This window comes from Numenius arquata, chromosome 1 (assembly GCF_964106895.1).
Source record: "Numenius arquata chromosome 1, bNumArq3.hap1.1, whole genome shotgun sequence".
NCBI classification, from domain to species: domain Eukaryota; kingdom Metazoa; phylum Chordata; class Aves; order Charadriiformes; family Scolopacidae; genus Numenius; species Numenius arquata.
In genome coordinates this window covers 5,302,694-5,446,006 of record NC_133576.1, presented here as the reverse complement: position 1 = coordinate 5,446,006, position 143,313 = coordinate 5,302,694, and the positions used below count along the sequence as shown (strand labels likewise).

The window sequence follows — 143,313 nt, the reverse complement described above, 5'->3', positions numbered from 1 at the left end:
CCACTCAACCTGGAATTATTTTACTTAAGAATTTTACTATTACCTACAGGGTAAAGGCTAACTGTTGAGCCTCAGTTAAGTATCTGAGTTATTAGAACACCAGTGCATTCTCCAAATAGACACAGTAAGTCACTACAAGGTTTACAAATTCCTACTCTTCTACCATTCTTAATACTCCTACTCTGTTAATCCATGTGCAGACAAGAGGATACTTGGATTTCCAGAGTGTTAACATTTTAATTAACACTATGAGTACAAGCAAGAGTTTTATTCACTGCTTTGACAGGACAACAGAGGAAAAAACAGTCTGAAATTCTATGACACCTTACATTTCTGTTACCCTCCACACACCCTTAACTTCCAGAATTCAGGAAAACTCATCAACCACCTTCTAGAAGCCTGAACAACTTGACAACAGGCAGAGGAGAATGCGTATTATTGAAGAGTTCTGGAGGCATAAACAGTTTTTTTAATATTGAAAAAAAAAAACCAAACCACAAACAAACAAAAAAACCCTAAAACATATGAACTATGTTCTTCCTCTGGGAACAGAATGGGGGGGAAAGAGTAAGAGGAAAAATACAAAGGAGAAGATGATATTTTGGTATCATAGGGAAGGAAAACAAATTATTTTTGATTAAGCAAAATTATATAGCTACTTGGTTAAGATTTTTTTATCTCAAATATGATTATTTTTCAAATCTGACATCAAGAGCTCACACATGGCCCTCATAAACAGAATTAAAACTATAATCCCATTTCTGCCACATTGATTATATCACGAGGGAGTAATTCTATTTAGGTAATGTGATCCTGTAACAAGATACTAAAAAAATCTGTACGAATGTTGCCATTTTCCATGTCTGTTTATATTAAAAACATTTTCTTATTGTTCTCTCTGTATAAATAATGAAGCTCAGAAAGCATTCCATCTTTTAAACTGACATGCTTCTTTCTCCAAATAGTTTATAACATTTTGCAAAGGAAACAAAGTATTACTAGCTAAACCATTGCTTCTTTTAACCTACATTTGGAATGGTACATTCTTAACAATGTATTATAAATCAAATGGTAAAAGGTATTACAGTATTCCCGCTCTGTTATAGACTGTTAGGTTTGACTCCATTTCAAAATTGGTGGGGGTCTGTGCCAATTATATCGAAAGGTCTGTAGCCAGATCTCCTGTACCAAGAGACAAAAAATCCACCCCATTTTCATAACTGTCTCAGAGGAGAACGTAAGGGAAAGGAGAAACAACAAGAAGCTCTGTTCTACTTGCAAACACTATCACTGTGTTCAGACCAAGTTCTCTCCAAGCGGAGCAAATATTGAGCCTGTTCACGCTGTAAATCTCTTGCCATAAATATTTATAAACCACAAGAATATCTAGAGAGCTTAATGAAGACTCTCGGTGTCAGCTTGCCTGCCAAATATATAAATAAGAAAATGTTACTTAACATTTAGGGTGTCAATACCCAGCATTTTCATACGTACAATCCGTTAGAAACGCAATGCTTTCCCCTTCCAAGCCTTGGACAACTACCACAAAAGAATGACACGGCTTCTTTGTTTAGAGCGCTGTGCATTCTGTAACTCTGCAAGTGGTACATACTGTGAAACTACACGAGTGAGGTATAATTTTTAAAAATAGAGGTTATTAGCAGAGGCTGTACTTTTTTCACCTAACAGCAGTTACCCTCTGGAAGAGCCATCACTACAAAGCACTCGGCACGGAAGAAGCGGAAGTACTCACTGCATGCTTATCCTAAACCTCATGTCCACACACCAACAGTCACCCTGGGTGAGCCGTAGTGTTTACATTCGAGGGCTCAACTTTTAAGTGAGTGATGCCAACTGCTTTATATGGTGAACGTGGACAGACCATCCCTGAAGCCTGCAAGGCAGTTGCATTCCCCCACATCTTTCTAAGCAACTTGTATCACTTCGCGCTAAAAGTTCGTCTGTAGGAAATTCCTTACCAACTAAATTCCACTTCACTGGCAACAACTGCCTTTAAAGTACAAATGACCCCCTTGTGCCATCAAAGAAGCGGGTGACAGCAAAGAATTTCACCAGTCAGGTGTAGTTTACTAACCAAATCTCTCTCAGGTGAGCTGGCTGAAGCATGAGGGCTTCCCAGCAGGAGAACCGGGAGAGGAGCTGAGCGTGCTTCCAGGCACAGCAGAGCCACCGGCTCAACCAGAAGCATGCAATGAAGCTTTATTAACAACTGCATTTCTGGTGCCACTCAACAATAACACGTACCCCTCCCTATAGTACAAGGAAGTGGACTCTTTTGAAGAAGCCACCAGCAAAGCAACCCAAGTATTTAGCATTTCATAGGAAATTAATGAGGTTAAATATGCTGGGGACAGAGAATATAGTGTTTAAGTCTGCAGACTGGCTGCCAGAGGAGATGAATGATGACAAATCAGAAACTGAGACCTGATTCTCCCGGTTTTCTTCTCCTACCCCACTCCCTCAGACGGACAAAAAAAATAAAAAAATCTTTGCTCTAGTTGATTTGAACTAAAAAGTAAATCCTGTATTACGTGCACTGCAGCAGATATTTTTGAAGCTGGCATTTTTGAGATGCGACATCATCCTGAAGGTGGATTACAGATGTCCAAAGGAATCAGATTTCTCCAGCTCCCAAAGACAAGAGAGTTCAAAAGGTGCCTATGCTCCAGTTCCTGACCTATCTTCCTGCAAAAAAACCCACACCTCTACTGATTCTACAACTTCTAGCCAAATTCCTTATCTAGAACTTAGGGAGTGCAGATGTTATCCATTCACCAGGGAAAAGGAAACATGAATATGGTTAATGCCCTTCTAACCAGTATTGGTGTGAAATACGAACAAGGCTTTTCACCTGAATATCTTTATATGACTCCCACTGAAGGATACAAAAAGCCCATCATCTGCATACACCACTGACCAGATACACACAGCTTCACCCATATTCCTAGAACTTCCCCATATCTTTAGTGCACCTTGCCAAAAACACTTTATCTTACCTTCAAGGCATAGCAAAAAAAATCCATCAAACTTTCTAAGTCCTAGCTTTTCAGTTTTAAAGAAAAGCTAAAGCAATCTGATGATAAATGAACTATATCACAGAGACGCAATTGCAAAAACTATTAAAGTAATGGTGGATTTTGTAACACCTTAGATCACACTAATTTTAGACTGTTCTATGAAGAGATGAAAGAGGAAAATGCATTGGAAATCACAGCAGACAAAGGCACACTGATTTCTGAGGAATCACACAATGAAAATACATGACTAGAATACAGTTGATTCAAGTTTGGGTGAAGAAATAGACCATGATGATTACACCAAAAAAAATATATTTCCAAGTCTCATTATCAAATTTAAGTATTGTACAGTCCTAAGTGAAGAGACCCTTTTCCTAAAGGCAAAAACATAGCTCCAGCTGGAAACGCCAGAAGTAAAAAGCCTATTCCTTGTTCCCTTCTCTGACTTTTAGTAGAAAAATATGTGCAAACACCTCCAGTCACAGCTTTGCAAGTCTTGAACATTAAGCTTTCCTAAACTACATGCAAACGAGTCTATCTAAAAAGATACAAAAAAGCAAAGAGGATCCATTTACCAAAAGCAAGTAACAACAGATTAAAACAAATTAAACCAGTAACAATATTAAAACAATAACAACAGATTAAAACTGCTGTTTCCCTTTTGCACATTCAGAAGAGGGTTTGTTTTAAATTGCCCAGTACCAAACAGGCATTTTCATTTCTTCCCTAACTGACCTCACACACAGAGGTCTGCAACATTCAGTATGTCTGCACAAACATCAGTTATAAGATTCCTATTCAAACAAGAGCTTTATGTACTGTCTGCATGATCAGGGTTTAAAACCAACACAAAACAGCAACTGCATGCTGACTGGAGAGTTATTTCTGGAAGAAAAGTAAGCCTTGAATACTTGCAGAGGAAGAACTCTCTCTTTATCACTTTTTAAAAAGTTGAAACCTCAGTTTCACACTTTATCTGTAGCTCCCCTGGCAGATGTGATGCCGCTGCTATTGCCTCTTTGCAAACTGTCAATTATCTAACAAGATCCTGATTGGTTTCACAGCTGTCATGAAGAATACAGCAAAGCTGCCATGAAGCAGCTCTAACTCACTCCTCCATACGTACCCTTAGGGAGAGGCTTCAAGAAGCACTGCTGATGGTCAGAGAGGAGGAAGCTCAATTCCTCTAATCAAACCAGGGGCTGAGAAAGGAGAACTGAGACCAGACTGTGACGAGGGCCAAGAGGTTCCAGGAAAGTGACTCCTTTCTTCCATCAGCCAGAATATGAAAAAAAAAAAAAAAAACAACAAACCAACCACAGAACCTCCACAGCAAGCTGTCATGACAGTAACCTCCTGCCTCTCAGAAATCCAACTACCTGCCCTGAAAACATCCGTGTGATCTGGCTTGTTGCAGTCCTTGGGCAACTTTGAAAGACAGGTGCCTTGCCCTGCACTTCTAGCTAGTAACAGCCTGGTACTTCTTCAAGTCCTTATTGGCTTACAGGACACTGCACTTCCAGGTTACCAGTTTTATTCCTTTCCAGATTGGTAAACAAGTCTACCAGAGTTTTCTTAGACTAATGATCACAGCTCAGCTGTTGTAAATCTCTGTCCATTTTGTTTTTTCAAGTCAATGAGGACAGGGAGGCTAGTTCTGTAAGCAGAGAGGATGCTGCAATCCACAAATATACACTATTACATTTTCTGAGTTTCAGTCTCTGGAGCTGTTGGCTTGGCATCCTTCACAGCACCCAATTCACAAACCAAATAGTGAACTTCATAACTTCACCTCTACTTTCATGTATAAACTTATTCATACTCATGCTGGCACTGCTTCTGTCTCATTAAGGAACTGCTGACACCTCTTCTGAACTCAACACATCTTATTCAAACCAATTCTACTTGCATAGATTGTTGTTTATTAGGGAGGACGCATGCATTAAAATTTTATTTTTGTTTCTACAGAGTTCAGCTGTTCCTGCTGTTTATCTCTATCTAAGGTAATAATTAGCCAGTAGGAAAATTACTATCGTGTCACAAACAGAAGATTATGACTCCAGGTAGATGATCAAAAAGCAGGAGCACACAAACACAGAAGAAACAAAAACGCTGTTCAGATACAAACGTCCTTGGCAATAGACAAAGATGAGAGACGAGAAAAGAAATGACAGTCTGGACTGTTTATAAACTGAATGTTTCTTCAAAGTGTCTTATTAAGCATCAGCAGCGGCACAAAAATTTGCAAAAGGACACATCACTATTTTGAGACTAATTTGAAGACATTACAGAGCCAGTATTACGTGACATTACATATGACAGCGATTTCTGTGCTGTCATCTGAACTAGATTGAAGAGCAAGTTAGAGCCAAACGAATGGTTTATTAAGAATGCGTATGATCATTACTTAGTAAAATGTACTAATCGGGAGACAGTTTTTCTCTATAGTCCAGACCCAGCTTAACTTTTGAAAACTGGGATTTAACCACTGCAATAGGAGTACGAAATGTTACACAGGCCATTTAAATAAGTATACTTGTATCTTTGCAAACAGGATACAATATGGCAAACAGATGCATAGGGAGGGGAAAAAAAAAAAAAACAACAGGGTATGGAGGAGAGGAAAATTTTTGTTTTCCCAGTAGTGAGCGACGGCAGACTGGGCAGTTACTACAACCTAAACCACCTTTACTCTAGCTTTCATCCAAACACACTAGCGTCGATGAAATTTCAAAATCAAAGTGTGGTTGATTAACTGTTAGCAATTAACTTCTTCCCCCATCCAGTACGAAAAAAAAAAAAATACAAGTAAACAGCGAAACGATTGATGCAAACACCGCAGGTAAATTTCTCCCCAGCAAGACTGAACACGGAGAAATAGTCACTATAGTTAAGTTTACAGCATTAAAAAAAAAAAAAAAATCCTCGGTTTTCTTACCAAGCGCGCTCTATAAGATGTGAAATTTTGACATGAAATTTTGCTGCAGAGGGCAAGCGGGATAAAAATGCTCTCAGCTACGTGAAGGGACACCCCCCCCACACACACACACCTTTGCAAGGCGCTGGGCTGCCGGTTGAGAGCCGTAGAAGCAGCTCACCGGCGGAACACAAACTTCTCTCCGAGTCCCAGCTGAGAGGAGCGTTCATCCCTCTTCCCTCCAGCTCCGCACGCTCGCTCGGCTGCCGGGAGGTTTGGGGTGAAAACACCACTTCTCGGGCACTTTCCAAACCCACGCTGGATAAGTGGGGCTCCGCTGTGCCCCCCCCCCCCCCCCCTCCCATGTATATAAAACCCCCCTCCCAGGGATGGGGGGGAAGGAGGGGAGCCCGGCCGTGGTATCGGCAGCACCAGCCTGACACCGGCCGTGCCCGAGCTGCTGCCCACCGCCCGCGGGCGGCTCCGGGGGTGTGAGGAGAGAGACGGGGGCGGGTGCGCTAGTTTTGGGGGAAGGAGAGAAGAAGGGAGGGAAGGAGGGAAGGAAGGAAGGAAGGAAGAAGGGGGGGGGGGGGGGGGGGCTTTAAAAACAAACCAAAACACAACACACAAACTTGAAAACAACAATGGGGCGGCGAGAGAAGTGGCCGCTAAGGGAGGGCGGGCGGGCTGCCGGGCCGGGCCGAGCCGAGCCGTGGGGTGGTGGTGGGGCGGGGAGGGGAAGGAGGTGGTGGTGAAGTTGCTGTGGAGCCGGGGGAGGCCGCGGCGGCGGCTGGGCGAGATCGCTGCCCCCGCGGCGGGCCCCGCGCCCCGCCGGCAGTCAGGCCTCTCCCCTCCCGCACGCCCAAACATGGCCCCTTCGCCACCAACCCGGCAACTTTTCCACCCTTGTACCCCCCCCCCCCCCCCCCGTCTCTCCCCCCCACGCTTCTCTTTCCCCACCCCCCAACCCCCCCCCCCCCCCCGCCTTCGCCGCTCACCTCTCATCAGGGAACAAAAACTGCAGGCAAGTAGGCTGCGCAGGACGGCCCCCATCTTCCCTTCCCTCCTCGCTCTCACCGGCGGGGAGGCGGCGGCGAGGAGCAGCACCTCCGCTGCCAGTTCATGCTTCCAGGCGGGCGGGGGAGGTGGCGGGGAATGGGGAAAGGAGGGGAAGGGAAGGAGGGAGAGGGAGGGGGGGGGGAGGGAGGGGGGGAAAGGGCGGCCGCGGAGATTTTCCCCCCCCTCGCCGGTCCCTAGCAAGCCACTTGCCCCGCCGCTCCGCCGCGGGAGCGGGCGCTGCCCTCCATGCCGGCCGCCGCCTCACCGCAACCGCCGCGGCCGTTCCCCCATCCACCCCCTCCGCTCGCTCGCCCGGCCTCCGCCTCCGCCGGGCGCGCACAGGCGCAGGGATACAGTCCTCCCTCCTCCTCCTCCTCCTCCTCCTCCTCCTCCTCCTTCTTCTCCTCCCCCGGCCCGGCCTCGCCTCCCCAGCGCCGCGCCCGGACGGCTCCCGGAGCAGCGCCCGCCCTCCCCCGGCACCTCTCAGGAAGGGAGGGAGGGAGCGGGCGGGCGCGCAGCCTCTCACACACGGACAGTCTCACACACACACTCACTCACACACACGCCCGGCCGCCCCGCGGTTGACAAAAGCCCGGCGGGGTCCGCACCCCGGCGGGGGAGTAGGGCAGGCAGGCAAGGTGGTGGTGCCCCCCCCCCGCGAGGTGCCCGCCGGGGGGCAGGGTGAGGGGGCGCTGCGGGGGACGATCGCCACTGTCGCATTCCAGAGGGACTACTTCACTTTTCCCTTCAACCCGTCCGCCGCCTGCGATGCGGTCCGCGGAGCAGCACCGAACGGGGAGGGACGGCACTACTTTCTGCCACAGAGCAGAAGCGGCGGCGGCGGCACAAAAGGTGGCGGCTGCTCTTTCGCCAGGTGAAGGCGGCTGCGGGTCGGCCGGGCGCCGTGGGGTACCTCCGGGTTGCTGGCGTCTCCTTTCTCCCTCCTTCGAGCTTGTCTGCCGTGAGGGGCACGCTGGTACCTCTGAGGCGAAGGCTGTGGTGCCGGGACGGTCCGGTCTGTGGCGGCCCCTCGGCCCTTCCCCAGGGCCCGGCGTTCGGGCCAGCCGCGGGGGTCGCGTTGGCGTTTAAATATTTATCGGCCTGCCCTGCCCCGCCGATTGAGTTAGAAACAAAACCAGGGGGGAACAGGATGTAGTGTTAAGGGTATGTCTCGCGGGGGAGGAGGGGGGACGCCCCAAACAATATGGTAAAATGAAATTACGATTAGCACTCTCAGTGTGGAGAGTCAAGAGCAGTAGTCTTGACCTTCCCCAGAGCCGAGCTAGCAGGAGTTCCTTATCAGTAGGGCTTTCTGCTTGGCTGATGTACTAGGGTGTAATTTATTTCCCAGTGCTTTGGGGGATGGTTTGGGGTTTTTGTCCCCCTTGCTGAACTAAGTGGAGTGAGCTGGGGTTGTGTTGATTGGAGCAGTAGTTGCAAATTAAAAAAAAAAAAAAAAGTGGCCAGTGTACTGTGTTTAAACATAATTTACTCTTTTTTCCCCTATTGCATCCATCTAAACACACTTTTCTTTCTAGAGAAGCTAAAAAGTTAGGATTTTGTAATATACCCTCACTTAAATGCTTCCCTCCTCACCCTCTTTGTTCATTCCTAATAAACAATACAGAATACAACTTTCTTGCATTTCGTCTAGATGAGAAAATGTACTTCAGGTTTTCTATAAAGAACATTAAATGTCAATGTCACGTTCTCCTTCATAGAGTATGACAGCTGGTTAGTAGGATAAAGGTACAAGGCAGAACAATTTACAGCAAGATTTGAAATCCTTGCATTCAGAAGTGTGTTATTTTCGGGATTATTAGAAACTTATGGAAACATTTAACTTTTAATTTCATATCTGTTGAACATATATTTTCATAGCTTTTCTTGTGATTACAGTAGGAGATAACATCTGGGCCAGATTAAAGGCTTGGGCATTGTGGACTGACTCTTAATATCAGGCTCCTGGAGTCATATGATAATGTTCGACTCTCTGCTTTTACTGGGGAAAAAAAAAAAACAAACCAGAGCTTTTTACAAAAATAAGTATATTTCCAACCTTCAAGGTTGCAAAAAAACATTTTGAAAATGTAAACAATATGACTCAACAGCAATATCTGCCCGAGGCCAGGTCTACGTTACAAAATGTTGTCCTTGACTCTCAGCTGGATGAAATAGCCTCCTCTGTTTCTTCACTGTCAGCTGGGAGGATCAGCAAACTTGAGCAAGATCCACAGGGATAGTGGAGGGGAAGGGCTTCCCATGCAAAAATGTACCTAGACAGTAGATCACCCGCACCTAACCCTTCTTGTCTCCACTAAATTTTGCAGGAGATGGCAGGAGGAGCACACCATTACGTTTATTTTCACTGTTTAATTGGAATCAGAGAAGAAAAAGAGGTTTGTGGGTTTATTTTCCTTATACAGTACGCTCATAGTATTGCCCAGTCTGTGATTAACCTCTTATGAGGTATGGCAGATCTGTAATGAATTCCTCATATCTTAATCGCACAGTGCACAGCTGAGGAAAACCTCAAGCCTGAACCCCTGCATCACAGAACACATTTCTTTACACGCCATTCCCTCTTGCATCTTATCTGTTTTGCTGGGATCACTCTGGTGTCTTGACTGTCTCCCTTGGGAGTCTGATCCCCTGCCTGGTTGCTCTTACTCTTAAAAGACGTCTTCCCTGCTGTCCGGGCTGACTGGTTTTATTTTTAGCTTTCTAACATCGTATGCTGTCACCCCTCACACTGGTGCATAATTCGAGCCCTCTCCTTTCCTGCTAGGATTTCCTCTGAGCCATTTAATGATTATCGGCTTCGCCTCCCTCAGCTGAGCTCCTTCCCCCCACAGCCTGCATATTGCATCCCGGGTAGCCTTTTTTTAACCCATTTTTCCATCAATACTTAGGATTCAAGACCGAGCTTATGTCCTAACTGTTTCTCAGCTTTACTTCTAATTCATACACGTAGAAATAACTCTATGGCAGAGTTTTTTACAAAGTAGAATAGAAGGCAAGATTACTGCACACAGAAAAGCCTCTGACAGGCAGGGTTTCTCTGAGGTGATTATGTTCCTTTATTTGAGCATAAAGTAAATGAGAACGGAGAGAGAATGTCTCTTATTTTACTAAGAAGCTCCCCTTGTTGATTACAGTTATTTTCATTAACCTTAGAAAGAGAAACCTTGGTTTGATGGCTCAAATCCAGTCTGAGGCTCCAACTTCTAAGAAACCTGCCCAGCCTTACCCTTACCTCCAGACTTAGATGGTGGCTCAACGACACGAGGGCTTTCAAAGTGGGGTTTTTTTTTTACATTTGGGTTAGTTCCCTGGTTTGGTTGGTGGCCCAGCCTCACAGGCAGTTGTGTCAGTACACAAGAGAGCAAGGGACAGCAGCCGGAGGTCCTGAAGCCAGCAGCAACTGCCAAAGTCACTCTGGCTTTGAACTGTGCCTCGAGTTCCAGTGGAGTCAACGGGATCTTTCCTAGGACCAGGACCGAAGTCCCTAATGAGCAAAAGCTGTTAGGAGAAGATGGCTACGCAGCAAATGAATTTGTGGCTGCCCACATCACAGAAACCACTATCATAATTAGCTCTCTCGCTGGATGTCTCAACAAGAATTAATGGGCATGGCGTGGTGAAATCCTGGTCCCTCTGAAGTCAATGGCAAAACTCTCACCGACTTCAAAAGGGCCAAGGTTTCGTACTGAAACTCTAGCTCAAGTCCTCTCTTGCCCCCAGCAGGAAAGTCTGCAGCACCGTAGCTTAAGACATGGATGTGAAGCAGTGATGACTTCACCAATGATGCCTGTTACAACCATTTCACAGACAAAATAGGGCACCCGGACTTGCGGCATCATCACCTTTCCCCTTTGCCTAGGTCATGCCTATTTATGAAGAAAAATGCTTTATCCAACTGTTTCCCAAAAGAAGGTCAGCTCTAATAAATGTCATAGATATGCCTGATGTGGTTTATTCTGTTTCAAGAGTGCAGTGGGTTCACCGTGGTGTTCTTCCTTTGATGGATAGAGTACCAGATCCTCTAGTCCTTCGATAACGAGCAGACATCTTTTTTCCCTCACTTTTACTCCCATACCGTGTAAGCTGCACCTTTTCACCGGGACACAGGCAGCTTACAAGTAGATTTCCTTGGACTGATAAGTCATGTCTCTATTCCAGAAATTTTCTCCAGGCCATGAGACCTCATTTGTCTTTGCAGTTACTGTCAGCAGGGTTCCCCCCACAGTCTGTCAAACCACAGCAAAAACTAGCACTCCTGCTACTTCTGTGGCAATTTTCCCATCAAACATCCCACCAAGTCTCTTTTTTTTTATCACATACGGAGTTGCTGCTTCTCCTTGCTTTTCAGTACTACCTTATTTTCCCCCCTGTTATGTATAATACCTGTTCTTTCTTTCCCATCTCCTCTACCAGAAGAGGTTGCCTGGTTCCCAGGATGAGAACGGCGTTTCTTTGTGGCTAAAAAAAAATCTTTACAACAAAAACTTCAGAAAGGAGAAGGTGCTCGAGTTCAGCAGCCCATACAGGCGAGCGAGTCCAACAGAAATCCAGCGATATCCCCAAGGGGAGATATGAAATAAGATGACCTGAAAGGCTTGGGCATTTTCTTTACGCCTTTGGAGGAGCGTTTGGACTCCTGCTGATGGTGCATCTAAGGTCAGGCTATCTACCTACTCCCTCTTTTCTCCTCTTCCATCTCCCAGGGAGTTGAAAACAGCACTGCCTGAGGATACGCTTCTTCAGTGGTTGTGTTTTCAGTGTGAACCATGCAGGATTCTGATTTTAATTTGGCACTGCCCACCAGACCACAGGGCAAGTCCAAGACTTTCCTTATGAAAATTTAGCCATGGCTACATTTCAAAGCCAAATTATAAAAATGTCATTTGAGAAAGTTACAGTTCTAAAATTTGTAAAGTACTTTAATGCTAGGTCAATACAGCAAAAACATCCTTTTAAAAGAGCTCACATTTCAGGCTGACAGACACCAAAACACTATTTTGTTTTAGTTTGCTCAAATTTTCAAACCCAGCCAGCATCTGGGCTCTATTAACCATAACGTGCGTGCCTTTTAAGCAACAACAATTTAAGAATATTTCCTTTTCAAACCCCTTTGATGGAGTTCAGCGTTTTGCAATACGCATCCGTAATATTTACCAATTCTGCTTTGCACTGCAGCCTTTGAAGGTTAAAAATTAGTTACTGGTAAAGCTTTGTACATTTCCTCGCGCTCTTTTAGTCACAGGGATTAATGACTAGAATTTATGCCTATGGTCAAGAAAGTTAAATCACTGTGTCCCGGTAATTAGCAATCTTTCCTACAATGATTTTCAATCTTTATGTAATGTACACGGTGTGACGCACTATCTGTGCAAAAGGAAGAGCTCATTTGCAACTTGAAATAGCCACTTCTGGGCTAAAGTGCAGTACGCTGGAAGTGCAGCTCATGGCAAGCAAAGAGACTCATCCCTCTCCAGTTCAAACTCTGGGAGGCAGATCCATATTCATATTTCATATTTATATTCCACATTTATATTTCATATTTATATTTTACATCTATATTTTATTATTATGTTTATGTCCATGTTCATATTTTATTTATACTTGTATTTGTTTATATTATATTTATATGATTTATATTCATATGCCAATTAGCCTGCAACTCGGCCAAGACACTGGCTATGGATCATCAACCGTGATAGCTCTGCAGGGGTGGTGTTTTTATTAGCTGATAGGTTAAGTTTTCAAAATAGGCTAGAAAAGCAAGAGGAGATCTTCAGAGCAGAAAAGAGTGCCCTCTAATGGTTAATCTTTAGGTTTAACGTCTGCGATGCTTTATGAAGCCCTCTTTTAAGAGATTTGTAAAGTAAGATTACACAAATGCAAGATGTTGGAACACTTTATTATGTCAAGGAAGACTCAAATATTTTTTAACCTCCTAATTGCTTTGTAGGTATTAATTAAAAATAAGGATGGAGGCATATTTTTGGAAACATTTTCATTAAGTTACCATTACCGAGGATTTCTCAGAAAAAAATTCATGCCTCTGACAATGCAGAACTATTAGCTGAACTTTATCCAATAAGTTTTATGTTTCACGGTGGGAAGAGCGTTTCAAGGCCTGGAACGGCAGCATTCAGGACACATGTAAGTCCCCGGTATATTTCAGAATCCAAAAAATGATTATGGATGCCCTAGAGCGAGATACCACTCTTGAAAGAATAAATTTCATTTTTTTCTTAAATCTTTACATCAACTAATCATAATGCAGATGATAGTTTTAATTAGTCCTTTCTCACTTCTCGGCTAATGAAATCCCAAGATAATTGACAGTGGCTGATTCTACAGCCTATCCTTTTTTAGCAGGCCTTGCCACTAATTTAGTGAGTGAATTTCTGTTTTATTAAAAGCACGGTGATCTTTGCATCAAAACTATAGGACTTGGAGGGAATGGCTGAAGTGGAAAGAGAGTGTCAAATTCTACCCCTGCCCCGCTATAACTGGCAGCAGCATCAAGTGCAGAGTATGCTGTAACCACCCGTGCTTCCACAAAAGGTGTTTGAAATAGAGGCACGGGACAGCAAAAAGCTCTGCACATATTCGCCCCAGCCATTAGCTAAAGTGTCTCCCATTGATTTCTTTGCCTGTGAGAGCAGGAATGAATGTGGGTCCTTAAGCTTGAACTGGCTCCCTATGTAAAGGTTTCCCCGGCTTATGGCCTGTAACTCATTCTTCATGTGATGGAGGGGATGGAAGAGGCAATTATATATGGTTGAAGTCTCATTTGCTGCTTTTCCATCTTCATTAGGTCTTTGAATAATTTCCTTACAGTGTGGAATTCAATAAAGACTCTTCCAGCACAGCTGGCAACTAAATGTAGATAAGTGACAAAGGAAAACACAAAGGAAGGCAGATCCACTCCCCAAATATATTTGTTAAAACAGTTGTGCCTGCTATACAGATATTATTGAAGGATCATCGTATTCCATTTTGGAATAATTAGATTCTATTTTCCACTCTCAAGAAAAAGAAGTGATTAGAGGGAGGCTATCCAATTCATTCCTCATCCTTCCTTCTTCCCCCACCTCCCTAGTCAGACCCACAAAGACGGTGTTTGGTCACATGGATCTCTGAATAAAAGACAGGGAATTGTGTCTGAATAGCCCTGACTCATAAAGCTCCTTCCAATGCCTTTTTCAGTGTTGGAGCTTTGCAGTTAATGCAACTTCTACTAATTTTTTCCTTCCTACAATTGTGAAAAATCTAATACCTTTAGAATGATCTGAAAAGAGCTTACACAGAACAAAATCCCCATTTAATCTTGGCATATTAAGAAATCTTTTCTTTGAACAATACATTTAAAACGCTATTTTCCCCAAACACTTTTTTTTTTTTTTTTTTTTTTTTTAAGATAAGTAAAGCTCTAAGTGTTGAAAGAAATGATGATTTAGAGTCTTATCTTCATTTGTGGTTTAGGAATCCTGGCACTTCAACTGGAGGAAACATTAGTGAGGATATGTGCTTCTTATGGTACACCATGGCAGTAAATCACGAACTCAGTATATCAAAAGGTGTCTCCGTCATCTTAACCACCTTAAAAAAAACAATGGGAGCCAAAGACCCAACCTACTTAAAGATAGGAGAAAAAAGTGTTTGCAGAGCATCTTATATACCAGTTATTTAGTTGTTGCTCCCGCTATGTGTACTATCCCTCAGTTAGAGTCGTAGAAACATAGAATCACAGAACAATAGAGTAACAGAATGGTTTTGGTTGGAAAGGGTCTTTAAAGATCATTTAGTCCAACCCCCTTGCCACGGGCAGGGACACCTCCCGCTAGACCAAGTTGCTCAAAGCCCCGTCCAACCTGACCTTGAACACTTCCAGGGATGGGGCATCTACAACTTCTGTGGGAAACGTGTTCCATTGTCTCACCACCCTCATTTTAAAAAATGTCTGCCTTACATACAATCTAAACCTACCCTCTACCCTCTGAGTTTAAAACCATTGTCCCTTGTCCTGTCAGTACAGGCTCTGGTAAAAAGTCTCTCTCCATCTTTCTTTTAAGCCCCCTTTATGTACTGAAAGGCCACAATAAGGTGTCCCCGGAACCTTCTCTTCTCTGGCTGAACAACCCCAACTCTCTCAGCCTTTCCTCATAGGAGAGGTGTGTTCCACTCCTCTGACTATTTTCATGGCCCTCCTGTGGACCCGCTCTAACAGGTCCGTGTCCAACAGGTTCAGGGCCCCAGAACTGGACACAGTACTCCAGGTGGGATCTTGCCAGAGCCGGGTAGAGGGGGAGAATCAGCTCCCTCAACCTGGTGGCCACTCTTACTTCGATGCAGCCCAGGGTACGATTGGCTTTCTGGGCTGCGAGTGCACGTTGCCAGCTCATATCTAATTTTTCATCTACCAGTATCCCCAAGTCCTTCCCCTCAGGACTGCTCTCAATCCATTCATCCCTCTGTCTGTATCGATATTGGGGGTTGCCCCAACCCGAGTGCAGGACCCTGCACTTGACCTTGGTGAACTTCATGAGGTTCACGTGGGCCCAGTCCTCAAGCCTGTCAAGGTCCCTCTGGATGGCATCCTGTCCCTCTAGTGTATCAACTGCACCACTCAACTTGGTGTCATACACAAGCTTACCGGGGGTGCAGTCAGTCCCGCTGTCTATGTCATTAATAAAGATAATGAACAGTATTTGTTCAGTACAGACCCCTGAGGGACACCACTTGTTACTGATCTCCATCTGGACTGAGCCATTGACTGCAACTCTTTGGATGTGGCCATCCAGGTAATTCCTTATCCATTGAACAGTCCATCCATCAAAGCCATATCTCTCCAATTAAGAAACAAGGACGTTCTGCACATACTGTAGCTTTTACAAAACAGCAAAGTTGGGGCAACATGCACTTGCCCTCTCTTTATTTATTTGGTTTACTCCACTGAGTGATCACGGTGTACAAGCAGAAGAGCTGTAGCTCGTGGTCTCATTCAGTGCTCCAGCAGCTCCCCTGGCTTCTGCATAGAAATTAAGAGTACTCAGCTATGCATCTGCCAGTTCTTTTTATTACTCCTTCCATTAAATACGTGCCATGGTTTACACTTACGTAAACACAAAACATTTGAGACTAGTGCCTACGGTGTAGCCGGAACACTTGTCATGGCTCTTTGAGACAAACAAAGGACAAAATCATTTTTTTCTAAGATACTGTTTTTTATTTCAATAGATGCAGAAGGACATCTTCATGAGCAAAAAGCACTCAACATTATGCAGCCCTGGGTCCTTGACATATGGATCCCCAATTTAGTATTTTGCTACATAGATACCATTGCAAAATAAAGTTTAGAACATCAACATTCAAATTTAAAATACTATTCAGCTTTAAACAGGAAGATCTGAAAACTAAAGCAAAACTCAACCTAGCAAATATAAGGGCAAATTCCCTTTTTCTTTACGTCTGCAAAACCTCCATTCTTGAACAACGTTGGATAGACAATGGAACGGCTGTGCAACAAAAAAGGGTAAGGGATAGATACTGAGTTGTCACAACTGAAGGTAATAGGGTAAAATAAATATGAATTGAGCTGAGTTGAAGATTCAAACAAGATTTGTTAAATTTTAGGTCAAAAGCCAAATGAGAAATATGCAAAGTCTTTCCTGGAGAGACCTATCTTGTTTTACCAGGTCCATTACAAGACCTGCAATCAAGATGGTTTCTAATTAGGACTTAATGAACATTCAATCAGGTGAAAATTAACTAAAAAAAAAAAAAAAAAAGTTGCGGTCAGTTACCAAGCTATAAACTTTACCCCAAAACAAGACTCCTCTTTTTAATTCACCTTTCAAGTCTACTTTCCTTCTGCAGCCTCAGCTGGGACGTAGGTGTCAGCACACAGCAGAACAGGTACAAGAACGCACGTCTCGCTCGGGGACAATTACCACTTGCCAGCTGATGCAGGGTGACGTGCTGCTGGGCAAGGTCGTAGACCCCAGCTGCTGCATCTCCCCACTTTGACTCCGTCTGGATTGCTGCCCAGGATAACCTCCTTCTGTCTTCCAAACACCTGTAACCGCTTGTAGCAAGTACACACTTTATTGGTTGCTCTTTTCGCTGTTGCTGGCGTGTGCAGACTGAGTTTCTGGAAATCACTTTTGTTACCAACCGATGGGGCAGCCGGTGGAGGAGTTTGCTGTCTCCAGTGATACCCATTTTTGGCGACTGCAAAAACATCCTGGTGATTGGAACTATCCTCAAACTCACCCTTGAGATGGAAGCTCCAACATATTTCTGGAAAAGCTTGCCCTCTCTCTGCTAGGCATAGCACGTGGGTAGACGTCAGCATTCATGCCTGTCGCTTTTCAAACTCTACCATCCTTTACAACATTTGCTTGAATGGGGTACACCCTTGCTTTACGTAGGAAAGCCACATGTGTAATTTAAGTTTAGCAGGGAGCAGCATAGCACGAGCTGTTGTCACTTGCTTAAGACTGTACCTCACAAACAAATTATTTTGTCCCCCTTTCTGAAATGGAGTGCTCTGTAAAGGCAACATACAGCATGTGCCAAATCTGGAGTCTTTCCAGAAGCAGTGCCCGAGTTATCACATGGTGGAAAAATATTTGAACTCCTTATTTCGTGCCCTGAAACAAAACAAGGACAACGTTGTCATAGTTAAATAATCAGAAGCAGCTGGGAAAATGGTCTTTGGATTCTTTCAGTAATTTTACCTCTAGGCTGAGAAGTTCTGTCATCCTATAAGGCAATTGTTTTGGAAACTTATGAGCCACTAAGTGGGAGGACTTGACTTATAGCTATAAACTGCGTGCTAGAGGACCTCCCACCGACATCAGTGGGAGTCGCACGCACAAAGACAGAGCAGCACACGGCCACTGAAGTCTCATTCCTAACTTACTTGGGCTACAGAGGACTTCGGTAGTGTCAGTGTGCAACTTGGATTTAGGGATAGGGAAAAAAGGCTCTTTCATAAAAGCAAACAGAAAAACTTACTTGGAAACTAATTAAATGTCAGGCAAGCCTATAAGAAATCTCTGTCATAGTGAGGGTTTTCCTACCATCTTCCTAGCACAAAAATAAATGTCAAACTTTGTGCAAATTTTCAATCTAGGTGTTGTTTGGAAAAGTTGCAAAAGTTGCAATGTCAAAGTCTAAGCATCACTGACTGCATCCTTCTTTCAGTGTAGGTCGGGGCACAGAGAAAACCTCGTGCTGCTCCCAGTGGCTTTTGAACATTCAGCCAGAATTCAGCTGTTTCTCTGATGTGACAGGTACCAAAGCACCTTATAAGCACTTCTACCTTATGTAGCCATCCTTACAGAATCACAGAATCACAGAATGGTAGGGGTTGGAAGGGACCTTCGGAGATCTAGTCCAACCCTCCTGCCAAAGCAGATTCACCTAGAGCAGGCTGGACAGGAACGCATCCAGGCAGGTTTTTAATATCTCCAGAGAAGGAGACTCCACAACCTCTCTGGGCAGCCTGTTCCAGTGCTCTGCCACCCTCAAAGTAAAGAAGTTTTCCCTCATGTTGAGATGAAATTTCCAGTGTTCCAGCTTGTGCCTGTTGCCTCTTGTCCTGTCACTGGGCGCCACTGAGAAGAGTCTGGCCCCACCCTCTTGACCCCCACCCTTTAGATATTTATAAGCATTGATAAGATCCTCTCTCAGTCTTCTCCGGACTAAACAGACCCAGGTCTCTCAGCCTTTCCTCATAAAATAAATGATCCAGTCCCTTGATCATCTTTTTAGCTGTCCTTGAACCGAGGAGCCCAGAACCGGACACAGTACTCCAGATGTGGCCTCACCAGGGCAGAGTAGAAGGGGAGGATGACCTCCCTCAACGTGACGGCCATGTTGTTTTTAATGCACCCCGGGAGACCATTGGCCTTCTTGGCCACAAGGGCACATTGCTGGCTCATGGTCAACTTATTGTCCACCAGAACTCCCAGATCTCTCTCTACAGAGCTGCTTTCCAGCATGTCAACCCCCAAACTGTATTGGTGCATGGAGTTGTTCCTCCCTAGAATTTTGAAGAAACACATTTGTAGTCTTTGGAGTGACTGCTCAAATCAGCAAATGTTTCAAAATGTGCCTATGGTTTAGCCAGTCTAACCTACAACAGCTTGAGGTTGCTCTGGATGTTAACTGCTTGTTAAATTTCTTTGAGAAAATACAGAGTGCACAGATTGATGATTCCTGGGTGTTGTCAGTATGATTTTCTATTAAAAACAAAGCAAACCAAAAATCAGAACACCTTGGTCATGGCACGTCTAAACTCTTTTGCCACTTAAGACAATGACATTTTATAGATTGGAGGGAGAGAAGAAACAGAACAGAAGTTAATGCACAACCCTCAGATTTTTTTTTCATGAAGTGAGCCAATATGCAGAAAACACTGATCCAGCATAGTTGTACTGAAACTTAAAAATACATTTATTAATTGTTTACAATATCTACCAAATACAAAGAGGACAAAGAGCAGCAGTTTTGTACTTTGCACTTTGATATCCTCAAGAAGTGTAGAGACCTAGGAGAAAAAAACAAATTTAGACTGTGAGATTACAAGTGAGTGTGCGCTTCCTGGAGATGTGGGGGGGACACGGCGGGTCCGTGGAACCCTTGATTAGGGAATGGAGTCAGGAATTGACCTTGCAGAGATTAAAGTATATCCTTGAGAAAAAAGGGAGTAGAAAACATCCTGAGAAGTAAACAGCTTTAAGGTACCAGCTGGAGACTGACAAGATAAGGAGTAGCTTTGATGTTTGCAAAAGACAACCAATGATCTATTGTTATGACAATATGTACCCAATAGTAAAAGAACACATGTGTTAAGAAAGAATATATAAGAAAGTACGTGTGGCAATAACGGGTAGACTGTTACTGTCTGAACTTCAGAAGAGTGCTCTCCGTGTCATTTGTCCGTCTCAACAACGACATCTGGTGACCCTGACGTGATTTTGCATGGATAAAGGACGGCTGGAGATAGCCGTGGAGACGGAGCCCAGTATAGCTGAGAGCAGCGGGGAGAGCTGCTGATTGATCCGGATCGTGAATAAGACACCTGGAGAGGTGAGCTACTGGGAACGTGGGAGGGAACCTGTCCAAAGAAGAGGGTATCATACTCTCTACGTGGAAGTTGCTTTTGAAACGGCGAGGCGTGGGCCTCCCCGAGTTGACTTTACGGAAAATAAATTGTCCTGGCAAACTGGGGAGGTCCCAGCCGACTGGCGTCTAGCAAATGTGACGCCCATCCACAAGAAGGGTCGGAAGGATGATCTGGGGAACTACAGGCCTGTCAGTCTGACCTCGGTGCCTGGGAAGGTCATGGAACAGATCATCCTGAGTGCCATTGTGCAGCGCATGAAGGACGCCCAGGTGATCAGGCCCAGCCAGCACGGATTCACAAGAGGCAGGTCCTGCTTGACAAACCTGATCTCCTTCTATGACAAAGTGACCCGCTTGGTGGATGAGGGAAAGGCTGTGGATGTTGTTTACCTGGACTTTAGTAAAGCCTTTGATACAGTCTCCCACAGTATCCTCCTGGAGAAACTGGCTGCCCATGGCTTGGATGGGAGTACCCTCCGCTGGGTTAAAAACTGGCTGGAGGGCCGGGCCCAGAGAGTGGTGGTGAATGGAGTTAAATCCAGTTGGCGTCCGGTCACGAGTGGTGTCCCCCAGGGCTCAGTACTGGGGCCTGTTCTCTTTAACATCTTTACCAATGATCTGGATGAGGGGATTGAGTACACCCTCAGTAAGTTCGCAGATGACACTAAGTTGGGTGGCAGTGTCGACCTGTTGGAGGGTAGAAAGGCTTTGCAGAGGGATCTGGACAGGTTGGATCGATGGGCTGAGACCAACGGGATGAGGTTCAACAAGGCGAAGTGCCGGGTCCTCCACTTGGGTCACAACAACCCCAGGCAGCGCTACAGGCTGGGGGCAGAGTGGCTGGAGAGCTGCCCGGCAGAAAAGGACCTGGGGGTGTTGGTGGACAGCCGGCTGAACATGAGCCGGCAGCGTGCCCAGGTGGCCAAGAAGGCCAACAGCATCCTGGCCTGTATCAGGAACAGTGTGGCGAGTAGGACTTGGGAGGTGATCGTCCCCCTGTACTGGGCACTGGTGAGGCCCCACCTCGAGGGCTGTGTCCAGTTTTGGGCCCCCTACCACAAAAAAGACATCGAGGTGCTGGAGCAGGTCCAGAGAAGAGCAACAAGGCTGTTGAGGGGTCTGGAGCACAAGTCTTATGAGGAGAGGCTGAGGGAACTAGGGTTATTCAGCCTGGAGAAAAGGAGGCTGAGGGGAGACCTTATTGCTCTCTACAACTCCCTGAAAGGAGGGTGTAGAGAGGCGGGGGTCGGTCTCTTCTCCCAAGTCACGGGCGACAGGACTAGAGGAAACGGCCTCAAGTTGCACCAGGGGCGGTTCAGGCTGGATATTAGGAAACATTTTTTCACTGAAAGGGTTATCAGACATTGGAACGGGCTGCCCAGGGAGGTGGTTGAGGCACCATCCCTGGAAGTGTTCAAAAGACAGGTTGACGTGGTGCTGGGAGACATGGTTTAGTGATGGTGTTGCATTTTGTTGTTTTGTGGGTGTTTATTTTTGTCAGTTAGGTTGATGGTTGGACAAGATGATCTTGAAGGTCCCTTCCAACCTAGAAGATTCTGTGATTCTGATTCTGTGATTCTGTGAAAATGTTGCTCTGGGGCAAAAGACAAGGCATTGAAGTTACCACTGTCACGGCGTTTAGTGTATCACAGTGGAAGGACTTGGGTGATAAATTGTTTGATGGTGCTACAAGAGGCTCCAGGGAAGCGACTGGACTAGTAATAACGTGGCGCTTGCTGCTAGAGACTTTGAAAGGGTTTAAAGAGCAGAGGGAGCAGGTGGAGACGGTGGGAAAAAATGAGTCGCCTGATCCTTTTGGGCCAGACTTAAAAGAAGGGGCGGAGCCATCTGCGGTCCCCAAATCCCCGGTCCCAAAACCTCCTGTTACCAAAAAAGAAAATGGGGGGGGGGGGGGGGGGGGTGCTGATGGGGGGGGGAGGGAGGGGGGCACAGCTTTCTGATAATAAATTGGAAGGAAAAGAGAAAAAGTATAAGTATGTGCTGCCCCGAGAACAGGTAGAAGCTGCAAGAGACTCGCGTAAACAAGCAGCAGATTGGGGATATGTGTGGCCGCAGGAGGGACTCCCTGTATCTAAGTCAAGAGAGTGTGTGCAGCCCTCTGCTCCGCCGGAGGAAGAACAAAGGGCACAGCCATCGCTTAACCCCATTTTGTATCCACCTCTGCCAGAGGATTCGGACAGTAATGCTGATGAGGATGATCCTATGACAGGACAAAATGAGTTTGAGGAGGTAATCCCTGAGAATCCGGGTCCCCCTTTACATACCCCTGCGCCAGTAAAATGTTCTGAACAAGGGGGGCCAGAGTGTAGACCAAAATTCCCTCGTACTTGGGATTTACCTCCCGCCTCGATTACGGTTAGACCGCGGAATCCTGTGCGATTCTGGAAAAGGGTCAAAGCTAAAGCTATGGAGTTGGGCGACTGGGATTTAGCAGAGAGTATATCTGTTCCCCTCACCGCTGATGAACCTTTGAATGTTGAAACTGCTGGGCCTGCAGCATTTCCTGTGGTGTACCATGACCCAGCAGCAGGGGAGCCTCATGAGCATGCTACTTATTCCTGGAAGGTGATTCAGGATTGTTATGGTTTGAGAGAACCCATAACAATCTATTGTTGTTAGACAATTATTCCATCACCCCATGACCCCTCCCCACACGGAAAGGGGAATCGGGGAACACAAAGAATCACAGAATCACAGAGGTTGGAAGGGACCTTTTAAGATCATCTAGTCCAACCAATGAAAAAAAAAAAAAACAAAAAAAAAACACAACACAAAAAAACAAAAACAAAACCACCACACACGCAACCCACACACACACCACCACACCACCCAACACTAATCCATATTCCCAAGCACTATGTCAACTCCTCTCTTGAATACCTCCAGGGATGGTGCCTCAACCACCTCCCTGGGCAGCCCATTCCAATGCCTGACAACCCTTTCAGTAAAGAAATATTTCCTAATATCTAACCTGAACTTCCCCTGGCGTAACTTGAGGCCATTGCCTCTTGTCCTATCATCTGTAACTTGGGAGAAGAGACCGACCCCCGCCTCTCTACAGCCTCCTTTCAGGTACTTGTAGAGAGCAATAAGGTCTCCCCTCAGCCTCCTCTTCCCCAGGCTGAACAGCCCCAGCTCCCTCAGCCTCTCCTCGTAAGACTTGTGCTCCAGACCCCTCACCAGCTTCGTTGCCCTTCTCTGGACCTGCTCCAGCACCTCAATGTCTTTCCTGTGGTAGGGGGCCCAAAACTGGACACAGTACTCGAGGTGGGGTCTCACCAGTGCCGAGTACAGGGGGACGATCACCTCTCGGGTCTTACTCACTACACTGTTCTTGATACAGGCCAGGATGCTGTTGGCCTTTTTGGCCACCTGGGCACACTGCTGTCTCATGTTCAGCCTGCTGTCGACCAACACCCCCAGGTCCTTTTCTGCCAGGCAGCTCTCCAGCCATTCTTCCCCAAGCCTGTAGCACTGCCTGGGGTTGTTGTGACCCAAGTGCAGGACCCGGCACTTGGCCTTATTGAACCTCATCCCGTTGGTCTCAGCCCATCGATCCAGCCTGAAGAGAAGCACAAGGGTTGAAGTATAAATAGATTTAATAGACTAAGACTAAACAATTAACTATAATACTAAAGAACCAGTATTAATCCCAACTGATATAAGATATACAGAAATTATACTCGGCCATCTATATCAGCAGAAGCTGTGCACTCCCAGCAGGGACAGCAAATGGCGGACACTGGGAGCGCAATGGCTTCAGGAGGAAGGGAAGGCCTCAGGGCTCCGGCACCGGGGCAAGGAGTTGTCTGGACCCGCCGCCATCAGGGAGAGAGCCCGCTACGCAGCAAACTTTTCTAATTTATATTGGATGTGACGTTCATGGTATGAAATAGTCCTGTTGGCCAGCCTGGGTCAAATGCCCAGGCCTTGCTCCTCCTCGTCCCTGCACCTGGCAAGGCTCAAAAACACTAAAACCTTGAATCCCACAGAGCCTGGCTGGCTATAAAGTAACTATTTTCACAAATTCAGACACTAGAGTCTTCTAAAAGTGCAATTTTCCCCAGCATTAGAAGAAAAGTTAGTCCTGTGTCTCTCAACCCAGGACAAGGATTTACAAAAGGCCACCGCCCAGTATGGCCCCAACTCCCCGGCATTAATGCAACTGATACGGTTATTGACAATGGAAGCTATGACCCCTTATGATATTACTCATATAGCTCAGATCGTTTTTCAACCTGTGCAGCTTGCAGTGTTGTCCCGGTTTGAAGTAAAACCGAACCAATTTTCTGTTCTGTAACTTTACATCCTAGCTAGGCCTCCTCTAAGTCTCGGAAATTAACGGCATATTGTGGAGAAAACTGCTCGTTCTCAGAATGATCAGACCAATGTTTGTGCTCCATGCCAAGGAATGGTGTGCAGAGAGGTCCTTGCTTATCCTTATTGCTATAACAACCAAGGGCAGCCAATTTCGTTATTTGCCCCCTTAGAGGGTCGGAAATGGAAAAAACGTAGAGGGGTCACATCGGTGGGGAGGAGGGGACAGGAGAGGTGACCCAAACCTGACCAACTGGGGTATTCCATCCCATCTGCCCCATGCTCAGTATAAAAGCTGAGGGATCAAAGGGTCAGCCCCTTCCTGCGATGGCCGATGTCCAGAGAGGACTCTGTCTGTTCATCTGCCTTTGATCCCGATCCGTGTGTTCCTGACTCCAGAGCTGGAATCCAGTTCCCATCCGTCGCTGAGTCCAGTCTGGGACTTCCCCAGTGCCTGCTGGTGACGTGACTGTCATCCTGGGAGCTTGATACGGTTTTGTATATATTGTATCTATTTCATTATTTTCTTCTTTATTTTTATTTTAATATTGATTCTTCATTAAAGTAGTTTAGTTTGTTCTAAACTTCTGAATCTCCTTATCTCTTTCTCTCCTCTCTCTCTCTTTTGGGGGGGGGGGAGGAGGGGAGGGGAAGGGCCATCTGTTGGTCTGGTTTTGGTAAATTCGACTGAAACCACGACAACACTCATGATGAACAGCGTTACCCCCGATCAGGTGAAACCGACTGGGTTACTCGATACAGGGGCGGATGTGACTATCATTTCACTGCGCGAATGGCCGAATACTTGGCCTTTGGCCTCAAACACCTTGGGGGTGGCAGGACTTGGAGGAGTTGCGAATAGCCTAATGTCAGCCAAACCGATGACGATTGTTAATCCTGAAGGTCAAAGGGCTACGGTGAGACCTTATGTGACCTTGGCCCCATTAAATTTGTGGGGAAGGGATTGTTTAGGACAATGGGGAGTACAGATAACAACGGATTTTCAGTAGGGGTCACTGTATTGCAGGGCATTTCTCGACCCACTCTGGCGTTAAGATGGTTAACTGAAAGACTGGTGTGGGTCGATCAGTGGCCCCTCAGTCAAGAAAAACTCACTGCCCTGCAGTCTCTTGTAGCAGAACAACTAGCTGCAGGACACATAGAGGTCTCAGACAGCCCTTGGAATACCCCTGTGTTTGTTATAAAGAAAAAATGTGGGAAATGGAGATTGTTACATGATTTGAGGAAGATTTATGAGGTTATGGCAACCATGGGAGCTTTACAACCTGGATTACCTTCTCCCACCATGATTCCGATGCAATGGGAAATTGTTGTAATGGACTTGAAAGATTGTTTCTTTACGATTCCTTTAGCAGATCAAGATATGGAGAAATTTGCCTTTACTGTACCATCCGTAAACAATATGGAACCTGCAAAAAGATATCATTGGAAGGTGTTACCGCAAGGTATGAAAAACTCACCCACAATTTGCCAGTCGTTCGTGGCAAAGGCATTGAGTCCAGTACGTGCCTTGTTCCCATCAGGTTATTGCTATCGTTATATGGATGACATTCTGTTAGCTGCGGCAACTCCACAGGAGTTAATTGAGATGGAGAACATAACACGGGAATCTTTGTGCCAATATGGACTGATTATTGCGCCTAAAAAGGCAACGGCAGCAACCATGGCTTTATTTAGGTATGAAAGTCTTAACTCAAATGGTGATGCCACAACCATACAATTGCAAGTGGAAGTGAAAACATTAAATGACGTGCAAAAATTAGCAGGGATGATTAATTGGATTCAACCCTACGTGGGGATTCCTTCTTCTAAATTGCAACCGTTATTTGAACTACTGCAAGGAGACACAGATATTTCTGCCCCACGCACCTTGACGGTAGGTGCACAAAAAGCAATTGCAGACGTTGAGCGAGCAATTAGTAGCAAACATGTATGGAGAATTGAACGGACAGTGCCCATCCAGGCAATCATTTTGATTGATCAGTTGGTACCCTTTGCCATGATTGCACAATGGCATGAGAAGTGGGATGATTCTCTGCATGTTTTGGAGTGGGTTTTTTTTGCCAAATAAAACAAAAAAGACAGCCCCTGGCCTTTTTCAGCTGGTGGCTCAAGTAATTATAAAAATCAGGACACGCTGTATGGAATTAATGGTGAGAGACACGGAAAAAATTGTACTCCCAGTGCAGAGTGATTATTTTGAATGGTGCCTGGCCAACAGCTCTGCTTTACAAGCAGCCATGATGAACTGTACAGGGCAAATAAGTTGTCATTTTCCCTCACATCCATTGTCAGGTGAGATTTGGTCAGAAACAATTGAGTCAGTTGGATCCAGTAGAGGGACCCATGGTGTTTACGGATGGATCAGGGAAAACAGGAAAAGCGGCCATCGTTTGGAAAGATGGACCACAATGGCGGCATAAAATCAAACATCAAGAAGGCTCACCACAAGTGGTTGAACTTAGAGCGATGGCCATGGTGTTTCAAAACTTCCCTGGCCCAGTAAACATCATAACGGATTCTGCTTATGTGGCTGGACTGGTACAACGATTGGACACAGCTGTGTTAGGGCATGTGTCTAATGAAACGCTGTTTGGGGTTCTGAAGCTATTATGGTTGGAAATTCGGAAACGTCACTATGAATGTTATGTCATGCATATTAGAAGTCACACTATGTTACCGGGTTTTATAGCGGAAGGAAATGCAAAAGGAGATGATTTGGTGTCCGCAATGGCATTGGGACCTGTTCCCGATATTAAACAACAGGCAATAGCTTCACATCGCTTTTACCATCAGGGCTATCAAGCCCTGAAACGCCAATTTCATATTTCAAATTCTGAGGCGCGTGCCATCGTTGCTGCCTGCCCTGATTGTCAGGGCCATCATGTCCCTATTTACTATGGCTCCAACCCTCACAGCCTCCGTGCCTTGCAGATCTGGCAGACCGATGTTACGCACGTACCCGAGTTTGGGCGTTTGAAATACGTGCATGTCTCTATAGATACTTTTTCAGCAGCTCTTGTGGCCACTGCTCACAGAATCACAGAATTTTCAGAGTTGGAAGGGACCTCTAGAGATCATCTAGTCCAACTCCCTGCTAAAGAAGGATTTCCTATAGCACGTTATTTGATTAACATCAAGGCAGGTCTTGAAAATCTCCAGAGAAGGGGACTCCACGACCTCCCTGGGCAGCCTCTTCCAGGGCTCTGGCACCCTCACCGGAAAGAAGTTTTTCCTCATATTTAAATGGAACTTCCTGTGTTCCAGCTTGTGCCCGTTGCCCCTTGTCCTATCACTGGAAACCACTGAAAAGAGTCCGGCTCCATCATCCTTCAACCCACCCTGTAGGTACTTGTAAACATAGATAAGGTCGTACTGGTGAATCTGCATGTGATGTCATCCGCCATTGGCAACGTGCATTTTCCATTTGAGGTGTTCCCCAACAAGTTAAGACAGACAATGGCCCTGCTTACGTGTCCCAGAAAGTCGCATTATTTTTGCAGCTTTGGGGGATATTCCATGTTACTGGAATCCCCCATTCTCGCACAGGACAAAGCATTGGAGAACGAGCCCATGGTACACTCAAGCGCTTCCTCCAAAAACAAAAAGGGGGAATGCTGGGTGAACAACCTGATACACGATTGGCTAAAGCTACGTATGTTTTAAATTTTTTACAGGTTTCTGATGATTTTCTGACCCCAACACCACCCATCCTTCGCCATTTCAATTCCCTGGTAACTCAGGAGGGGGTGGGTCCAGGGGCAAAGGTGTTAGTGCGGGATCTACGTTCGGGTCAATGGATGGGTCCGCATGATCTGTTAACCTGGGGAAGAGGTTATGCTTGTGTTTCCACAGATCATGGGCTGCAATGGATGCCTGCACGGAATGTGAAGCCTGTGTTATCTTCCTCATGATGTGTGCCATAGTCAATGCATTTTGGGTGACAACGCAGACAAGGACCAACGTATGGATCACTTTAGCCAACATGACTGGCCAAGATTCCGTATGTCTGGCCACTGCATCACCAGAGAATCCGTTTACTACATGCCTCGTTGGTGTTCCAGTGGACAAGTGGCCGGTACCACATGAAGCACGGGCAACCTTTCAAAACGAGTCGTTGGTTAATACATGGGACGCATGGGTGCTTTATTTGCCTAAAGTGCCTTTGGAACCTCAAGAGCTCGAACTTTTGGGATCTATAAAAATGGACTATTATTTGTATTTTAATTATACAGGAAAGAATCAATCCTTGGCATGGGTGGTAAATTTAAGCATGTCAACTTACAGAAATTCAAGTGTATGGTGTAACTTTACCTCCCCAAATATTTCTCGATCCTCAAATGTCCCTTTGGCTCTACCCCCGGGGATATTCCTGATATGTGGAGATCGAGCCTGGAGAGCCATACCTTCTCACATAAAAGGAGGACCATGCAGTTTGGGGCGCTTAACATTGTTAACTCCTAATACATCCAGTAACATCGCTATTATAAAAAAATCTAAGAGGAGCCTCCATGCTTACAATGAAGACTGTGATGACCAAGTCACTTTTTGGAATAAGGGTGAAATATGGGCAGCCTCCATGTTTGTACCAGGAGCAGCTGCTGCCAAAGCGTTAAGTACCTTGAATAAGTTAGGATGCTGGCTAGCAAAGCAAACGAATGCAACCTCTGCGGCATTAAGCAATTTACTATTAGATGTAGACTCAGTTAGGCATGCCACGCTACAAAATAGAGCGGCGATAGATTTTTTTTGTTATTAGCTCAAGGACATGGATGCGAGGATATTGATGGAATGTGTTGCATGAACTCGTCAGATCACTCTGAATCAATTCATAAAAGCAGAGAGTTGTTGAAGGAAGGAGTACAAAAGCTGCAAGTTGATGATGGATGGGATCGGTTGAACAGATCGTTTAGTGGATGGGGACTGTCGGGATGGTTGTTGTCAGTAGTAAGAACAGGATTAGTTATTTTACTGATTGTTGTAGTTGTGCTATTAATGTTGCCATGTGTCATCTCCTTGCTGCAAAGGGCCCTGCAGCGGACGATGAAGGCAATCTTTTTGGCACAAATACAAAAAAGGGGAATTGTGGGGGGGACACGGCGGGTCTGTGGAACCCTTGATTGAGGGAATGGAGTCAGGAATTGACCTTGCAGAGATTAAAGTATATCCTTGAGAAAAAAGGGAGTAGAAAACATCCTGAGAAGTAAACAGCTTTAAGGTACCAGCTGGAGACTGACAAGATAAGGAGTAGCTTTGATGTTTGCAAAAGACAACCAATGATCTATTGTTATGACAATATGTACCCAATAGTAAAAGAACATGTGTGTTAAGAAAGAATATATAAGAAAGTACGTGTGGCAGTAACGGGTAGACTGTTACTGTCTGAACTTCAGAAGAGTGCTCTCCGTGTCGTTTGTCCGTCTCAACAACGACAGAGATGAAGAAAAATTTTCATTATCTCAGAATCCTTCAGGGGACCTGCCTACCCATCAAGAAGCTGGTAAAGCATCTGGGAATAACAGGGACACTCCTGAAGAGATGTTCAAGGCTTTTGAATGGTGAGGGGATGCAGCTATCACATAACTGCCTGTGAGCAGGGAGGTAGAGACGTATATTACCTATACGAGCGAATAAGCAATACGTAGGAAGGGTCCAGCAGTCAAGGCCAATTTCAGGAGTGTGATAGAGCACAAAGTATAGCTTCTCTATATTAAGGGATACCGGGTGGAATCTGTCGGCTACAGTAATGGCACTCTAAACTCTGTATCAGCATGGAGTGTGGGATGGTGGGATGAAAGCACTATCTAACGGTGTCATGGTGTCATCAGATTCAAATCCACTAAGATGGTTTTGTAGGAGGAAGGAAAATAAGATTCAGCTTTGAAACTATCTTCTCAGGTAATTCTTTTTTGAAGTTTGTTGTTGTTTTTGTTAGTTGCTTAGCAGATTACTTGAAAGAATGCTGAGTATAAGCATTTCCTACTCTGACAGGAATTAAAATACACTGAAGCACTACTTGAAGACAACATGCCATACTGAGTTTGCAGCCCTTTCAGGTAGGGACTACGCGCTCTTCTCATCCATCTCAAATAGATACGCAATGTATTTCTTTATGATTGTTTGCAGTGGTTGTAAAGTTTGGGCTTTCTATTTGCCTTGCTGTACAATACCACAAAACAGCTTTGTTCACGACAGTCTACGTTTACACACCTTATGTTTGCTCAGCGCTATAAAGCAACAACACGAAAACAAGCAGCTACAGCATTTATTACATTCTCCAGGTGATGAAGGTCAATCAGCTTTTGGCCTCAAGCCGTACCGTAACTGGTTACCTTTAGAAAGAGCCACCCCAAATGCACAGGTTGTCATCATATCGTGATGGCTGATGATCCAGTGACATGAGTACGGTGCACAGTTAAGACCATAGGAGATGTCAATGGAAAAATAGAAGAACGCACAGAAGTTTTACATAAACAGTGTTGAACAGAATAACAAACTCAATGGATTTTTTTACAGTTACTCTGTCTCACTCCTTTCCGTTTCATAATACAAGAGCATTAACCAAATGCATAAATAACCTCCAAAAATGCATATAATTAAGCATCTTGGTTGAAAGAATGATGATGGGGAATCTCTCTCTCCTGCTGTGTTAACTGGCAATGCCAATACATGACTAATAATGCAATTTAATTTAATATTATTAAAAAAGAAAAGATAATATGCTTAGTTTTGTTGTCTTCTACAGCTGTTCACTACCACTGTCTGATACAGGAAGAAGTTTTAAAAGTGTGTGTATATAATCCTCCACCCAGAACCCAATAAACAAAACAGCTTTCCTATAAAACATTTTTGCAATGAAATAGCCATTGATTGGAAATTTAATAAACGGAGCTAATTAGAACATTTTTTAATTGGCAGCCTCAAAACTTGTCAATTTTATTTAATAAACTGTTGTTGCCCTCTAGCGTTCAAACACAGCTAGGAAATACCTCTCCAGAAAGATCCAAACTAGTCACCTAACAATTCCTCATCTGTTCGTAACGCAACAAGACAAATGGATGGCAAAAAAAAAAGAAAAAAAAGATAAGTGTTTCAGTACACCTGCCTAATACCTACTTTTCTTTGCTCAAGCATAAAAAAAAAGGATTTTTAATGTAGGAACATTTACGTTGTTTGTTTCACTCAAAAATTGTGAAAGGCCACTCAGCTCAGCATCCTCAGCGAGTTAGTCATGGTACCCGTGCACCTCTCTGCTTTACTTCTGCCATTCACTGTGCATGATATACATGGACGTTTGGGTTGGAGGGCGATGTTTCTAATGATATTAGCCAATGCCAGTGCTTTGAATGACCCCGAAATATGTCTGCCTGCCTTCTCTTGAACGTACCTCTACTGTACCATACCGTATCAATTAATACCAACCGTCTCTCCCTCTAACAAATTCGTTATTACAGCAGAAATGCCCGGTGAGGATTCAGGGGTTGTTCTCAACGCCTCTCCTGCAATAAGCTGCCGTGATGGCATCAGCAACGCAGAAGGCTTCTCACAAAGTTGTACTTCTTTGGAGAGAAAATTACAGTCAACCTCAGCTCTGTGCCTGCATTTTTACAGCCCACAACGGGGCTTATCATTTTATTAATTCATTTCCCAGAAATGTTGTTCCCCCTCATCACATTCCTTGACCAGAAACCTTTGAAAATAACTATTAAAAAAAGAAACTGAGGTTAAACCAAGTGCAGTCAACAGACAAACTGATGAACTTAAAATACTTTTCTTTTGTAATTTTGTTCACTTTTAAGAGGTTGTCCAGAATGTTTTTTATTTAAGCATTGTCAGACTTAAGCAATGTAGAAGACCAGCTGGTTTTGTATCTATAAAGCAATTTGCAGCCCCCATATAGTAACAATTCAACTTCTTGACATAAGGAACACTGACTTTTCTTTGATCTTTGAATAATGGAATTTTCAGAGAATTTTCTGCATAAAGTTATTGTTAGAGCTTTCAGAAAACTTGCCTTGAGGCCATTTTTGGATCATGCCTGCTTCCCACCGCACTAAGCTTGACAGATCTAAGAACCTCTTGGATGTGAGTCACGTTTCGTATTTTGTAATAGAATTATTTACTTGTATTCATGAGCACCCTTCCTTCTCTGTCTTGATCTTTGTTGTTGATTATGCTGCCTGCCACACGGATACCTTGAAATCTAGTCTTTCGTTCTAAAAACAGGCTTAGACTGGGTGTATGTGAAAGGAAATGTGAATAATACAAATTGGAGGTTGTGTAGCGAGCAGTAGATGCTTACACATACTTTCACTCATCTCTTGTTGCAGAGCAGGGGAAACATATGGAGCAGCTACGCTTATTACCAGTCACATGAAGATGACCCTGGAAGTGAAGAGAGTGTGCTTTGAAAGCCAGAAAGAGCTCTGTGTGTTCAGGAGGGACAGCAAGTCCGGCACTGTTGCAAGGAGCTCTTTCGAGAGCCACCAGCCTGGTGAGGAAAGTAGGAGAACACCAGAAGCATGAAGATAATGCAGCCTTGTTCAACTGCTCCTGCTGACCGCAGGAAACTTCTTTGAGGTTGGCACCCTCCTACAACACAGCCACCATTTCCCTTGAAAACTGTTTTACCTCCCTTTAGATGTTCAGCAAATGGAGACCACACCTTTCTGTGCGTCTTCTGCCAATAATACAGCTGTTGTCCTTTGCTAAGCCCCCTCACAAGTTTCCGCCTGCCCTGGGATCAGGTGTTGAGTCTCAACTCTTAGGGATTTAGTTGTATTAGAACAGATTCTCTCTTGTGCATATGCCAGGTCACTGGGTCATGCCTTTTGTCACGAAAGAGCTTGATTGCAGCTTGCTTTACTTTCATAGAATCGTAGAATCATGTAGGTTGGAAGAGACCCTTGGGATCATCGAGTCCAACCATCTACCCTACTCTACAAAGTTCTTCCCTACACCATATCCCCCAACACCACATCTAAGCAACTCTTAAACTCATCCAAGGATGGTGACTCAACCCTCTCCCTGGGCAGCCTGTTCCAGTGTCTGATCACTCTTACTGTGAAGAATTTCTTCCTGATGTCCAGTCTAAACCTACCCTGTTGGAGCTTGAAGCCATTCCCTCTTGTTCTATCGCTATTTGCTTGTGAGAAGAGACCAGCACCAACCTCTCTACAATGTCCTTTCAAGTAGTTATAGAGAGTGATGAGGTCTCCCCTCAGCCTCCTCTTCCTCAAACTAAACAGTCCCAGCTCCCTCAATCATTCTTCGTACAATTTATTCTCCAGGCCCTTCACCAGCTTCGTTGCCCTCCTCTGTACCCACTCCAGCACCTCAATATCTCTCTTGGATTGAGGTGCCCAAAACTGGACACAACACTCGAGGTGTGGCCTCACCAGTGCTGAGTACAGGGGCACAATCACCTCCCTACTTCTGCTGGTCACACTATTTCTAATACAAGCCAGGATGCCGTTGGCTTTCTTGGCCACCTGGGCACACTGCCGGCTCATATTCAGCCGCTTGTCAATCAGAACCCCCAAGTCCTTTTCCACCAGGTAGCTTTCCAGCCACACTTCCCCAAGCCTGTACCGATGCATGGGGTTGTTGTGGCCAAAGTGCAGGTCCTGGCACTTGGCCTTGTTGAAGCTCATACCATTAATGTTGGCCCATCCATCCAACCTATCTAAGTCTCTCTGTAGAGCCTCCCTGTCCTCATGCAGGTCAACGCTCCCACTTAACTTGGTGTCATCTGCGAACTTACAGATGATACACTCTATGTCATTATCAAGATCGTCAATGAAGATGTTAAACAGAAATGGTCCCATACTTTGATATGATAAAAATTCTTTCTCTGTGATACATACTGCAAAAAACCAATGTGCTACAGGGTGGCGAGCTCTTTGGAAGAGGCAAACTCAGATTTGCAGCACGTGTTCTAAGGATAGCTTGTGATGAAGTAAAAAGCAGAAGAAAAAAGCATTCAAGATACATATCCACAAACTACATGTAGCTAAGGAAAGTTAAGTCAAGGACGTTATGTGTACTACAATTTTTACTGTTTGTACCTAAAACCATTTGAAAGCAAAACTCTGCTACCAAGTAGCCCTTTGAGGCTACAGAAAGAGTAAATAGGATTGCCAGACAATCGTGTAACACTACGGCATTTGGGGGCAAATAGCATTGAAAACACTCACACACTGCATAGGTACTCAATTTATTAGGTGTATTTCTATTCCACTAATCTTGTCACAGTACAGATTAAGCTTTTCAAGTGCTTTTTCTCCTTAAATACAAGATCTTCTTAGCTTAACTTGGATTTTAGTGTTTATTTTCCAGATTTAATAATAAATCAAAAATGATAGACATTACAGTTCAGCATAGAAAAAGCAGTTCTCTTCCCCACCAAAGCCATCTGCTGCTTTCCCAGTAGTGGCAAAAATAAGGAATCCATCCTTTTCTGAGATTTCAATATCTACTGTTCCGGTTCAGAGTTGTCCTCTCAAAGGTGAGAGGTGCTCCTCACAATCTTATTCCCTCTCCCCATCATACATCCGCATACATTCCATTGATCAAGTAATCCAGCCTGGTATAATGCCTTTTCTGAAGAGATTCGTGTATTTTCTTCCCTGTCAGTGCAATAACTAGCAACAAGAATATCACCCCAAAAAGCAAAGCTGCTATAAGGCTGCTTTTTTCTCCCAGCTGAACGACACCTTTCCCTCTCAAAAAACTCTCCGGCGGGTAGCTTTCTGAATCAGATGGGTCATAACCCTGAAGGTTGTTTTGGAAAGATGTGGGGGAATCACTAGTAGGCAGAGTGAAACCTGAAAAAGAGAGGAGGGTAACATGGCTGACATTGTTGGAAGAGACAACTGTTGGCTCAGGAGGGGTGGCTGGAGTTCTTAGCCCTGATGGGGTGGTAGCAGATCTGGAATTCGTGGCTACCCGCTTGGTTGCAGAAATAGAAGCAGAAGCTGTGGGACTGGAAAGAGGAACATGAGTAACAGCGATGCTGGTGGCAGGGATACCAGGTTTAGCTCTAGTGGTCGCAGCAGGCGGAAAGGCAGCTGTGGTGCTGGTGGTGGTGACTCTAGTAGGTTTAGCACCACCAGGATGCTGAGAGGCTGTATGAGATCCCAGTTGGGTGGTACTTGTAGGCAGAGAAAGAAGAGTAGTACTGCTGGGTTCAGGAGCGGTAGACTGAGCGGTGGGGAACAAAGCAGAGGGGTTTCCAATTCGAACAGCAGAAGACGTATTTGGCGGCAGGTTAATTACTTTCTGCCTTGGGATGGGGTCTAAGCTCTCGGGATGTTTTGCTCCCTGAGATTCAGGAAAAGCTGTATGAAATTCAAGGTTGTCTAAATGCTTGACCACATGGTTAAGGAGCTCAGATGCCTGATGAAAGACAGACTGTTGCAAAGCAGCGGTACGATTCTGATGACTAGTCTGACTGTGAGAAAGAAAGGCTCCAGTATCCGAAGACAAAGAATAGCCATTTGAAGAAAAGTCCTCACTTTTGAAGGATGTATCCTCTGGGGCATGGGTGTCTGGAAACAGAAAGGAAATACCAGTATTTAATTATTAAATCTTTTTTTGACTACCAGAGGCTTACTCTATTTGTATTTCTTAGTAAGAGAGATATAAGGGGGCTCCCCAAAGTACTGACTAATGAAACTGAGGCATCAGGTTCTTCCTTTCTTTAAAATATGGCGAGTGACTTTTAAATTCTGTGTCATGAGACCTGTCAGTCTCAAGCCTGGGCGCACCAGACCCCAACTGACACTTACAGAATTCACCTGTGCAGAGCAAGCATCCCAATACAATTGTTTTATACTCATATTTCATGCAAGTATTTTATTTAGCAGTGCAATGCACAGTAAGTAGGCCTCTTGCCTTTAAACCATTCTCAGCCTCTGTCAATTAAGAAGTGGATATTATCAACCTCACTTTCTGTCAGATGTACACATTTCCACCTAGGAAAGATTATTATATACTCCCCTTTCTTGTAATATCCAAGCAGCCTGTGATTGTTTGATACAATTCAATTCACATACAAAAATTCTCTTATGATATGATGTTATGGTTTGAGAGAACCCGTAACAATCTATTGTTGTTAGACAATTATTCCATCACCCCATGACCCCTCCCCACACGGAAAGGGGAATCGGGGAACACAAAGAAGCACAAGGGTTGAAATATAAATAGATTTAATAGATTAAGACTAAATAATTAACTATAATACTAAAGAACCAGTATTAATCCCGATACTGATATAAGATATGCAGGAATTATACTCAGCCAACTGTATCAGCAGGAAGCTGTGCGCTCCCAGCAGGGACAGCAAATGGCGGACACTGGGAGCGCAATGGCTTCAGGAGGAAGGGAAGGCCTCAGGGCTCCGGCACCGGGGCAAGGAGTTGTCTGGACCCGCCGCCATCAGGGAGAGAGCCCGCTACGCAGCAAACTTTTCTAATTTATATTGGATGTGACGTTCATGGTATGAAATAGTCCTGTTGGCCAGCCTGGGTCAAATGCCCAGGCCTTGCTCCTCCTCGTCCCTGCACCTGGCAAGGCTCAAAAACACTAAAACCTTGAATCCCACAGAGCCTGGCTGGCTGTAAAGTAACTATTTTCACAAATTCAGACACTAGAGTCTTCTAAAAGTGCAATTTTCCCCAGCATTAGAAGAAAAAAAGTTAGTCCTGTGTCTCTCAACCCAGGACATATGAGTTGGCAATAGTATCCCATTTTATAGACCATTTTATACGCGTGCTGATTTGTAGGTAAGACCTGTGCTCCCTACTGCCATGCTAGAAGAAAGCTCCAAGAGCCTCTGAGGTATTTGCAGTGAAGGCCTCCCCAAGAAGCAGACTGCACCTGATCGTTTCTGCAGAAGCTGATATGTACTGCTTGCAAACCAGGTGGGTGAACGTTATTTAATAGGATTTGGAAGCAGGGCAAAAGCATTATGTGAGAGAAATTCCGTAAAATCGATAATTCAAGCAGCTACCTGATTCTACACAGTTATTATAGAGACTTTGGGTGAGCAGGAGCTCTGGGAAGACTGGCTGTTATCATTCAGTTTTTATATATATATGCATATATATATATTTGTGTGTGTGTATATAATCATTATCATTCAGTTGCCACACAGAACATTTAAAAGAGAACATCCTCTCAAGTAGTCCTGACTCTCACTCATCTGTTTGTTTTTTTTAATAGGAGTAAAGCGGTTTGTTAACTGCACTGGAATTGAAATAAATAACAAAAAGTCCATGACATTTTTATTGTCACTTTTTTCTCAAGTAGGAATCTACAGGGATGGATTTATTTCAGTTTTATTACACATGCAATGAAGCCTACTTGACTCCTCTTAATATGTATTTCCAAGCCATAAGACTCCACAAAAAAATGAAATGCAAAAAAAAAAAGCCACCCCAAAAACAACCAACAAAAAAAGCCTGGCAATGCTTTAAACAAGAGCACAGCAAATACTTCCCTTGAATCATAGACACCAATTTTTATCCTAACCTTCCAGTCAGGCACCAAATTGTTAGCAAAGTAAGATCCTAAGTGGAGGTAGTGGACTCCAACCACAAGGTCTAACTTAGAGAAAAGCCATACTCTGCTTTTACAGAGTGGCTTTAAATAACAAAAAATGTTCAGGTATTAGAGAATCAGAAACCGTATGGTCCAAGACGCCCAAACTCTCAGCTGCTTCTGCAGCTCTGGACCCATTTCTACACCAGCAGGGAAAGGACCTGTCACCACCATGGGGTCAGTCCCCAGCTCACTTTTTGCCTGTGCCAGATGCACTCCCATGGACGCTTCCCCCCTGTGCATTTAAACAAACAGCGGATGCAGCGTGACAGCTCCAAAGCACTCGCAGCATGCTCTGTCATCTTCACTTCGCTCGCCCGGGCAACAGCTAGACAAGCACGGAGTGTTCACACAGCGTTCAAAGGACGGGTGGAGGAAGCACAGGGGGGCTATGTGACGAGTCCCGTACAGGAGGGTGTCGTGGTTTCGGCTGAATTTACCAAAACCGGACCGACAGATGGCCCTTCCCCCCCCAAAAAGAGGAGAGAGGAGGAGAAAGAGATAAGGAGATTCAGAAGTTTAGAACAAACTAAACTACTTTAATGAAGAATCAATATTAAAATAAAAGTAAAGAAGAAAATAATGAAATAGATACAATATATACAAAACCCTATCGAGCTCCCAGGATGAGAGTCACGTCACCGGCAGGCACTGGGGAAGTCCCAGACTGGACTCAGCGACGGATGGGAACTGGGTTCCAGCTCTGGAGTCAGGAACACACGGATCGGGATCAAAGGCAGATGAACAGACAGAGTCCTCTCTGGACGTCGGCCATCGCAGGAAGGGGCTGACCCTTTGATCCCTCAGCTTTTATACTGAGCATGGGGCAGATGGGATGGAATACCCCAGTTGGTCAGGTTTGGGTCACCTCTCCTGTCCCCTCCTCCCCACCGATGTGACCCCTCTACGTTTTTTCCATTTCCGACCCTCTAAGGGGGCAAATAACGAAATTGTCTGCCCTTGGTTGTTACAGCAATAAGGATAAGCAAGGGCCTCCCTGCACACCATTCCTTGGCATGGAGCACAAACATTGGGCTGATCATTCTGAGAACGAGCAGTTTTCTCCACAATATGCCGTTAATTTCCGATAGTTAGAGGAGGCCTAGCTGGGATGTAAAGTTACAGAAGAGAAAATTGGTTCGGTTTTACTTCAAACCAGGACAGTGGGTTATGGTTTGAGAGAACCCATAACAATCTATTGTCGTTAGACAATTATTCCATCACCCCATGACCCCTCCCCACACGGAAAGGGGAATCGGGGAACACAAAGAAACACAAGGGTTGAAATATAAATAGATTTAATAGATTAAGACTAAATAATTAACAATAATACTAAAGAACCAGTATTAATCCCGATACTGATATAAGATATGCAGGAATGATACTCAGCCCATTCTATCAGCAGAAGCTGTGCGCTCCCAGCAGGGACAGCAAATGGCGGACACTGGGAGCGCAATGGCTTCAGGAGGAAGGGAAGGCCTCAGGGCTCCGGCACCGGGGCAAGGAGTTGTCTGGACCCGCCGCCATCAGGGAGAGAGCCCGCTACACAGCAAACTTTTCTAATTTATATTGGATTTGACGTTCATGGTATGATATACTCCTGTTGGCCAGCCTGGGTCAAATGCCCAGGCCTTGCTCCTCCTCGTCCCTGCACCTGGCAAAGCTCGAAAACACTAAAACCTTGAATCCCACAGAGCCTGGCTGGCTATAAAGTAACTATTTTCACAAATTCAGACACTAGAGTCTTCTAAAAGTGCAATTTTCCCCAGCATTAGAAGAAAAGTTAGTCCTGTGTCTCTCAACCCAGGACAAGGAGTTAAGTATCATTGCTACTCTGCAGCAGTCATTAATTAACCTAACTGCCTGCATTAACTCTACTCCACATTTGCAGCATCAAACATTGATTTTCTAGGACTCTTGGTCTCCCTTTTAGACTACAAGGTCCCAAATGCAACTGCCCAAAGCTGTCATGTGTGAGGAACAGCTGGGGTAGGATAGATATGCTTGTTGGTAAGAAAGAAAAAGGGCACTACACAAGTCAAACTTTAAAAAGAGATTAAAAACCCAAAGCGGTCCTGCTGATATCTCAAATCCAGTAAGCTGCATTAAAAACCAAACTTCAGGCTGTCACTCTTAAAAAACAAACTAAGCGCCTACTGAGCCTACTTTGCTAGAACCCACCAGTCTTGCCTGGGTATCTTGGTGGGGTGGAGAAAACACGCGCCATAAAAGTACATGAACAGCAGAAACCAGAAATGTTATTTTTTAACAATAGCTCTTTGCAACTGGGACCAGGAAATGTTTTACTTCCCAAGTCATAGATTGTTTCCTTTAGTTAGAACCACAAAAATAGTAAAACCAAACCAAAACAAAATTTCATTACTAACATAGCATCAGTATTTTAAGATGCTTTATTACCAATAAAGTATCTTTCCCCCTTTTAGTTTGGTTTTCAGTGTGATCACATGCAGATTCTCATGCAAAAAAGCGAAGCTTGAAGTGTTTGTCGGTACCGACACTGCTCAGGTGCTACCTTTGAAAACTTAGGAGGAACATAAGGTGAATAAGCTAGCGTAATTTTTCCATAATTCAATGCTCACAGAAACTAAAAAAAAACCCAAAATGAAAAAGAGATGGTATACGCAATCGAGTTGTTAATTGAGCATTACACTACGTGTCGTACGAAAGCACAAGTACGATTGCATTTCTCGTTCCTTTGTTTGAAGCCCCTATATTCTTCTAAGGGAGAAAAAGCTGGAGAAAAGATGGTTCTAACGACAATTTTACAGGCGTCCAATTAATTTGTTGCACGTTGCTATTGCCCAATTCCTGTGCGATTGTGCTTGCACAAAAATATTTGGTAACGTCACGTGAATGATCTTTCTACATATCCCACTGTCGCTCCTTGCGTAGTTCCTCTTGGAAAAGTTCTCTTTTTCAGCAAAAGCTCAGTCTCTGGAAATACGAAATTTCACCCTCTCAAGCAGCCACAGCGAAACCACCTTGAGAACTCTTGGCACGAGGACAGTCTAATTATCAGCTTCTTATCTGAGCCGTTCAAACAGGTCTGGTGCAAGTCAACGTCAGTCAACAAGTAAGACCTGCCATTAAAAGTCCCACAGCGCGTGACAGATAGCGAGACATTTCTGAGCGTGCAGCCCGCATGCCATAAAGCGTTGAGCTTGGTCCCTTTGCATCTGGGCTTCAGGTTCCCTAACTGAAAGCAGTAAAATAACGATCACTGCTGCCAATCACTCCGCAACATCACAGTCGTGCTCTGAGACCTAACATTTGTTTCCACCTGTGCGCATACGGCATTCATCAGCCTAGCACGGATCCTTTGAATACCTAGATGGTGTCCTGGGTTGAGAGACACAGGACTAACTTTTCTTCTAATGCTGGGGAAAATTGCACTTTTAGAAGACTCTAGTGTCTGAATTTGTGAAAATAGTTACTTTATAGCCAGCCAGGCTCTGTGGGATTCAAGGTCTTAGTGTTTTTGAGCCTTGCCAGGTGCAGGGACGAGGAGGAGCAAGGCCTGGGCATTTGACCCAGCCTGGCCAACAGGACTATTTCATACCATGAACGTCACATCCAATACAAATTAGAAAAGTTTGCTGCGTAGCGGGCTCTCTCCCTGATGGCGGCGGGTCCAGACAACTCCTTGCCCCGGTGCCAGAGCCCTGAGGCCTTCCCTTCCTCCTGAAGCCATTGCGCTCCCGGTGTCCGCCATTTGCTGTCCCTGCTGGGAGTGCACAGCTTCCTACCGATACAGTTGGCTGAGTATAATTCCTGCATATCTTATATCAGTATCGGGATTAATACTGGTTCTTTGGTATTATAGTTAATTATTTAGTCTTAGTCTATTAAATCTATTTATATTTCAACCCTTGTGCTTCTTTGTGTTCCCCGATTCCCCTTTCCGTGTGGGGAAGGGTCATGGGGTGATGGAATAATTGTCTAACGACAATAGATTGTTATGGGTTCTCTCAAACCATAACAGACAGCTACAACGGCATCGTTATTTCCGTTGCTTTTAGTGATACTCTTCGGAATTACATACAGAAATTTTTCCTTCTTGAATATATCAAGACGGAAGCAGCTTCTTTTTGTTTTAAGCAAGGGAAAGTTATGAGGAGTTCTGAATTTAATGTGAAGGAACTTCATAAGGGTCGGGATGCTATTCCAACCAGAAAGATGGGCCCACACAGGAGCTCGCCGTACACCTGCCCTCCCCATCCTCCACAAAGCAAAAGAGCAGTATTTCCGAATTAACAGCGCTCGGATGAAAACATTTTACTAAAAACGCAACCCCCAAACATTTTCTGGTCACTCCTGAAAACTCACAGGTGCAAAAGTCCTCTAGCGTGGGGGACTAGTGGCTCTTACTATTATTTACCTCCAGTTATCTTGTAGCTCACGTATCCTGTCGCAGGTTTCATTGGGCAAGCCTCTGTGCTAGGGCAGTAAAACAGGTAGCAGTTCGGATGTGCGCTTGTCCTTTGAGCATCAAAAATCATCAGATTACACTTCTTGTCTCCTGCGAAACACGAGATATATATACATGTTGCGGCGATAAGAACTTTTATACCATCTTGATAATAAGCTCTGATCTGCTAAATTCGTTTTTCCTCGTGTGAGTAAGAGGAAAAGTACTAACACACAACATTCCTACAGGAAGAACAACCCAGGACTGCAAAAGAATGGCCCAGGGCCAATATACGAAAGGTCACACCTTCCTCTTCCTGTACAGATGAACTTGGGGAAATAACGAGTCTAATCCCTCATCCTCCCCTCACCCGTACCGCTCTGGCACCACTTTATATAGCAATTTCTCGCTTACAAGTGCTGATAAATCTGAAAACCTCCTTGATGTACTCATGGGGAAGGAAATTACTTATACACTTTTCCCATCGCATCCCAGGAATCTCTTGGATTGTTGCTGCTTGGGGGGGGGTGTTACTTTACCGCTGTCATTTCTACCGGCTGCTGTACCTCCTACTGCTCCAAGAGCTTGACGCAAACCAGCCACCTCAGAGAAGGGTAAGCACTCTCGTTTTTGGCTAAAACTAAAGGCATGCAAAATGTCAGTTACTTTGTAGCACATCCACTAAATACAGCTTCAGCCTCTTAAAGTTTGGGGGGGTCTGAGAGTTTTTCTCGTTTAAAACTACCACTGTTCCTTTCCTGCAGCTGCTTTCCTGAGCTCTCTGGGGTCTTGCATTAAGATCTACCATCACACCCTGCAGAAGAGAGTAGCAGCCGCGAGCGTGGATCAAAGGATAAATTAACGTTTCCGTGCTGAATACGGCGAATACCCTCGTCCCCAACAATTCCAGAAGCAATTTCCCAAGCCCTCGCACGCAGTCACAGAGGAAGGTGGAAGAGGAGCCGCTCACCTGATAGCTTTTCCCCCGAGCAGCAGGTGCGAACACAGGCTTCGGGGTTCAGGGCATAGACCGGCTCCGCGCCCCGGATGCCTTTGGGCAGAGATAAGTTTATATCGATGATGGCATCTGCTATTCTCTCTGCGGAGCACTCTCGACTCAGGGATGGTCTGGCCACGGCGCAGGCCACCACCAGCAAGCAAACGGGCCACCGGCGGCCAGCGGGAGGCATGGTCCCTCGGCTCGGGGTCCCGGCAGGGCTGGGGCGTCGCCGGCTTCGGGTCGCCCCTTACCGCAGACGTACCGGACTCTCCTCGCCCGACGACCGGATTTCGCGGCCAGTTTTCCCGGTAGCCGGGGAAGCCGCCGTTGAGACGCCTCCCGTGCTGCTGGGGCGGGGAGGCGGTTTTGGGGGGGCACCCGCGGGCCGACGTCCCCTTCTCTGCCAACCGGGCTGGGCTCCGCTCCGCCGCCGAGGGCGGGAAGGCAGCGGCGGGGAACGGCGGGAGCCCCGGTCCGCCGGCACCTCCGGGAGGAGGAGGAGCCGGGGGAGGCGGGTGCGGGCCGTTCTCCCTCCCCCAGGCCCGCCCGAAGGAGCAGCGGTGGTGGCCCCGCTCCTCCAGCCGCTCGCCAGCCCCGGGAGGGGGGGGGGGGGGGCTGGTCCCGAGCGCAAAGGGAAAACCACCCGGTGAAACCCTTCAGGGTCAGGCCGGTGGGGTTTGGCTCAGCCTTCTCCGGCTGGGATCCGCCTCTGGAGGCTGTGACGATAAGCGGTTGGTCCCCACATCCCGGGCCGAACGGACACGTGCATCTTTTGGCCGCCTGCGGGAGCCTCTCCCGGCTCCCTGAGTAATCCTCCCCAAATCCTGGCAAAGCGCTGGGTGTTCGCGGAATGGGAGTTGTATGGACATGCCTGTCTGCTCCCCCAACGGCCTTAGCGCAATTGCTCGCTTAAGTAATGGTTTTCCTTGGAAATTTTTCATTTCCTCTTTTTATTTATTTATTTTTTTAATTATTATTTTTGGGGCAGTTTAGGAGCAAAAGCAGCCCGGAGAGTAGGGAGCACAAGGAATAAAAAGACTGTAAGATATATTCCTTCTTTTTCAGGTCTCTCATCCTTAGAGAGAAGGGTGAGAATACTACGAGCACTTGGAATAATATAGTTATCTGTAAATAAAAGACATTTTCTTTTTAGGAGTGGTTCCGGAAGGCCTGAAGAGCTACCAAAGGGCTGATTATTTTACACATTGTAACAGGGTAGAATAATGAAAATAGGGGGTCTGGTGGCATCTCTGCCAGACATCTGCTGTCTCCTTCAAAGAAAGCAACCCAAACTGAGATGAGATTTCTTGCTTCTCTGAGATCCGATGGGGACACATCCTGCTTCGTGCTGCCCTGCTGCCTGCCCGGCGGGCGCTGTGCCCGGTGCCACGGACCCACGCCAAGGGATGGGCGGCTGACTTGTTGTTCTTCACGCCCAGCCAGTCCCTGGTCTCCTTTGTTAATACAGCCGGGTGTTGGCTTTTATTTGGAACGTACGCGTGGGAAGAGATTGAGCCTATCATCTCATTCCCCAGGCAACGCTACAGGCTTGGGGCAGAGTGGCTGGAAATCTGCCCAGCAGAAAAGGACCTGGGGGTGTTGGTGGACAGACGGCTGAACATGAGCCAGCAGTGTGCCCAGGTGGCCAAGAAGGCCAACGGCATCCTGGCCTGTATCAGGAACAGCGTGGCCAGCAGGAGCAGGGCAGTGATGGTGCCTCTGTACTGGGCACTGGTGAGGCCTCACCTCGAGTGCTGTGTTCAGTTCTGGGCCCCTCACTACAGGAAGGACATTGAGGTGCTGGAGCGTGTCCAGAGGAGAGCCACCAAGCTGGTGAGGGGTCTGGAGAACAAGTCATATGAGGAGAGGCTGAGGGAACTGGGCATGTTTAGTTTGGAGAAGAGGAGGCTGAGGGGAGACCTCATTGCCCTCTACAACTCCCTGAAAGGAGGGTGTAGAGAGGTGGGTGTTGGCCTCTTCTCCCAAGGGAATAATGACAGGACCAGAGGAAATGGTCTGAAGTTGGGGCAGGGGAGGTTTAGATTTGATATTAGGAAGAATTGCTGTACTGAGAGGGTGGTCAGGCCCTGGAACAGCCTGCCCAGGGAGGTGTGGAGTCGCCATCCCTGGAGGTATTTAAGAAACGTGTAGACATGGCACTTCAGGGCATGCTCTAGTGCCCGAGATTGTTGGTTTGTGTCTGTTTGTGGGTGGGTGCGGTGTGTGGTTGTGGGCGTTTGTTTTGTGTGATTTTTGGTTTTGTTTTGTTTTTGGTGTTTGGTTTTTTGGGGTTTTTTTGGGTTGGTGTGTTTTGTGTGTTGGTTTTGTTTGTTTGTTTGTTTTGTTTTGTTTTTTGTGGTTGGACTCAATGATTTCAAAGGTCCCTTCCAACCAAGAAGATTCTGTGATTCTGTGATTTCACATCAAACGGCCAGTTTGGGGCAATCTCTAATGTTCTGTTGCGATTCTCGCATTCTTGGTGCTTTTTTTTTTTTTTTCCCCTGAAATTTTCAGCTGTCTTGCTTTCAGAAAATGTTTCTTTCTAGTTTTTTGAAAAGTAGAGGAACGCTTTGGTAGCCAGCTTCCCCTCTTTTGGTAAACTGGTAACATTTTTTTTTTTTCACTGTTAAAAGAAAAAGCTGTAAAAGAATGTAAACGTGGGTTATAAACATCGGTTATGTAAACATAAGGTGTCACCCATTAACCGTGTCACACGGTGAATTAACTATGGGGCTGGATACCAAAAGCAAGCGCAAATATTACCTGTGCTGTGCCGTTAGGCAGGGTCCCAGCTGGCACCTGCCTTTGTTTGCATAGTGGTGGTGGAAGAAGCCAAGCTGAAAGAAGCTAAAAAAATAAATGCTAAAGGTCTGGCTGGGGTGGTCATAACTGGAGGGTGAGGAAAATGGTTCTTCACCAGGACTGTTGGGATGCTGGAAGGATAGTGAATATGGAGACCTGCGCAGAGACGCCTGCGGTGAGAGAGGCATAGATGATTATGGGAACATGAGGAGGGCAGGGTAGAAGAGATACTACAGGGTGACTGTGGTTGGACTCGATGATCTCAAAGGTCCCTTCCAACCATGAAGATTCTGTGATTCTGTGACACCATTGCCCTGGTCCAGACACCATTGCTTCTTTCCCCCTCTTCCTATCTCTTCTTTGTAGGGTGGGCACCAAACCTCCCCGGAGAGAGCAGATGCAACTCTGTCAGGCTGCTGAGGTACAGGGAAACCAAGGTCCACCAAAAGCCATGCAGAAACCACTGCCGCTGGCTAGGAGAGAGCCAGCCTTGCCCAGCGGCTGCGGTGCTTCCCTCCCCACTGAGACGGGAAGGAAGGGAGGCCGAGGGAGGGGAAGATGGCTGGACCCCATCAGCCCTGCGTCACAGTGCTAAGTCACTAAAGATGTTTTTCTGCCTCTGTAGAGGACCTCTCTGCTTGGGAGTTGGTGCCTACAGGATGAAACACCTGGGCGCATATAAGAAGAACTTCAAATATATGTATGTACATTTGTGGGTATTCACACTCGCGTACACTATATGTACAGTTAACCCCCTCACCTCCAAACTAGCCGTCGTAAGCCAGTCTCAGAGAGTCCAAGAGTGTAGCAGTCACGTTTTGTAACGCTTGGTAGCAACAGCAAGGCAAATGGGACTGTGCCCATCTAATCGGGACTGCACACCAACGTGTCCCGATGCAGGGATGGGTGGGTCAGGGCTATTCCTGTGCCGTGTTACCCCCATGCACTGCTTCTGCCCTAAGCCCTAGCCAGACCCTCCTGAGGAACCTGCAGCTACATATTTAATATACCATTCGGACAGTTTCAAATAATCCACTTATGTCAAGCATTGAACGTACACAGTAAGTCATAAAGGAAAAGCAAAACTGATAAGAAACTACATAAAGTATTTGCCCGGGCCCTTAGGTTACTTGGGTCATGGTAATACAAACATCAGATTTGTATACTCTAATGTAGATATGTACGACCATACACAGTTTCAGGTACATTAATTTAGTTACCGGCTGCAGGACACTAGAGAGGACTTGTATTATACCCACATTAGAGGCAAAATAAAGAATTCACTTACACAACTAACACATTGAAATAGAACTTCATTTTAATAAGGTTTTCAATGATAAAATTCCACGTGGTAGACAAAGATATTGGTTGACAGGTAAATTAAAACTTTTCTGGGATGGTGATATACCACAAATACACACTTGTCACAAAAATAAATGAAAATACTTCAGAGAGGAGCGAGAAATCCATTAGACAGAAGTGGAAAGGATGCAAAATGAAGTTAAATGTGCTGATCCAATGGAGCTAATTTAAAAATTTGTCCCAGAAGCTGTATTTCAGTGCTACCTCAGAAATACAGAGCTCAGTCGAGCATCCAGGAAGGTGAAAAACACCATCTAAGAAGTCAATGGATTCTTGATTGTGTTAGCGTTAGGGGTGGTGGTGTAGCCAGCACTGAGAGTTCACGTTGGATGACTGCTCTGGGCTGCTTTAGAGGGATAAACACTGAGGACCCCCAAATTCAACTACTACCCACCTAATAGAGAGCTGTTTGGCAGCTAACAGAGACACAAAACTCCTTTTAACCCAGTTCCAACCTCACGCTCACCAATTTGGTGACATTCACTACCTGGCCTCAGAGCCATGAAGGCTACGTGTTATCAGGGCCAGGCAAGGCGATGTCTGTAGAGGGGATGGAAAGAAGGAAGGAGGACTGCAAGGGTCTGGCAAGCAAAGAGGGGGACCTGCTTGAAAGGAAAAGGAAACACGGGGGACTGTAAACTGAGACATTCACATTTAAAAAGAACAGGGGTTGGACTCACCTGGCAACCCCCGCAGCCCTGCAAACCCACAGGTCATGTCAACAGAGGACTCCTGAGCTCAGAAATTCGGCACATCCCCAGGCCAAGACAAGGCGACGGGGTCATTTCCCAGAGTTGGGCAAGGGGTCCCCATGACACAGCCGTGGGCAGAGGTTCCATGTTGTGTGTTGGTTTCTGTTGCCCATGGCAATCCTTCAGTTGCCTACTGGGTCACCCACAAACCTGCAGAACTTGCAGGCTGGTGGAGGATGGGCTTGGCTTGACAGCTGGGCTCGACACAGGGAGCTGTGAAGAGTCAGACTTGCTGTTTGGGAGGTTCCTGACCAAGGTAGGGACATTGACCCCCTCTCCAGGTTTTCTCCAGAGGATAGAGATCCTCAACAGTTGACTGCAGTAGCACCTAGTGACAGTTCAACCAACACAACCTAGAGCTCTGCTGCTGGAAATCAAAAGGCTCCCCCCACATCTCAGCTGCATGAGAACATTTACCTCCTCCCCCAGAGTTTTCCTTCTGAATCAAAACTCTGCTGCCGATAAAAAAGTCTTTTGCAGGTTTTGGGGGGAGGTTGTCGTGCCACCTTGTTCTCAGGGTGACAGAGGGAAATGCTACCTTTGATGGGACAGGAAACTAATGAGACAAGGACGTGCAGGGACAGCATTGATGAGACTCTTTAAGGTCCACAGTGTCCAGCTCTTGATGAAAATCTCCTCACTGTGGAAGGGCTGAGGAGGGTTCACAGTGAGGAGCACCCACCCAGCTTGCTACCAGTCCTTCCACTGTGCTGAGCTTGCTTTCGCCTTCAAACTCAGACCTCACTTACCTTCCAAACTTAAATCCAGAAACAAAAAGATTCAGGATATTGGGGATATTAACACCACCGTTACTAATGATTGGATGGGAGCAGGGTTTGGCTGCTAGTGTCTTTATCAATGAAGATCGTGGAAAATATTACTTCCCATCCCACCTCTCGGTATAAGAAACACCTCCTTTGTCTATCTGCTTGATGGATTCAGCAGGGACAAGTCAGCAGGGACACTGTTGGTCTGCTGTTTTGCAACTGTCACGCACTCTGGGAAGTCCAGCTCATTTCTGGGATCAGTGGGGCGATTTCCGCTCACTCAGTTTGCAGGGCAGCAGCACGGGTGAAACTGCACCTCAGCCTCTGTCTGTGAAAGGGACATTTATCTTTCAGAGGACAGAAATGCCATTCATAAAAATCTGCATGGAACGTAGTGGCCTCTGCTGTACCAGATAGTCTCACCAGAGATTTCTGACCGTTTCTCTGAAATCTGCTACATATTAAGTAGTACGTATTTTCTTTCACCGGTTAAGGTAGGTTTTTCACACATACTTATTAAATATCACCTTTTCTCTTCTCTCTCTTCTCTCTTTATGCAGCCTGAGCAAAAGAGGTGGCCATGCTTGCCCACAGCATGGATAACAGCAGCGGTCCCTTTGCTCTCCCTACCTTATTGCTCCCGCAGCAGAACAAGAGCTACCCCGAAACCTCCATCCTTCCTGCTGGCTGTGAGATGACGGAGTCACCCCTAGGACCCAGCTCAAGCAAGAACCACACTGCCTCGCAGTATGAACTGAGGCCGGGGGAAATTGCAGCAGCCACCATGGTCTTGGGAGTGTTGTGGCTGGTTTCCGTCTTTGGAAACTCCCTCGTTTGCTTGGTGATCCACAGGAGCAGGAGGACACAATCCACCACCAACTATTTTGTTGTCTCCATGGCTTGTGCAGACCTTCTCATCAGTGTCGCAAGCGTGCCCTTCGTGCTGCTCCAGTTTACCTGGGGCAGGTGGACGCTGGGGAACGTGATGTGCAAGCTGGTAAGGTACGTACAGTACCTCTCTCCTGGAGTCCAGATATACGTGCTCCTCTCAATATGCGTGGATCAATTCTATGCTATCGTCTACTCCCTGAGCTTCAAAGTGTCCAGGAAGAAAGCCAAGGAAATGATTCTGGCCTCTTGGCATTTCAATGTTGTCTTTGCATCGCCGGCTTTCTTTTTCTATGGCTCCAACAGCGATGACCACTGCAACTTTTTTCTCCCCAGTTCTTGGGAAGGAGCTGCCTACAGCATCATCCACCTCTTGGTGGTGTTTTTGATCCCATCCATCCTCATTATCCTCTTCTACCAGAAGGTCATCAAGTACATTTGGAGAATAGGCACCGATGGCATGACTGTCCCAAGAACAAAGGTGAAAACCATCAAGATGTTCTTAATGTTGAACTCAGTGTTTCTCCTGTCCTGGCTCCCTTTTTACGTGGTACAACTGTGGCACCCGCAGGAAACAGACTACAGAAAGAGCTCCTTGGTTTTCCTGGCCATCACCTGGATCTCTTTCAGCTCTTCAGCCTCGAAGCCAACCCTCTACTCTGTGTACAATGCGAACTTCAGAAGAGGGATGAAAGAAACTTGTTGCATGTCCGCCATGAAATGTTACAGAAGCAACGCATACACCATCACCACCAGTTCCAGGATAGCCAAAAAGAATCACGTTGGGATCGCAGAAATCCCAGCTCCAGCCAAAACTGTCACCAAAGACTCCATCTACGATGCTTTTAACAGAGAAGCAAAGGAAAAAAAGCTTGCCTGGCCTATTCAGTCTAATCCCCCAAACACATTTGTCTAGTTGGCTTCATTGCTTTGAAAACTTATAACACACCCCCTGAACAAGGAGCTTTGTCTCGGTTTTGAGCCTATGTGTATTTACATCTTTTTAACACAACTTTTAGGGAAGAAAAAATGTTTTATTAAATAAAAAAGCCTATTTCATTCCAGTTACCTTCTGCTTTGTGGAACTACTCTCCCTGAATCACAAGCATAACTTTTTTACAGACCAGAAAAGCTCTTACCCTACCAGCATGTAGGGAAAAAGGGAAAGGAAAACCACTGCTTTTTATAATCCCTGTACATTGGCCGCCATGTATAAATGCATAAATCCACTCAAAGCCATCTATACTTCCTTTCTTTATATCCCTGTGAATACTGTTGCACCGGGGTTTTCCCTCTTGTCCAGACCCCACGGGTACGATGTCCACACGTGGGCAACACTGGCATAACTCTGAGCCCACTGACATCAATGGCAAAACTCCCTCTGCCCTGGTAGGGTCAGCATCGGGCCAGCGCTGAATGATTTTGCATCCTCAGCATCACGCCTCTCCAGAGGTCTCGTGGTCCAAACTGCCTGAGAAAAGCCCTCCCCTTGGTCTTGCCCTCTCCACTTCCTCTGGAGCTGCTTCTGCACCCAGCCTGGTGCACCCACTCAGAAGCCAGGGGTAGGCATGGCCTGGGAGAAGACCTGCTGATCAAAAGGAGTCACAGCTGCACATGGCACCCAGGGACTCCTCACCTGTTAAATTCAGTGTGTCTCCTGGCCTGAGTCACTTCTTCTGAGGTACAGCTGTGCCACCTGCAGCAAATAGTGGGTTTTCCCAAACAGGAGCAGGAAACTGAGCTCTGCAGTCACACACTCACCCGACAGCATTCTCCTCGGGTGCATGTTTGAATAGGTCCCTATTAGGCATCCCAGAGGAGACAAGATGGCAAGGAGCTGTAGCTGCAGGTGGAGCCAAGCTCCTGCTGCTATTTCTCTGCCAGAGCAGTGAGAAAACAACCCAACAGGACTGGCTTGGGGCTTTGCTGCTGGTGGGAAGGGGAACACTACCAGATTGATGGATAATGTCAAATGACGTTATGGCAAGCCCTGGTTAGGCTGCAGTCATTTGACATGATGTGGCTTTAATCGTGTGCATACTGCAGATTAGGAACTCGAGTGTGCAAACTAAACTGCGCCAATAGTAGTTTGTTCTTCCCCCCAAATAACAACATTTCTTTCATACTATTTATTTGTTATTTTGGCAAGAATCAAGGAGGTGTTTGGATTGTTGAAAGAAAGGTCTATTACTATATTAGGTTGCAAAAGCACCCAGTACAGCCTACAGCTACCCCTACCCCTCTACTCTGTGCTCATGAGACCCCACCTGGAATACTGTGTCCAGCTTTGGAGTCCTCAACACAGGAAGGACATGGACCTGTTGGAACGGGGCCAGCAGAGGGACACGAAAATGATCAGAGGGATGGAGCACCTCCCCTATGAAGACGGGCTGAGAGAGCTGGGGTTGTTCAGCCTGGAGAAGAGAAGGCTCTGGGGAGACCTCATAGCAGCCTTCCAATATCTGAAGGGAGCCTCCAGGAGAGCCGGAGAGGGACTCTTTGTCAGGAAGTGTAGTGACAGGACAAGGGGTAATGGTTTTAAATTGGAAGAGGGGAGATTTAGATGAGGTATTAGGAAGAAATTCTCTACTGTGAGGGTGGTGAGGCACTGGAACAGGTTGCCCAGGGAAGTTGTGGGTGCCCCAGCCCTGGAGGTGTTCAAGGTCAGGCGGGATGGGGCTTTGAGTAACCTGCTCTAGTGGAGGTGTCCCTGCCCATGGCAGGGGGGTTGGAACTCGATGATCTTTAAGGTCCCTTCCAACTCTAACCATTCTATCATTCTATGATTCTACAGCTGGTGAAAGGCGGTGTTGGATTGGGATTGTCTTCCTATGGTTTTGGTCTCAACGAAAGTTGTAAGGCGCAGTTCTCATGAGACAGGAGCCTTATATTTTTGTGTCAAATTAAATTATCGGTGGCGATTAGCAAAGGCGGCCAAGAGAAACGGTGCTGAGTTGGGTGCAGAGCTTTCAATGACACTGGGCGTCGCGTGTGGGCAGAGAACGGGCTTGTTCGGCAGCTAGTGCACACCAGCACTGCGCCCCGTGCACAGACAGTTCTTCTGTCCTAGACAACTGTGTGGCTCCTTGGCCGATTTGACTGTCAAATATGAAAACAAGAAGCCTGAAATCTCAAAGTATGTTTCCTTCTCCTTTTCACTTGCTCTTTTGGCTTAACCCAAGTCAAATTTTGGCCCAGGCTGCTCTTACCTCGCTCCTGGCACATGGATGGAGGCAGCCGGTGATGGCTGCATGGGACTCGCTGCCACGGACAAAGGGCTGCAGGTTTTTTTTTGGGGGGGCCGTATCTGCGAGCCCACCGAGGAAGCCACAGGAGAACAGCGTGGCCCAGGCCGAGGGTGGCTTTACCGGATGCTCTGCGACTCGGGCCCAGCACTTTGGGGTTTGGTGCGTTTGCCTGAGAACAGAAAAATTAATATTCGTCATTAAAAAATAAGTAGATTAGCGCTGTTTTACACACACACACAAACACACACACACACCCCGAAAGCTCCCCCCGTGCGCTCTGGCCGCCGCTCCGGCCTCCAGGCGGGCTGAGGCGACGGCCGGTCCCCCCACGTCGGGCCTACGGGCCAGGGGCGGAGGGGAGAGGCCTCCGGCCTCACAGCCGCTATCCCCTCCCTTCCCTCCGCCTCCCGGCCGCCGCCGCCGCCGCCTCGGCCTCTCAGCGGAGCCCCGCCCGCCGCACCGCGCCAGGCGGGGCCTGCCGGTGATCCGGGCGCAGCCGCCGGCCGGCGCAGGCGGAAGACCCGTCGGCGGGGGCGGCGGGAGCCAGCGGCGCTGCCCCCCCCGCGCTGCAGGAGGCGGCGGGGGGGAGGTGGAGGAGAAGGAGGAGGAGGAGGAGGCCGGTGGCACCGCTGCCGCCACCTCCATCGCCATGGGAGCGGAGCAGAGCGCGGAGGCCGGCAGCCGCCTGGGCGAGCCCAGCGCCTCAGGTCGGTGCCCGCCGCGTTGCGGGGCGGGCCAGGGCCCCGGCAGCGGGTTCCCCGTCCCCTCTGTGGAGGGAGGCGAGGAGGTTCGTGCGGCGGCGCCGCGCCCCGCTGCAGGGGCCTGGCGCGGCGGTAGCGGAGGAGGCGAAGGGCGGAGGCGGGGGGGAAGGAGAAGGGAACGGTTTTTTCTTGCCAGGCAGCAGCTGCCGGCCCTTCCTCGGGGAGGGCGGCGGGGCCGCTTGGGGTTGGCGAGGGGGGCACCAGGTGGGTGCAGCCCGGAGCCCCGGGGAGGGCCCGTCTGCCGCCTCCCGGGAGGGAGGGATGAGGGTGCGGGGCCTGTGGGGGAGAGCAAGGAGGGGGTGCGTGTCAGTGGTGCAGGTGTTGCAGAATCAGCCGCTGCCTGATTTTTGGCAAGGCTTTGCTGAACGTGATGCATTCTCAGGGAGAGGGTGAGAAGGGCGCGTAGGTGCCCTTCAGTGGTCTTGGTCATACGTGTATACTGCGTGAAATGTGCCTGTGCCGTGTTAAACACGGTAACGCTCGCTTAGGGTTGAGTTCTGGTGGAATCTTCTTATTAATTCGATCGTTTCCTTTCCCCCTGTACTCTTCCAGCATCTCCGTCACCAGCCAAGCAACGAGCAAAAATGGATGACATTGTGGTGGTAGCCCCAGGAACACAGTCCTCCCGGAATGTCAGCAATGATCCAGATGTCATAAAACTGCAGGAAATTCCAACTTTCCAGCCCCTTTTGAAAGGTAGCAATTGTTCTTCCTTGGTTTTTAAAGGCTTTTTTTTTTTTTTTTTTTACTTAATAAGCATGTGCTTTGTGTACCCTGAGGTTCCTAATGAAGTTCCTATTTCTGTCCATATTTTTCACTACTCCTCTTATTTTAAACCTTCCTTTCTTTTGTTCTGTCATAATTATTACCCAGCCTTCTAAACAGTGGGTGAACTGGTTTAGAGGTGTGCTAGTAATGTTCTTTGCGGGGGAACCATCTACTGTGGAGGCAGTCTAGCTCCAAGCATTCCAGCTTGCCCTGTACCACTGGTTGATGAGAGATGCCGTGTTGCATTCTAATGTATGATGGACCACAGTCTCCAGTTTTACTCTAGGCTCTTAAAAACATCTGTGCGTTACTCTCTCAGAGCCATAGCTACCTGTGTTATGGATTCAATTGCTTGAAATCAAGATTTCTTGTCGTGGTTTCCAACATAGAAGAGATTTTGTTCTTGGTTTTGGCGTGGACTGAGGCTTGCTTGGGTCTTTAAGCCCTATGTTGACAACATCCCTTTATACCAGAGGACCTCTTAAATTTCTGCTTTCTCTCTCTCTCTCTTTCTTTCTTTGTTTCTTTTCCTCCCATTTTTTTTTTTTCTTTCTTCCCCTGCACCCATTCTTTGTTCCTCCTGTTCTGTTCAAGGGGAAGCGAAGATTTAAATCAGAGTTGTCAAGCCTACAGTTCACCAAAACCAGTTTGTGCGTTTGGTGTGGCCTGGCTTCTAGCTACCTCTTTTTCTGGAGACTCTGCAGCGCCCTTAGTATCTGAAAGTCCCTTAGGAAGGAAGTTGTCTGGGAGCAGCCTGCACGAATTGATTTGGTAAAAGCAGCCTGCTCTCCCTGGAACGGTGTGGCTCAGCAGACTTGTGTGAACGTGCTGTGTAGTGGACACCCAGTAAGCCAATGGTTTTTTTGAAAATTTGGGGCCTGCTGTGCACACGGACATTGGCTGCAGCACTTGCTCGCTCGTGCCTTGTAGGCCTGCTGTGACAGAGAGGAAGGAGCTGGGCTGTTTAGCCCTCCCTGCTGCTGGAAGAAATGATGTGGTCTTGTACAGCTGAAGGTGTAGGCACTACCGGTCTGATTGTCACTGATTCATGCGTGGCTGCTGGGAAGATGATGGTAGCTGCTTTGCCCTAGAGGCAATGTAATATCACATATCACTTTTTGGAGAGGAACTCTTTACTTCTTTTTGGTGTGTATGTGTGTGTGTCTACTGCATGAGGACCCTGAACATGGCTAGTAATTGTGGACACTATGATAGCCCAACAGGCCAAATATTTGGCATTTTGTTGAGTACTGCTGGATAGGGGTCTAGATGTGTGCAGTAGTGGCTACTGTTTCCAGCAGAAGGGACAGAAAGATGGGGAGGCCACTAAATAGGAGAAAAGCAAATATGAGTATTTTTGGGGCTGGTACTGCTGTCCCTCTTGACGAAGAAAAGAGAGTGTGTGTGTTAGTTATACCTATTTCATTATTTTTTTTCTTGAACTATATAGAGGGTTATGTAGTAATCTGTATTTGATTTGTTCCTGACACTTTCACTACCGTTTTAGAACGGACTGTAAGTTTGCTGGTGTTGGTGCAGCGTTCATGCCAGCAGCAGGCTGGGTCATTGCCTGTAGGCAGAACATGCTTTGCCTGAGTCCTGCCTTGTACAAAAGGCAGAACCAGGATCTCGCCAGTAACGGTTTGGAATGTAAATGTAAATCCACAAAAGAAATAAGGAATTTTTAATCTGAGAGACCAAATTTAGAAGATGCATTAACATCTGGCACCGAGGTTGTTGTGTATGTATAAGAGCGCGATGACGAAGAGTTTCAGTTCCACCCAGCCTCAAACTGTGGTGAGCAAACCTGGGTTGCATAAGAGCTGTGGAAGTTCTGGGAAGCGGGACTAGCGATCGGTTCCAGAGGTTGTGTTCCTGTATGGGAGGTTGAGGAGCAAGTGAGAAATAAGAGAGATCAGCAGTCGTGTGGCTGAGATAGAAAGGTTGGAAGGCACTGCCTTAGATAGTCCAGGTCCTTTAACTCCTAAACATGCATGTATTAAGTTGTTTGATGGGAAGTCATCTTGGTTACTGAGTTGCTTTTGCTGGTTTTACTTCGGACCTGAAGCTGTGCATGTATGATAGAAACCTTTTCCATTTCTATCACTTGTCCTGCTAAGAGTTTCCCTCCGAGTCTCTTGAGATGCGGTGACATCTGGTGACTGCTCAAGGGTATTGCAGTCTTAGTCATGTTCAGTTCTGTGAACGGCTTGTTCAGCCTCAGATACTTGTTATTGCTTAAACAACAGGACTGTGATACTTGTGTTCACTACAGAAAGCAGTGTGGTCTGTTGAGTGAGTTGAGTCTTGAGAGACCTCAGATCTGCCACAGGCAAGCTTGAGAAGTTGTTCTGTTCTGGACTGGTCTCTCCTCTGTATTCTTCACGTGGAAGATAATGTTCCTGGAATGGATGAAGAAGGATACTAAAGATCTTTTAGGAGTTAATTCTAAATACTTGTGTCTTATGATATACCAGCTTGGAGAACTGAAGACATGAACTCATAGCCCTTGTGAGCTTCGTTATTCTTTTAATTTTCTCCTTAGCTTGGGGTTTTGTTTTGCTTTTAAGTCTCAGAAGAAGCCTAATAGATAAATTGTTGGATGGGGGTAGCGCATGGTCATGAAGAGACTGCATGTTCTTGAGAGACAAAGGACTTATAAGCTGAAGCACTAGTCTCTCCTAGCCATGTTGAGTTGAGCCATGATCAATGAAGCTGGAGGTCTTTAGCATTGTATACCCTTACATGGAAGAAGATGCCAGTGTTGTGTCCATTACATCATTCATATTAGGTTTTCCTTGACTTCTACAGCAAAAATTGTACTTCAAAAATCTGTTAATTTTACAGCTATGGCTGTATAGGGTCCTTCTGAGTAACGTTTGCCTTCTTCGAAGTACTGTTGTTGTTACCGAGCATGTATAGTAAGCAGTGTTTGAGAAGCCAGTGGTGAAGCATTTGCTGATTTTGGTGTTTGAACCTGTTGGACATAGCCACTTGGTGGGGTACTGTCTTGAAGTGATTGTGTAGCACCTGCTATGGTGAGTCAAGGACAGGAATGTCTTTGGGACTATCTTCTCTGGAGAAATATTCATGTAAACAGAAAGGGGAGAGTGTCCCGCATATGGTGGGTTTAGGAAAGCATTCCAGGGGACGCCTGTTGTATTGCCGTTTGTAAATGTTCAAATCCCAATCCCACCCAAACTGAGAGGAGAGAAAAACTACTCTTAGGGAGTACACCTGGGAGTGAAGTGCCTGACTGCTGTGTATTTGGACTGTTTGCATTATTATTTTTTTCCTGAGTGTCAAAAAACTTCTATTAGAAATGCTAGCAGGGAATTTAACTTCTTGATGAAACAAGCCTTTTTTCTTCATTTATTTTTTTTTCTTTTCTGTTAAGTGGGGAGGACAGTTTATAATCTAGACTCCTGGGGAGTCTAGAACAGAGGAAGTCTCCGATCTTCTCCCTAGTCTTAAGCATTCCCTGTAGAGACTTCTTTGTAAGCAATACAGAACAAAACGTGATGTGCCGTTGCTTTCCTTTATGTGGCTTCCTGAGGGTATTTGCATGAAAATGAAGTGTCTGTCTGTTCAGTGTCCCTGGTTCTTGCAGTCTGTTTATAGCATGAAGACATCACCAGCTGTGTATAAAATCGGTCATCTTCTCTGAGTAATTCAAAATGGTGATACTTCTGTAGCTTATGAACAAAGCAGCCCATCTTATGAAGGCGTTTGGGGAAAAAAACCTAAAAATGCAATTTTCTGTGCGGTCATGAACTGTGGAAGGTTGATATGGTACCACAGTGTGGGATTTCTCTCAGAAAGGCTCGTGCTGGGTCTGTAAATTACCACCTCTGACCAGGGATTTGGCTTTTATGACCAGGGGATCCTCTTTGAGGATTGAGGACTGCTGGGAGGAGAGGGGCTCCTCTTGACAAAGTGCAGTTAGAGCACCTTTACCAACAGGTAGGCCAACCTGAAAAGGAGAGCGTTAAATTAGGAATGGTTAATGACCAAAGTTAAGCGAGGAAGGAGTGGGCAGGGTTGAAAAGTGAAGGGTGAATATTCTGTTGTGTCTGGTTTTTTTTCTATGCACTTTTTCTTAGTAATTAGAGATGGGTGGAGTAAGGAATTAAACATTGTTACAAAGCTTCCCCAAAACTTTTGAAAAGAGCGTTTATGTTTTAAGTTTGTGTTGTGAAAACAGAATGCTCATTGCATTCTTCCAGAAGGCATCAGCATCTCTCTCAAGCATCAAGAAACATTGAGGTCTGTCTTTCTGGTAGCAGTGAAGTGTTACGGTAAACAAAAAAGACGGATGCATATAAAGGACTTACTGGTGCGTGTTAGTAATAGAGGAGAAACTGTTTGAGAACTAGTCATCCAGCTACAAATATAATTCCTATTCTTCGCCAAGGTCAGCAAGACCTAAGGCAAACAAAATGTTGGGCGCTTGATAGTAGGAACAAAAGCTTTGAGTGATGTATCTGTTAATTTAACAATCTAATTTAAATGGGTTGAAGCCGACACTCTTAGTTGTCCTTGACTGATTAGTTCTGAGAAAGGGAGCAGGATGTGGGTGAGGTTGGAGTGTGTGTTTCTGGGCTTCTGTTCTGGGCAGCTGTCTTGTAAGTGGCATGCTCTAGATTTTGTAAGACAAGTAAATCTTGTGGGTCTTTTTGAAGGAAGTCAGTGTAATTTGTGACTATGTCTTCTTGCAGGAAAAATGATTTAACTTTCATTGCCAGTGGGTTAAACGAAAAGCAAAAAGTTCCACAGTTTGTATAAGAAGAAAAGTCTTGTTACTTCTTAGTTCCTCAGCAGAAACTGTGTGACAAATAGATTCTAGGCTGTATCAGTGGTTTCTGACAGTATTTAATGTCAGGTTGGTAATTTGTGTTGGAAACTCAAGATACGAAAGGGTACACTAAAGAAACGGGCTTATCTGTATGATGTTCACAAAAAGATTTCCAAGCAGCAACCCTTCGCCCAGGCATGTATCTAAAATAGAAATTTGAAAGAAGTGAAGTCTAGAATGGAATCATAGAGCCATAGAACGGTTTGGGTTGGAAGTGACCTTTAAAGATCCAACCCCCTGCCATGGGAAGGGACATCTTCCACTAGATCAGGTTGCTTTGTGAGCTTTTGAGATGTCCTGACTGGCTGACAAAAGCTGCCAGAAGGGCAGTGACTGCCTGCTTTGGCTGGCCTGGCTCCATCAGTTTTTAATTTTGAAGTGTGTCTCTTGTCATTTCCAAATCTGGTGATCAGTCCTGTTAATGTCACTGGGCTACTTGTGTCTATTGACAGGCTTGTGGACTCCAACCTGGTTTTTGGAAAAGCAACGTCTTAATGAATGGTCTTCATGCTTTATTGAGATGTTTCTGGAGCACAGAATCATAGAATGGGTAGAGTTGGAAGGGACCTTAAAGATCATCGAGTTCCAACCCCCCTGCCATGGGCAGGGACACCTCCACTAGAGCAGGTTGCTCAAAGCTCCATCCAGCCTGGCCTTGAACACTTCCAGGGATCTGAAAACCAAGGTGTTTTAGTAGCCCATGGCTTGTATAGAAAATGGCAACTTTCAAGTTGAGTTCTGTTTGGTTTGGTGCTAAATTAAAATGTGAGTAGCATGCAGATGTGGGAAGAGAAATTATTTTTGTTTTGGAGACCAGTTCTTCACACTGTGTAAGGCTGACTTTCAGTTTCTTCTTGTGTTTGATGCTTGTTGCACAGTAGTTCATTGAATGCCCAGGCTGGCAGCTTGCCCCTGTTGAAAGGGGGGCCTGTTGCTTTTGGCCATGTGGGGATCACAGAATCTTCTTGGTTGGAAGGGACCTTTGAGATCATTGAGTCCAACCACAAAAAAAAAAACCAACCAAAAAAACCCCCCACAAACCAACAAAAGACCAAACACCAAAAAACAAAACAAAACCAAAAATCACACAAAACACCCACAACCACACACCGCACCCACCCACAAACAGACACAAACCAACCATCTCGGGCGCTAGAGCATGCCCTGAAGGGCCATGTCTACACGTTTCTTAAATACCTCCAGGGATGGCGACTCCACCACCTCCCTGGGCAGGCCATTCCAGTGCCTGACCACTCTCTCAGTAAAGTAATTCTTCCTAATATCTAATCTAAACCTCCCCTGCCCCAACTTCAGGCCATTTCCTCTGGTCCTGTCATTATTCCCTTGGGAGAAGAGGCCAACACCCACCTCTCTACACCCTCCTTTCAGGGAGTTGTAGAGGGCAATGAGGTCTCCCCTCAGCCTCCTTTTCTCCAAACTAAACATGCCCAGTTCCCTCAGCCTCTCCTCATATGACTTGTTCTCTAGACCCCTCACCAGCTTGGTGGCTCTCCTCTGGACACGCTCCAGCAGCTCAATGTCCTTCCTGTAGTGAGGGGCCCAGAACTGAACACAGCACTCGAGGTGAGGCCTCACCAGCGCCGAGTACAGAGGCACCATCACTGCCCCGCTCCTGCTGGCCACGCTGTTCCTGATACAGGCCAGGATGCCGTTGGCCTTCTTGGCCACCTGGGCACACTGCTGGCTCATGTTAAGCCGTCTGTCCACCAATACCCCCAGGTCCTTTTCTGCTGGGCAGCTTTCCAGCCACTCTTCCCCCAGCCTGTAGTGCTGCCTGGGGTTGTTGTGACCGAAATGCAGGACCCGGCACTTGGCCTTATTAAACTTCATCCCATTGGCCTTGGCCCATTGATCCAACCTGTCCAGGTCCCTCTGTAGAGCCTTCTGACCCTCAAGCAGATCAACACTCCCACCTAGTTTGGTGTCATCTGCAAACTTACTGAGGGTGCACTCAATCCCATCATCTAGATCATCAGTGTCCCCTGTGTCGCTCTGGCTCTGGTATTGGTTGGGCTCTTTGGTAGAAGACGTAGAAGATGCATCTTTTACAGGTTAGTTCCATGCTGGGCTGGTGAGCGGAGCCGGCTTACGGGAGAGGTCAGTGAGTTGATGTCTGGTGAAGGAGGAGCCAAGGGCATTAGATCCCCTTTTCAGTAGCAACCTAGTAAATTGGCTCAAGGCTGGTGACTTCATTACATCTTGATACTGTGTTGGTAATGACATTGAAAGAATTAGCTGGGGTGTTGCCTGTTCTCTCTGTGTCTAGTGATGGTGTCCTACAGAGGACCCTATGACGTAGGTTGTGAAGTAGCTGCCGCTGGTGAGATGTGATTAAACTGCTGCTGGGATGTGCCTGGGTTTTCTGTCCAAAACAGTGGTTCCTGAACACATCTCTTTACCTTGAGTCTGCATTTAGCTGGAAACTAGTTCTGCGTGTGGGGCTGTCCATCTTAGCTGCGTGCTGCAGTTGTGCTTCATTTCTTCTTGCTCTAATGTTTTGGGTTTTTCCATGGTGATGGACTATTTTCTGCTGCTGCTGATTACACTGCATTAGGGGCAACGTCTTTTTCAAAATTTAGGAAGACAGATTCACGCCCAGATGGTAACTTAGGTGCCTTCTGAAATGAAAATTGGAACAGATTCTGTGTGCTGGGCAGATGCCTTCTGGATGCTCCTCAGCTCCAAATGCCTTTTTGATGCCTTTGGTTTGAAAGCCTGTGCTGAGGTCTGTCAGGGGTGCTACCCAGGTAGCAGTGCAGGCAGGACTGTGACCTTCCTCTAGGGGGGTCTTGGACATTACAGTTAACCTGTAACTAAAACAACACCTGCAGTAACCTGAAATAAACTTTTGGTAACCAGTCCCTTGTAAATACTGGTAATTCTTTTGTGCTGCTGTTTTCCTCACTCTTTCCTCATCATTTGGAGGAAGCGGTTGCCAATATGGCGGTAGCATTCCTTGGAAGCCTAAGTGGCACTAAGCATAAGTGGTATATACTGTGCGTTCATTGAATACGGGCTTGGGGTTGTTTAGAGATAATTCAGCAGACCCTCTTGTGTGATCTTGGGTCATACATATTGCCATCCTATGTAGCACGTCTTCTGTCAGAGGAGCTCCTGGTCCCCCCAGCGCTGAGAGAAATAAAGTTAGTGAGGATTGCTGAGGCTCTTAGTTCAGGCATAGGTGAGAGGTGGCTTCTCTGCAGACCTACGGCAAGTTACTTGTGGTGAACTCCATTCCGTTGTCTGTCAAACACACGTGGTGTGCATCTTTCAGCTTGTAGCCATATGAAGGGTATTCTGTGCAGCTCATTAGCATCCCCTAGCCCAATATGACTGTATTCTTGTCCTAAAAACACTATTGCTGGTTTTGTAAGAATAGCAAGGCATGGGAAGAAGTTGCTCAATAAGGCTGTGGCATTTCTGTCCTTAGTGTTTTTAAATACATGATAAGCAAAGATCTATCAGGCGTGAATTAGAAGTAAATGAATAGAATATGGCTAACTCAGTGAGATCTTTCCTTACTATGCTGCCCGTTATCCATATTTCCATTGCTTCATTATTTATCAGGAAAGGTGTTTCACAAAGGGAAAACCAAGGCCTTTACTCTGAAGAGTCTAGCATATAGTTTACCTGACAGTAGTGTAAAAAGGAAACCAAAGTTACATGGCAGAAAGAGTCTTGAAAGATAGGTCCAGCATAAAGAGTGTCCTTTTTGTCTCAATATGGTTTAAAGTGAAAACTTGGCAATGGTGTTTTCATTATGGTTGATGCACGTCTTCAGCGGAGATGCGTAGGGAGATGCTGAGACATCTGCAATGAGAGAAAACAGGGGTGATACCTGTGCTGCCATGCTGATCATGGTGCTGAGCGGATCTCCTGTTGTCCTCCAATCACAGGAAACATAAGCTTGCATTGAGCATCTTGAAAAGATTGTTTATACTTTTGTAACTTTTTTTATGAGGTCGCTTTTCATAGACTCACGGAATTCTCAGAGTTGGAAGGGACCTCTAGAGATCATCTAGGCCATCTCCCCTGCTGAAACAGGATTGCCCAGAGCACATCACTCAGGACTGCATCCAGGCGGGTCTTGAAGATCTCCAGAGAAGGGGACTCCAGGACCTCCCTGGGCAGCCTGTTCCAGGGCTCTGTCACCCTCACCCTAAAGAAGTTTTTCCTCATATTTAAATGGAGCTTCCTGTGTTCCAGCTTGTGCCCGTTGCCCCTCGTCCTCTCACTGGCAACCACTGAAGAGAGTCCAGCTCCATCATCCTTCAACCCACCCTGTAGGTACTTGTAAATATAGATAAGGTCTCCCCTCAGCCTTCTCTTCTCCAGGCTAAAGAGCCCCAGCTCTTTGAGCCTTTCCTCACAAGGGAGATGCTTCAATCCCTTAATCATCTTAGTTGCCCTATGCTGGACTCTCTCCAGTAGTTCCCTGTCTCTCTTGAACTGGGGAGCCCAGAACTGGATGCAGTATTCCAGTTGTGGCCTCACCAGTGCAGAGTAGAGGGGGAGAATGACCTCCCTCGACCTCCTGGCCACACTCTTCCCTACGCAGCCCAGGATCCCATTGGCCCTCTTGGCAACAAGGGCACATTGCTGGCACATGGAAAGTTTGCTATCCACCAGGACTCCCAGATCCTTCTCCTCAGTAGTGCTTTCCAGAAGATCCACCCCTAACCTATATTGGTGCCTGGGGTTCTTCCTCCCCAGGTGCAGGACCCTACACTTGCCCTTGTTGAACCTCATTAGGTTCTTCTCTGCCCAGCTCTCCAGCCTGTTCAGGTCTCGCTGGATGGCGGCGCAGCCCTCTGGAGTGTCGGCCAGCCCTCCCAGTTTGGTACCATCAGCAAACTTGCTGAGGATACACTCTGTCCCCTCGTCCAGGTCATTGATGGATATGTTGAACAGGACTGGGCCGAGTATTGACCCGTGGGGGACACCGCTGGTTACAGGCCTCCAACTTGACCCTGCTCCATTAATTACAACCCTCTGAGTTCTGTCACACAGCCAGCTCTCAGTCCACCTCACTGCCCCCTCATCTAGCCCACACTTCATTAATTTTCTAATGAGGATGTTATGGGAGACAGTATCAAAAGCCTTGCTGAAGTCAAAGTAGATGACATGTGCTGCTCTCCCCTCATCCAGCCATCCAGTTATAGCGTCATAGAAGGCTATCAGACTGGTCAAGCATGATTTACCCTTGGTAAATCTGTGTTGACCACTTCCAACAACTTCTTGATCATCAATGTGTTTGGAGATGACATCCAGAACGAGCCTTTCCATTATTTTTCCAGGGACAGAGGTGAGACTAATTGGCCTGTAGTTCCCTAGTTTTCAGGCAGGGAAACTACTTGTCTGCAAAATGTCAATGTATTTATCTTTCTGGCATAGCTTGTAGAGGAAGCATGGATGTTTAGAGTTTATTGCCTTTAAAGAACAGATTTTGTTACATCGTACTCCTCAGTATGTTCTGTGACTGACTTATATCCTCTCTTATTTCCCTTACCTCACCGTATGCTACTTCTTCCATTTATTGTCTAGGGAATTTAGCTAATTGCATACATTAGTGAAATTTGTTCCTGTAATTCTCTACACGTTGTGATATTTCAATCCTTTTTAATTCTGCCTCTGTGCCTTACAAGGAGGATCTCCTTATTGCAACACTTAACAGTACTGCTGAGGGTATAACAGGATTTGCAACAGCTGAGTTTTTTGGATGGACCCCCATGCTTAGTGCCCTCAATGAGGTCTGGGAAAATGAGCGTGTTGGGCAGAAAGAAATACCAGGAATGATAATGTGAGTGCACATGTACCTGGTGGTTTTCTGGTTTTGTTGTTTGTTTTTTTTTTTTCCTTTTGGTTGGTTGTGTAGTTGTTTTTAGGCTTGTGGACCAGTATTCTGTATTAGAGACCTATCTCTTCATTTCGGTTTCATGACTCAAAACTAGTTCCTGAAAACAGAACCTAGGAAATGACTTCGTTTTGAGGAAAGGAGCTTTCCTTCCAAAAGATAGTTGGAGGAGAGGAGGATGATAGTGATGCCCTATTTCCATGTATTCCTCAGTGGTTTTTTGACTGTTTGGAGACCTGGACTAACTCAATTTTATGTGTGAGAGAATTTGTGGGTAGATTTTATGCAAACAATACGCTCAACACCAGTTGGGAGAGTATTAGGGACTGTATACTCAGACCTTCTACCCCCTGTCCCTTTGCAAACTTTTCCATACCGCATGTGTATTGGCAGATAAATAGCACGAGTGTGAGCATATCTGCCTAGGCTATTAGACGGGCCTCCTCTTTCCTGGGTGAGTACCCTTGAGCTCCAATTTCTGCTGAGCCTATTAGCTCTAACTCCTGTCTGGACCTCCTCAGGCATGTGTGGCTCCTTCCCACCACCTTGCTGCATGTGAATAAGCTTTGGTGGTCATTGCAAGTCACCTGCGGATTCTCCTTCCTTGACCGTCACAGAGCTTCTGTGACAGAGCTGTACAGCTGCCCTGTGTGGCTCTTGGGGTGCAGCTACCCTTTGGATACGTTAGAAGATGTGTTGAGGAAAAATACCATGTGGTAAGGAGTTAACCGTGTCCTGGCTTATAGATTTAGCACGCACTTTGACACTGGAGTGTCGCTGGTGACTCTTTCTACCATGAGGATAAGAATGTGATGTGAAAGCGCTTACAGAACTTTTTTTTTTTTTTGAGTCGTTGAAGGACTTCATCTGGATCTAAATCTGGATAGATGTTTTTTCTCCCTCTCTCCTTCACATTTGTGTACTCTTATTCAGCATTATTGTCTTGCTGATAAAACTTGGTTGAGTCTGTGACTGAAGGGCCAGTGAAATTTCTCTTCCTGCCTTCCCCATTTGGTGTGTCTGTGGATGTCTCTCCTTGATGTATATCCCTCTGTTGAACCTGATGTTTTATATCAATGAAATTTGCATGCAAATAAACTTTCCTGTTAGAAATGCATACAGGATATATGTATATATACACATGTGAGTATGTGTATATGTATTTATAGAGATAGATATTTGGAGTGATTACTCTCCAAGATTGCTATTATAGGAATATTAAAACAGCGTTATTCAGTGGACCAAAGCCTGTAAACTAAATTTCCTCTCTGTAGGCTGGATGGGGTGGGAGAAAGAAAGAGGGACCTAGTGAAAGCTCCCTCCTGGTGCCATTAATTTGGTTCTCTCCTCTTTAGTTGGCCGCTGTGATATCTACTGCTCCTTTCGCTTTTGCTGCATTCTTCTGCTGCATTTTGCTGCATTGGGGGATATGGTATAGGGGAGAACTTTGTAGAGTAGGGTAGATGATTGGACTTGATGATCCCAAGGGTCTCTTCCAACCTAGATGATTCTATGATTCCAGCCATTAGTATCGTGAAGTATTTGTGTTTACTAGATAGGAACTGCTATGTTACATATTGGACGCTTAGATGTAGAGAAGCAAGAAGTTTGTGTCTGGGATGCGTCGGTCATGCTGTGACGGGAGCATCTGATGATCAGGAAAGGGATGGGACCTTGGAGAGGTGACTGAGCTCCTGAGGGCAACTCTGTCATGCGGACAGAAAATTTTAATGTCTTTAGTAAGTATGGCAATGAGCATTATAGACGTGTTCAGATAGAGATGCACAGGAAAAGGCTGTGGATTCTGGAACAAAATACCTGACTGTTCTTAATGAGAAATGTCTGCTTTCTCAGAGGAAAGAAATGGTAATTACATATTTGAAACAGCACTTTAATGAGGAATCTCTCTGCTTATAAATATAACAGATTTCCATTACCATCATGAGTGGTCACTTCAATTATGAAGAAGTCTTACTTCCCTATCTACTGGTGTTGAAAATCTAAAATAAATCATAAGAAAATGAGGTGGGTGTGCCAAAGGTCACTTTGCTGTTCTCTCCAGAACAAGTCTGCCACTAGGAATCAGCGAAACTCTCAATACAAAGCGGGAAGGAAGAGAGTCTAAAATGCTTCTGAGCTATTCACTGTATCCCTAAAACTCCCACCTCTGTCCTCAAAAAAAAAAAAAAAAAAAAATCCAACAAAACAAATCCACAAAAGAACCAACTTGAAAGTATTTTGGCCCAGAGTCCCTATTCTAGAGCCCTATTGCGTGACATACTTTATTCCAGGTGCTTTCCCAGCAAAGATCAGTGAGCTGTATACTGCCCAGTGGGCAGGTGGCTGACTGACAGAAAGCATCAGCCAAGTGCACTGCGCTGTTTAAACCTCGTTCGTCCCCAGTACTGACCTGTAGTTGTGTGTGGTGGCAGGACATCTCATTTAAATTTATTTTTTTTTCTTCTTCCATCCTGAAAGGCTGAAGATGTACCAACAGGCTCGTTTGCCAACAGTTTTTTTTTTGTTTTTCTAAATTGTACCTACCAATATATGCCTTAACTTTGAATACTGTTCATTTTAAAATATATTTTTATATGTGTGTGTATGTGTGCATACATTATGCATAGATGCTATATATAGTGTTTATATATTATACCTACAAATGATGTGTATACAGGATGTCTTTTCTGTACATAAAAAGTTTACATGTATAGTTTATTTCTTGTGATGCAGCGTGCCCCCCTGTTAATGTTCCTTTGCTTGACTGGTGGCCATTTCTGGAGTGCTTGTGTCTTGCTGCTAGACCAGCAGCAGCCTTGCAATGCATTGCTTTTGAAAAGTGAACGTTTCTGTTTGATCTTAGGCTTTATAGGAGTTAATAAGTTTATCCAAATCCAGATGATTATTTGGTTTCGGGCAAATCAATTTATTGAAAAAGATTATGGTTAACCAACAGGCACAGTGCGAATTATTACACCCTAAGTCCTGGTTCTTGATGTTTTATTATTTTTTTTTTTTTTTCCCTTATGGGTGCTGATTCAGGTAAGTAACCATGGTTGAGGTAAAGGATTAGTGTATACTTCTGTATTTGCTGCCTGTCTGCAGTTAACTGTACTTTCTATAACATCACATTATTCAAAAGCTTTATTCTTGTCTTTATTTCCCTACCCAGACACTGTTAATAGAATAAAAAGCAGATTCCAGAAAGTCATATCTGTAGATAATACCCCCCTTTTCTAATTAAGAGTTTGACTTACTAAAACTATATAAAGATAAAAAGGTTATTAAAGTAGAAGTGAAAAAAGCAAGTCTGCTCAAGCCCTAAACCTTGTTATCAAAGCAACGTGGTGGGAGTTTAGCTTAACTGTGTTCTCTCTCTGTAATTGTATAAGATGAGATTGACAACCGAGCAATAAAGCACAGGTTGGCAAACTCACTGTTATAAAACGTTGAAGTTTAGAATCAAATTTGATCTGCCTCTATTCCTTTTTTGGGGCAGCTTTAAAAAAAGGAAAATAGGAGTTTTGTGGTTCATTTGGCTTGAACGGTGAGGTTTGACATACTGAATTTTGTAATATTACTTCTATTTTCTATGTGGGGCTGCTCAAGGTATGCTTGGCTTAGTTGTCAGCACTCTTGCACACGTAAACCAGAAGGTGCTCAATTGCGGATTATGTCTTGAATCCTGAGATACCGCTTTTCAATTTGCAATAGTAACAACATCCCTAGTAGTAATGTTTAGTAGAAAGTAGAGTTGCTGCCTCTTGTTGTTGTGCGTAAGCACCACTCTACCAGTGTGCTGTAATGGCTGAACTTGGAAGCCTACACCATCCTGAGGTAGTGATCAGTGAAGGGGCTACATTAGTTAAGGTTAAGGGGCAGGAGCAGATGTACACCTTGTAAAGCAATGGTTTGTTTCACTAATCACGGAATTCTCAGAGTTGGAAGGGACCTCTAGAGATCATCTAGTCCAACTCCCCTGCTGAAGCAGGATTGCCCAGAGCACATCACTCGGGACTGCATCCAGGCGGGTCTTGAAGATCTCCAGAGAAGGGGACTCCACGACCTCCCTGGGCAGCCTGTTCCAGGGCTCTGTCACCCTCACCCTAAAGAAGTTTCTCCTCATGTTTAAATGGAGCTTCCTATGTTCCAGCTTGTGCCCGTTGCCCCTCGTCCTGTCGCTGGGAACCACTGAAAAGAGTCCGGCTCCATCCTCCTTCAACCCACCCTTTAGGTACTTGTAAACATAGATAAGGTCTCCCCTCAGCCTTCTCTTCTCCAGGCTAAAGAGCCCCAGCTCTTTGAGCCTTTCCTCACAAGGGAGATGCTTTAATCCCTTAATCATCTTAGTTGCCCTACGTTAGACTCTCTCCAGTAGTTGCCTGATATGTTCAGGATGAAACTGCTACTTTGCCGAAGTTGAATGCAAAGCTCCTGTCGGCTCCAGCAGAGCAAAGGTTTTCGTTCCAAAATAGTGTGCATTTCTGTATAGTTTAAGTTTGTATGGTAGAGTGCTAAGGTTGATGTTTGAAGTTTAACAGTAATAAACATGTTCTGGAGACAGTTTGGAAAATTGCCCAATAAGATTGTTATATTTGACACTCCTGCCACCCTCCCACCACCTTAAGCTAGATCCACAAGGGACTTGGTTGTTGTCCTGATTTGAGGTAAAACAGAACCAACTTTCTGTTCAGTAATTTCACCTTTTAGCTAAGCCTCTTCTAACTCTCTTCAGAAGATGGTGACATCTTTAGAGGTTTTGTGCTCCCCTGTCTGTTTATACACTCTGTATTGGATAACTACAAGCTAGAAAGCATTTGTAGCTCAGAAGAAGGGATTGCAGACCAGGATCCGCACTACTTCCTTCACTCTAGCTCTCCCCCTTTTTTTTTAATCCACCTCCCTCTTGGTTATCCCTTGGCCGCGCACACTGAGCTAAAGGGCTACAGACTGCCTTTGGCATGAGAGAGGTGCTGCTGAAATGCTGCTCAGCCTTCACAAAACTGTGATCATCCTTGGCATACTCTCTAGTAGGATTTTAGCGCCTGAGGAGATTATAATTTATTTTTTTTTTTAAGGTGGAAACTCTAAATTCCAGCAATCTTAAGACATTTGAGAAGTTCTGAGGACCGTGCTGCAGTGATGTGAGTGCCTTTTGTGGGCTGATGTCTTGGATGCTTATGAAGATTTTTGTTGGAGGTTTTTTTTTCTTTTGTGTGTGTGATTGAATTCCCTGGGTACTTTCACCTGTGTTGCACGTGTCTACTTCTCTCCGGTTCTAAAATGTTTACTGACTGTAATTCTCGCACATAATTTCAGGGAAGACGCACATGATATGCCCTGGTTGGCCTTGATCTGTCCATTAAATGTAAAACGTCATGTGGTGTGATATCTCCTGCCAGATTGACTCTTGTATTAGAGATTTGAGCTGGTTTGAGGTGCTGTATCCAGTATGTTTTTTCATTTGGTAAAGAATTGAAGGGCAAAAGTAAGTGCACATGCTGTTACGAGAGGTGTTTTTTTATGAGGTTAAGAGCAAACAGTAAAAATACTAGGCTGCTGTTTGAACTCACTTGTGTGGTGGTTTTGTTTTGTTTTTTTCCTTTCAGTCGCTGGTGCATAGAGAAATTATAATCTTGAAATGGTAGGTGAGTCTGTTCTAATGCAGTGAAAATTGGGGCTTTGTGATGGCAGGCTGCAGTCCTCTGGTGACAACGGGAATATCCCTCAGAAGACACTCGTGTCACTTGCACAGGCAGAAACACCGGAGTATGAAGTGCAGTTTGGTGTTGCAGGAAAAGGCCTGTGAAGCTCAGTCAATAAAACTAAGATTCTTTCCACCGTGTTGGATCAGCCTGGCGGTGATGTATGGCTCCCAAAGGAACAGTGTAACAGCAGGTGGGGTGCTGCCTTTCAACCTGCCTGCTGAGCAGCGGCTGGGGACTCAAGGGGACGGCATCGCAGGCTCCAGTAAGTAATTCTGCTGTGCATGAGAAACCTGTGCGCTTCCTGCCTCAGGAGCAATGAGGTGCAGCAGCAACCCTTCAGCAGCAGTGCTGCAGTGTCCTTTCTCTGTTTTCTGGTTTGCTTTTCACTATGAGGGTGGTGAGGCACAGGAACAGGTTGCCCGGAGAAGTTGTGGGTGCCCCATCCCTGGAGGTGTTGAAGGCCAGGCTGGATGGGGCTTTGAGCAACCTGGTCTGGTGGGAGGTCTCCCTTCCCATGGCAGGGGGGTTGGAACTAGATGTTTTTTGAGGTCCCTTCCAACCTAAGCTGTTCTATGGTTCTTTACCCGGTAGTCCTTTGTCAATGCTGAGACTTGGAAAGACTGCAGTCTAGGTAACTGCCACAGGGTGTCACTGGAATACAAAAGGAGTAGTAGACGGAATTGAAAAGGACTGGAAACCTTGCTGAAACAGCACGTTGGAAACTGCTTTCTCTTCAAGCTCTTTTCATGAACATTTATGTTCTAGTTGCATCCACTCAGCCAAGAGACAAAGGTCTTGGCAGCCTTGCTGGCAAGCTGGGTTTGATACTAGCTGAACCCATGAGCTGACCCACACAGTGTGTAAATGTCACTACAGGCTGACACAGTACTGGGTCTGCGAGGAAGAGATGATGCAGAGATCTTCAGCTGAAAGTCTTTATGATCTTGAAAAATAAAAGTCTTGTGTGTCACTTATTTCCAATTGTTGATACTAGGGATTTTCCTAAGTGTGTATGGTAAGAAAATAAAAGTATAGATCACCAGTAATTCAGATACAAGTAGTTGAGGTTCGGTTCCTGTCCAGGCTATTGATCCTCACCTCAGTACACCATCTGTAACGTGGACTTCAATAGTATTTTCTCGGCAAGGCTGTTTTCATCGTAGGTATGTTGAAGTCTGCGGTGTTCTCACCCCAAAATACCAGTGCATAGTTTTCCCCAGTGGCCCATTGTGCTGGGAAAAATGTTCATCCAGCATAGGGAATGGAACCGGGGAACTGATGTGCCTAGAAAATGGTTGCAATACCCTCTCCTTCCCCCCTACCTCCAGCCCAAAAATATTCAGCTCAATCAGATCTTCTTTCCAGTTCATCAGCAGCCCTACGAGTGTTGCTGCCAGAATCCACAATATGGTATGAACCGCTACCCTTTAGCTAGTGGGCGAGGGGAGAGAGGTGAAACGAGAAAAGGGGAAAGGGGAAGAAATTATTTATCTATTACGTGATGGCCTAAAATTCCAGACTTTTACCCACCTTCCTAGTGTGCAGGGTACAACTAATCTCATGTAAATGAACGCATTTGTTTGGGGAGAATCTTTGTATTGATCAGATATGTCTATTCAGCTTAAAATCCAATGCTTTGCTAATTCCCAAGTTATTTCTTAGGAGAGGGAGGGTGGAAGGGGAATTTCTTGCACCTTCATCTCTGTTGCCTTGGAAATGTCATTAAGATATCTTGTCTCTAGTCTATCGTGCCAGTAAAAGCCCTTTGACTTTGCAAGGGATTTATGTGACTCTCTTTTCATTAATGCCTTAATGGGAGTTGTGTACCAAAACAACTGGACATCAACTGGAGAGTAATGTCCTTCACTACATGCTGTCCAAGCCTTCTGATGCTTGGGGAGGTGTTGGCAGCTCACCAGGAACTTCAGGCTACAACCTATTTGCATATAACCAGTTTTTAAAAATTAAAATGCTAATATAGGCAACCTTAATGCTTGCCTATACTCGTTTTCAGTGAGACACCGTGCAAAACGGCTTGTGCGTGTTCTCATCCCCCTGATCTCACTGTTGCTCAAAGTGAGGTTGCTGGCAAGACATGCCTCTTCAGGACTCGGACTTTGGTATAAAATTACTGGAGTCTGAGTTTCCTCATTTCAAATTCATTGCTTCTGCAAACTCTTTCTAAACAATGGGAAGCCATGTTTCAAGTTAAAACAGAAGCAGGGTGCCGAGGAAATAAAAAAACCTTCTCCTGAAGAATCCCTGTCTTTTTCAGATGTTACCTGGCTCAGACAAGGATTGTCTCTTCTTACTAGGTTTTTACTGTGTTACATCCTTATTGTGGTGGATTTTTTCCCTGTGTGGGCAATCCTTCAGGAACAGGACGCTTCTGCGACTGACCCTGGCCAATGTACCTTGGCAGATTGCACCTTCTTTGTACCCTGTGTGTTTAATTGGAAGCTGACCGGGAGTCTGCTGCACTGCAGATACCTACATGGCAACAACTGCAAGTGGTGAGATGTTTCTAGAGATCTTCCTGGAAAGCGTGATCATCTTATGGGTCAAGGCATTATAAGTCATAGTGACTTTAAAAAACGTAATAACTTTCATTTGACTGTGTGTCAGTGAGTAACCCTTCGCTTTTAGTTTTGCTGGGTGAGCCCAAAAAGATGGTGTGACGTGCTCCAAGAAGCACGATCAGTGCTGCAGCGTGTGTTATCGTGGTGATACGTTTCACAAGTTCTAAAACGCAAGCGATTTTATTTAAAATATTCCTTTCAATATGGTGCCAACCACAGCTAAAACTGCCAGAAAGGCGTCGGTGACACTCTTGGTGCTGATTCATCTCTCTTTCCAAGGAATGGGTTGAGGATGTTCAGCCGGCTGAGGAGGAGGACGGGCTGAAGGTTGGTCAGGATGTTATCAATTCTGATCCCTCATAATAGCATTCTTGGGGGACTCCTGTCAGCCAAACAAAGCATGAACCTAAAGGGAAAGTTTTGATTTTCCTTTTAATCCTAGGTCTCTTTATTTCATCTTAGTAAAGAGAATTTTTATCTGTAATAGCAAGTGGAAGAGCTGGAGGTGGAAATGGAACTTCCTCTTAAATAGCGCACGCTGCTTTACCTCCCGTGACATTAAATTTCATTTTCTGTCATATGGAAGTAGCAAAAAGCAGGCGATTGGAATGGAAGTATATATTTGCACTTACCCATTTGTACAAACAGGATGACTTAGAGTAGAATACTTACCTTTTGCTTTTTGTTGCTTCCCATTGAGGGGTTGTGTTACCTGAAATTTGGAGTGGAGTGGTGGCTGAGTTGCATTCATTGCAATCGTTTGAAATTCTCCACTGTTCTATGTTTCCTTGGTTATCCATCTGATTTATTAGACTCTGTGGCAGAGAAGGTAGTAAGGAAGCATACGCTAGTCATTGAGATTAGAGGCTTCATTTATTTTCTTGAACGTTTGGATAAATTTTTATTATTCTATTTGTTAACCGAAACCATTCCCAGGCTCTGAAGTGTGCTTGGATGTGTGGGTGTGTGGTGGCAGAAGCAAAGTTGCTGTTTCATCAGAGATGAATCTAAATTTTGCACAGCTTTGTCTTCTTTGGAGCCAAGAGCCCAGTGGAGCTTTAAAATGGAATGGAGCGGACCTCTGCTTTTTGCTAGCACAGGGTGGTCTGGAGTCGTGAGGTGCCAGCATGGATTCACTTTTGCCAACCTAGCACATGAGGTGCTACGGGACCCTGCTTTGGAGAGGAAGGGGATTTGACTGTGGCTTCAAATTCTGTGGGTGGGTTGACTTCTTGCTGCGACCTGGCAGCAAAACCCATGGGATTTTTGTCCATGTTGTCTTTGATGTCTTACCAGTAAAACACAAAGCCCAGTTACAAATGCAGTGTCCTATGAGCAAGTATCACTGTAAGCAGTTGTCATTTGCTTGCTTAATTTCCTAATAAAGACACCAGGAGATAAACGTTAGACTTCGGTTCACATATTGAATTGATCTCAAGTTGTAATCGTTTCAAGGGTCCAGATGGCTGGTTTGATGGATCTTATTTATTTTTCCACACTGTAAGTCTAGTTAAACTAACTGTGATCCTGACTTGGACAAATTGCGTGCGGATATTATGCGATACTTAAAGCTTCTTATCAGGTGACCAACAAATAGAGAAAATAAAATGTTATATTAATTTATTTCAATCTCTTGTGATACCTAGCTGTAGGCTCCCTTCAGATATTGGAAGGCTGCTATGAGGTCTCCCCGGAGCCTTCTCTTCTCCAGGCTGAACAACCCCAGCTCTCTCAGCCCGTCTTCATAGGGGAGGTGCTCCATCCCTCTGATCATCTTCGTGGCCCTCCGCTGGCCCCGTTCCAACAGGTCCGTGTCCTTCCTGTGTTGAGGACTCCAAAGCTGGACACAGGATTCCAGGTGGGGTCTCACGAGCACAGAGTAGAGGGGCAGAATCACCTCCCGTGACCTGCTGGCCACACTTCTCTTGATGCAGCCCAGGATGCGGTTGGCTTTCTGGGCTGCCAACAGAAATGTGATGCTTCTCTCTGTCCTTGCTTAGTTGTCAAGCCTTTTGTCTTTAATACCTGGATATTGGGAGCGTCTTTGTGAACAACGAACAAAGTAATGATAATTATTAGCAAAGTTTTGTGCAGAAATGATTTTTTTTTTTTTTTTTCCCTGCTGTAAAAGAGATTGCTGTTCCCTATGACCTCGTAAATGGGTGCTGTGCTACTACATTGAACAACAGGGCGTTTAGGTGTCTCACTTTCAAAAATTATCTGCTGCTCTGGGGTATTTATGTGCATATACCATCTATGTGAAAGACCCTGCTACTTTAAAACTCTGATTAAAACCCTAAGTTAGATTTGTGCTCCAAGTATGTGTTGGCTTTTTTTAAATTCAGAAGAAGTAGTAAGGCTTTACACAGTCCTGTTCAGTGTGTAACAATTTTATAGACCTGTAGAGGTGCGTTGCTGACGGGAAGGGGAAGGCATCGACTGTCACTGCATGCTGAAATGGGCATGTGTAGCGTTTCAAAGTCTGTTTGCTAAAAGTTTAGAAACTTCTGGAGGTTGGTGAGGAACTTGATATAAACCCAAGTCTTGCATTCACTAGGTTGTAGTTACTACAACTGCAGGAAATATGGAATTTGATCAGTACTGAAATGGGTGTCATAGCATTTAATGTTTAATGAAGAGTAGCATGTTAATAAATCAGCATATCAGATGTCAAAGGTACTGTAGGAAACAAAAATTAACAGTCTTGATGTGATGAAAACGGGCAAATATTTCTGATGTAAAATGGAGAGGCTGACGAGCTGTCAGTTTTCAATAGCGGATTTGGACTAATTTTTAAAAATGCTGGAAGTCTGTTTTACCTGATTCTTGTGTTTTAAACATACCAATACGCCTGACTCTTGCAGTGGAGGAGGGAGATCTTGGGTTTATTGAACCGGGAAGGCAGAGGTTTTCTGTGACATTGGCCTTGAGTTTCTCCACATCATATTTTAAATACATTGCCCTCACTATTTTTGTTTCTGAAAAGCATGAGTTTTCTTATCTTAAGAAATTTGGACCAAAATTGTAAAAGCATTTTAAAAACCAACCAAATAACAGAAAAACCAAACAAAAAAGCCCTACTGGTTAAAGCTGTTTCCTGAATCATGTTTCTCCAAAGGGCCTCTTGAAATGATCTTTAGTACATCAACTGATGATTAGGCCGTAGTGGTGTTTTAAACTTCCCGTTCTTTATTGTAAATGCCAAATGCTTTTATTGGTATCTGAATCCAATTACTTCTGTTGTTTGCATCTGTATCTGGATGAAGAATGTGAAGAATCATTCTAGCCCTTCGTGCCGGGCAACGGGAGAAATGTGGGAAGAACAGATTTATTTTTCATGTCATAGCTCTTACCTGTGCAAAGAAAACTGTGGCATTGTGTCTACCTTGGTGCCACCTCAACCTGCGGAGGAAAGTGTCTACAAAGGTGCAGGTTAAAGTTTTGGTTGCATCAATCAGTTAAAATCTCAATTAAAATAAGGTAGTCTTCCTACGTAGTGAATCGACAGGAGCGAGTTAGATATAGGTAGAGGCGCTGTACCGTGGCAGTAGGACTGATGTGAAAAAGGTTGATCTCTCGATAGAGATACAGAAAACTGGTTGAGCGAGTTGGTTAAAACTGGGCCGTGCTCCTGTGTGCCATCGTGGTCAATGTGCAACAGGGAAAGATAAGGATAGTGCGTACAGGATAAAAGAAAGGGAGAAATTGTTAAATATTGACAGATGAGGTATAGTTTTGGATAAAGGGGAGAAACAGAGGATGTTTGTTTTTCGACCTCTAATCAATTAATATTTAACTAGTGGTCATGGAGGACTCCTCTCTACTATCTGTTCCTTGTAAATGCAGTTTTAAGATGAAAGAAAAATAGAGTGATCAGCATAACCGAGGAATTATCTGGGAAATAAAAAAGGGAAAACATTCCTGGCAGGCTAGGAACTTGAATTGGCTCATCATGGCATCCGGCAGGTACCAGGGCTGGCGTGAGGTCACATTGAGGCCAGCTGAGTTCAGCTTTGCCAGTTGTGGAGCCACAACCTCATGCAGTTGAGTGACACTGGAGCATACAGGCTTACGGCTGTGGTTGCTACGTCATTCTCCATAAATCCATTGCAGAGATTTCCATCTGGAAACATCTGGCACCATGCTGGTTCAAACTGGCTTTCCAGTCTAGGTACTTCAGAACTAAAGGAGACGCTTATCTTGGTGGTTTTAAGGCCAAATTAGGTTCTGGACTTGATGCGGAGAAGATAAGGTGCACAAAATTTATTGAGGCGCTGGAGTTTCCCCACGAAGTGTCCCAGCTGGGTTCGCCTCTCTGCTTTGCTGAGCGGCTTACCCCCTCGGAAGCGTGGAGCAGGGTGGGAGGGTGGCCGTCCAGTGGCTGTTGGGTTGTGCTGCGGTGGCAGGAGTGGAGGTCCGGCTCTCTCAGCCGGACTGGTGGACTTGCACCTCTCTGGCTTTCTATGCAAATATTTGGTATTCTGCTCTTTGATTCCCTGTTTGGTTTAGTGTTTTTTTCCAAAAGCAGGGGTGAACAGAACAAGCTGAACTAACGATTTGGGGCTTTCTTCCCCTAAAAGCAGGGGAATTGATGTTTTCTTTGGAAAGCAGCCATCAGGGGGAACTGAGGTTGCAAAAGATAAAAGGTGCCGAGACTGTTCACAAACTTTTTGTTTAAAAACTGTTTTGATGCCGACTATTTTGATGCTTTTGATTTTTTTTCCCCTTCCTTATCTTCTTAACTCAAGGGGCTTGCTTAACGGGAAAACAAAATCTGTATTACTTCTAATTCTTGACCCTACTGAAGTTTTTCAGAGATCGACCACAGGCTATACTGTGCTCAACTGCCTCTTTATTACCCAGGTTGCTAGGCTTATTTTTCTTGCTTATCAAAATAAGGTACAGTGAAATTGAGATAAGAGCATATTATTGTGTCGTTGAAGCCCTGAATATCAGAAAATAAAATGGAAACCACAGAAATCTCTCTCTCTCTCTCTCCTCTGTCATTTCCCCAGATTCTAGTCTGTACTACTGTGCCTTAAATGACTCTTGCAGTGTGTGGGGGTTCCTGTCTCTGACTGAAGTCTCTCTGCATGTAAGAACAAGATAAACGTGACCTCTTCTCAAGTGCTTTTCTCCCCCAGTGTGGCCCACCGCACCGGTTACTTCTCCCTTGAAATATTTCCTTTATGAAACGGAGCCACGAATGCCCACTTGCACGAAATAGAAGGGATTTGGGTTAATGGCATTCGGTTTTAAAAAAAAAAAAAAAAAAAAGAGATATCTTTCTAGTATGTGAATTCTCAGAAGCGGAGGCATTGCTCAGGCGTGAGATGGTTGAGGGGGCTAGACTAACAGATAATGGGCTAAATTAAGTGTGTCATGGTACACTTAATGTTTTTGTTGTGTAAGACTAGTTATTGGGTTGTTTCTTGGAATTAAAGGCAAGTTGTATGTTTTATTGTTATTACTCATTTTACATTAGGTGTAGGTGGAACCGATGCCTCAGTAGTATTGGGGAGGAGGAATTGACTTTAGCCCAATATTTACCAGTGCCTGTAAGGGTGTTATTTTACCTCGATATTCAGCTTAATACACCCTCCTCATTAATAGATGCTCTCCAGAAACTGCCCTGCGACAGGAGCAGCTCTCCAGGCGCGCTGGGACTGTTCCTTGTGAAGCTGCTGAGGAGCAGATAGGTTGCCATCTCCTCGACCACAGACAGCTGTGTGCCTTGTGCCACGCTGTGGTGGAGCAAGCACAGCAAAAAAAAAAAAGCAAAAGTAGGACGGGGTGGGATGCAATGGAAAAAGGGGCTGGGTTCCCTTCTGGAGCACAGGGGAAAGAATCTGTGCCAAACTCCTAGCTGTAATATGCCTTAACTTAGTGGTGTCGGCTAGTCTCTAAGTGTGTTTCCACTCCCTCTGTGTAATGGTAAAATAAGGTAATGTCTCCAGTCCTAACCTCGCCACACCATCTACTCTATTGTCTGTTCAAAACTGTGTCAGTGTAATTTAAGGGAGGGGCAAGAGTTCCTCTGGTGAGAACTTTTAGGGCTATTTCATTAAATGTTGGTATTTTGCTCAGAGCTATTGCTATCCTGCTTTACATTCTCAGCTGTGGGACATTTTCTCCTGAAATTAAGCCAGGATGTGCTCACTCGCATGGAGCTGTGTGCAAATGCCTTTTTTTCCCTTGAGTCTCAGTTATCAAAGTTTGGAATCCGCTGTACCTAACTTATATCTAATTTTGCTCGTTTAACACACTTAGACTTGTTCCAGCCCAAATGTTGGTCATGAAACACAGGGATAAGAAAATTTAAAGCTTGAAAGAAAATTTTTTAGTTCTTCCACAGGAAAAGTAATAAATGACCTTAAAATAGTGCCTTATCTCATGTTTATACTAAACTTCAACTCTTGTTTGTCTGTTTTTTTTTTCTTACAAAAAGGATAAACATTCTTTGAATCCATAAGGATCAGAGAGCTGGAAGACTCATGTGTGTTCTCCTTCCTTTCTATATTTTTCTTCACGGTGACGTTTTTAGATCTTGCCTACCTGAAGAGCCTTATCCTTAAAATAATACTTTGCATCAGGATGTGTAGTGGTAGAAGAGCAGCTGTTCCCCGTGGAGCTTCTTGTAGTTCCAGGGACGCTCAAAGCCAGGGGTGGTGCTGCTGCTGGAGGAGCCAGGTCCTCTTCTCCTGGGCTGCTCCCTCACAGGTACTGGTGCAATTATTGTTTTGCTGGTGGTTTGGGTCAAAATAGATCCTTTCTTATCTCATTGGGTTCATTGGTGGGTTTTGGTGGTTTTGGGTTTTTTTTTTTTTTGTTTTGGCTTTGGTTTCAACAGTGAGCCTTTGAAGCAAGACCTGGGATTTCTGGTGATGTCATTCTGCTTGATTAAAAGGCAAAGAAGTTAAGTAGCTGGTTTTGGCTTGCATAAATATTTAGCATGAAGTAGAAATGGACTTTTGCACGTTAGCAAGCATTGAGACAAGTGAAAATGCCAACTTTTTTTTTGCCTTATTCTTCTTTAACTATGTGCCCCATGCCACCTATGAAGCAAAAGACAGACTCACTTAACAATAGGCCCTCATGTTGAAAATGGCCTCAAGTTACACCGTTCCACCGTAGCAGCTTTTGAATCAGAGTTGAGGTAGGAAGATCTCAGTATTCTTGTTCTTGGAAGGTCACTGTTGTGTCTTCATGAGAAAGACCTCACATCAACCAAAAATTGCAAGGTTTTAAAAGGCATTTGTTGCCTGAATGTAAGGGTTAACAAATTGTACAATGTACAGTTTAGTTCAAGGGGGTGCCTTACATTTCCATTCTGTTGTGAAGTGACAATGTAAAAATACTGAGGTGATCTCTTCTATCCAGGAAGGCATACTGTCCAAAACTAAAAAGGGAGAAAGAATGGTTAGATTGATTCTTTGCTCTTAACAACATAGAAGACAGTTAGTTGCTTTAGCCCCAGAGAGCTCTGCTCTTCAGAGGTGTCATGGAGGAGTTTGCCATGATATTAAATATACTTGCCCTCGGGCATATTCTTGTTATATACTTAATCCTGCACTCTAAAGGTGGTGCTGTAGCTAATACTTTTTTTTTTTTTTTTTTTTTTTTTTTAACCTATATGTAGGGATTTGTGCTTAACTCTTGTGCCTCCTGCTTTGGGATAATAACCATAGGTCTGTGTTAGAAAGCTCTTCTGTACTGAGAAATACGTTCGTCCAGTGAAATAACTTACAGACCTTTGACATATCTCTGGTTAATGTTGTTATTTTGGGGTGTTGGCATCTTAGGAGTGTCTGTGTATATATATGTATGCATATATATATAGTTGTGCGTATATATACACATGTGTATATATATGTGCATATTTTTAACGTTTGTGGTAGGTTGGATAAAACGCTGCAGGATGCAGAGAAGCAGGTTATCTTCCGTGCACTAGAACAGATGGACCAAGACTCCATAGCTTGTCTAGTTCTGGCTGTTTAGGTATTAGAAGTAAACCTTGTTGCTAGTTAGACATGTACCTTCCTTGTAGAAGGATATTTTTAAAAGACTCATGTACAAGCTTACTTTAATTATTTTCTAGAGTAATCGGTGATACTGGGATCATTTGGTTTTGGGCTACTTGGTTTTAATAATGTCTTTAAACAGTCCTAAAATAAACGACCCTTTCCACAAGCTGCAACCCTTTGTGGTATCCTAGTGGTGAAAGTATCTCCAATGTCTTGAGCTTTGGCTCAGTGTGTGCTGTATGAGCAGATGTGAAGCTTGAAGGGGTTAATGTTGCTGGTCGTCATACCAGTAGCATGGCTGGTAGGACAGGGCCGCCGCAGGGGGCAGTTGCAGAAGGCAGACCTAGCTGCCCTAGCCTTGCACTCCTGTTAGAGTAGGTCCCACACTGTCCCCCTTCATCTATCCATCCTTCCTTCCTTCCTTCCTTCCTCCCACTGCTCCTGACCTGGTGGACCTTCAGTGAACTGATGCAATGAGAGCAGATGGATTTGCCCCTGGGCTGGGGAGTTGGGCTGGTTCATGGAGGGGTCTAATCAGTACCAATGAGGATGGGACCACCTAGTCAGGAGCACAGAGGTGGTGTGAGGAAAGAGGACACTTAACGTTGGTGGCTGTGGACTGTTGGACTGGCTCAGCTGGTGGTTTCTACTGGCAAGTAAAAATAACTAGGGGTGACTGTATACTCAAACATATGAAGGGGACTCCTGTGATCTGCTTTGCTGTATGCTTCTGGGAACAGTAAAGTCAAAAAAGTCTATTATAAGAGCATCTTAAGCCACTGCAGCCTTTTATTCAGTGGCTATCTGTCCCTTTTCAGTGAATGTTAAAACCGTGGTCACAAATTTGACTTTTTGCTGTCCCCTGCTTCAAACGCAAATGAAAAGTCATTGCATAGTTGTTTTCTGATGTCTTTGAAACAAAGCTATTTCTGCAAGTGGATACAACGTGTCTGGTTTCTGAGCAGCAGTCCAGTCCATGGCTGAACTGCTGATCAATTCCTGTGCGGAAGAGGATGCCTGGAATACAGTTCAGAAATGTTCTAGATTCATCATCTCTTAATAGAGGGATCAGACTGATGCATTAGTTTTGCTTTTTGGCTACATCTAGCAAACTAGCACCTCATGGAGGATTTGGAAAAGTAAAATAAGGAAATACACTGCTTTTTTTTTTCTTCTTCTTCTTTTTAAATGAGCATTTGATTCCTATCAAAATGACATTTGTTGCCTTGAAATTGTATAACCCTGTTGTATTAAAGTGAGGCAATCACTGAAGAACCACAGGTTTAAAGGGTATTTGCTCTGAAAGCTTGCAGAAGGCAGAATTTCTCTGGCCTGCGCTAGCAGAGTGCTTGGCTTGGGCTCTACCTGTGGGATTAGTTCCACGGGGATTGTTGTTCGCTTCTTATTAGGAGGTTGTACCTAGGGTTCGTGTAGTTCATTTGCCTGCGCTGATGGATGGGAGAACGTTAAAATGATGCTGTACACAACTGGAAAAGTCTGAATGCAGAGGCTGATGGAGAAAGGTTGGTGTCCTCTCTAAGGCAAAGTGAGACAGTCTGGCTCCTCAGGGTCAAGTTAAGCAATGTAGCTTGAGCTGATGTAATAGCTCCCTCCTGTCCAAAGAAGGAGAATACACCCCCTCACATTCCTCCTCTGCGTGCCGTTCCCCCTCCATTCATCCTCCTCGAGTCTGACACTGATCTGACCCTATGTAAAACTGATTTGTCTTGCTGACCGGGCGTTAAGCTCTCTGGGCCAGGTTAATTTTCCACTGCTAATAAGCTGATTTGATTTACTGTTCTATCATACAAGTGCCAGGGTTGGTACAAGAGAGGAGGTAGGAAGAGGGCCACTCCTTTCCAATAGCGATGAACCATTAGGAGTGAGTTGATACAACTTCATGCCAAGGCTTCATTCCCATGGCACTTAAGTGAGTGTTGCTGCTTGATGACCCAGTCCCTTCCCACCTTTCCCTTATGCAGGCTCCAGCACTTGTTCGATGTGTTTCAGCACATCATCCAACATCTAAGCTGCCGTGAAACCACAGTCTCCATGTGTAGTGAAAGAGATTTACCTGTTCCGCTCTTGGTGGAACTGAGGTTTCATGGAGGGGTTTAACTTGCTGCTGGCATTAGCCTGGTGGGCACATACTGGCATCATCATGTGGCACATGTATATCACCCTTTGTCTGCCCCTGGATCCTGCTCACAGCGCCAGGGTTCGTCTGTCCCTTTGGATGAAGTCATGCCTTCCACGTCTGATTGCAGCATTTACTGGGTAAAATTGGTGTATTAGAGAGTACTTTTGCCATTTATGTTGTCAGCCACGTGTATATTGACCATTTCAGCTGAACTGTTTGATTGTTCTGTTTCAGCAAACTACAGTAAGAAATTTGGACCCAACAATAAGTCTTTAGTGGAATAAAATTAGATTTTATTTTTTTTTTTTTTGGCCATGACTGCAATTGTTCTGGATATCAAAGACTCTTACTAATTCTTTTTTGTTTTTAAAGTCATTGAATAGCCTGTTCATTCTTGGCCGTTTTCTTCTATTCCTCCTCCTCTCCAGTGGGTTGCACAACTTGACATTAAAATCAATAATTCCTCATTGATAATTGCTCTCAGGCTATGACATCAGGATTTTCTGGAAATATAAATTCGTGGTGCTGATAGCAGACTATATGATTTCATTCTGGAAACTGGCCAGTACAGTTGGGCTCCCTGATGTACAGGATGCAAGGGAGGAGATGATACAACACTAGAGTGCATATGTGCCTGACACATTCAGTCTGTGTTTTCTGTTTTGTTTTCGAGGGAATGCTGTGTGACAGAGGACATCTTTGATTCAAGTGTGGTCTGATAAAACCAGAGCATCTCCTTGCTATTAATTGTTTGAATATTTTATTGTTCAGATTCACCTTTCCTGTTTTCTGCCTTTGCGTTACTTATTTTTGCCTGGCAGAGTGAATCAATTGCTTCTTAAAAATATTGCTGCAGGGATTAGTCTGCCATAGGCATTCTACTTCTTGCCTTTCCGCAATTCCTGATGGTCCAATGTGTGGGTTTTGGAGGCCTGGTGCGGACCTGCGTTGGGGCAGCGCTCTGCTCTGAAGCAGATGTGTTCAAAAGGATTATCAGGAACATTCTTCGTTTGCACGTGGGCGGAGCGGGCTCAGTGTTCAAGTGAGAAAGACCACGGCAGGCGGCTCCAGAAGTTAGGAATTGCAATTAGACTGCTGGAACAGTCAACCACAGGATGCTGACGGGGCCAAGAATTTAATAAGGTTCAAAAAGGAGTTGGATGTTTGCTTAGGGGTTAGGAATAGAGGGAGTTGTCAGAATAAATGATTACCAAACGTTTTGGAGGGAGTATCAAACCTTATGTTTTTGAGCCTGTGCTGGTTTCTAGGTATCAGGCTAGATTACCCGGCTTCTGCTCATTCTGGGCTCTTAGTATTGCAGAGGAGATGCAGGACTAGTCAGATCACTAGTTAGTGGTCCGCTTTGGCAGTTCTGTGTTCAGAAAGCTATCCCCAAGGCTTTTGGGTACTGGGAACATTACATCTGTAGGTTTGGCTTGCAATGGGGTGTCCTCTTGGTTTCAAATGTTTTTATCGGCGGGCCGCTTGTGGTAAGGGAAGATACTTGCATCTTCGGCAGTAGTACCATTCCTGTGTGAGCTCTCAAAGTGCCTCGGTGAGGATAAGCGTATGTTAGGGGCTAACTTTTAGGCAATACAAGGCAGCGTCAGGGAGAATCCAACCAAACCAGTGAGGCAGAATCATTCTTGGCTAACAAAGCTATTAAGTACATCCCTGAGCTCGGGCTGTGCACCACCTCGGAGCTAATCCTGAATCCTTTGCAAGAGACTTTGTAGTTGTGCCTGCTCATTCCAACGTTGACTTGCACCTCTTCACAAAGCTTTTTATTTTTAAACACGTTTGCCTCACATATGCATCGTGCACACCTCAGGCTCTGAAGCGGTCCGTGGGGAGTGGCATGAGCACAGCAGGTTTCATCTCCTGACGTTCCAGCTGGCTCGCCGAGTTCAGTTTGAGCTTAAAGCTGGTTGAAGGCAGTCTTGTTTTCCCTACTCCCTTGTGTTATCCCTGCCTCTCGTGCAGCCAGACAAGGAGCAGAGCCAACTGAAAACTTAACCCTACCCTCTCTAAAAATAACACTAGTTTTCCTCGGTCTCAGTTCCCTGAAGTAGCTTTCCACCTAGCTGTAAAAGCGCCAGTGACAACGTAAAGGAGAGGTCAGTATACCCTGGGCAGTTGTATATAGGGGTGTAGGACAGCAGATTTGACATAAATTGGCTTACCCTGTATGCTGAGATACTGTTGTTTCTTCCTGCAACCCTAAAACCAGACTCAAAGCAGAAAAGGGGTTTTATCCCCATTTTGTTTTGTGGTTTTTGTTTGTTTGTTTGTTTGTTTTTTAAGAAAAAAGAAACTTTCAGTCTTTGAGCTTAGGCTTCCATGAACTGTCTTCATCTGCAAAGAGGTTATTTATTCATTTGGCTGCCAGTTTTAAGATAAAAGAAAATTGGTAAAAATACCATCTGAATTTTAAAGTTACTGCCCTGGTTTGAGATTAGTTCCAATGCTCTTGGATAAAAATGATAAGGAGAGAATTTTCATCCTCTTCTACGTTTGCTGGAAAGACTTGTTGCAAACAAGGACAGTGATATTATCAAGGAATGCTCGTTAATACTCTCCTTCTCTAGCAGCGGCGTAACTTCTTGATAGTTAAATGTGACGGTTTTACACTATGCTTCTACCAGTTTAAAAAAGAAATTCTCTCAAAAATGACAATAGGATGGAAAGAAACTTCCAGGATTTTAGTATATACAGCACCATGGATGAATGAAACCTTGCAGCATATGGTCTGAAGACTGTTGAGAAGTTGACATTTGTCTGTAGGGAATGTCACCAGATTTTTCTTTTAATCATTTGGGTGGCATGAGTGAAATACAATGTTACCTTCAATAAAGCGTGGTAAATACCAGGAAAATTAAGAGTTTATTTGTATTGTGATTTTTTATTTTTTTTGTGCTTCAGCTGTAGTTAAGAAGTCATTAGCTTCTTCAGAGCAAGGGTTTTCTGCCCTGTGGTTTCCTGTGTTTTGAACCCGTCTAGGGAGTGGTTGGGTGAAGGTTGATGTCTGGGATGCATGCTGCTTGCTGTTGTCCAGGTTCTCTGCTGATATCACCCCTCTCTCTAATGGGACTCTCGCAGTGAAAGCCAGCGGAAGCATCCTGCTGCAAACCTAACTCCTCAACCCATATTCCGCCTGATTAAGCCAGGACGGGTTGGTTAAAGCATGCAGAGAGATGATGGGGGAACTATTGCAAAACATACAAAGACCTCCTCTCTTTTTTTTTTTTTTTTTTTTTCCAAATTGTACTGAGACGTCACAGGTATTCTGGTCTCAAAACCAGTGGAGCCTGCAAAACATGTTTTATGGTATTGGCCTGGTGGAGTGTATTCTTAAAGATGTAAAGGGATGCTCTTGGTGAAGAAGGACCGGAGAGGGGCTTCAGGCCCTTTGGCTGGAGGGCAAAGCTGCACCTGTTAAAAAGACAAGCTCCACATGATTTTTGAAGCCAGTGGGCGCTGGTGGCAGGAGATGCACGAGGAGGGGGTTAGTAACTAGTTCCTGTGTACTACAATTCTGGATGGTAGTCATGCATGGTTTTTAAGAACTTAAGTAGGCATCGCAGGAATTGTAAGCCGAAACACCTGTGTTTACCTTAGTTATCTCAAAAAAAAAGACTTGATGTGGATTGAAGTGTTCTGCTTGAATGGAACCTGCCTCTATCAGCCGCAAGCACTGAAGAGTTGCATGCTAACCACGAAAATTGCCACTTAGGAATTTTGCTTGTTATACGAAAAAATTAAAAGGCAGATGAAGAAGTATGTGAAGATCGTGTGTTTCCAAGCTCTCTGCAGCCAAGATGTCGAGAAGTACAGGGGATAGTCCTATAACTTTCCTAATGCTGTAGGTTTTTTATATATATATAAAATAATTTATATAATAATAAATAAATAATATTTATATATATAAGTCCTATAACTTTCCTAATGCTGTAATTTACTATGCTGTAATAGCGCAGAGTTGGAAATGAGCAAGTTGTAACTGCCCGAGCTGCTCTTTATCCTCAGACGCGGTCGCTCTTTTGTAGCATCTTCTGTTAAGTAAAAAGAAGAGCTTTTTGCTGTGTTTGTAAAAGGCATTAAGAGCTTCAGATGGAAAGCCCTGAACGCTGTGAAGCTTGCAGTGCGGTTGTGGAAGTAGCACTGGGTCTAAACATGTCGGGGGGGGGATGTGTGCGTGCGCACACTCACACATACAACAGTAATTACAATAGCCTAAAATTCATGTCTTGACCGCAATGATGTTTCTCCGTTTTTTCAGTAACCGAGAAAGGAATTTGGCCCAGTGAAGGAGTTTGAAACGCTGTCAGTTGGCCCGAGTGATCCAGAAGCATTCCTGCATGTTATAAGAAACATGTGCATTTTATGTTCGCAGGCGGTGATTGCCGTATGCCAGAATGCAAACAGAGTACTCCTTGCTTCTGCTGCTTCTTCTCTAACTCAGACTAGACTTGACTAGCTTATATTAACCAAGTGGGATAAAAGAGACATAGTGTAAGCCCCGGGAGCTTGGGAGTAACTTAAAAGTCCTGTTCTAGTAGCGATTCTTTGTAGCTTTCTGTCGAAAGGATAGGGGTACGAGCCTGCTCCGAAGAGGTGATGTGTGAAATAGTTTTATAACGTTCTTTAAGAGTAGTAGGGATTACATAAGCAGGGTTTACAAGACATTGGTGCCCTTATAAAGCCTTTTTGCCTTTGCCTGTTGCTCAGAATCGCTGAGGGTGGCAGGCGCCTTTGGAGATGCCTCAAAGCAGGGGCAGCCAGAGGGGGTTGCTCAGGACTCTGTCTGGTTGTGTTTTGAGTATCTCCAAGGATGGAGACTCCACAATGTCTCTGGGTAACCTGAGTTACAGTGTTTGATCACCTTCACATTAAAAAACCAAACTAAACCAAAAAAAGCTATGTTTACGTGGAATTGTCAGTATGTCAATTTGCGTCCTTTAACTGCATACCCCCGAGAGAGGAGCCTGGCTCCATCTTCTTTACTCCCTTCCACTGAGTGGTCGCAGCTCTCTCAACCTTTCCTTGTACAACAAATCTCTAGTCCCTTAATCGTGTCTGTGGTCCTTCACTGGACTTGTGCTCTTAGGTCCATGTCTCTCACGCTGGGAAGCCCAGCGTAGGACACAGTACTGCTGAGGTGGCTCCCCCAGCGCTGAGCAGAAGGAAAGGATCGATCACCTCCCTCGATCTGCTGGCAAGTCTTCCCACTGCAGGCTAGGATCTGTTGGCTGTCTTTGCTACAGAGGCATGCTGCTGGCTCATGTTCAGCTTGTCTACCAGGACCCCCGGCTCCTTATCTGCGAAGCTGCTTTCCAGCCAGTTGGCCCCCAATGTATGCTGGTACTTGGGGTGATTCCTCCCCGGGTGCAGAACTCGGTATTTCTTGTTGCCGAGCTTCATGAGATTCCCATCAGTGCATTTCTCCAGTCTGGCAACACAACCCTCTGGTGTTACCAGCTGTTCCTCCTAGTTTTGGGTAATCTGAAAGTTTGCTGAGGCTGCACTCTGTCCCATTGTTTAGGTCATTAATGAACATGTTAAACAGTATTGGCCCCAGTATCACTTTCTGGAGTAACACCGCTAGTAACTGTCCTCCAGCTGGACTTCACCCCTTACCGCAATCCTTTGAGCCTAGCAGCTCAGCCAGTTTTCAATCCACCTCACTTTCTGCTCATCCAGCCTATTTAGAAGTTGTATGAGGTTAAAATCTCTATCAGTAAGTAGAGACACATCAAACTGTTGCTAGTTCCAAAACCCAGATAAATATTACTGGAAATAAGAGATTAAAAATAAATAGTAATGGAAGAGCAGATAGAGAAGGCTGCAAAAGAACAGGGAGAAGAAAGGAGGTGCATAAGTACAGTTTTGGGTGGAAGAGGAGTTCTGCTAATAAGCTGTGGCTTAGCTTTTCCTTTGTCTGTAAGACTTTGGAAGTGTGGACTGATATTTGGTGGTGGCTTTTTTTTTTTTTTTTTTTACTTCTTGGGGGGTTTTGTTTGAGAAAAGTAAGTCAAAATGATAGGAAGGAAAAGTTCACAATCTTGTTTGGGGATCTCAAAAAACCTGAGCCTTGCCATGGCTCAGTTTCACAAGGACAACTGGTTGAAATCAATGTACTGGATTCAAACCCTTCTTGTCCCCATAGGAGAACAACGTTCCTTTGATTATTGCTGATTTATACAAACTTTTGAGTATGGGAAATGATCCAGTACTTAATTATTAGGCATTGTGAACCTCAAGGTTATGCATGTTCTGTACACGTTTATCTCAGCTTGTTCTGTTTAAATTGATACTAATTGGTTTTGTTGAAAGCAAAACTCCTGATAAGATGTCTCGTTATCAGTGTTCCTGCTAAGCTAATTAAACCCCTGAGACAACATTGCTATATGTTTTTTTCTTTCTGCCATGAAAAAAGTGTTTATTTTGTTCATAGGCCTATGAATTCCTGTATTGCAACTATCACCTCTCTTGTTACAAAGGGGTTTATCTTGCTGAGAAGGCTGCTCTGGCAAATTCTGCAGTCAATCTATCTGTTGAGACAAAACAGCCAGAGACTGCCCAGGGAGGTGTTGGTAGGCCAAATGCCACTATAATTAGATGGTTAATTATAGTCAAGGTCGTTTGGGAATTTGTTAGTATTCCTGAGACCAAACATACCATTTCCACATACTGGAAATACTCATGTGAATATCATGAATTGGGATACCCTAGAAAAGAACCCAATCCTAAAATGTGCATGGGTGGGAATACCACCCAGGTTTCCCTATGGAGCTGTGTCCCTGTATACCAGCTAACAATTGATTCACCTTTAGGACAGAAAAGCCACCGCCAATGCGGTAGCATCAAATGAATGTGTTTGGACACCTTGAAAAAAAAAAAAGTCTCCCCTTTCCACCTAAGCCTTGACCACTGAGTTAGGATATGTTTCAGGGCAAATGCTTGTAATAGATTTGGTACTAAAAGCGTGCTTTGTGTATTCTGGAAAATCACTCTATTTTTTTTTTTTTTATTGTATTTTAAGGCTGGCATGTGCTGTTTCTGTTTGTGTAGGCTTTTACGCGTGCTTCCCTGGAATAGTGTTACACGTTCAGTTATAGATTTGTAGTGTCGTTTCTGTGTAAATTGTTGGTGCCTCTGGCTGGCTGTTCAGTCATGAAAAGCGACAGGATAGCCTTGAGGGCAATGTGTTGTGATAGAATCATAGAATCATCCAGGTTGGAAGAAACCCTTGGGATCATCGAGTCCAACCATCTACCCTACACTACAAAGTTCTCCCCTACACCATATCCCCCAACACCACATCTAAACGGCTCTTAAACACATCCAGGGATGGAGACTCAACCACCTCCCTGGGCAGCCTATTCCAATGCCCGACCACTCTTTCTGTGAAAAATTCTTTCCTAATGTTCAGCCTAAACCTACCCTGCTGGAGCTTGAAGCCATTCCCTCTTGTTCTGTCATTAATTACCTGTGCGAAGAGACCAGCACCAGCCTCTCTACAGTGTCCTTTCAAGTAGTTGTAGAGAGTGATGAGGTCTCCCCTCAGCCTCCTCTTCCTCATACTAAACAGTCCCAGCTCCTTCAACCGCTCTTCATAAGATTTATTCTCCAGGCCCTTCACCAGCTTCATTGCCCTCCTCTGCACCCGCTCCAGCACCTCGATATCTCTCTTGTATTGAGGTGCCCAAAACTGGACACAATACTCCAGGTGTGGCTTCACCAGTGCTGAGTACAGGGGCACAATCACCTCCCTACTTCTGCTGGTCACGCTATTTCTAATATAAGCCAGGATGCTGTTGGCTTTCTTGGCCACCTGGGCACACTGCCGGCTCATCTTCAGCCGCTTGTCAATTAGAACCCCCAGGTCTCTTTCTTCCAGGCAGCTTTCCAGCCACACTTCCCCAAGCCTGTAGCGCTGCTTGGGGTTATTGTGGCCCAAGTGCAGAACCTGGCACTTGCCCTTGTTGGAACTCATACCATTGATTTTGGCCCAATGATCCAATCTATCTAGGTCTCTCTGTAGAGCTTCCCTATCCTCCTGGGAATCAACACTCCTGCTTAACTTGGTGTCATCTGCGAACTTGCTGATGATACACCCTATGTCCTTGTCGAGATCATCAATAAAGACGTTAAACAGAAATGGCCCTAACACTGAGCCCTGAGGCACACCACTTGTGACCGGCCGCCAGCTGGATTTAAACAACATAGTCATGTAGCATCTTGTTAGGCCTTTAAGGTGAGAGAATTTCCATTCATTTAGCTGGCTGTCTTATTGGGACCCCCCTCTCTCTTTTCAATAAGTAGTACATAGATTAATCCACTGGACCTTCCCTCGCAAAATACATATTTGCAGGCTAGCTGATGACTCTATTTTTTAACAACTACTAATATTTTAGTTTCAGAAGAACTGTTATGTAAAGAAGAAATAAGACCTTGATCTGCCCAAATGTCTTTCTGAAAAATAAGCAACTTTCTCATTGGAAATTTAGTTAAAATATGTCACATTTGTTGTTTAAAGTGTATTTGAGAGCCTGTGTGTTACTTTCTTGTGATTTGTTTGACAACGTATTTCTTGCCTGACCTCGACTAAGGTTGTTACTTGTAGTCTCCCTACTTGTTTAGGGTACTGACATGATCATAAACTTCAGTGGGAGCAGTCAAAGCTTTTAGAAAATGAGGCTATGAGTTGAGAAAGTATCTCATTTGTTAACATTTTCTGTCTGAACTGGAAACCAGTAATAGCAAAAGAAGCATGAGAACCAGTGAGACACGACACAAGGACAGGGTTTGCTGTTGTATAAGGGGATGTTGCAGGTCACCCTGTGGCAGCAGGTATTGCTAAGGTTCGTGAATTCACAGGAACGGCTGGATCCAAGTGATATTAGCCCCACCACTGAGAATTGGAGAGGTTGAAAAAACAAGGACAGGTTGACTGACCTGCCTGAGCACTGGATTCTTATACTTTGTTTTAAGCCAGATCATCGCCTTCCCTTTCTTTCTTCTAGCAGACTCCTCTAAGTGATGGTGACAGTGAGTAATTTTATATGTCGGTTTTCCTCAGTACTCGTAATGCTCTAGTACAGTTGGTATGTGTTAATGGTAACATTTGAAAGTAATTCTTTCTTTCTTCACTTTCTTTCTGAAGGTAGTTGACCTTCATTCTGACACATAAAAGCTAAAAGGACGTTGTTTTTATAAGCTGTTCTGAACAGCTTATAAAACCTTTTCATGACCACCGCAAGAGGTTTTAGGACTAGTTTCCTAGGAAAAAAGCGTGAGTCTGTAGGTTGGCGCTACCAGTACATCTCCTTCCAATTACAGCAGACTTTTTTCCTTCTGCAAAACTGTACAAATGGATTTTTCTTCCTCCCTGTTGACTCAACGAAGGATGCAGTTGTAGATGCGACGTACCCGTAAGTTGAAGCTTCGGTAGAGTGCTTCCTCTTCAGTGGATTTGTAGATAGGAGCCATCCCAGGCTAAAAGGTGTCTGTTTTCATTCTTTGTTCACTGATAGACATTTCGGGGCTCTTGACTTTTTCTCAAGCCCTTTGGTTTTGTCAAAATCTTCTCTCCTCCTTGCCTTAATAGATTGTCCATTGATTCCACGTTGCTGGGACAAACAGTAACGCGTTTCATTCCGTACTGGTTGCCTGAAGGCACAGGCTAATGTACTTCAGATGAATGAGAGCTTGGGTAAAACGCTAGGGGAGTGTGTGAGGAAAAGGATCATCTTCTTCCCTCTGCTCCAGAAAGCTGGTGGCTTGTGATAAGAAGATAGAAAAAGGAGGGAGGGGAGAGGAGGAAAACATCTGAGGTGCTTTATCGGATGGGGGTGAACCCAGAAGCATGAGAGAGCATAGATTTGCCAGATTTGAGCAAATATTGCTCAGTCTTGGTGGAGAGTGCTGCTGTGCGAGGAGGGGAAGGTACATCAGCCCCTTAATCAGCTATGCCTCTTCACTAACTTTAGAGCATGCTGGGGAGGGGTCTAAGAAAATCTGTACAAAAAAAGAGAAAACAAAGGTCAAAAATCCATAGGTTTGCTTGTCCTGAATTGCTTTTTACCCATAGTTTGTTGCTTTTTTTTTTTTTTTTTTACTTCTCCGCAGTTATCAGCTTTTTATTGTTCATAGAGAGACAAACAGACTCTTGTTCCAGAGGGAAGGGGGCGGCGGGAAGGCCTGGGTAAGCGGGGAGGAATGTCCTGCTCTGGCTCCAGGTCGAAGACATGGCAGGGGGGTTGGAGAGGATTTCAATGTATAAGGAGCAGCGAAGTGTCAGAAAACAAGCGACAAGGAAAACAAAATGCAGCCAGTAACCTTGGGGCTCTGACACTGAGCAAATGTTTATCAGAGGAAGATTCTGCTGGACATCACCGGATAAGAATGAGTTGATGTCACTCTTGGCAAGGGCGGGAGCTCGTTTTTTTCCACACAAACAGCACAACACAGCAAGGGGAAAGGAGAGGGATGGGTGGGAAGGAGGGGAGGGGAAAGAGGAAGAGGAGGAGAGTGCTGTTTGCTATAAATTGGGCTAATAAAAATATATAAAAGCGTGGCTTGTTTTGTTGGAAGGAGTCTCAGTGCCGGGACATAAATAGACAAAGGTTAAGGATGCTTCAGGGCTCCTCCTACACTGCGGCTCTGGAGAGCTGTACACAGATTCCTGATGGCCGTTGCGTAATTTGCTTTGACTTGCTCCCAGTCGAGAGCGTACTATGGGCTCATTCCTGTGGCCCTTATTCAACAAAACCTCATTTGGCTTTAATGGGAATTTTTGCTTGAATAAAGAAGTTCAGCTTTTGTGACCTCTGGTAGCTTCAGTGCCTGGCCAATGAATAGCAGGACCTCCCCTCGCCCTCAACCCCTGCATACCCTGCTTTTAAAGCTTCATCGTATTTTATACTTCAAGTAATGCAACGTTTTCCCTGCAGAGAGACTTATAACAGGCAGGCAGCAGAACAGTAAAAGCTGCCTTCCAACAGGTACCACTCTGAAGCAAAGAAGTAACTACTGGTATTTGGTGAATTTGACGGCGAGTGGTGTTGGAAAGCACCTCGGAAAAGGTGTAGATATAATGAGTGAATGTTGCGATAGAGCAATTTTAGGAAAAAAACCTACTTCTAAAACCAAAACAGAGAGTCTTCTAAAACCCAAAAAGCATGGGAAATGATTAACAACATGTAATCTATGAGCTGTCTGTACCAAAACACCTACTGCTAGTTGTCCCCTGTATGAATGCTCTTGTAGAGCATAGAAATGACATGGCTTTTTATTTATTTGTTTAAAACATATGACTTGGTCTAATAACTTTTGGTTTTTTCCTCCCCTTAGCAAAAATAGGAGTTGTGTGCTGTTTGCTCTGTGTGTGTGCTCATGCATTCTGGTTCCGAGCAGACCGTTTCTAAAGTGGCACAAGTCGAACTTAAAAAGAATTCTTCCAGGCTGGAGCGAGGGCCAGTACTGAGCATTCTAGCAGTATAGATGTGAGGATACTTTCTATATTCTGTATCTGTCCCTTTCCTCATCTCCACCGTGGCTACAAGTTGCTACGAGCAGCCTGCAGCTACCCAAACATCTGTAAGGTATCTGTGCAGTTAGCAAACAGCCTTTCAGGAGACTGAGCACTTGTGGAAAACTGGGCCGCTATTTTTCAGAACGTAAAAGGATTTACAGGCTGGATTGTTGGGGGCACAAACTTTGCAAATCAATTTAACAGTATAACTTAACCGGCTCTCTTCACCAGGCTTTTATCACCTCTGTGAGTGATAGTGTGGGAAGGCAAAGCTTTACATTCGACCCTCTCCTTACGCGATTTCCTCAGGTATACGTGACTCTCCGGAAGCTTTTCAGTTTGATGACTTCCTGCTAGATCACGCTATCTCATTCAAAAAAATTCGGCTAGCGCGGCATTGATTGAATAGATTTGAGTGCTCTCTGTTGAAATGACCTTACTAGACATGTGCATGCTTCAGACCTCTTTTGCGATGACTCAGCTCTGGGTATGAGCAAAGAACGGCGCACCAGACCTCAAGGCAGACTGGACAAGGAAAAGCTGTTGCGTTTGTGCTGGAGCCGTTCAGAAGTGCAGGCAGGGTAAGCTGGGGAGAAGGAACGGTCAGGTTTGTTGTGTGCCCCGCTCCTTTACTGAAAGCTATCAGAATCGAACAAACCATTTAACTGCTGCTGCAAGGGCCGTCCCCCTCTCCCAACATTAAGTCAGAAGAAGAGGGGGAAAAAAAAAATAATAATCACGTATTCATTAACGAGAGTTGAATGAAAACTTCAAAGATACTAATGCATTTCTAGGAAAGTCCTAAGGACTCAAAGCTCTGGACTTTCATAGAATCATAGAATCATCCAGGTTGGAAGAGACCCTTGGGATCATTGAGTCCAACCATCTACCCTACTCTACAAAGTTCTCCCCTATACCGTATCCCCCAACACCACATCTAAACAGGGATGGAGACTCAACCACCTCCCTGCGCAGCCTATTCCAATGCCCGACCACTCTTTCTGTGAAAAATTCTTCCCTAATGTTCAGTCTAAACCTACCCTGCTGGAGCTTGAAGCCATTCCCTCTCGTTCTGTCATTAATTACCTGTGCGAAGAGACCAGCACCAGCCTCTCTACAGTGTCCTTTCAAGTAGTTGTAGAGAGTGATGAGGTCTCCCCTCAGCCTCCTCTTCCTCATACTAAACAGTCCCAGCTCCTTCAACCGCTCTTCATATGATTTGTTTTCCAGGCCCTTCACCAGCTTCGTTGCCCTCCTCTGCACCCGCTCCAGCACCTCGATATCTCTCTTGTATTGAGGTGCCCAAAACTGGACACAACACTCGAGGTGTGGCCCCACCAGTGCTGAGTACAGGGGCACAATCACCTCCCTACTTCTGCTGGTCACGCTATTTCTAATACAAGCCAGGATGCCGTTGGCTTTCTTGGCCACCTGGGCACACTGCCGGCTCATCTTCAGCCGCTTGTCAGTTAGAACCCCCAGGTCTCTTTCTAGTTTTAACCTGTTCTAAATTGTTTTGTACCTTAATTTTAAGCCAGTTGAGGAGTTAGTTGTATGTTATTGTCATTCCTGTCTCCTCTAGAGTTAGTTTTCCTATTCTTTTTCTCCCCCAACCCAAGAAGAGATGTGTACGTGTCTGCACTACCATGGTTTGTTTTCATGTTGCTTTTAGACTTTTTGCTAGAGTGGAGGTGTGGAGTCAACATGTTGATATGTACTCATATTCGTGAAAACAAGAAATGCTCCATGATTTCAGATTAAAAAATGATGAGGCTCTTCTGTCATCACCCCTGTGGTTACAATTCCCAGATGATCAAAATTCTTCCCTTACAACTTCTAAAAAATAATTGTGGTTGGTCCCCTTATGCATTCCTCTTCTGAAATCTACCTCCGAGCCTGTTTTTGTACAGTTTGAAAGACCAGTGCAAAAATCATTGCCAAAGTGGGTATGTTTATGTAGGACCCTATACCAAAACAGTATCTGGACCAGCTACTTTCTGTTAACAGCTGCAGGTCTTACAGCCATCCTGATGTTACCCGTGAGCCTAATGTGAACAAAGTTTAAGCCTGCAAAATCTATCACTTTCATAAGAAACCTAAGAAAGTATGGATGCCATCCTCCAGATGGAGAATCTAATGTCAAAATCGTGTTCCAGTTCCAGTGAATTGGTGGTAGATGCAGTAGATAGCGGTAACTTAGACCTGGATATACTGTTCGTAGGACTTTGGTATTTTGCTGGGTTCAGTGTTACACTGGACCTGACGGAGGGTTTACTGAAAGTTAAACTGAAGCTACTGGGTCTGCAGGTTGTGCACAGGAATGAGCCGCTGCGGGTAAGGAGCCATTGTAGGTGCAGTAGATACCCCTTGGAGGCCAGCAGCGGTGAAGCGAGGCAGCTTGTCTCCCTGGTCTTGGCAAGTAAGCCACCCTACCTTGCATTTCCCAAAGCGAGATAGCCTGCATTCATGGTTTATTGCTGCACTTCTGATATATTAGAAATATTAGAAATAGTATTAGAAAAAGTATTAGAAATAGTGTGACCAGCAGAAGTAGGGAGGTGATTGTCCCCCTGTACTCAGCACTGGTGAGGCCACACCTGGAGTGTTGTGTCCAGTTTTGGGCACCTCAATACAAGAGAGATATCGAGATGCTGGAGCGAGTGCAGAGGAGGGCAATGAAGCTGGTGAAGGGCCTGGAGAATAAATCACATGAAGAGCGGTTGAAGGAGCTGGGACTGTTTAGTATGAGGAAGAGGAGGCTGAGGGGAGACCTCGTCGCTCTCTACAACTACTTGAAAGGACACTGTAGAGAGGCTGGTGCTGGTCTCTTCTCACAGGTAATTAATGGCAGAACAAGAGGGAATGGCTTCAAGCTCCAACAGGGTAGGTTTAGACTGGACATTAGGAAAGAATTTTTCACAGAAAGAGTGGTCGGGCATTGGAATAGGCTGCCCAGGGAGGTGGTTGAGTCTCCATCCCTGTTTAGATGTGTTTAAGAGTCGCTTAGATGTGGTGTTGGGGGATACGGTATAGGGGAGAACTTTGTAGAGTAGGGTAGATGGTTGGACTCGATGATCCCAAGGGTCTCTTCCAACCTGGATGATTCTATGATTCTATATGTACCAGGGCTCCGAATCTTGCTGAAACCCAGGAGGATTTCACAGTGTAAAGGCATCGTCGTTCCAAGGTGCTGCTGCTGCTGAAAACCGCCGCCGTCTCCTGTTGTGGTGGGCTTGTGGCTGCCCAGCCGCCAGGTCCTTTGGTTGGGTGGGCTGGCGAGAGGGAGAAGCAGTTTGCTGAAAGGGGGAGGCTTTTGCTGGATCAGCCAGCTTGAACCAGTATGTCCCACAGCCACCTGAGTGCCAAGCCTGGGATAAGGGTGGCTGGGGTCAGAGCGGCACACACAGCCCTTTGGGAAGGGGGTGGGTGGGAGAGGGGGGACCCCTTTTGGGGCTGGTTGGGCACCCCTTACCCTGCAAGAGCTGAGCCTGTGTCTGTTCACACTGCAGTGGCATGTTGCTTTGGAAGAGCAGCCCAGCTCGGGCTGATACGCAGCATCAAGTGACCGCTTGCAGGCATTGGAACGTGATCCTTTCTTCAGTCTTTAGTCATCTGAAAAGCAAAAAGTCTTAGATGCTGTCTCATGGGAATGCTGAGACCCTACAGTCTGATATTAAGAGCTTTAAAAATGCCAGATGTAGGGAAAAGTAATGTCTTTCTCACCTCTGTAATTTTAAAATAGCAGGAAATGCAGATAATGTCCCACGAAATGTTTAATTTTTCAATTGTTTTCATGTATAATCTTGAAAAATTAATTTGGAAGCCTTCTGCCTTTTTTTCCTTTTTTTTTTCTTCTCTCTGTTTTTATAACAAGAGTATTTGCCTGGGAACAAGGCTGTCTTTGGCTTTGCAGCTCATCCCTTCCTGGTATTTTAATTCTTATCTGAAGTCAGAACCTTCTGCACAGAACATAAGAATTAACTGCTGTCAGTGTCGCAGAACAAGTTGTTGTTTCAGATGGCGAGCGAAGAGAAATTGAGCTTTAGGGGCGTGTATATGTATTAATATAGAATAATGAGGTTTTCTTGAGGTGCCTTTCTGCCCAGTGGTACGTTGCAGAGGGGGGAGAGGTGTCTGGCTGCAACTCTTTTTTTTTTCTTTCTCTCAGGGGCTTCTCCTGGATGCTGCAGGATCCAGGGACCCTGGGTGCTGCCGGCAGAGCTGTCCCACGGCAGCCAGACGCTTGGAGCTGAGGAGCTGGGTGCTGCTCCTGCAGTAGGGGAGATGAGCTCAATGGTAATAGGGGAGCTGAGCCTTGCTTCTTAACGCCTAAGCCTCAGTGGCCGAGCGTCGCAGCTCTGCGCTCCGATTCAGGCCCCTCGTTAATCATCGGAAAGGTTACAGCGCCGGAGCCTTGCCAAGAGTTGTAGCTGGCTTTGTGCACAAGCAGTACCCAGCGGAGACGTGTTAATTGAAATGCCGTTAAGATCCCCTTACAGTAACCAAATCAGAAAGTCTGGTTTGTTTGTGTTGTTTCTTTTTTTTTTTTTTTTGAAAGCCGTACCAGATAAAGTACTCAACAGTTGAGTAACTATTCAGTGTTTTTAGTTTTATTTGGCTATTGTGCATATTTTCTAGTGTTAGGAGCAAAAGGAGTAGATAGATGTCCTCATGTACCTGTAGTTACTCTAACTGGTGGTATTCTGATGCTGTATGCATCCATAACATGATGTATTTTTATTTTTTTTTTTATCTCTTAGTATAGTCAAAGGATGCTGAGAGTGAGTCTTATAATTTTGCATGCCAGTCTCTACCCCGGACTGAGGAAGAACGTCTGTCTGTCTCCAGATCATCCCCAGAGTGGGAGAGCCGATCTAACAACTGAGAAGAGGAAGCACTTACCTGTCTATAGCTCTGATTTTGTGCTGCTTCTGGGGCTTATTGGCCCCCTTGTGAGCCAGTTTGCCTTGCTGGGCTGATCACAGAATCACATGGGGTTGGAAGGGACCTCTGGAGATCATCTAGTCCAACCCCCGCGACTGATGGGGAACTCATAGTGACAAGCCGGTAGTTTTTGGGTAGGTTGATGAGCTGAATCCATCTGTGGAGGAGCTCGGTGAGAACCAGAACTGGTACAAGGATGGGGCCTGGCCTGCATGCCAAGGAGGGGTAGCTGAGGAACGGGATTCATCCACTTTTCAGCAGCAGAGTGCCCTAAGATGAGCTCAGGATGTAGTTCTGCGAGGGTACCTTCTTAAAACAGGGACGGGGGACTTTTCCTGACTGCCAGGAGGCTTTCCAGCTATAAAGGCTTTATAGGTCTTGTAATGGACCTTTTAAGTACCTTGTGGGAGACGTGATTTAAGATGAGCAAAGCTCCACCTACCACATATTTAGAACCGTTATGGTGAGGAAGTGAAATTTTGCTATAAAATGACGGATACTTTCCATGACAGACTTAGGAAGTAGGTTCGTGCTGTGTGTGAGCACACCATCAGCAGACTGTATATTAAAAAAAAAAGAAAGAAAATAAGGGGGAGATGTTTTTACAGCTGCACTGTTTGGGGGGGGATTAAATGGAGAAATGAATTGTTATATTCTGGGTATCTGTAACCACAGAGGGAGTGACGCATGTGCTTGGTGGAGCTGGAATGTGGAAGTTGTTGGGACTGGCTCCGAGATGCGTCTCCCTGGGTTGATGGCCACGCTGGGACTCGAGTCATTGTCTTCCAGCGTGGGGATCCAGGGTTCAAGAAGCTCCCAGGCTCGCTAACCCTGTGCCATTACTTGTCGTAACTGTTAAAAGCAGTACTCCTGGATTACCATTACCTATGGGTTGCCTATAAAGACATGACCACACAAACGTTGTCATTAGTTATTCAAAGCTTGCTTAAGTAGCAGTTTACTTTAACAGTAAGATGATCCTCTTTCATAATATTTTACTGGTGAGTTTATTTACTGAAGTGCAAAGGGGATGTAAACTGTCTACTACAGAGGAAGAGCAATTTGCTTGATTTCCCCCCCCCCACCACCCCCGGGGATTTTAAAACACTTCATGCTAGGGATTCCTTATTGTGCTTTGTCTTTCTTCAAGACACTTTGCCACTTGACAGTATTTGACAGGAGATGATAAACGTGGAGGTAATACAAAGCACACAGCAGGCCACTTACTTGTGTGTAACTGTTGAATGTTTTAGGTGCCCTAATAAGCCCTGCAAAGCTGAGTGATTAGTTTTTTAAATACTCGTCAAAAGTAAATAGTGTGTGTATTGTCTCCTCCTTCTCTCCCTAACTCAACCTTAGAGTAATTTCAATATTCTAAATTTAGTTGTTATAATTTCATGCCAGTTCCATGTTTCCTTCTGGCCAGGGAAAATACCCTTCTGTTGTAATACAATGCCGGGAACAGTAATAGTTATTTAGATACCAGTACTGCTGGGAAAATGACATCCATTGTATCCCTTGAGTTACTTCTAAAATTGGTTCTAATGGATGCGGGAAAAGAATCAGAGACAGAAAAGTACATCAGCGCTTGAGTTTGGCTAACTTCAATTAGGAAGGTAGGAACAAACCCCAAATATTTAAATACAAGTTGGAGAGCTAAGACAGGGATGAAAGTGTTGGTTCAGACTTCAGCAGCAAGCATTCACAGAAGAAATGTCAGATGGTAGGATCATTTAAATAGAAAATGGATCTTCCTGAATAATTTTGTGCTGTTTGGGCAGTGTGGTTGCCAAAGAAAGGAGTTTCATTGTCTGAGGGCATCCAGGTTCCCAAAGTGATGCTTTCTCGTTTTGTACTGGAGAAATGCAGTGGGTAGACCTCTCTCTCCTTTACTCAGTTGGACTTGCTAGTAGATAACCACTTACCATAATAAACAAAAGTCCAGTAAGGAGCAATTACATAATTTCTGTGAAGTCATATGATGTATGTTCTATGTAATTATGAGTTGTATCATTTAAAAAGTTTCATTCCCCACTTGGACTTTGCTACTCCTGAGTAGTGCAGCCATTCCAAGTCATGCTGATAAAGCCTTCAGAGAAAAAAATAAGTATCATCCAAGTTAAAATTAACATACCAGAATCAGCACTGTGCTTTGTTTGCGATGATAAACATCGATAAAAAGTTTCATCAACAGATCCTGTTACTTATTTAAAAGGAACGCTTTAAGTTAAGCTATCTTTAAAATTTTCTCTGCCATTTTTAAAACAGTTTTCTCCATCTCTGGAAAAGAAAACTGAAGTCTTGGAGTTGCTGAATCTGGAGGTAAATGGCCTGTTCATCAGTCTTGCTCTGTACCATGCTGTGGCAATAAATTGCAAACAGAAAACTCTCAAATTGACATCTGAACTGAAGAAAGTGCCTGAAAGTTTGGAGAAAACCAACAGACAGCAATATCGGTTAATCTAATAAAAGATGTTACTTGTTGAAGAAGCGCACCTCATTTACAGGCATGTCGTAGATGTAATCTGCGAGCCTGAAGCGCCTGGGCGTTTTGCCTTACATCATCTTTCCTGTAACGTGGTCTCAGGCACAAGGCCTATGAGTAAGTTACCACGGAGAAAAACTAGGTGGTGAACTCAGGCTTGCAGCACTCCAGTGACGCCGTAGTAATTGCCCGTGTGTGCTTTTGCCTCTTCGTAAAAGCAGCGCAGTGTACTCTGCCCCCACTGAATTAACTCGGGGTTAGTGTCTCTACACAGGCTGGTTAGTGTAGAATAGCAAACGTGCCCCAACTTCACGTGGGTGCCCTTGTGCTCAGAGGTGACTTTAGATGTCACCTTTCCTCTAAGCCACTGAACACCGGTTTTTGGGTGTTTGTTTGTTTTTTGTTTTTTTTTTTCCTGCTAGTATGTGCTGTGACTTGTGGGTGAATATCCATGCACTTTTGCCTAAAATAAAATAAAGCTTGCCATGAGGCTAATCTTTATTACTAGTAAGAGAATCAACTAAATGAGTTTTAGCTTGTAGATTTTTGTTGGTGGTTTTTTTATTTTATTTTTTAAAAAATGAGTTTATTTGTTCCTGCTGTCCCTTTTCTCTTCCACGTGCAGCCTAGAAAACTTTGCAGCAGCTGGCAAACTGCAACCAAACTTTGCAGCGGGAGAGAGATACAAAAGGTAGTTAAGGTCCTATTATTTCAAGGAAGGTGGGTGAAGAGGTAAAGTTCAAACTCTCAATGCTTTGTAGGCATAAAGACCCTGAAGTGGCAGTTTGCTGTTGCTAAAAACAGAGATAATCCCCCTCTGTCCTTTCCTTCCCTCTCCTCTCTCCTGGGACTAGCTCTAGTTTTTGATTTCCTGGTGCTGTGATTCCTTTTGCTACCCTAGAGGAAAAAGAAAACCACTGGATTAGTTTGCTTTGGTTTTAGTGAAGTGAATCGTTTTCTGTGCAAGAGCTGTGGTGAGGCACACGATAAGGAAGATGGGAGTTGGACCTTCCCTTTTGTGGAGCATATATGTGGGTGTCGGAGGGAAGAAGCTGTTGATTTGGCTCTGGTTGTCTTATGAACCTTTATTAGATGTCTGGGAATCTGTGTGGGAGAGACCGTGTCGATGCTCAGTACTGCATGCTGATGGTGATGTAGGAAAGCAGGCTCGGCTGCCTCCTGCCCTGCTGGTGTTTGGTATTTGAGGGCGAGAGAAGGGGAGGGATGTTCTGGCATTAGTCATTAGGCCGAGGGACAGCAGTTTCCATGTGGTCTCAGATAAATCATTTAATCTCTTGGTGCCTCAATTCCTCATCTTATAAAATGACGTTAGTCTTCTGGCCTCTTGGTTTGCAGAGCACTTAGGGTAACGGGGTCAGTTGTAGCCTGCGGGTATCACGTGCTTAAGCAATCAAATGGCAGTAGGTCTTGGGTCTCTCCAAGAGAGAGAGGTTTTTTAAAATAAATTTAAAAAAAAAGTTATTACGTGGCACAGGACCATCGTCTCTCACTTCCCTCTGAACTACCCCATCCATTTTTTCAGTCTTTTGCCTATTTTTATACTTTGGGGTGTGTTGCAGGAAGTTGGCCATACAACATTGCAACTGCGTAGTCAAAACCACTTCTTTTCCCTATTACTTTTGTGCTCTAGAAGTGAAAAACCAGTGGGGAGATGGATCTTGGGGGGGGGATCAGTGGGATAGAATCTTGGTTGCTTTTAGTTCACAAAGTGCAGTTGTGTGCTTTTCTTCAGAGTATCTTGTGTACCTTTTTCCCTACCTGAAGCTTCAAAAGAAGGGTATCGGTAGGCATGTTTCCAGTTTTAAGGCAACTGCTAGCAACTTTTTGAAGGTGTAACACTGGGCCATCTCGTACTTCCAGGGAGGCATATCTAAATATCTGCAGACTGAAATCTCAAATGCAGATGGTGCACTATTTTTTCCTTTTGGACATTCGGGTTTCTAACAATCCAAATGAGGAAGTATTTCTGATTTCTTTATGTTTGACTTCTTTTTCGAATGGAAATTTTTATTTAGAAATTTTTTGCATCACTGAGACATTTGTGGTTTGTAGCGGTCTTCAAAGTCCTGGTCGTGATCAGGCTCCGTTGTGCTGACTGCTGTATGGGTCATACAAAGCATGGGGCAAAAGTCATCACATCAGAGAAGCTGCAAGCTTCAGTGGTGCAAAAAATTGTGTACACGCTATTGAGTATGTATAGCCATCCTTATGTGACAGGAAAAAGCTTTAATGATGTATAGAAATCTTTGCAGGATCTAGTCCTAAGCAAAAACGAGGCTCAGGAGGAAAGCAGAAATATCACAAACAAATACTCTTTTAGTGTAATTAATAACAACAACACCTCCCCACTCCCCCCCTCCCCGAATCACAAATTCTGCTAATGTAAATTATGTGACCTTAATAGGAGGAAATCAGTGAAAGTGTGGTGGGTTTGTCTTAGAATTGTAGCAAACTGTATTTTTGTAGAAGCCTGAATGTCTTGAATCTTCTCAGTGTTTGTTTTTTAAGACAAATGGTGGAGGAAGGAAAGGGGAGGTGATTTATATATCTTGGTGAGTAATGTCTCACAGGCAATAGCTTAAACTGCGTTAGGAGGCCAAGGTGCAGTATTCATACTGAGAGCATATTTGAGCTCTGCGGTCAGAAAAGTTGCCTGCTAAACGATGTGACAAGATGAGAGCCTTCAGCCCATCTGTCACCCATGCAGAAGTAAAGGATCACATGGTACCGACTCCAAAGTAGAGGGAAAATCTGCTGTTACAGCCAACATTCCTTGCCACAATACAAATATGTTCTTTGCTCACATAATAGCTATTCAGTTTGCCTACAGTCATTGTGTTCCCCCATTAAAGTTCAAAGGAATTGAAAATACACATTCAACAAAGGCAACTTTTGTCTTGGAGTGAATACGTATTTTATTACAAGGTGTTTTAGCAGTGAGATTTTTAGAAAACAAACCGGTCTGTGAAAAAGATCATGTGGTCATCCACATTTGAGCTTAAAGATTTCTGCGTGAGTAGCAGTGATTTTATTTTTATTTTCTTTTAGTTTCCTTACAGTTCAATTTTACTAATGCTATGGTGTATGCCCTTTTCTTAAGGGCGGTCTGGGTTTCCAAATTGGAGTGTATAAATTTTGATGTTCGCTAACTGAGGTGTTGTAAAAAACAAACAAACCAACCCAAACCAAGAAAAAACCCCAAACCACGAAAAAAAACCCATAGCAAAACAAAAGCCCCCAGAAAGCTATCTTGACTCGTCAGACTTTGCTGAAAATGTAGTCCTTTCTTAGTTGTTCAAGAATGAGTGAGGAAGCACACAATTAAAATTCAAAGCATTTAGTCGATAAGAGCCCTGTAAATCTGATTACCTTATCTGTTTGGAAGTATTTTAATACCTTTTATTCTGCTGCATATACATGTGCAATTATTTCTTTTCCATAGGTCATATTAAAGCCGTCCTGCATTGAGAATGAGCTCTCCGTCTCAGCTAATAGCAAGTTGCTGCCTCAAACTTGTGCAAGCTGTAACGGTCAAGAAAAAAGACTCGGTCTTTAGGGATGTAATTTAATCCTTTTCTTGTGCGGATCTTTTTTTGGTACTTGGGATGCCTGAAGGTACTGACAAAACAATCTCCCCATGCAAATAGCAACAAGAAAGGCGACTATAATAGTTAACTTGTGGCCACCGAGGCCAGACCTTATTTAAGAAGCTGGCCAGACTGGGTATCTTCTACCCAAGAGCTTTAGAAATGCTTGATGAGTCAAGTTGTGGGGAATATGATTTTTAAATACTTTTGGAACACAGGAAAATTCTTGGAGACTTGAAAAACGCTGGTGCTTTTTAAGCTAAAACTAAAGTTGTCTTAATGAGGGTAAATTAAATGACTCAATGCTATTATATTAATAGTAGCCATAGTCTACTCGAATTCAATGAGGAATAGGCGAGCTGAAAAAATTTTATTGTCTTGGATGAAATTTATGAAGAGGAGTCTCATAAAAAATGAGGGTAGTAAGAGAAGTTGGGAACAGCTGAAATAAGGCAAGTTGCTGACAGCACAGGTGATTTTGAAGGGTGAGAGAGGGGAAGACGGTGTAGTTAAAGCCGTGTGAAGGGAGCTGTAGACAAAAAGTTATCCACACACAAAAAAAAGGCAAAAAGAAACGTGTTAGGAGAGAAAAGATCACGAGCTCTAGGTCAAATAGGAAATTATCATGAGACCGGAGGAGGAATTCCTTGAAAACAGCTTTCTACTAGCATATACTTAATAAAAGCTTTTTAGATTCTCCAGAAGCTTGCTGAAGACTCCGTGGGATTGTCTTCAGAAAAGCAAAATCAATTAGTTGAATCAGCATCTGCTGCAAAAGAAGTACATCATTCTTTACAGGAATGAATGAGAACTTGTTCACAGAAGAGATTTTAGGAAAAAATGGTAACGTACACTGTAATAAACCTCCATAAACAGGTACCAGAACTGGGAACGCCTCTGTAAAGCTGACAAGCTATTGCTAATTGTGGTGTGTAATCTGTTGTTTCATTTAACCTTGCTCTCGGGACAAGAGGTGATGGCACGTACAATACGCTGTAATACATGCTCTTCAAAAGGGTGTTGCTGGTTGGTAGGTCCAGCAAAGGGGCAGCAGTTATAGAAGCAACCGGATCGTTAGAGTTGTAACCATTATAGATTGCAGAAGAATTGACTTGGCTTTTAAAGAGGGAAGTTAGAGATGTTGGAAAGTGTTACAGAGCTAATCAGAGAAACTGAAGTCTTCTGTGGGAGAAGAGACCGATCAGTGGCGTTCTTAAGCTTGGAAGGATGATGGGATAAAGTACACCCTGCTCTGTAGATTTCTGATGCGTCACAGCACAACAACTACAGAGAAGCAAGAGTAAAGCAAGTGAAAAGAGTTTTCTTCATGCGTTGCATAAATAAGCATCTTACTTATTGCCGCAGAATATTGTGGAGATAAATGTATACCTTTCAGAAAGGATCAGTGAAATTGAAGTATGGTAGCTTCACTGAGCACAGTACTTTGTGCCTGAAACTTTTATTAATAAAACTTTTGGAGGCAACTTTTTGAAGGTTGTGGAAGAGGAAGAAGAACTGATAAGGATGTTGTTTTCTAAATGTCCACTGTTGTCAAATGTTGGAAGCAGTATTCTGGGCAAGGTAGACTTCTGGTCTGATTAAATAAGGAGTTACTTTTAAAGTCCTCTCTTATATTCCACAGTAAGATTGGTTAGCTGATGACAGCAACCTTTTCTGGCCTTAAAATCAGTAACAAGACCACAGCATCATGTGCTTTGCTGACTGTAATAATAAATTAGCAACTGTGGACCTATTGGTTTTCTCTTTGTAATGTCTGCCATTACTGGTTGAAAAGGGGATTGACAAGTGGAAATAGAGAAGTCAAAAAGAAATAGTAATACTTTTCAGGTTGGAAAGCACTCAAGTTGCTGTTAGGATTGTCCATTAAAGCAGCAGAACATAACTATGGTGGGTTACTATGTTCTGTATGTATGTAGAATCAGTATAGCATGTAAAGCATTTTTTCAAGAACTTCACTCCTGGTCATAAAAATGCTTTTTAAACTAACAGCTTTCTTCTGCTCAGTAGGATGTGATTTGTTGGAAGTGTATGTTGATCTGGAACCAACAAGGAGATGACTAAGTAGGAGGAAAATGGTTTTAACATGCCTCTGCTTTGCCAAGGAATATGGAAACAATAACAGATTTGTCAAGTCTGTGGGTCAGCTAGCCTTGTAGTGATATATGATATTTCTCTGTGCACGACATACTTGGGGTATTGGGTTGGTGTTTTTTTTAAAGCACCATTAGGAGCTGGAACGTGAATCTTTCTTTGTCCCGGTTGCTGTTTATCACCTTCACGGGCATCCTGTTCACTGATCAGATGTATCCAGGGCAGGCGGGAGATCTTGACTTCCCTTCATCGTGTCAGGCACACAATATGGTCTGTCTTCTTAATTGTTTTATGGTGTAATTTGATAGCCAAGACTGCGCACGTTTGGCAGTTGCCAAAGCATTTTTGGTTCACGCACTAAAGCTCTGCAGTAGTCTTCTTCCTGTTTCCCCGGTTTTGTGTTCCCCAAGCCTCCACGCCGCCTTTCCTTATCACGTTGGGGTATGTGGCATCACTCGTGTGCCAAGCAGTCTCTTCTTGAGGTTTCAAACAGTGCAAAGAAGATTCCTAGCGTGCTTCCTTCTTTGGAAGAGAACCAGCAGCTTGAAAAATGAGTATGCAATTTAACAAGAAATTAGAACTTTAGATGCTGTTTTCTTCTCATTTAAGAGCAGAACCCTGCTCTTGGGTGGCAGGAAGTAATAATGACACAGATGAAATCACAGGAACACCCTTTCCTTGGTGAAGAAGAGGTAGTAGCTCAGCAGTTAGTTGCTCTGAGATGTGCTGGTGACCAGGTTCAAATTCTGGCTGTTTTGGGAGTGAGGCTGAACCACTGGGTGACCTCTGTCTCTCCCCCTTTTGGCACTTTTAGGAGCAACCTAATAAATATTCTGTTGCAACAGATATGATCTCCTCTTACAAACCACGTGTAGATCAGTCTCTGAGGGAGGCCCTGTTCGGTGGAGAGTCAAAGTGTGGGACAAGGCTTTAAGAAGGCAGCAGTGATTTTCAAGAGGAGAGTTGTTTAATAACACCTGGAGGTTTGCAGTGCTGGCCACCTCTCTGCTCTAAAAATGAAGCTTTCTCAGTGCTGAATTGCTAGAGGCTCTTAGGTATCTCCTCAACTTCCTGTTAGTATAGGAACAAAGGATATCAGCAACACTTTTTTTTAACCCCCTACCCTTTTCCATCTCTCATTTTTGGTTCAGGATTTTTCCTGTGGGTCTCAAGTTTTTTCATGGGTGTAGAGAAGTATCCTGCTGTCTCAAGTACAGAGCTCATGGAGGAGGTATTGTGTTAAACCTTTTTGGGCTCGCTGCCTGCTGCTGGGAGGAAGGGATGAGATCTGGATTCTGTGGGACAGGGGGATCCTTTCCAGCCTTTCATCAATCTTTTTCTACCCCCTGGGCTTCCCTGTCTCTGGGATCTGAGTGGTTTCAGTCCCTCTTAGTCTTGCCATCTGCTCTTCTGGAGCAAAGCTACTGAGTTAAAATCATAGACTCACAGAATGGTTTGGGTTGGAAGGGGTCTTTAAAGATCATCTAGTCTGGGCAAGGATACCTTCCACTAGAGCAGGTTGCTCAAAGCCCCATCCAACCTGGCCTTGAACGCTTCCAGCGATGGGGCATGTACAACTTCTTAGGACAACCTGTTCCAGTGTCTCACCACCCTCATTGTAAAACATTTCCTCCTTGTGTCCAATCTAAACTTGTCCAGTTTCAGTTTAAAACCATTGCCCCTTGTCCTGTCACTTACAGGCCTTGGTAAAAAGTCTCTCTCTATCTTTTTTACAAACCCCCTTAGGTGCTGAAAGGCCACAGTGTGGTCCCTCCAGAGCCTTCTCTTCTTCAGGCTGACCAACCCCAACTCTCTCAGCCTGCTCTCATAGGAGAGATGTTCCAGCCCTCTGACCATTTTCATGGCCCTCCTCAGGTCCCCCTTTCACAGGTCCATGTCATTCTTGTGCTGAGGGCTCCAGAGCTGGATGCTGTACCTCCAGGTGGGGTCTCATGAGAGCGGAGCAGAGGGGGATGTTAATGTTAAGAAAATGTTAATATTTATAGTGTGGGTAGTAAGTAGTTACTGCGAACAAAAAAAAAAATGGTGGATCGGCTTTTTTGACAATGGGAATTTCACAGAATCACAGAATGATATGGGGTTGGAAGGGACCTCTGGAGATCATCTAATCCAACCTCCCGCCAGGGGGAAGGCTGCATGGCCCTTTTCATGCTGTTGTTTACTCTATTTTTTCCTTTCCTGCAGGTTGAAACTCTTAAGCTAAATTGTTCTCTGGCATTGTCAGCGTGAGCCTAGAGGTCTCTGGAGAATCTAATTCCTTTGGCATCACCCAAAATAATACCAAGGTCTATCTTTAAGTGTCATATGCTGTCTGTTTTGTTTTTTTTTTTTATTGCTACTCCAGACAGTTGTGAAGGATTGTATTTCCACCTCTGCCTTCTTATGAAGGAATTCCAGCTGAACAGTTAATGTCTCCCTTCAACTGAGCTTGTGTTTTTCTGGATAGTGAATTAGAGGCTCCTTACAGTTTATTAATTTTGCATTTAGCATTATGTAACCTGTACAAGGTTGTAAGTACATTAGATAAATTTGAGTAGCATGTTCCTTTATAGCTCCTTTTACAGTCCATGGCCTATTCTGCTTCAAAATTCTCATAAGCAGTGTAAGTTAGCCAAAATACACTCTTCATGTTAATTAAGTCTCGTAAATAGAGTCTAATTTTCTTCCTCCTCTTGAAGTTGGTGAGAGATTAGTAATAAAAGAAAATTAGTTGGTTGATAGCATCATGCATTTGATCGGTGCAGAAACAGGATAACCGCCTCGGGTGTATGGTGAACTCTTCATTCCGATGTGAACATTCAACATATTAAAAGTTGCCAACATTACTTGAACATTTATCCTGACAAGATAATTTTTACAGAAGATCAGAATTAATGAACTGATGAAGCACTAGAACGTGTATTGTATCCCTTTTAAAAAAACCTTATTTCTTTCAGTGGCCTTACTCCTGTTAAAGTTTTGCACTTCAGCTGAAGGTAGGCTTGAAAGATTTGCAATTGGTATTGCTGGACCTAAGATTTTGTTTGAGAAGATTGTTTCTAAAACATAAGAAATAATTTCACTATTGCTGATGGGGGTTTGAGGCTGAATCTTGAAGTGCCTATTTCCTCTCCTGACCTCTTGACTCAGGCAGCGCAGTTGTAGTGGGCAACAAGTCAGTAAACCAAAATTATCTTTTTTTCTTCTTAAGATGAGGAAATAAAAGGTTATGTGCGAAGGGTAATTGAGACCATCCTAAGAGATTAAAATGTTGAGTGTTGATGAGAAGTAAACCTAATTTGTCATATCTGGTGAAGTAAGTGTCATAGGTTTGTTTTCATTTCTGTCTACAAATGTTTTCAAAGAGTTTTAACTTTCTCAGATTCATAAGATGCTTCTGACTTACGTCTTGGTTTCTATCTTGTTCATGTGTTTTGGCAAGAACTCGATGTCACCAGTTGTAGCTTCCAATAGGCACGAGGGCCATCCAAAATAGTTTCTATTTCCCACTGAGGTACATTCTTAGAAGAACTTTTCCAATCCAAATAACTGGCATTTATTACTTTTTAATTGTTTTGTGTGATACTTGCTTACATTTGCTGTTTTAATGTCGTTTCCTGTCTGTAAACTGAGAGTCCCAATGGGCGCGTGCATGCAGTCACTGAATTCGGTTTACATAGCTCGATGGATGTTTTGGGAAAAGCTGATTGTGTTTATGTACTATGTCATATGTGGTGTCCCAACAAGAAAAAAGTTGTGCTAATGCTGAAGGAAAATTAAATGAAAGTAAGTAAATGGAATGGCCAAAAAACGGATGGCCTTAAGAGTTTGACATCATTTTTTCCAGCAGCTTTGGGAAAAGCGGTCAGTATGCTTGGGCTCAGCAAAGGTTCTCAAGTTGTGCTATGTGGGTGACACACAATGGGCAGGAGAAATGTCTCTGGCCAATTTTTCTCCTCTGGATATTACCAGTGTCCCAATTTTGGTTTTTTTTTTTTGTTGTTGCGAGCTTTTTGTGAAACCTGGTCATGTGAGTAGGTAAGGATCCTAATTCCATATTAAGAAAAATAAAAATAAGTATATTGCTAGTCTTTGAGCTTGCAAAGAAAAATCTTGGAAGATGAAAGTATTCTGAAGCTTTAAAAAAAGGCAAGGTAGGCAAAACATGGATATTTCACCCCTAATAATTTAACTTAGGTGGGTCGTTTTTTTGGGGGGGGACAGCAGTGAATTTTTAGAGCTCTGGTTTTGACAGCATCATTCTAGTGAAAACTGCTTGAGTCCCATGCCCATATGGGAATGCATATCTCAACTCCTTCCACTTCTGTCATACGTTAAATGAGGAGGGGGGTTCATTTTTCACAGTTTAGGATTGTTTGTGGAGGAGAAGAAACAGGACTCGCTATATACAGCGTATTGATGAAAACCAAGCTGATGTGTGCTATGGACCTGCATTTAGTCTGTGTTTAAGTTCTGTCAAGGAGGGCTAAGCTGTAGGGCAAACTGTTCTTTCCTAAACATCCATAAATCTTCAGTCCATGCCCTTCCCACTTTCAGCCTTCACTGGACTTCAACATTGCTAAAGTCCTCACAGTAGCTGAAGACCCTGAATTAGTTTTTCATCACCCCTTAAAGCTTTTCTTCTGGCTTTGTTCTGCTGCCTCCCGGCTTGCAGCTGAACTGGGTTTATGAACAGTCAGATTAACTCTGGTCCTTCCCTTGCCTTGTAGGACTCCTCAGTGGGCAGACCTCTCCAACCAACACCAAACTGGAAAAGCTGGACCCCCAGCAGGTGCTGCAGCTGTGTCTCCGGTACCAAGATCATCTTCACCAGTGTGCAGAAGCGGTTGCCTTTGATCAGAACGCGCTCGTGAAGCGGATCAAGGAGGTACTGCCTGCTGTGTGCCTGTTTCTGGTGGGGAAGGGCTCGGGGCATTGGCTTGGCCATCTTGTGCTATGAATGCAGGTCCTTGCTGTAGATGACCTTGGGTCACTTGCAGCAGTACACTTCAAAGTAAACCCTGTAGAGACACTTTGTGGGTGTATACTTCAAGCCAAGCATCCCGGCTTTCATCGTGGTTACTGTTAGGTGGTGTGTTTATTGGTTATGTCCCGTGATTCCTGGCTGTAAACGGTGGCTGCTCCTCTGGTATGGCAAGTACTGCAAGTAACTGTTGAAGAAGTGAAGGTGGTGAGGCACTGGAACAGGATGCATGGAGAAGCTGTGGATGCCCCATCCCTGGAGGTGTTCAAGGCCAGGCTGGATGGGGCTTTGAGCAACCTGGTCTCGTGGGAGGTCTCCCTTCCCATGGCAGGGGCGTTTGAACTTGATGATCTTGAAGGTCCCTTCCAACTCTAACCATTCTATGACTGGAATTTTTAAACTAACATTCCTTATTTAGGTCTGTATAGCACACATTTTACTATGCCTCATGGTTAGGCTCTAATTTAAGGAAAGAAATGGTTACCTTAACATCTTCTATGATTGGAGAATGTAGTATTCTTTCTCCAATGGATTAGTAGAGCTAGACTTTGTTTTCAAAGCCCATAACATGCCGTCTCTCCTCTGATCCGTATGGCAAAAAGATCTTAATGCACTGCTGTTTTTACCACTAAACCATCATTTGAAAATCACTAATCTGCTTAAATATTCAACGATCCTGTTGGGAAGGAAATTAATTCCTGGGGTGAGCATTCTGCAATTGGATTGTCTTTCTCCTGCGTAGCTACTGATGTTGGAAGCAGTCGGATGGCTGACAGATTTTATTTTTTTTTTTTAAAGTCAAGACAGACTGGCATGAGAGGAGATGCTATTCCGAGAGTGTTTTCTCCATAATCCCAGATGTGTAGAAGAACTGGTGAATGTTTCATGTGTCAAAAGTCTGTGAGACCAACTACTTTTTAATGTCAAAAGAAAAATTTTTGAACAGGTGGTTAATTTTTATTCATGCAGTATAAACAATGACCTTGATTCGTTGTTGCTCTATTGGCTTAGAGTTAAGAAAATCCCACATGACAAACTGGATAATAAATTTGATTCATTGGCTGTTTTGAGAAGCTGCTGTCATCAGGAAGTTTTAAGTCCAAAATAACGTGGGAGCCGTTAAAAAGGCCTTTTTACTTTGGTGTATCGCGATCTGAGGCCAGCTATTACACAAGATGTAAAGATATTTGCAGATGTTGGTGACTCAGATCACACAATCCCAGAAATGGGATTTAATTGCCAGCCTAATGACAGTGTACTGCATTAATCCAAGCAGATTGTAGTTTTTTTGGCTGTTAAAGTGTGAGAGGGAATATCTACATGATTTAAAGTCATAGTAGATGCCACCAGTGCAATCTGCATTAGTTGGATTTGCCTGCTACAGGCAAGTGGCAGAGTCCTTTTCAAATCAGCTATGGTGATGTTTTCTTCCAGTTTATAAGGTTTATGGGGTTTTTTTCGTGTAAATAAAACGATGATACTGAGATTGTCACTAGGTTCTTTGTCGCAGAATCCTCTCTGACAAAATGAAGGAGGAATGGGCGACTCTCTTACTCGGACAATTGACAAGTCAGTTGGGTTGGGGTTTTTATTGCTCACAACACTTAAGTAACTTCAGATGCTTTCAATCCCTCTGCCAGATCTGGTGGGTTTTTACTGTTCGTTTTCCTAATAATTTTTAAATGTTTTTCTTGCATTGGCCGTTCTGCGTGTGTGTTCTGGAGGAGCCGGGTGGGACCCACTCGGCTTAAATCATTCTTTCCAAATTGTTTGGGCTCTCCTTGGTGCACTAAATCGCACCGCTGTTGACAGTTGCTGACAACGAGGGGTGCAGCTGAACTAGAGCAGGGTATGTCTCTCGTTACAAGTGTAGACAAAGGAAATGGCGTTTGGCTGCACCCATTTGTCAGCAATGATTTAGTTTCACCATGTAGACAAAGCATTGACCATCGGTAAAGAGCAAAAATGAAAAAGAAAATGAAGTGCATTGTGAAAAGCGTAAAGTGTGCATAAGCCGGACAGTAAATTCTTTTATCCTCATTTTACTAGTCTGTATTTCCCTTTTCCTTTCTTTAGCAGTGGAAGCACTGAAGTGGGTTTCTTCCGATAGCAGACTTAGCAAGTGACTGATGCTTTTAACTTTCCTACAAAATGCTGGTGAGCTTCAGTCCCTGATTTCCTACCCTTTGTCTGAGTGATGGTCACTTTTCAGACTCTCACTCAGTGCAGTAATAGTCCTACTGTATAGCGCACCACAGTCATACTGCCCGCAGCTAGGATTTATATTTTATTTTTTTTCTTTAGTCTTTCCTTGAAAAAATGTCCCAGGGCAAATATCTTTTGCTCATTGTCTGCGTGGCCAGAAGTTTCCTGGTTTCTGGCAAAACTCAAGTGGACTGTTGTAAATTTATTGGTCCTCGATAACTCATGGTTGACTCTGGTGGTTTGTAAATCGACGCACAACCTGAATTAAAGTGGTCCTTGATAGGAAAGAGAATAAGCGAAGGCAAACACAAACATTGCATGACAAGTAGTTACTGCAGACCTAAGTAGACCCATCTGTGCATTCTCTTGCTTTGGGCATCAAAACAGTCTAGCTCTGCTCTCCATCCCATTTCCCAGCTTAGCCAGGGATTTCTTTGCAGTGTGTTGGCTCGATCCGTATTTGCTCCTAAACGTAGAACCTGTGCAGCTTCCAGGTTGCTGTGACTGTTCTCGCTCAAGAAGAAACACGTTTACCCAAGCGTTTGCGTGAAGGGGAAAGAATTGAAGACGTGGTTGAAGGTGGTTGACTCAACTGCCTCTCTTCAGCAGTTACACTTACTCGTACCCTAGCTGTTGGCTTTGGAAGGGATTGATTTTTATGACAATAGGCTTTGTCTTCACTGCCAAAAAAAAGGATGTGCTTGCATCTTTTTAGGATAAAACAACCACTATGCATTAAATATTATGTTTCATATTAATTTTGGCAAGTGACTCACCATCTGTTGCAATACTGCATTAATTCCAGGACCACTGAAATATTTAGGATTTCTTTTTAATTTTTTTCTCCTTATCAGTTTGAAAAACAACAGAACAGCAATTTGGGATCTATGTATGTGTTAATCCAGGGTTATGGCATCTCACAGGATGTGACAGTTTTCAAGAAAAAAGCCTGTGTGCAGCGTTTTCTGGGTAATTCGTCTGCGCTTTGGTATTTTTTAGGACAAAAATTCTTAGCTTATTGGGTGAATCACCACATTATTAACTTCTGGGGGCATTCTGTTCAGATGGGTCTGGGAACGGGATCTAGTCTGTCTCCTGATGGACCCACGTGGGCTTGTTACATGTGTATGCTAGGAAAAAGGTAATTTTTAAAACCCAGTAGACAATGTGTTATAAAATGCTAAGGTTTAAGAGACAATTATAGCTAGTTAATAGGTTAAACTGATCTTTGTGCACCTCAGAGCTTTTGCCACAAAGTGTTTAATGCTGGGGACAGAGTTGACAATGTACCTTAGGGAGAATGTGATACTTCAGGTTTAAAATCGAAGGGATGAACCGTGAACAAGCAGGGATCACACATGCTTGGTCTGCCTATTTTTGGGTGTTGTATGTTACCCCCCCCCCAAAAAAAAAAAAAACCAAACCAAAATAAACCACAAAAAAAACCCCAAACCCAAAATCTTTAGTGTCTTAGCAGCACGAGGACAAAAGAGCTCAACTGCAATGTTTCTCCTTTGTTTCTGCGGTGGGTTTGGGGTCCTGGCTGTAGACAGGAGGTCTTAACTTGCTGCATCCCACATCCGGCTCTGCCACGGCAGTGCTATAGGTCTTCAACTAGTTTGAAGTTTCGAGCAACTCCAGCTTCTGTCGAGTTTTTGAGAGCTACACGTACTCTTTTCACCAGGAGCGTCTGCCTCAGTTTTGTCATCTGTAAAATGCAGGGTTTCTGTCAAGATTGGTTTGAAGGCGAATATTGACCAGCACTAAATAAAAGGTATGACTTGGGGGAAAGAAGAAAATGAAGCAGTGAGAGGGCTACTTTTAAATTAAGACCTTAGCAGTGGAGGTTATCTGTTTTGGGTGGCAGGGAGAGAATTTGGAGAGTCTTCTGATAGGAGATGGTGAATAACAGGGAATGGAAAACAAGTAGAATAGGTAAAGGCTGGGGAACAGAACTAAATTTTTAGAAAGGGCTCATGATTTTGTGTACCTCCAAAACTGTGTAGTTTCAGTGCCTTAAGAAAAGACCGTTTTTCATGCACAAGGTGTGCTAAGCTTCTCAAAAAATCACATCTTTCAAAATATCTGAAGCCACATATCCAAAAATTACTAGTCACGCTTGAAAATTTAGGCCTAGCCTCTTTCTATGAAAGCAAAAGGGAAGCTGAAAGCCACCTCAGCTCCTTTCAAAGAAGCTTTGAATGAGATCTTCAGCATTTATTTGACTTCCAGTATTGGCAAAGGAGATATGCTACTTGAAGTACCTGTGTCCCCTTAAAGGCAAATGTAGTTCCTAGAAAAAATTAAAATATATTTGAAAGTTGATTATTGGGAGGGCTCTTATGCTTTACCCTAAATCCAAATATTGATGCAGTATTATCTGTGGCTTTTAGTGCCATAGAAATCCCAGACTGACAATGATTTTGAAAACAGAACACTTTTTACAATACAAAATGAAATTAAAAATATTTCAGTCTAAGCTTGTGCACGCACACACACCCCCCCCATTTTCAAATACAATAAACATTGCTTTTATATCCCTAACTATTCTTAATAGTTAAACAACTTTTGTCCAGGCAGGCATTAATATCATTAATTGGTTAGCTGCACGGCTTGTTTCATACCTACAAATTCCTCTATAGGAATAGCTTATTATTTTGAACATATATTCCAGAATAAGATGTGTATTGATTTATTGTTTTTGTTTGGTTGGTTGTTTTTTTTCCCCTTTTCTAGCTTGCTGCAACAAGTAATTGTAACAGGCTTCTCTAGTATGTAGTTACGATGTCTAGAAATACATCCCTTAATATTTGGCAAGTAAATAACTTTAGAAGCCAGACATAGACCACAGCTCCCAATATTTCAGCTGTTTAAAATTATGGGTAGGAGTTAAATCATTATTTTCTATTAGCAACTAGTCTAGTGCATTGGACAGACTAACAAGAAAAACACTTTTTTACACAAGCATTACATACAAGCACATTATAGCTTATCCCATGTATTTAAGACTCATAAATTGTGATTCAGCCACTCATGTCACCACATGTGTGAAGCAAAACATGCCTAGCAATTTGGGAATTTAGGAATTTCGGTTTATTTTTCGTGAATGCCGTGTGCCTTTTTGACCTTTATTGCAACTAGGTTGTTTCTGTGACATTGAGCGTTTGTTTTATTGAAGAGACCTGTCACCTAGTGGCATAATGTGCTGGGGAATGTGGCCTGCAGAGGTCATCAACACAATTTTGTTCCACCCAGAGGGAAGGATGGATTTGCTGTGGGCAGAGCCTGTGACTTTTGACCCCTCTTGTTAGACATGGGAGGGCTGGCAGTGGTAGGGACAAGCTTGTAAAGGTTTGACATTCCCTGCTGGAAATTAAAGGACATGGTACCTTTAAGGTGGTAACAAAAGGGAAAAAGCTCTGTAAGTGCGGGAAGCTGTTCCGTCACCAGGAATGAGTGAATCCTGGGCTGGAAACCTTGGAAGGACATTGCCTGGCTGGGGACTAGGTTGATGCAGTGCAGGATCCCATTAACCAAGGCTGCAGTTAGACTCGGGGTGCGTATCTGCTGCAAGCACACATGGTTTCTACTTGGTGATGCACCACAGTCACTTCTCTTAGCTCCATCCCTCTCTGAGCAGAAAGATTTGGAGTGTCTGGGATTCATCCCACGCTGCAGTAACAGTTGACCAGTGTCCCTTCGGAGAATGGGCTGAAATGAAGGGGAAGTTTTGTGGAGGTGTTTTTTGCTTGGTCTTTGGTTTCGTTTGTTTCGGGACTCTGCTGAGTGAGTTGTTTGTTGCCATTCCTGTTAGTTATGGTTGCCCTGTAGGTGGTATCAGAGCCGAGTTCCTGAAACTCTTTGTGAAATCTGTTTTCAGCAGACATGCCCTGAGAATGACGCACTTTCTGACTGAAGTAGGTCAGCAAAATATGAATTACCTCACCAAGTCCAAAGTGCTTCTTTGACTTCAGGCCTTTGCTTCAAGGTCCTTGTGCTCATATGGATCAGACCACTAAGTTACCTTTCATCCCATTAAAGGGAAGGGCTCAGAGGATCAAAAGTAAGCCCGTAAACGAAGCCTGGCAAATGTGAAAATGGAGATGTGTTTAGTTTTGACAGAGTGTATCCTCAGCAAGTTTGCTGATGGTACCAAACTGGGAGGGCTGGCCGACACTCCAGAGGGCTGCGCCGCCATCCAGCGAGACCTGAACAGGCTGGAGAGCTGGGCAGAGAAGAACCTAATGAGGTTCAACAAGGGCAAGTGTAGGGTCCTGCACCTGGGGAGGAAGAACCCCAGGCACCAATATAGGTTAGGGGTGGATCTTCTGGAAAGCACTACTGAGGAGAAGGATCTGGGAGTCCTGGTGGATAGCAAACTTTCCATGTGCCAGCAATGTGCCCTTGTTGCCAAGAGGGCCAATGGGATCCTGGGCTGCGTAGGGAAGAGTGTGGCCAGGAGGTCAAGGGAGGTCATTCTCCCCCTCTACTCTGCACTGGTGAGGCCACAACTGGAATACTGCGTCCAGTTCTGGGCTCCCCAGTTCAAGAGAGACAGGGAACTACTGGAGAGAGTCCAACGTAGGGCAACTAAGATGATTAAGGGATTGGAGCATCTCCCTTAAGAGGAAAGGCTGAGAGAGCTGGGGCTCTTTAGCCTGGAGAAGAGAAGGCTGAGGGGAGACCTTATCTATGTTTACAAGTACCTACAGGGTGGGTTGAAGGAGGATGGAGTCGGACTCTTTTCAGTGGTTCCCAGTGAGAGGATGAGGGGCAACGGGCACAAGCTGGAACATAGGAAGCTCCATTTAAATATGAGGAAAAACTTCTTTAGGGTGAGGGTGCCAGAGCCCTGGAACAGGCTGCCCAGGGAGGTGGTAGAGTCCCCTTCTCTGGAGATTTTCAAGACCCGCCTGGATGCAGTCCTGAGTGATGTGCTCTGGGCAATCCTGCTTTGGCAGGGGAGTTGGACTAGATGATCTCTAGAGGTCCCTTCCAACTCTGACAATTCTGTGATTCCGTGAACATATAAAGACTTTCTAGATGAGGCTGCGCTACCTTGCAAGCAAAACTGAGCCTTTTGGTTCACAGACTTAAATTAACAATGCCCCAAATCCGGGGGAAGAGGCCTGAGAATTCCTTGGGATGCAATGTTTCTGAAATAGATAAGATTCTGGGTTGAAATGCCACTGGTATTTTCAAGGGATTTAATGCCACACTGCCATGCCTAGCTAGAAAAGCGAGGGAACATAACGTTCTGTGAAAAAATCAGTACCTTAAATACAGTCTTTGGCATCTTGGAATTATGAGATTGATGAGGACTGTGGCAATCTATCAGGCTCTTTATTTCTTCTCTCTTCTGTGATGAAGTGTTATGTATAAAGACTGGAATCTTAACAGGCACCATCATGCAGAAATAAATGTGCAGGGTTATTAAGCTGGAAACTACCTTCATGTCCTCTAGTTGATCTTGCTCGTTTTTCTCCAGCCTGGTGTGCAAGTAGCTTGAATTCTCGAGTGGTGGGGTGATGTCTTAACCAGCCGGCATCAAAATGGGAAACTGCTTTTGAAAAAGCTTCACAATTGTTACTTTAATACGTGGAATGAATGTCTTGCTGTGTATGTCCGAGGCAGATGGCCAATGCTCTGTTGTACGTGAGCTTTATGAAGTGATCTAGCAGTTATTAAAGGAAGAGGAAGGATTGTTTGCGCTTGTGACAGCCTGAAATCTGTTGTGTTAACATGCACTGCTTCATTTGGTGTCATAAAAAAGACCAGTCCCTCCCTCCGAGAATATATGTGTGAAATCAGTTCCAGCATATTCCCTTCTCCTGGGCTTTGGTTTCTTACAGCCTTTTGAGAAAATACCTGAATTGGAATTCTTTCTACCACCAAATTGCCAAGAAAGAATAGGAAATTAAACTTAAAACAAGCACCTAGCAGTCAAACATTTGTATTATTCTAGAATTTAGGTGCTTAAGAGACTGGCACTGAAGATTGGAAGTCTAGTTACGCTAAGCCTTTTATTAATGTTTTCATCGGGATTAGTGCATGGAGCTTATGATTATCAGGTACCAGAAGGAATAGACTTCAGTTTCTTCTTGCAGCTTGTTTGGAAATTTGATTTCTTATTCTAGCCTTTTTTCCCCAGGTGGAAAAAACCCCAAACAACAACAACCAAATGCAACACATACACCCCGCCTCAGTGTTGTAGATCTGCAAACAGGAATAAGAAGTATTGAAGTCCATTCCGCAGTTAGCAGATTTGATACTGAATCTAGGCATGAAACAGATTTGAGATACAAAGAATCATAGAATCATCCAGGTTGGAAGAGACCCTTGGGATCATCGAGTCCAACCATCTACCCTACACTACAAAGTTCTCCCCTATACCATATCCCCCAACACCACATCTAAACGGCTCTTAAACACGTCCAGGGATGGTGACTCAACCCCCTCCCTGGGCAGCCTATTCCAATGCCCGACCACTCTTTCTGTGAAAAATTCTTTCCTAATGTTCAGTCTAAACCTACCCTGCTGGAGCTTGAAGCCATTCCCTCTCGTTCTGTCATTAATTACCTGTGAGAAGAGACCAGCACCAACCTCTCTACAGTGTCCTTTCAAGTAGGTGTAGAGAGTGATGAGGTCTCCCCTCAGCCTCCTCTTCCTCAGACTAAACAGTCCCAGCTCCTTCAACCGCTCTTCATATGATTTGTTTTCCAGGCCCTTCCCCAGCTTCGTTGCCCTCCTCTGTACCCGCTCCAGCACCTCGATATCTCTCTTGTATTGAGGTGCCCAAAACTGGACACAATACTCGAGGTGTGGCCTCACCAGTGCTGAGTACAGGGGCACAATCACCTCCCTACTTCTGCTGGCCACGCTATTTCTAATACAAGCCAGGATGCCGTTGGCTTTCTTGGCCACCTGGGCACACTGCCGGCTCATCTTCAGCCGCTTGTCAATTAGAACCCCCAGGTCTCTTTCTTCCAGGCAGCTTTCCAGCCACACTTCCCCAAGCCTGTAGCGCTGCTTGGGGTTGTTGTGGCCCAAGTGCAGAACCTGGCACTTGCCCTTGTTGAAACTCATGCCATTGATTTTGGCCCAATGATCCAATCTATCTAGGTCTCTCTGTAGAGCTTAAGAAAGCACGTATCAGCCTGGGCTTTATCATAAAAGGTATTCCCATGAGAAATAGGAATGTATTGATTGTATTGCATAAGGCTGTGAGAAGATCTTGTCTGACACACCGTGCGCAGCTCTCATTATGTTCGAGGAAGGTGAGTTCATAGTACAACAGGGGGGGCTGTAAGGATGCCTGGGGAGTGGAGAACCTTGGGGGGGAAACTGGAAAAGCTTTATGTGTTTGGTTTAGCCAAATAAAGACGGAAAATGGTATGATTTCTCTTTCTAAATAAGTCTGCGGTTAACATAGATTGAAAATGGTCTTCTCCCTCCCTGCTGGATTGTGTTGATACAGGAAAAGTCACTTTACAGGCTTTCCTTCTTAACGATTACCTCCTGTGTCAATGTTGAATTGAAATTTTCAAGGTGTTAACTCTATCCCTAACTGAGAATTGGGGGAGGAGGCTGGGGAGGAGAAGAGGTGTCAGGAATGCTAGCTAAAAGCTTTTCAGCAGTTTGACATTCGTTTTAGCTAGGGGAGCCAGTATTATTTGCAAATATTTGGAGTTGCACCGATGACTTAAAGATGCTAGGTGGTAGGCTGGGGGAGCAGGGTTGACCTTGTGTTAGCAGCCCTATAATTAGCATTCTGATAACAATCAGATGTGATCTACAGAAATGACTTCATGTTGAAAGTATTACAAAGCCTTAGCGCAAGTAATCTATCCATCTTGCTTTTCATGAAGGGTAGGGTTTCCTTAATGTTTCTGTGCCATTGGGGCATGAATGTTTCTATATGAGAACATTATTACCCATTATTTCAACACTGCTCTAGAGGTATGAAACATATCATTTTCTAGTTATTAATTTGTGTGGGTGTTGTTCCTGGCTGGATGTGTCATCTACCTCTGGAAGCCTGGATAAAATGCTGAATTATAGTATAGTAGAATACCCTGTAATGAAGTGTATGAACTGTGCCAAACTGTGGTGTAGTGAATAAGAAATAAGATTTTTTTTATTTATTTATTTTTTTGTAACGAGAAGAGAAAGTGATGTATTTGAAGAGCAATTGCTGGGACTGGCAAATTATCTAAAAGATAAAATCCCAAATCAGATGAATTTCAGCTGAAAAAGGTGCTCAGGTAGTTGTTGTAAAACAAATCAACATAATAGCAGTATATGGCAAGGAATTTATAAGAGTTTTTAAGATCAGAAAGGATTCTTGGGTCATAGCCTTGCTTTATGCTTAATCTAGTCCATAGAATTTAATTCTTGCTTATGCCTAATCTAAGCTACATGGCAACTGAAGAAAAACTACTTACTTTTCGATTATAAGTTCTCCTGCCAGGCCATAGTGTAAATTTTCAAATGCCTTCTTGCTTTTGATCAGGTTTTTTCTAGAGATCCATTTGTAGACATAAACAAGGAGAGAAAAATACTCAGCCTTCTGTGAAACTTGAGGCCGCTGTGACTCAATACAATAAAAATAGGTGCGCAGAGCAGATTAGTTACTTATTCATTAAAATTACTGAATCGTTGATTGTTGGTGGTGGTATGTACTCTTATTGTCATATTTTGAACAATAGTCTATAGCCTCAGAAGAGCTTGCTATGGAAATGAGCTACAGCGCTGAAGATTTCCTTGAGGCTTTCCTGAAGCCAAAGACTTACTACCAGATGGTGTGACCTCCAGAAAAATGCTGGGACGTTTGAACTTCAGCACTGCGTGGAAATATGGTGGAGTTAAGTCTTGAAAGTAGCTCTTCTGGGAATGAAGGAGTAGATCCTCCCCTTCTCATCATCACTGGGACGTACTTGGCTCATTTCATGTTCTGGTTGAACATGAAAGAGCTGATGCAGAGCTTCAAAAAGATCTTTCAGAAATTTTTCACATTATCAATAGCTAACATTGTGAGAGCTGACATACCTTTGAGTTTCCCTGGTGAGAAGTTGATTTGGACTTCCATATGAGAACTGCAGCTGTGAGGGAGAGAGCAAAAGCTCATCTGGCCTGTCAGCCATCCAGAAATCCCCGATTCCTGACAGCTGGGCTTGTGCCCCTGCACATCTCGCACTTCAGCCTTCTTGCGTGTACGCAGGCCATCTGCGCAGCACATGGGAGGTAGTTCTGATGCAACCAGATGTGTTGGACTGGCTGTGTAAGTGTGACAGGGTGCTTGAACCCATCTTTGTCTGCAATTCCTCAGACAAAAAAAAGAAGCAGTCCTAGATAATCCTTGTACCACTTCACAGACTGTAGGAAATGGTTAAGACTCAGCTCCTTTGCATTCCTTGGAATAGATCTAAGAACCTTTTCTTCTTAAGTAGTGTTCTTTTCTAGAAAACACTTTCTTCTTGTGTGTCTAACCCTGACTGAATACGGCAAATGTTAGCATCCCCTTTTGAAAAATTTTGAAAGACCTTCTGTAGGACATCCAGAAAAGAAGACCTACAGCTATCAGGTCCCAAGCGTGAAGCTGAGAATCATATCATCAGATCAGATGGCTTGCAAATGTAACGATGCTGACTATTTTAGGTAGCACCTTTTCACTCTGAAATGAGAATGGTAGTGTTTTCTGAGGAAACATCTCATTAACGATAGCGGTCATCTCTCTTCAGATCGAAGCTTATTCTTGATAGGAAAACCAACTTGCTTAAAGCTGGTCGTTCTGATGTGTTAAAAGCACAGAACTGAAACCCTAAGGCTAAATAACATTTGCAAGTGCTGTTGTCCTATAATATTCAAGCTCTGGCTGGACACGGGAGTATTCTGAATGAGTAATGTGGCAGCAGTGTAAAATCGGGAAATGAGGGAATTGAAGGCGGTGTTATGTAGCAGAATTATTAGGTAGTCTGAAATACAGTTGTGCAAGTTATTGTTTAGGCAACAGATCACTCTGTACCAGATACAGATTTTTCTTTCTCTAGGAGCAGCTAATTAAAGACAGGCTAGGAGTTTCTGATTCACTTCTGTGGAGTTGGTACTCCCCAAAAGAGAGGTTTTGTGAGGACGTTTTACACACAGGTTCATTTATCTCATGTATTGTCTGGGTGGTTTTTTGTTATTTATTTTTCTTAAATTTTGTCATTTAGGAGAGGTGAGGAAGCATTTCTAAGGCTTTGAATATAATGTAGCATTTTTTTAGTCTGGATACGTTTCAGAGATCGTTTTTTAGATGGATGCAGATTGTTCTATGAAAGCAGCAATTGAAAGCTCTAAAAAAAGTGTTCTTACTAGTTAAAAGTCAATGAATTACTATAACCTTTTCTTGGTGCCATTTCAGAAACCTTACAGATAAAATCAGATACTTAGACCACCCACCACCCCCCCTCCACCACCTTCTCCCCAAAAAATCTTTTTTTGTATTTACAAGTCTGACACAGCCACAACAAACGCCGAGTTAGGGTCTGGGAACACGTGCAGTGGGAGAGAGATGGTTCTTCCCTTCATGTGATGGTCCTGTCGCTTCCGTGATTGTCATGCTGAAGGGTCAGGGACAGAAGACCAAACCACTGAAGAAAAAAGAGCCTGGGAAGACCAAGCTTGTTTTGTTTCCGCTCCCCGGCTTTATGTTCAGGACCGATCCCATGTTGATACAGCTCCTTTGAAGATGAGGGGTGGGACTGGTGCTTTGCAGCCTGAGGTTGCGTTGGACTTTGTGTAATGTGAAACTGTGCCCCGAGTTTCACTTGCTTATGGTTTAGCTGTTTTGAGAGAGAATGATGATAAGTGGCTGTGGTGTTGAGGGAAATGTAAATAAGGAAAGTCCAGTAGAACAGGACGGTGATACGAGATGTATCCAAGCTGGAGAGCTGGCCATAGCATCTCCAGCACCAGATTCCAGATGGCTGCTGGTTGTTGGGCTTTGCTGTCCATCTTCTCCCACCTCTGTGAAGCGGGGCCCTGCTTTTTCAAGTGCTTGGAAGTCTACTGATTCATTAGCGCTGGGTGAGAAGTAGGTATTGTTTCAATCATAGCTTTAGGACTCCTTTTTTAGCAACAGTTAGCGATAGCAGCCCTAACTTAAGCTTGGGGGCCTGCCAGTTGGCAGAGGGATGCTGGTAGCTTTCAAGCAGGGAAGGCTCGAGTCAGAGCTGCGAGGGAAACGTGGGCTGCGGAGCTCAGGCTGCGAGGTAGCGACAAACATGAATCCTGTCCAATAACACAATGGGCAGGAAAAGATTTGAGCCGGCAATGTGCACTGGCAGCCCAGAAAGCCAACCGCATCCTGAGCCGCATCAAGAGAAGTGCGGCCAGGAGGTGATTCTACCCCTCTACTCTGCGCTCGTGAGACCCCACCTGCAATACTGTGTCCAGCTTTGGAGTCCTCAACACAGGAAGGACATGGACCTGTTGGAACGGGGCCAGCGGAGGGCCAGGAAGATGATCAGAGGGATGGAGCACCTCCCCTATGAAGACAGGCTGAGAGAGCTGGGGTTGTTCAGCCTGGAGAAGAGAAGGCTCCAGGGAGACCTCATAGCAGCCTTCCAATATCTGAAGGGAGCCTACGGGAGAGCCGGAGAGGGACTCTTTGTCAGGAGATGTAGTGACAGGACAAGGGGTAATGGTTTTAAATTGGAAGAGGGGAGATTTAGTTTTGATATTAGGAAGAAATTCTTTACTATGAAGGTGGTGAGGCACTGGAACAGGTTGCCCAGAGAAGCTGTGGATGCCCCATCCCTGGAAGTGTTCAAGGTCAGGCTGGATGGGGCTTTGAGCAACCTGCTCTAGTGGAGGTGTCCCTGCCTGTGGCAGGCGGGTTGGAACTTGATGATCTTTAAGGTCCCTTCCAACTCTAACCATTCTATGATTCTATGATAAAGGTGGAAAAGCTAATTTCAAGAATGAACCTTCTTATTCTTTTGAATTCTGAATTCTTTTGTGCAACCCAAGGCCTCCGAAAAGAGTTAAATCTTGATGTTACAGGCAGAGCAGCTTACCTTAAACTATCATGTACCTGCTATAGCTGTTAGGGACCAGGTATGGATTTAGCTGTAGATCTTATCAAGTAAGATGTACATATTAATATTACTAAAACTCAATGTTAGAGCCAGATAAAATGGTTACTCTTCGTTCCCTAACTTGCCTGTGATCTGTGCAACGCTTAAACAGAATAACCCTTCGCAATTGTTTACAGCAATGACAAATTACAGAGGGAGCAAAAGGAACATTTTTGGCATGGGATTCGGTCTGGGATGTGATAAGCAAAACCTAAACACAGATTATAATTGTTTACCTGGCAGTGGCACAGCGGAAGGGTACTCATGAGAGCTGTACTCATTACTGATGCCGAAGAGAAAGGACGTGGGGTCCTTGGCTGGGCATCTCTGTTTCCTACCCTGGCAAAGATGCTACCCAGTAAGTTTATCACTTACCAGTGTGTGGGATGAGTGGGAGAAACAGAGGATGTTCCCATCATCAGGAAGTCATCACGATCTATTGTGCTAACTTTGCGTGACATTATCAAAGAGAGAGGGGAAGGCGGGGGGGGGGAAGCCATTCATTGAGCACATTTGTTTTCAAGCAGTACAGAAAGAGGAGCTGTCTTCGGTTTTAAGTGCGTTGATTGAAAAGTATTTTCACACCAGCACGTCGTGACTAATATTCCATGCAGTCGTGTTCCTGCCTGTCACTCTCAGATGTGGTTTTTGTGCAGCTGCGGGAAGGAGTTCGCTTAACCCCAGCCAGGCACCTGACAGCACGAAGGGAAAGGCTGGTTGTGCTCAGAGCGCCGTTCTACCAAGTGAACTTTCTGGAATAAGGGTTGCACCTTAACTGCTGTGTTTTTTTGAGTGCCAGCCATAAGGGATGGGGACTGACAGCAAATCGTTAGGGGAGAGGGACACGGGACAAATGGACATCTTAGCTGAGCTCTTGAAGGCTGTTGCCGAGTGGGGGCAAACAAAACATCATCTTGCCTTATTGGCATTTTAAGGTGGGAGTGGAGAAGCTGGGAATGACAGAGCATCCTCTTATGGGATATATTTGGTTTGTTACAAATGTCAGCAGTGCCTCTCTAGAAATTTGGTTCCGCTTTTAATGAACTTCTGACTGCGTTTGCATGTTCTGCAACCGGGGGCAGTGTGTCTAGCTGCCATTTTCAGTCTCAGCCATTGAGCTTAACAAGATGTGACCTCTGTTTCTGAGAGCTCAGGACACTTACATGCCCATGACAGAGGTGCTATAAAACCACACCAGGTAAGAGGTGTATTTAGGGCACTGGTTTGTTTTCAGTGTAGTCCCTTGAAAATTATTGGGCGATGGCCAGTGCTGACCTCAGTCTTTTTTGTGGGCTAAACTCATGTCTTTATTCTGCTTGGCAGTGTGGGCCACGAAGAATTCTAAAATGAATGCAAGAATTTGTGGTGTGCAAGATGTCTGAAAGTACCCTCAATTGTTTTTGTGTTTCTTCAGTGTGGTGCTACAAATGGGCCTGTGTAACAGAGAGGAGAGAGTCTGCGAGCCCTTAACTGGTTGACAATGTGAATGGTGGAGCAGGAGGGGCTGTGCTGGAGCCCTTTTAAGGGGGGGGAATATCCATCTTGCCCTGTTGTTGGAAGTAATTATGAATCTGTTTTCATTTGAGGAAAGAAAAGCCCAGTAGATGTCATTTCAATGTTTAAAATGTGAAGCTGAGGCATAAATTAGCGTCCTGCTGCTACTGATCCATGGAGGAGTCACGAGCTTTGAAATAGAAACAGACCCAAATTCTGAATGTCACTGGCTGTACAAAAAAAAAGTACGTCATGCTGGAAGGTGAGTTTTAGGCTTGTCCGCTTTTATGACACTATACTAAAAGAAAAACTGAAAAAACTCTTCCATCCTTTTCAATGTAGGAAGGGGAAAAATCCTGTCTTCTACTCTGGGCATGCCCAGCCTCAGGTTTACTGCTTTAACAGGAGGAATTATTTTTGGAAAGAAAGAAAACGTGCACTGGGAGCTCTCACCCCTTCGCTGAGAACACATCTTTTTTCCTTAAGACCAAGCTGGGCAGAACCTCTCGTTTTGATAAGAATTAGGACCAGGACCTCTCGTGCCGGGCTGTGCCCTCTGCTTTTGTTCTGTTGCTTCTTAACAGGCTTCAGGTCCAGTCTTTGACCCTGTAAACTCTCCTGTACCTGTAAGTTGGGGACGATGCTAGCTTTACCCGGTGGTGTGTTTGAAGGAGAAATTGATGATGGTGAAGCCTCAATGGTGGAGCCATCGATGGGCTGTTGACAGCACAGCTCCACATCTGTCGTGGCTTATGGGTACAGGGTGGTGACCTGCCGATGGGGGAGTTGCCCACAACTGTGGTGGCCTGGCGTAGTCGGAAGCTTGAAGCGAGCAGAGCTGAAACAATGGCTCAAATAAACACTTCCAGATGGTTGTGGGGCAGTGGAAGGAGCTGCTGGCTCTGAGGCATCTTGCTGTGCTTCCCAGATTGCTTCTCAGCCAGGGATGGGCAAGAAGGCTGAGACCTGAGTGTTTTTCAGAGGAGACTCTGGCAGGTCCTTATGTATGGGAGGTGGGAGTTGGTGGGAGCTGCTCAGAGAAGGCAAATTCACTCATCTGAACCTTGAGGGTGTCTCAAAACACATGGACTGCCGTGGCTATAAGCGAGGGAGCAGACTCTTTGCCCAAGCTCTTATTCTCCAGATGCTTTTTATTGCTACTGTATGGAATTAAATAGATGGGAATTAAGTGGATTCTTACGCACATTCCCTGTTCGTTGCAGATTCCCAAAGGACAATTTTAGTCTCTGTGGTGGGTAAATAGGGCTGACCCTCTGAGTCCTGCAACTGAAGTCCCCGTCTGAGCGCCAGAGGAACGGGACTGCGTGCCAGGAGAGGTAAAAGCACAAGGTCTGGCACTGGAGGAGCTGGCTTGGAGGGGGAGGAGGCAGGAAGGATGTAAGTGTGTATTTAGGCCCGCTTCAAGGAAAGCTGCAAAGAGGCATTGGCACTTATATACAGGAGTTAACATGTAGGTTGTTGGGGTCTTTTTTTTTTTTTTTTTCCTAGTTAAAAAGACCTGGTTCATTCTGAGTAAAAATTAGCCTTTCGTCACAATCACTCAGCTTCAGCCCTCCTTGTGGTGTCCCTGGCTGTGCAGCTGCTGTGGCCTCCCGCAGCAGGCAAACGAACATTAGGTGTAGGGAAACCATAGGAAATGCTCACTTCCACCCTTTCTCTTTTTTTGTGAGGCAGCTTTTTTTGTCGCCCATTGTGAATGCGTCCAAAAGTAGCAAAAGAGCTTGGAAGGCCCCACCGCGTTTCTTCTTCCTTTTGCAGGTCAACTTCAGCTTCTCCCCACGTTCCCCGCCAGTAAGTGGATGTTACTGGTATTTACGCAAAGAGCCCAAAAGTCAGGAGATGAAAATTATTGGAATGGAGAGAAAAGGGGGCCTTTTGTGTCTCTTTGTTTCAACGCTTGGTAGATGCGAGCTTTGCCTCTTGCATAGCGCTGTGAGGCCACGTGGAGAACCTGCTGGTGGAGGAGAACTTCCAACAGCAGGGGAGGTTTCTGCCTGGGTCCCTGCACCGCTCGGTTTAATGAGGCGTGCTGGCTTTTGGCAGGTTTCCGACCGGCTGCCACTCCACGCCACTTTCTTTCATTAGGTAGGATGTTTTTAGGCGCTGGATTGAATTTGCTTCCATCCCGTGCAGACCTGGTGGTGGTCTGCTTTTTACACACTCCAATTTACAGAGCTAGCCCCGCGCTACTAAATTATTAAGCTGGGGTTTTAATAGAAACCCCTGTGTAGGCTTAAATTGTTTCCACTCTATTTGGAGTTTCCTGCTCTGCTGTTTTTTATTTTGTCCCATGCATGGAAGCACCGAGGGAGGAATCCACAGGAAAGCACAGAGGCGAAGACGAAGAATTCAAGCCTGAGAGCACTAGAAAGTCCAGACAAAATAAAAGGTTAATTGGCTCTGTATCCAGCTCTGATGGAGGTGATAGGGGAAAAAAAAAAAAAAAGCTTCCTAATCCCCATAACAGTTCAGCGGAAACTTCACTGAATTTCACTGAATTGTTAGAGTTGGAAGGGACCATAAAGATCATCTAGTCCAACTCCCCTGCCGAAGCAGGATTGCCCAGAGCATGTCAGAGCATGTTACTCAGGACTGCATCCAGGAAGGTCTTGAAAATCTCCAGAGAAGGGGACTCCACCACCTCCCTGGGCAGCCTGTTCCAGGGCTCTGTCACCCTCACCGTGAAGAATTTTCTTCTCATATTTGAGTGGAACCTCCTATGTTCCAGCTTGTGCCCGTTGCCCCTTGTCCTCTCACTGGCAACCACTGAAAAGAGTCTGGCTCCCTCCTCCTTCAACCCACCCTTCAGATACTTATAAGCATTGATAAGGTCTCCCCTCAGCCTTCTCTTCTCCAGGCTAAAGAGTCCCAGCTCTCTCAGCCTTTCTTCATAAGGGAGATGCTCCAATCCTTGAATCATCCTCGTTGCCCTTCACTGGACTCTCTCCAGTAGTTCCCTATCCCTCTTGAACTGGGGAGCCCAGAACTGGATGCAGTATTCCAGTTGTGGCCTCACCAGTGCAGAGTAGAGGGGGAGAATGACTTCCCTCGACCTACTGGCCACACTCTTCCCTATGCAGCCCAGGATCCCATTGGCCTTCCTGGCCACAAGAGCACACTGCTTGCTCATTGTCATTTTGCTGTCTACCAGGACCCCCAGATCTTTCTCTTCAGAACTTGACTCCAGCAGGTCCACACCTAACCTGTATTGGTGCCTGACTTTCTTCTTCCCCAGGTGCAGGACCCTACACTTTTCCCTGTTGAACCTCATGAGGTTCTTCTTTGAAATTGGAGGTTCTCAATAAAATATTTTCTTGCCGGACTGTTTTCGTCTTGACTCCTTCCCAAGGGCTTGAAAGGGACATTTGTCAGCAAACGCAGCTCCCCTAGTTTTTCCCCCTCAGCATCAAACACTGCTGCCGCCAGGGGGATGGCAGTGCTCGGTGGGGTGGGACTTACCTCTTTGATAGGGGATCCCCCTTCCAGCTTTGCATCTCTTCCACCCCATCCTCCACGTGCTGCAGGGTCTCTCCTACAGCCCCGCACCACCGCGGGCTGGGTCAGGATTACACTTGCCTATTAAGTACTTACCTAAGCCCAATCTGGTCAGCACAGCTTGGTTTTTAGCAGTGCACCAGTAAATGCATGTTTAGTTTGGAGAAGGGGAGGCTGAGGGGGGCCTCGTTGCCCTCTACAACTACCTGAAAGGAGGGTGTAGAGAGGTGGGTGTTGGCCTCTTCTCCCAAGGGAATAACGGCAGGACCAGAGGAAATGGTGTAAAGTTGTGGCAGGGGAGGTTTAGATTAGATGTTAGGAAGAATGACTTTACTGAGAGGGTGGTCAGGCACTGGAACAGCCTGCCCAGGGAGGTGGTGGTGTCGTCATCCCTGGAGGTATTTAAGAAACGTGTAGACGTGGCACTTGAGGGCATGCTCTAGTGCCCGAGATTGTTGGTTTGTGTCTGTTTGTGGATGGTTGTGGTGTTTGTTTTTTGCTTTGGGTTTTTTTTGTGGTTGGACGCGATGATCTCAAAGGTCCCTTCCAACCATGAAGATTCTGTGAAATTTGTGTCATCCCTGATGACAGGTACAATCACTGTCCTCCGCTAAATGGGTTGAGTCTGTCACACGGTTAAAGTGAGGGGTGTTGTTTCAACCAGGGACCTCCTGGTAGACCAGGAGTCCTCAGCGCTGATTCCCTGAGGCCACTTCATCGTGAGTGGTGACCTCTTTCCTCTGGGGGTAACTAGATGGGAGAGGTTTGGAAAAACAGTGATAAGAGGAGGCAGTGGGCTAAAACTGGTCATCGTGTGTCCATTCCTGCCCTTCTCTCAGCAGCCGCTGTGGGCATGCGCTGGGTCCCAAGTGAGGGGACAGGGGACCACTTTCCACCGTGACAAGGTGTGGTTGCAAGGATGTGTTCCAACCACTCAGACATACCAGTCTGAAGAGCCGTCGTAGAGGAGCAACTGGGGCTGTTGAGCACGGATACAGCAAGTCAAAGCAACTGAGCTTCAGGTGTGTGCTTGAGGGCTTGGAGCAGATCTGTTAACCGAGCTCTCTGAATATATGGTGTGTCTTACAGCGTGTAAAACAGCTTAAACCATCTGACTTGGCTTAAGCGTATACGGTGCTAGCGGCTATCGCCGGAGTCCTGCCTGGAATTTACAGGTCTGGCTGAAGAGAAAGTTGGGCTGTGAATTATAAAGGCTACCTTCGTCACTCAATGGCAGGAATAGCACTGCAGTTCCTGTCATTGTCATCACACTGGAGCCCTGTTTGGGTACTTACTGTGTTTAATTGCATGGCTGAGGTACTTAATGTTTCTCCTGGGGTCACTCATAACACATTTATTTTTAGGATTCGGGGAAATTAGGGACACTAGCAGTCTGTTGTGTTTCTCTCCCAAGGCAGGAGTTTTCCAGACGATGATGGTAATAACAGCGGTGGCTCGGTCGCAGAGCAACTTGGCTAAGCCGATGAAATTACCGCTGGCAACTGTGGTGGAGCTTAATGCTTGCAAATGAATGATCTCCACTGAAAATATACTACAGGGGTAGGTGGAGGCCACGAGTTCCCTGGGTTTGGATAACTTGGAGGATATGCGTATAGTCTATTGGGAAATCCCTGGCAGCGCCTGTTGGCTTTCAACCCTGTAAATAAAGAATTTTCTGATTAAAATGCTCAGCGTTTGGGTGTAGAACTGTGGTGGCCACGTGTCCTCCTTGGTATACAGCTATGAATCATGCCATTTCATGACAAACTTGTTGCTTTGAGGAGCTCCTTTGTACCTGTCTGGTAGTTCCAGTAGGGCGTCTAACATGCTTCTCGGTTGCTTTTAGGAAAGAAAACGTGCTGAAAGGCCTGTGGTAACCGTCAGCCTAACGCACCTCCCTCTGCTTGTTGTTTTTAAACAGATGGACCTCTCTGTGGAAACTCTTTATAGCTTCATGCAGGAGCGCCAGAAGAAGTATGCCAAGTATGCGGAGCAGATCCAGAAGGTCAACGAGATGTCTGCCATCCTCCGCCGTATACAGATGGGCATCGACCAGACGATCCCGCTGATGGAGCGGCTGAACAGCATGCTGCCAGAGAGCGAGAGGCTGGAGCCCTTCAGCATGAAACCCGACCGGGAGCTAAAGTCCTAGTTGATCCGGCAGGCTCCCCCTCCTCACCTTCCACGCTCCAGCCTTCAGCACAGACACGCTTCCAAGGGGCTGGGCTGGCAGATGTTTGAAGCAGACGGCAGCGCTGCCTGACTCTCTGCCAGGGCATCGGGGGAAGAGCAGCGTCAGCTGCCAGATCTGCGCAGCCAGGAATCCAGGAGCTCCCTGGTCCCGTCGTCTCCCGTCGTCTGGAGAAGATGATTTACCGTTCTTTCATCTCCCTCCTCTTGCCCTCCTGTCTCCTTTGCCGCTACCGCCTGTGCAGAGACATTTGTTTCATTGCTGGGACTAGACTGGGGTTCACAGAGGAGGAGTTTTCTTTCGCGTGATTTTTTTTTTTTTTTTCTTTTTTACTTCTAGTAGAAAAATTCAAAGGGATACAGGGTGTGACAAACCCTCTAACATGGTTTCTGTGCCACTGGGGTGTAGACGATTAGATGGCTGGCAGGTATTTTGGAGATCCCCTGGCCTTAGAGATATGTGTGTTTTATAGGTGAAAGTGCGGGAGCCAGGAACTGGCTTATTAAAATCTGCCTATTATCGTAATTAACATGGTTTGCATGGCAGGGTTTTGGCATTTCCTCCTCGAGGCTCCTGTTTTTATGCGCTCACTAATTTCTGAGGCTGTAAAGGAATAACTGTTCCAGATACATATGTACGTTGATGTTAAGCAAGCCGTAATGTTCCTCTCCCCCTGGCCCTGGCAATGTCCCCATGCCCCAGCTGGTGGCATTTCATGTCCTTCACCTTGCACAGTGATTCTGACAGGCACTGACACCGACCTGTTCACTTTGCATCCCGAAGCTGGACATGAGGTGTCTTTTTTTTTTTTTTCTTTTTATTGAGACACTCCGGTTATCTTAGTGCTGTCTTTTTCTACCAGAGGGGTAAAGTTGTTTCTTTACTTTCAAGCCTATGGATTTGGAGGGGGGAGATAAGAGAAGTCCTTTTAGGTCTTCTCCTTGGCTTAGCTGCCGTCATGCCGAGAGCTTGCCTGAGCCCCGTGTTTTGTGACTGAAACCACGTGGCCCTTTGGGACCGTGCTCAGCGAGCTGCTCCAAAGGCAAGAGGATGCTTTTGCCTTCTCCCAAGCCGAGGGTTCTGCTGGAAGGCAGGTAGCGTGTCCATGCTGCCCGGGCGTTGGGCTGGCCCGTAGGAGATGGGTCGGTTGCCAAGTCTGCCACTGGTCTGCAGGCGATTTGCAGCACCTCTCTGAGCTTTGGTTTCTCCCCGTATAAAACAAGAGGATATTCTACACGGTGGTGTAAAAAATATTTACAGACCTAGAAATAAGGTTTAACAGCCTGTGTCGCCATTGCGTGGCAGCTCTTGTCTGCAGCTGAAAGGGTGTGAAACCAGAAGCGAGGAGTTTGCTGGGTCAAGGGTAGGCTTGTGTGTGTTTATGTTGGTCCCAGGGTGCTGTTGCTGGCGAGGAGGCTGAAGTGTGTGCCCATGAACCCCAAGGGTTTTTGTCCATCAGGCGTGCAGTTCCGGTGGTGAGGACAGCTGTGTTTGAGGGAGTCAGTGTGACAGCTCATCTGCCAGTACACCACAGGGCTAGGGGTCTTGCCAAAGGTGACTTGCTTCAATACATCTTAGTACTTAAGAGTACTTAATCGGCAAAAGGTGGTCTCTAAGCATTTGAGAGTAAGAGTGTGGTAGGGTTTTGATGGTATTAATTGCTGCCTGGTGGCAGGAAGCCACAGGCCATTCTCTTGTTGCATTCCCAAAGGCCATGTAGCCTAAATTTTGTGACACAGGCTGCGGCTGACTTAGATCTGGACCTGAACTGTAGCGCTGATTGGACCCCAGGGCCCGCTGAACACTGTCTGAAAGCAGAGTCCCATAGAAATGAAGCCCCCTGGAGTGATGCTCTGGGAAGAGCGATTGACCGCTTGAGAGACAGTGAGGAACTCGGCAGATTTGCTAGTAAAGGCAGCAGCGTGGGCCTGGTTGTCTACTGCTTCCACCCCAGGGTTGTTACGTAGTTGTATATACGTGGGTGTATACTGTATGTTGCATGGGATATAAGATCAGGCTTCCATCCTTGCTCACGCGTCCTGCAGTATTTTACACTCGGTTTGTTAAAAGCTTACGTGAGACGTAACAACCCATGAAAACCTGCTTGCCGTGGCCATGCCCATGAGGGTCCTCGTCGTTCATCGCTGAGTATGTCTCTGCCTCCCGTCATCAGACACACCAGAATATTCAGCAGCTTTAAATAGCGGCTGCAGGCGTTTTTGTCCTCCTCATCCAGATGATGCTGTCTGGAAGCTTAGAATGTGCGACATTCAGCCGTCTGCCAGACGGGATCATGGATATCCCACACCCTGGCGTGCTGGAAGCCTATACCGGTGGGAAAATCCTGATACTGGATCTTGAGGCAGGGGTTAGGCTGCAGATGCTCTCTTCTGTAAAGCTTCTGGACGTTTTGCCTCACGCTATTAAGTATCAGATCAAAGCACTGCTCCTTGCAGCGCTAATGAGGGCAAGCGAGTGAGTATATTCCTATCTGAAAGCTGCAGGAGCAAGGGCTGCAAATCAGTTCCATCCTTATTTGCCATAAAACACCTAGACATTGGGCTGATAATGGGAGAAAATGCTTGTTCCAGTGAACACGTAGGCCTTAAAGCTTATGAATGTGCTGCTGGGCCTCCCAGCTAGAGCTTTCTGAGCAGCAAGGGTAAGTTGTGAAAAACGTTAACAGCTTAACTAGAAAGAAATCAGAGCTGAAACGTGAAGGCCGACCTCTTCCAAAGCACACAGGTCACCACCTTCATTCCACGGGTGATAGTCTCGTGTATGGGTACTGTAAGATAGCGTGCACCCTCTAACTGTTCTCAAACGATGGTTTACAGTTTGATTTAAAACTTTGTCACTGGCTTCATTAACTGTAAGTCTTTGGACCTCTCGCTGAGGGGAAGACATTTCCTGCCACGTCTTCTTGAGCTGCTGTTTGTTGCTTGGCTGCTCCTCGTTCGCTTTGCTCTGCGCTCTGCTTTCAGCTTCATCTTGGATGCAGGTGATGCTCAAGGTGAGACTGTTGCTTTACTCCCTTTTCCCACTGTGTAGCAGAAGATTTGAGATGTGACTGGAATTACCTTTCTGCTTATGAATTTCCTTTTCCAAGCCAAACGCTGTTGGAGAAGGCCTCAGGTATCTCTTACGAATGTACTAGCCATTACTTCTGCCACCAAAATTAGTGCTATGAACAGGGAATAATCTGGTGTGCTCCGCTGGAAACAAACATTTCTGCCCTTTTCTGCTTTCTGAGGTGGTGTGTGGTCTGGGGTGCAGGCTAAGCTTCTTGATAGACAATCTTCTGAAAAGCTGGAGAACAGGGCGAGCTTCTGGGGCTGTGGTTCCCTGCTGACCTGAGCTGCTCTGGTTCTTCCCCTGACTGCTGTTGCGACCTCCCCTTTGTGCTGCCGCTGGTGCTTGTTGCATCCTACACTGGTCAGCGTGCTGTATGTGCAGAAGAGGTTTGCTTTGTTGTTTCTGTTTTATTTTGTAATTTAATACAGGGTGCTAAAGTGCCAACCTACCTGCAGGGCAATTTCTGTGAAGATCCAGTGAAGGGGACAGAAGAGAGTTGTGATTTTTTTTTTAATAAATATGTATTTTAAATTAAATATATTTAAATATATTTAAATATTTAAAGTGTATTTTCCCCTCTTCTAAGCTTTTACACAGAAAGAGTAGAAATAACATGTTTTTCACAGGTCCGCTCGTTGCATGAGCCAGCCCCCTTCTCTCTCTCAGACCGTGTGCCAGTGATTTCCTGAGGTACTATTGTAACATCCCTCCTCTTCCCGAGCTGCCAGGGTGTATTTTAATACTCGTGGCTGAGTGCTCCTTGGTTTCTGGGTTATTATCCTGTTTGCAGAACTGCTCTGCTTTCACCTCCCTACATGCTACGTGTCCCACAGCCTCCTCCAGCATTAAAACGTTTGGTATCGCTCTTTTCCAAGTGTGTTGTTTCTCCGTTTGCCTTGCGTATTCCTCATTTACAGGGCACCACTTCGCGCTGCGATGTGTATGGGCACTACACACGCTTCAGCGCGGGAAGTCGTATCTTAGCTTTCCTGCTTTGTACGCAGTTGGAGTCAACTCACTTTCCTGCCATGGAAATGGCCGGTTCCAGCTGCCTTGGGGTTGCCTGCCCTGGAACTGTAAGGAAACGTGTGTCCTGGAATGAAAATAGATGCTGGGGTTTGGGGGATCCTGTCCCTATTCAGGTTGGCACTGATGTCCAGTTTCACTGAATTTCACTGAATTTCCACTGAATTTTTAGAGATGGAAGAGACCATAATGATCATCTAGTCCAACTCCCCTGCTGAAGCAGGATTGCCCAGAGCATGTCAGAGCATGTTACTCAGGACTGCATCCAGGCGGGTCTGGAAAATCTCCAAAGAAGGGGACTCCACACACTCCCTGGGCAGCCTGTTCCAGGGCTCTGGCACCCTCACTGTGAAGAAGTTTCTCCTCATATTTGAGTGGAACCTCCTGTGTTCCAGCTTGTGCCCGTTGCCCCTCGTCCTCTCACTGGCAACCACTGAAAAGAGTCTGGCTCCCTCCTCCTTCAGCCCACCCTTCAGATACTTATAAGCATTGATAAGGTCTCCCTTAAATGAATTTAAATCAATGTAATCAATTTAAATCAATCAGTTTAAATCAGTGATGTGCACAGGGATGCTTGTGACTCGCCAGCAATGGGGTGGGACTGTGGTTCAGCTGGCTGCCTACCTGTTCTGTGCTGGTAACCTCTTGGAGGTAAAGAAGAGGGTCTGGGTTTGATGGACTCAACTTCGATGCACAAAGCACTTGTGGGGTGAGACACCCTCTACCTGTTCTATTAAAGCAGCTGCACCTTGCGTGCACCCAATGGCTTTCTTAAGATTCAGCGGTAAGACTAAACATGAGCAGAAAAGTGGGGGGAGAGGGAACAAAATTAAAAATACGTCTCTTCCTCTCAAAAAGAGCCATGTCCTGACAGGTCCTTTACATCGGTTCTTTGCCGGATTGCAGAAGGAACTAGACGTGGGCATCCTTGGGCAACTTGGCTTTCAGGGTGGCCCCTGCTGATCCTTCACACGTCACTGAATGGGTCAGTTTGCTCTTTTAGCCAAACCAGCGTCTTTACAGCCCTCTTGCAGTACTTCCCTGGAGGTTCTTGGTTTGCTTTCAGCTGCCATATTTAGATTTTAACTTTAACGTGAGCCTGCACGGGACAGCCTGATCCTTGGAAAGGTGACACAAAGAATAGCTCACCCAGTGGTCCCCAAGGCAGGTCTGAGGCAGTGATGGGTGTCCTCAGGGAGAGGAGATGGGGATGTGTGATGGGGAGAAGAGAGGAGCATTCAAAGGGCAATTCTTAATATCAGCTGCCTAAAATAACGCTTTTGTCTTTTTAAAAGCTCTGTATTTTAACAGACGACCTCATGGGGAAGCTGTGGAGGTAATGAAATAGGAAGACCTACCGTAAGACCATAACACGACCACAGAAATAAATGAGGATGGCTGTAGATTTTGTCAATACCTTGCTGGGGGTGCTACCCGTGTGGCATTCAAATGAAGCATTTGATTCTGTTCTCTTAACTCTGATGCAGGCCAAACTACCGCGAAGCACAGCAGTACTGCAGGCTCCATAGACTGGCACAGGGATTGTTAAAGAGCAAGCAAACCAGCTTTCCGCAAGCGGATAGCAAGATTTTATTAAAAAAAGCAAGAGGCAGCTGCTGTAAGAGCTGATTGCTGAGGGAAATCCAGCTCTGAGAACATCCTGTGATGCAGCCCTTTCCTGCAGGAAACAGGTTAGTCTAACAAACTTAGGAAATCGGTCATTTAGAGAATAAGTAGATGTACCTGCAGCAGCATGTGGTTCTCCTGGCATTGGGAAAGGAAAGTGTTAATGGACTGTCACCTAGGGTGACAGGGGGGCTAAACGAAGGGAGAGGTAAATGTATAGGGGTTGGGTGTGTGTGTGTGTCTGTGTGTTTCTTGTTTTTAAAGTGATCTGATGCCCCTGCCTCATCACTGCCTGTATCACTCTTTGTACAGCAGTGGTGCTTGGTGAGGGTCCCTGTAAACAGCAGCTGAAGTCCCCATCTCAAAGTAAGCATTCCCTTCCAGGAGGGCAGTTCCCAAAATGTCTGGTTTACAGCATTTTATATGCTAGGAGAGCTGCCCCCTTCCAGAGGCTAGAAATATCTCCCTTTCCTTTACTATTTATAGTGGCTCTCATTAATATTCTCGAAGTGTAGAATATCCGAAGGCGTCGCTGCAGAAACGCTTCAGTTTGCCTCAGAGCAACCTTTTGGCCCCAAGGGCCAAGAATTTCTCTGTCGGCGTGGTTCAAAGGGAAAAGCCAGTTGCCAGGCTGTACTCATACGTTATGAACACTCTTCTTCTACCCGAATCCCCAGCTGTGGTTTTCTGTGTATAATACAATAGTGGTGTTGCGTTATAACGCTATAATGTCTAAAATTACTAGGCTAACTCTACTTTTCTCAGAAACTTTAAGAACAAATACAGGCTAGGTAGGTGTTCGGTGAGAGGCTATGGCTAATTAAAATGTCTAGGTAGGCAAGTCTGATTAAATCTCGCTAATTTCAGATTTGAAAAGGGGCAGTAAAAGCCTTATTAGGACTCCTGTGCTCTCCCCAGGAGAAGCGCCTGGCCACCGTTCTGGGCTTTTGAAACCACCACTTCCTCACAGAAATAAATGTAAAACTTGGGCTGTGAGTCAGAGAGTAATGAGCAGCCAGCTGATGAACATATAGTTAGTAAAAACAGCAGCTCACATAATTACCACATTCCTACTCTGTCTCTTGCTCCCACAGACCCCCAGCCCCCTGGAAAGCCCCCTGGGGGGAGGTCTGCCCTGTTTTCAGTCCACTTCACTGTAGGTATTTAACTGGGACGGTTACATCAAGAGCCTAGTGACCTCAAGGACTGGGTAATCCCAGTAATGCCAGTCAATGAAATGAAAATTAAATGTTGATGACATGCGTGAGACATTTCAGTTGCCTCTTGGGTTTTTAACTAGAGATGGAGTTGGACTGTGTGTTCCCGGAGCTGTCTCATGGCAGGGGCAAGAGCAAAGGGATGGAGGAACAAGAGCAGAGCAAATCCTGCAAAGCAGGTGAAAGGAGGAGTGGGGAAAACTAGAGTGCGTGCTTCAAAAACCAGACCTGAAAGGGAACAAACAGAGCTAGTTTGACCTACTAGGAACAGAACTCGACTTTGGAGTAGGTTGAGGGAAGCTGGAGGAGGTAAATCTTAAGAGATTGTCGAGACAATCTGTTTAGCAGGATAACAAGCTGATGCCGTTTAGGTCTAGTATCGTGCACGGTTCTTGTTTTACCGTGCAGTGGCTAAAAGCTTTGCACGTAAGAGCGGGTATGTCGTCTTTGTAGAAAGTACAGAAGCTCACGCGGGTTCTTACCTGGGCTCTGGCTGATGGTCCAGTCTCCTCTAGAGAGACTCTCAGGAATCTAAAGATTCTGCATTTCCTTTTCTGGCATTATGTTTTGAAATGCTCTTAAAAAATGCTTGTGTTACTGCACCTGAATTTGAAGATGCCGTGACGCAAACTTGTAGGCTTTGCCATCTAAGGGTATAACCGCAACGGTCATATTCTACTGCAGGATTTAATTTTAATCTATGCTATGTTTGTATAAGCTATTCTCCGAAGGAGCAATGAGGGGCGTACCCCCCCCTCAGCAATCAGAAGTCGCTCTGAATGCTTCAGGACTGGCAGAATCAGTCAAAACAAGTATTCAAACAAGTAATTAAATTCTTCTTCAAATAAGAAGAAGGGGGGTTCTAATTGACAAGCGGCTGAATATGAGCCGGCAGTGTGCCCAGGTGGCCAAGAAAGCCAACGGCATCCTGGCTTGTATTAGAAATAGCGTGACCAGCAGAAGTAGGGAGGTGATTGTCCCCCTGTACTCAGCACTGGTGAGGCCACACCTGGAGTGTTGTGTCCAGTTTTGGGCACCTCAATACAAGAGAGATATCGAGGTGCTGGAGCGAGTGCAGAGGAGGGCAACG

The 143,313-nt window shown here is 45.0% G+C and overlaps 3 protein-coding genes across 3 annotated transcripts; 2 read left to right on the top strand and 1 right to left on the bottom strand.

The window, feature by feature from the left end:
• Positions 1–34,722: 34,722 nt before the first annotated feature.
• MANSC1 (MANSC domain containing 1) lies at positions 34,723–43,991 on the bottom strand. Its single transcript, XM_074156600.1, has 3 exons — positions 43,524–43,991; positions 42,524–42,664; positions 34,723–36,071 (listed from the first exon to the last, which is right to left on the bottom strand). Exons 1-3 carry the CDS (start codon positions 43,741–43,743, stop codon positions 35,068–35,070), a joined length of 1,365 nt encoding a protein of 454 aa, XP_074012701.1. The 5' UTR covers positions 43,744–43,991; the 3' UTR covers positions 34,723–35,067.
• Positions 43,992–49,816: 5,825 nt separating this feature from the next.
• On the top strand, positions 49,817–51,040 carry LOC141471534 (probable G-protein coupled receptor 19). Its single transcript, XM_074158108.1, has one exon. The coding sequence runs from the start codon at positions 49,817–49,819 to the stop codon at positions 51,038–51,040; it is 1,224 nt and encodes a 407-aa protein (XP_074014209.1).
• A 2,981-nt stretch (positions 51,041–54,021) lies between these two features.
• BORCS5 (BLOC-1 related complex subunit 5) lies at positions 54,022–135,240 on the top strand. Its single transcript, XM_074155464.1, has 4 exons — positions 54,022–54,079; positions 54,686–54,829; positions 113,498–113,655; positions 135,010–135,240. The coding sequence occupies exons 1-4, from the start codon at positions 54,022–54,024 to the stop codon at positions 135,238–135,240; spliced, it is 591 nt and encodes a 196-aa protein (XP_074011565.1).
• Positions 135,241–143,313: the final 8,073 nt, after the last annotated feature.

Excerpts from the sequence above, each read along its gene's own strand:
- BORCS5 (XM_074155464.1), top strand. The coding sequence starts at position 54,022 with ATGGGAGCGGAGCAGAGCGCGGAGGCCGGCAGCCGCCTGGGCGAGCCC. Across the intron at positions 54,080-54,685 it reads GGGCGAGCCCAGCGCCTCAG|CATCTCCGTCACCAGCCAAG; the intron begins GTCGGTGCCCGC and ends GTACTCTTCCAG. Across the intron at positions 113,656-135,009 it reads TCGTGAAGCGGATCAAGGAG|ATGGACCTCTCTGTGGAAAC; the intron begins GTACTGCCTGCT and ends GTTTTTAAACAG.
- MANSC1 (XM_074156600.1), bottom strand. The coding sequence starts at position 43,743 with ATGCCTCCCGCTGGCCGCCGGTGGCCCGTTTGCTTGCTGGTGGTGGCC. Across the intron at positions 42,665-43,523 it reads CTCGGGGGAAAAGCTATCAG|GAGACAAGAAGTGTAATCTG; the intron begins GTGAGCGGCTCC and ends CGTGTTTCGCAG. Across the intron at positions 36,072-42,523 it reads GAGCTACAAGATAACTGGAG|ACACCCATGCCCCAGAGGAT; the intron begins GTAAATAATAGT and ends TTCTGTTTCCAG.
- LOC141471534 (XM_074158108.1), top strand. The coding sequence starts at position 49,817 with ATGCTTGCCCACAGCATGGATAACAGCAGCGGTCCCTTTGCTCTCCCT.